This window comes from Chiloscyllium punctatum, chromosome 48, assembly GCF_047496795.1.
Source record: "Chiloscyllium punctatum isolate Juve2018m chromosome 48, sChiPun1.3, whole genome shotgun sequence".
Classification (NCBI taxonomy): Eukaryota; Metazoa; Chordata; class Chondrichthyes; order Orectolobiformes; family Hemiscylliidae; genus Chiloscyllium; species Chiloscyllium punctatum.
Window position 1 is genome coordinate 44,162,276 of NC_092786.1, and position 144,179 is coordinate 44,306,454.

Sequence of the window (144,179 nt, forward strand, 5' to 3'; positions counted from 1 at the left end):
TCAGGCAACATATTCAGACATTACACAGTTTAAGTAGAGAACACACACATGCAGAGCAGAGTTATCCCATCAGGCCATGAAAATCTGTACTCCCCACTAAATTAATATAACATTTCTCTCATTTTCCAGACCAGCCGTCTTGTGGTTTCTGAGTGATTGTCAATCAGGGCCATTCAGTGCTGAGGGTCTGTACCAACTGGGAGCTAGTTTGAAAAGCTCATTCATTCCACATAGGACCCTTACAGCTACCAGACAAAGGTAGCTTTCATTGCGTCAGTCTGCAGTGGATTTCAACTGTGAACCTAAAGGCAGTAAGCCAGTGTTTAAGACACTACACCACCTTGTTTCTTGTGTGCAATTGCTTTTTTCTCTCTTTCCTTTCTTTCAAGTTTATATTTGACTGCCAGTGAACAAAATTCTGTGTGAGGTCAATGATAATTCAATTTGTGAAAATGTTCCATACAACAATGTTGCAATTGTAAATAAAAAGTAATGAGGATTGATGCTGATATCAAAGCTTTAACTGGGGTTTGCCTACCACTTGGTCGATTTGAGGACAATATTGTCAAAACATTTACGATAGCTGTTTACATCCTTGGGGGTTTTATATGTTTTGATGTGAGTAGATTCTTTACATTTGCATTCTGCTGCTGAAAATCCCACAGCAGCATTTGGTCAATGTTGTCAGTTTTGAGTTGTGGATGTGGACAAAAACACAAAAACTAACATGCCCACCTCTGGCTGAGCCGAGGTGAATTCCACCCACTCTCCTGGAACGTACTGTACTTTGCTTAGCCCTACTAAGTACTTAGTGATCGCTATTCTAAGCATCAGTTCTGAAGAAAGGTCATTGGACTCGAAATATTAACTGTGTTTCTCTCCACAGATGTTGCCAGACTTGTTGAGTTTCTCCAGCAATTTCTGTTTTTGTTCCACTATTCCTAACTTTTCCTGTCTTTTTGTTCCAGCACATGCCCCAGAATGTGGCAGGGAGGTATGGAGCGGCACATTGGGTGAAGGTCGTTAATGATACAAGGTCAGCTGTAAATGGCCCCCATGGGGCCTGTTTACAAAATATTCATGGCTTCAATAGATTATTAGTTACATTAGTTGAAAATTACTAATGATCCAGATTCAGTATTTCCTCATAGTTGTGGTTGAAACAGTCCAGCGTAAGGATGGCAGCTTGAGAACCGAGTAAACCTACAGGTATTGATGCTAGTCCTTGTCCTTTGCTGTATTTACTTCAGCAGTGACTTTAGTGATGCAGGAAACAAGCTCATTGTATATATTCCAAAGCATTTAAGGATAATCCAAATACGGGGCAGATACAGAACAAAAGACTAAATGCGTGAAGAAGGTAACCTTTAAAATTGAGTTTACATTTTAATCATTTAAAAATTTAAAATTGCAGATAGTTTCAGTTTTACAAGATCAAAGATTGTCGTTTAAAGTGGCAGTTTCCTAAAGTTCTTACCATTGGTTTTATTTTGAAATTATTTAATATTTTAACTGGCATTTCACAAGAATCTTGAAGGCTTTCTTCAAAACTAAGTAATTAAAGCAGGAAGACCATGCTGTACCTGTTGGCTTGATCAAAAAGCCCATCTTCAGACTCTGGAACTTAATGGAGGTGGCCATGACAGCATCTCCAATTGGTTGCTCAAGCTGAGTTCACCAGCTTGTTTGTGACCTGCTGTCACATACTTTTATCTTAAGCTGCTTTGTGTTCTAATTCATGGATCTAGTTCACGTAGAGAGATAATGTGTGCATTTCACTATCACTCTTACACTTGGATTTAGGTGGTGTCCCTGGGTTTGCTATCTTTCAATTTTCCACAGAAACAAACATACAAAACGAGTCACCCGTGTCTTTTGTGCTACTGAAACCTGACTCAGTATTCAGAGAGCAGAATTTTTTTTGTTTGTATAAGATGCTGCAGGGAAAGAGAGACAGACTTGTTTCCATTATGCAATCTCACAGTTGTGACTGTAGTGATTGTAACGAGAAAGACCAGGTGGACCTCATAGAATATGAGTTCTCTGATTGGGACTGTTAATTTGGTCCAATCGAGGAGCCCTGGCCGCCATATAAGAACATTTTGATTTCCCCCTCCAACTCTATTTTGATTTAGTCCCTACCCTCCCCTCCACTGTTTTGATCACACAGAAAAAGAGAAAAAAAAAGAACATTTTGATTTCCCCCTCCAACTCTATTTTGATTTAGTCCCTGCCCTCCCCTTCACTGTTTTGATCACACAGCATTGCCCTGTGGTTTGAAGGGCAGTGCTTGTCACTGGCCACTCGGGTGTTTTTCCTATCTTCCTGGTGGTGGAAATTGAATAAAGATTTGTGCACTTTGTGCCTCTCACTGTGTCTCACACCTACACACCACACACCATGGGTGCTGTGGAAAAATAAACACTACCGCAGTTAGGCGGTAGTGTGGGGGTTAAAAAAGAAAAAAAAAGAAAAAAAGAAAAAAAAAATGAACTGAGGGTCACGCAGCATTGCCCTTTGATGTGAAGGGCACTGCTTGTCACTGGCCATTCACATGTTTTCCTATCTTCCTGGTGGTGGAAATTGAATAAAGATTCGTGCACCTTGTGTCTCTCACTGTGTCTCACACCTGCATACACACACCATGAGTGCTGGAGAAAAAATAAGCACTACTGCAATTAGGCAGTAGTGTGGGGGTTAAAAGAAAAAAAAATTTAAAAAAATAGAAAAAAAAAGAACATTTTGTTAAAAATAAGCACTACACTGTTAGGCGATAGTGCAAGGAAAAAAAAAGAACATCTTGTTCAGACATCTTGTTTACTCTGAGAGCTGGCTCTGAGGGAGCTGGATCAGTGTGAATGACTCTCCTCATGTAAATAAAAGGGTGATTTGGTGATGGGATACCAGCCTCTGTGGAATTATTTCAATGGTGACACGAGAAAAGCACGCTCCTGAAGAAATTCACTCGGAGCAGTTGTCCTTGAATTGGGGTAAGCATTTCTGGCATCATGCCATTTTTTTTGGGAAGCTTCACTTGTTCAATTCTACCATTGAAGACTGGGCCCAGTATGTGGAAAGAATGCGTTTTTTTTTCTGGGCAAATGACATTGGGGCAGATGAAAAGCAATGAGCAATTCTGACAGGGTGTGGACCCGTAGCTTTTTCAGTTATTAGGAGGCACAAACTACTAAAATCTTTCAAAAGTTGACGCATTTGGTTAAGGAATATTACGACCCCAAACTAACTCTAATTCTGAGATGCTATTGGTTTTACTCAGCAGTTTGAGAACTTGGGGAGTCCAGATCGGGATTTTTGACTACGGTAAGATGGTTGGTAGAGGCATGTGACTTTAGCTTGCTGTTTTCCCTGGAGCGTCGGAGGCTGAGGATTGACCTTATAGAGGTTTACAAAATTATGAGGGGCATGGATAGGATAAATAGACAAAGTCTTTTCCCTGGGGTCGGGGAGTCCTGAACTAGAGGGCATAGGTTTAGGGTGAGAGGGGAAAGATATAAAAGAGACCTAAGGAGCAATTTTTTAATGCAGAGGGTGGTACATGTATGGAATGAGCTGCCAGAGGAAGTGGAGGAGGCTAGTACAATTGCAACATTTAAAAGGCATTTGGAAGTTTTATGAATAGGCAGGGTTTTGAGTGATATGGGCCAGGTGCTGGCAGGTGGGACTAGATTGGGTTGGGATATCTGGTCGGCATGGACGGGTTGGACCAAAGGGTCTGTTTCCATGCTGTACATCTCTATACCTCTGTGACTTGATAACCTTAATGGAATGCTGAGAGACTGTTTGGTGTGTGGGATTAATTATGTAACTATGGAAAAACGTCTATTACCTGATGCCCTATCAGACTTCAAGCAGACACTACAACTGACTGTATCATTGGAAAATGCTGCAAATAGAGCAGATGAATTGCAGGGTATTCCGATGGAATCACCAGTCTGACTGGGTTTGGAGAACACCACTTAAATGAAGGCAATTGCATAGCCTCACTCAGGACATATCCTGAACAGAGGGACTCTAGGTCAGCCCACAGCAACACCCCAAAACAAGGCCAAGTCTCAACCAAAAGATTAACATTTTCTTCAGAATCTGGGCTGGCAAGCCATTGTAGTTGCTGCCAGTGTGTAGACCCAAGGCAGCAAGTGTCCCGCTCGACCTAAGTTGAGTAAGAGAACTCCAAGGAAAGTCCACCTACACCTGGTTTGGAGTAGTTAAATTGTTTAGCAATATCCAAATCAGAACCAATCAAAATAGACATCTGGTTAAATGGTCACCTGGTTCTAATGCAAGTTGATACCAGCACAGCCATTTCAGTGAACTAGACTTTAACAAAATTTACTCTGGAAGCCAACCCTTAGGTTTGTACAAGACTTCGGCTAGACTGGGAACCTAAGGGGACAACTTTGGTTCCGGTCTCTTATGAGAAGCAGCTGGTTCAGTTCCTGCTGATTGTAGTAAAAGGCTCGGGCCCAAACTTGATGGGGCGAAATTGGTTGAGAAAGGTTCACCTTGATTGGTTCAACATTTTTTGATTGAAGAATGGCTGCCTGAGTGAAGGCCTAATTAAATACCTGGAGGTTTTTCAGGGTGGTCTAGGGATGGTCAAAGGAACCAAAGCCACTTTGCATGTTGACCAGGAAGCAATTCCACTGTTCTGCAAGGCCTGTCCAGTGCCATTTGCCTTATGGGCAAAAGTAGAGTCAGAAGTCAGGAGGTTGGAAAGCGAAGGAATCATTAAACCAGTTCAGTTTGCAGAATGGGCATCAGCAATCATACCAACTATGAAAGCCTGATGAGTCAGTTCACCTTTTGTGGGGATTTTAAACAAACAGTAAACCGCTTTTCATGGCTGGATAAATACCCAGTCCCTTGTATAGAGGATTTATACGCAAAGCTGGCAGAGAGGCTGGCTTCACGAAGTTGAACATGAGCCATGCGTACTTGCAATTGTGGTTAGCTGAGGATTCCCAAAAGTAAGGACGATCAAAGGTGCCCAGGCTCCCATGTCTGTACCAGAGCTTAGCTCTTTCCTGGAACTGGTGACTTATTATGGAAAGTTCATACATAAACTTGGCATCCTGGCACCTTTGCATCAACTCTTAAAAAAGGTCAGCCTCGGAAATGGTCACTTGGCCAAGCCATAGCTTTCAGGGAAGTGAAGAAACAGCAATCATCACCTAAGGTGTTAACACACTACGGTCCCAAGCTAGATCTGGTACTGACATGTGATGCCTTCCTGTACAGCATTGAGGCAATATTAGCTCATAGTGAGCCCAATGGAGAGGAATGCCCAATAGTGCATGCATCCAGGACTTTGGCTAATGCAGAGTGTAAATGCACCTAGATAGAGAAGGGAGGTTTGGCGTTCAGACGTTCGACCAATACCTTTACAGATGAAAATTTATGATAATAATGGACCGCAGACCCCTGCTAGGTCTACTTTAATAGGACAATGTAGTGCCACCCATAGATTCAGGCTGACTTCAGCAGTGGGCTCTGATACAAAGAGCAGATAATTACAAGTTGGAAAACTTTCCAGGAGGCTAAGTAGCAAATGCAGATACATTATGCTGCCTCCTGCTGGCAGGTACATTGTCAGTGGTACTGCCATTGGAGGAGTCTGTAATTGTTTTAGATTTTCTGGACACACTTCCAGTCACAGGAATGCCAATGTTGGACACCAGAGAGACAGCTAAGCAAGAGAGACAGTTTACTTCAGGGGACGCAGTTTGGTGTAGGTATCATGGAATGCCCCTACATAGCTAAGAGACATGGTCAACACAAGGTCAGGTCCAGTGACGTATAAAGTTTGGGTAGGTGTGATGGTCCTGAACAAGCACCTGGACCATACGAAAGCTGCAACCTCACAAACGGTGTGGGAGCGAAACGTGCCCAGCTCCTTGACAGCCTTTCCAACTGTTCTGGAATCCATGGGTTTTCCCTCTCTGTCAGGCATTGAAATCTGGGATGGACACGGCGATTATCACTGCCTTTGCTGCCTGAAGAGGAGAATGAATTTCTTCCAAGATGCTCCAGGCACAAGAGCTGAGCTGCTGTGTGTTACACGCCAGCCGTATCAGAGACAGAGTTGGCAGAACCTGACCCGGTGCTGAAACACCCCAGGAGGAGCTAAACAAAAAAAAACCCAGCCTGTGTCTTCAAACTCAGAGGGAGAACGATGCAGTGACTGTAACAAGGTCAGCCAGTTGAACCTCATAGAATACGAGTTCCCTGATTGGGGCTGTTAACCTAGTCCAATCAGGGAACCCTGGCTGACAGGAGTGTTACTGGCCACTCGGGTGTTTCTTTCTGGTGGTGGAAATTGAATAAAGATTCGTACACCTTGTGTCTCTCACTGTGTCTCACACCTGCACACACATAACATGGGTGCTGGGGAAAAAATAAGCACTACCGCAGTTAGGCGGTAGTGTGGGGGTTAAAAAAAACCAGGAGTTTCAGGGGTTCTGTTAATAAAAACAGGAGTGTCAAATAACCTCTCCCCACTTCCTCCCACCACCCACCCACCCAATCCCACACCATTTCACAGCAGAAAAAAACCCAAAAAGAAATAATAAAAAAAGAAAACAAAGGGTGATGGGAAAGGAAAGAGAAGGGAAGAAGAGAGGAAAAACAGAAACAATTATGACTCCAATATATATTTTTAAAAAACCAAGAACAAGAGTGTCAGACATCCTGTTCATTCTGAAAGCTCTGAGGGAGCTGGAACAGTGTCAAGGACTCTCTACATGTAAATGAAGGGTGACTTGGTGACGAGATACTGGCTTCTGTGGAGTTATTTCAGTGACAGACCATTCACCAGCTGCTGTGCTTCAATAGGGCTGGAGGTTATATCGTTACTTAAACAAAAATAAGTAGTTAACAGGAAATGATGTGGCTGCTAATTTCCTGAAAAGGTGACTGACAATTCTTATGAAATTTGCAATCCATGGCGGGATTATTCATGTCCTGGCTTTGCAATGTCTGCCTTTGAGTTAGAAAACAGTCTGTATTTCGTTCTCCCTTTCCGCCAAGCATTGAAGATACCTTGGAATCTGAGACAGACACCGTGGATTGACTGGTGAGTCCGCATTTTTTTCAAAAAAGGGTTGTAAGAACATCCTATCAAACTGTGGTGGAAGCACAATTTGTAATAGCTTTTAAAAGGTATCTGCATCAATAAACGAGAGGGAGGAATGGATAGGAAGAATGACATTTTTGGGGCGGCAGGGTAATGATTCTTTCAGAGAAGTGGCACAGGTACCATGGGGTGAATGACCTTCTAAGCTGTAAGCTATTTTGACTCTGCTTAACCTATGAATATGTTTGACCTAAATTACTGTTGCATTTTAAGCAGTGCTACAGCAATATTTTGTGGGTTGTTTAGCTGGAACTGCTGCATTGTGATAATTTTTGTGATCGTAATAGCTCATTGTTACTTAGAGGTGCTGGAAAACACTTTTAACATCTGAAGATAACAGTACTATAAACACCCTAACTTGTGCAAGTGAAAATGTAATTTCAACTTTTACAAAAAGCTCTTTAGCATGCATTGTCACAGCAGATAATTTACTCATCCTCCATAACGACAAAATTGATTCACAATCTGGTTTGTTTTCAAATGCATACACTTACAGTATAACAATCAGACAAAAGGAATCTCTGTAGCACTCAAATTCAAACAATGAGAATCAGCCACCAAACCCTGCAATGATGGTACATGGTGTCCCTTGATAACAAGTGGAGGGGGTGGGGGGGAGGATGGGGTTCAAATGCTGTCTCTTTGTTCAGGCTGCCAAGTTCAGATGATGCCTTCATCCAGCAGTTTGTTGACCCCCTCGCAGATTTTCTGCAGATACTCTTTGTAAACTCCATCAGGATTGTACAACTCAGACAGAAACTCCACGTCTGCGAAGAGTCTGAAAACGTGATCGATGCGTCCGTGGGATTTGGGAGTGAGGTGCCGCTCGATTAGAACGTGCAGCAGATCCTTGCATTCAATCAGCAGTTCCGCCAGAATGTTTCTGTCGAAGGTGAACTCAACCTCATAGAAACTGACTGCCGTCATGGCCGCCTGATTTAATTTCTTCTTGAATTTATCCACTGTCTCCACTTCGTCCTGGTTGAACTGGTTATTCCTGTAGAGGATTCCGATTTTTAGAGCAATCTTGATCAAATCCTTTAAGACTTTGTGGGCCTCTTTCTTGTCATTTGTGTAATCTCTGGTTACTTTGTACAGTTCATCCAGGATGTCACTACTTGTGTCGTCAATGAGCATATTGGCCACTGCCTTGGTGGCCATTTTGCTCAGGATCTTTTTCTGAGCTTGCAGGGCCAAGCTTTTGGAGTTAAAGGATTCCGTTCCTGTTGTGGAAATAAAAGAAAAAATTAGTGATCACAAAGCGTTTTCATACAATACAGTTACACAGTAGTCTCCGGCACCAGAACATGCTATTCTGGGTTCCATTAATTTTTACCTGCGTTCATCTTCCACACAAGTTAATTCCAACATGATTAACTCCCGTGACATAATGTAAAGGGTGCTTTGATTGGGAAAGGAGGGGAAGTGTGTAGGAGGCCCTGGATGTTTTTGTGGAGACTGGGAGAGTTGTGGATGACCACAAGTGAGAGGTGTTGGGATGCTGGTGTGGATTACTATAAAAGCTGGGCAGGAAGGGGTCTTGTGGTACGATGGTAACGTTCCTTCCTCTGGACCAGGAAGCTGAGTTCAATTCCCATCTGCTCCAGAGGTGTGTAACAATAAGGTCTATAATGTGAAGATATATCTAAGAGCTGGGGAGTTTTGGGAGGTGAGGGGCAGGGGAAGACTAACACCCACTGGTGACCTTGCCCACACTACGTATCCACAAAGAAACAAACAGACCAAACCCCTCAGAGATTGTCCTTAAAATAAACTATGTAAATAAATAATAAATAAAATCAACAGTCAAAATAAGGGACTGTTCCTTGAAATACAGGTCTGTTGTTCAAACAGGAACAGAAATTGCTAGAGAAACTCAGCAGGCCTGGAAGTACTTGTGGGGAGAAATCAGCATTAACATTACAAGTCCACGATCTTTCTTCAGAACTGGAAGCAGCTAGGAAAAGGTAATACCTATTGCTGATGGGGGGATGGGGAGGGTGAAAGGGAGAAAGTGTCCAGAGCGAAAAAGGAAATGGAGGGAAGGCTGATAAAGGGATTGTTGATAATAAGCCGGGGAAGAAGAGAAGCAAGATAGGTGAAAATAGGAACTAATAGGTGGGTTCAGCATAAATACCATCTTTCCCTAGTTGCTTCTGAAGTGGTTCGCAGGAGTTGAAACGTGAACACTGATTGCTGTCTCTCCACAGATGCTGCCAGACCTGCTGAGTTTCTCTAGCAAGTTCTGTTTTTGTTTGTTTTAGATCACCAGCTCTTTATTTGACATTACATCTTTTGAATACATCTTATTCCTTTCTCCCAACTGTGGTTATCCTACACCCTCTTAAATGTATCTCCATTTACCTCAATATACCTTGTGGTGGCAAGTTGCACATTCTAATTATCCTTTCATCAAAACGTTATGGTGTGGAAGCAGGCCATTCAGCCGAATGAGTCCACACCAACCTTCTGAACAGGGTTCCACCCAGACCCACCACCCCTTCTCCGTAACCCTGCATTTCCCCTGGCCAATCCACCTAATCTACACATCTTTGTATTGTGGGAGGAAACCAGAGCAGCTGGAGGAAACCCATGTGGACACAGAGAGAATGTGTGATCTCCATGCAGACAGTCACCCAAGGCTGGAATTGAATCTGGGTCCCTGGCTCTGTAAAGCAGCAGTGGTAACCACTGAGCTACTGTGCCACCCTTTGAGTGAAGCCATTTCTCCTGAATTCATTATTGGATGATCATCCTATTTATGATTCTTCAATTTTGATGGAAGGTCATCAATCTGAAATATTACCTTTATTTCACTCCACAGAAACTGACCTGTGTTTTTCTAGCATTTTTTGTTGTTCTCTATTTCATGATCTTTGTATGTATGATCTGACACAAAACAAAACTTTTCACTGTAACTAGGAACATGCGGCAATAATAAATCACATCAAATTAAATTCATCTCAGCCTTCCTTTGTGTAAATCTCTGATCATACAGGCGGTGTTTGTACTTGTACATGGTATGCACATGAGTCCCTTAATGGACAGAAGTAAGATATGCTAGTCTTTTAACTAGTCTTCATGCTAGCATGTTCATGCTAACATGCTAGACTTCATTAATTCTGAATATTCATAAGTAATGGAGTAAAATAATTTCATAGGGCAGCAGATTCAGAGACGATGCAATAAAAGGTTGACTGATTTATCTATAAAAATACTGATAAGCCATTGTACACAAAATGTTTATAAGTGTTTGATAGGAAGATCCTAAAAGAGATAACCATCTGCAAAGTTACTTTCAGATTTCCCCCCAAGGATGGGACGGCTGCGATCAACAATGCAACTGTAAGCTATAGGTGGCCTTTTTAAAAATTCACTCAACATTGATGTCAGATTGAGCTTTTAACACACTCCAACACATGACATTTGGTGGTCTAAGAGGAAATTACAGAATGCATTGTGATTCCAGAGACAGCCTGCCCCAATACAATCCTATGTTATTAAACCATAGACTGGTTATAGATATTTTAAATCAGTGGTCCCCTGTCATGTTATGACACACCTTTGGAGCATGTGGGATTTGAACCAGTATCTTCTGGCTCAGAGCTAGGGAGACTTCCAGTTGTACCATCAAGTAATTGCTACGGTCAACAGCAACCATCAACTGAGTCAGAATGGAGGCAATTAGAAATATCCTGTAGCACCTTCTTCCAATATAGTATTGGCCAGTTTACAATCAAGGTCAGTGTGCTGCTTGCTGAAAGATTCTGCAAATATTTAGTCACTATGAAAGCAACAATTAGTAACAAAGGCAGCATGTCACATTTAACCAAATAGTCTGAGTCTCCAAAATCTAGGAAGTCACTGATGACATTTATATGGTTGCTGAACACACAGAGTCAGTCTGTTGCAAATAAGATCACTGCACAGCAATTCTGTGCAGCACCACCAGCCATTAATACCTTTCCAACCAGCTACTCATTCACGTGACCTGCAATCAGTCACTTCTTTCAAATAACTATCCGGTTCATTGTTGGGAAATCAATATGCCCAGGTCATTTACCAATATTATTGTCAGCTTGACATGTTTCAGCTACCATGGATGTCAATCCTTTCCTTATTAAGATTACCTTATTCTGCATCATTAAAAACATCTGAACAAAGTTGCAATGAGCTGCATCAATGTTCTCTGCAAATTTAGGAAGCCCAGGCCCATCTCATCCCAGTTGCATTTAAGTCATGCATAAACAACAGCATACCTCCAAAAATGTTTTCTTATCACTGATGCAGAAATTAATCCAAATGGAAAGAATTTGGTGAATTCCTGTTTTCCACTGTTATATGAATGAAGATGGGTAAGGGTTACTTTATTGCACAAGGAATGGAGTATAAAAATAGGGAAGTCTTGGGAAAATGATGCCAGCCACTAGTGTCCACAGCTGACTACTGTAAGCAATTTCGGGCTCCTGGTCTAGGGAAAGATGTGCTGCCGTTGGAGGCAGTCTAGAGGAAATTCTCTAGGTTGAATCTGGGAATGAATACTCTGTCTTATGAGGAAGTTGGTCCTGTACTCATTGGAGTTTAGAAGAATGAAACATATGATGAAACGAAAATGAAACAAATTCTGCAGGGACCTGATAGAGTAGATGTGGAAAGTCTAGGACCAGAGGGCATAGCCTCAGTTTAATCCACGGACTGTATTTAGCTTCAATCTTGGCCAACCTTCCTGCCAGAAATGCAGCATATGCTGTCAAGTCAAATAGAGCAAACCAACACCCTAGTTCCCCATTTGGGTTGTTCCACCACTTACCCAGAAACACAGTTCTGATTGCTATCCTGATCTGTTTTCCACATTGGGCCATTTGACATTTTGTTTTTCAAAAGCTCCTCACAGAACATTTTCTCCTCAACTTTAAACCCATGAGCAAGTCCCCACTAGTAGGCAGGAACTCTCGTCACTAAATATGCCAGTCACATAAGTGGTCATCAGGAGCTCGGCTGGGTATAGATAGAATCATAGAGATGTCGTCCATGCCGACCAGATATCCTACATTAAGCTAGTCCCATTTGTCATCACTTGGCCCATATCCCTCCAAACCCTTCCTATTCATATACCCATCCAGATTCCTTTTAAATGTTGTAATTGTACCAGCCTCCACCACTTCCTCTGGCAACTCATTCCATACATGTTGAAAAGGTTGCCCCTTAGGTCCCTTTTAAATCTTTCCCCTCTCACCCTAATACTATGCCCTCTAGTTCTGGACTCCCCCAATCCAGGGAAAAGACCTTGTGTATTTACCCTATCCATGCCCCTCATGATTTTATAAACCTCAATAAAGTCACCCCTCAGCTTCCAATGTTCCAGGGAAAACAGCCCCAGCCTGAAATGCCAGCCTCGAGAAAGATCTACAATCTAGGCTGATGTGCAAAATAGCCACTTGAGGTGGATATCAAAGCACTACCCATCATTCCCCACCTCCCCAAGAGTTTGTGCTGTATGGGGTGAAATGATTTAGAAGTAAGAAAGTAAACTCTGGTTTGCTATTTCAGGTCATTGGTGAAGAAACAGGAGCCTCAGAGGATCTGGAAAAAACGGAGATTAGTAATGACGTTACAAAGACGAGCATTTCAATAACCATAGAGCGTCAGGACCATTTGGAAAGCATCCAATGCTGAAAGACTGACACTTGAAGTAAAAGGAGCTATAACTGAGTTTATTTGGAGGGTGTAATAGAGAGAGGAGCAGCCAGAAAATAAGACACCCCAAGTATTCTCAGGTTTTTTTCAACATGGTCTAATATAGGGCAGCACAGTGGCTCAGTGGTTAGCACTGCTGCCTCATAGCACCAGGGCCCCGGGTTCAATTCCACCCTTGGATGACAGTGTCCCCGTGTTTGCATGGGTTTCTTCCAGGTGCTCCGGTTTCCTCCCACAGTCAAAAAGATGTGTAGGCTGGGTGGATTAACCATGGGAAATGGACGGGTTATGGAGATTAGGGGGGCATGTCTGGGTAGGATGGTCGTCAGAGAGTCAGTGTGGACTTGATGGGCCGAATGGCTGGCTTTCACACTCTAGATATTCTACAATATAAAAGGAACTAATTAAAGCCTACAGTCGGTTCTGATATAATGCGATAGTTGCGATCTCGCATTACAAGAAAATCGCACAATAGCTGCACTGTTTAAATGAATGGGGCCAGAATTGTGTTATAGCCAACACAGGTAAGGAAAGTTTGCATTTTGCAAATAATAGTGTAAATTCTTAAATTGCGTTAAAGCCAATTTGTATTGACGAAACACGCGTTATAGCAGAACCGATTGTAGTTACTAAAGGCAATACTCACTAACTATCACGCGTTTGTGAAAGGCCATTTGTAGCTTATCAATGGGAATAAACACAAAATTATTTGCTTGGGACTTAATGAGACAATTTGACAAAACACCTATTTAAAACTGTTTAATAAGTCTTTGTAATTCAAAAGTGAATGAAAAACAATGCATTATTTAAAGTTCCAAGCAACAATACAGTATTTACACCCATTCAGCGTCTAGCTAGCCCCAATCCCTTCAGCCTAGGCTGGATAGTGTGATTATAAACTGATGACTGACTTTGTAGAATACAAATAGTCAATATAGCAGCGTGTATGCACGTTAATGTGAAATAATAGGATTGACGAAGTCAGGGAATTCCATTATGCTGTTGACATGAAATTGGATGTGCTGTACTGATGAGCAGAAGGGCCAAGCTCCTGCAACATGAATAAGATACTCAGCACCCTGGACAGCAAGTTACTCTCTGGGAGCCTTTGTTCAAACACTGCACTAATGCTCCAAGGAAATGGTTAAATTAAGAAATGTGTTCATGATATTGACTTGGAAAGAATGCTTGAGTGGAGTCTGATAGGAAAGGAAACACATTTTGATAAAGGGCACTTTCTTCTTGATGCTGGAACATCCTTACTACTCCTTCATGTGTTTTGCAATTACATTTAATTGAACTTCTCTTGCAAACACAAATAAATAATAGCAGTCATCTGAAAATTAGGGCTAGACCATTCAGGAGAGATGTTAAGAAGCACCCCTACACACAGAGAGGGTGCTCAATGTTTGGAACTCTCTTCCACAAGCAGTAGTGGATGTTGGATCAGTTGTTAGTTTTAAGTCTCAGATAGATAAATTTCTTGTTAAGCAATAATATTAAGAGAAATGAGCAAAGAGCAGGAAGGTGGAGATGTGCCACAGATTAGCTATGATCTCATTAAATGGTAGAACAGGCTTGAGGGGCTGAATGGCCTACTCCTGTTGGTTCCTATATAAATTAGATTCCGTTTGAGAATGTAAGATACCGACAGTAAGAATGGTTAAGGGAAAAGGTCAGACTGAGGATCAAGGGGTGACCTAAATAAGAAATGAATAAGCTGCAGATCAGTTGAGAAATAAGGGCCGCATAAACTGAACTACTGTAAAGAGCTGGCAACAGATGAGAAGAACAAGACAGTGACAGCTAATCACCTCCCCCTTTCCCAATATTTAAAGATTCTCAAACACATGAAACTGAACAGTAACTAAAGTTAACAAGAAATGCCTTATAGCCTTTATCACTATTATTAGTGACAGGAGTTAGGCTTTCAGAACTATTTTTCAGTTTGCCAGCTTTATCAATTTTATTGCTGTTAAGAAAGGCCTGTTGCTGAAGTTTTTCACCTTGTTGTCATTGGAACCAATGCAAGAATTCCAAATTTTTACTTGCTGGTTAGTCGGCAAGTCAACTCTGATTGGCTGAGGGGTCACGCAATTCGGCAGGGTTGGAAACAGAGGTGGCAGACTAGCAATGCAAGTGGTTAGTTCCATTTTCTTTGGGTAGATGCCAACCCTACAAAACTTTGGCCCAAGGTAGTAATTCCATTCATGAGAACTTTGATTGAGGGCTGGAACTTTGCTTATTACAACACTAGATGGAGCACTACACAATGGGAATGATAGCTGTGAAGACACTGATACATCAAAGCCACATTCCTACTGCAATTACACTTCACAAAATTACAGACAATGAAATCGACTTATGAATGTCTGAATCTTTGTCTCAGTCAATGAAGCCTCAGGGTCAACACAGAACCAGAAAGCACAAAAGCAGACCATTTGCCCATTCTTGAAAATGCTTTCCTAAAAGAACCAACCAATTATCCCTACTTTTTTTCCCTTAACCTGACAATATTTTCCATCTCCAAATATTTATTCACTTTTTTTTTGCAAGTAACTATTGAAAGTAACTTCCAATGCCCACCTGACACTGAATTCCAGATTGTAATAAACTTACTCCTTAAAGAAATAGGGGAGTCCAAAACTAGAGGGCATAGGTTTAAGGTGAGAGGGGAAAGATATAAAAGAAACCTAATGGTGTGTGTATGGAATAACTACCAGAGGAAGTGGTGGAGGTTGATACAATTACAATATTTAAAAGGCATGTGGTTGGGTACATTTATAGGAAGGGTTCAGAGGGATATGGGGCAAATGCTGGCAAATGGGACTAGATTAATTCAAGATATCTGGTTGACATGAATGAATTGGACCATAAGGTCTGTTTCCGTTCTGTATGACTCTGATTCTATCTGGCCCTTTTGGCGGTTAATGATCTGATCTATTACTTCTAATTACCATCTTGTGCATTAAGTCTCTTTAGAATAAAAAGTCTAAAAGGGGAACAATTTAGGCTTGGGAAGAAGGATTAGGGAGAACCCAAAGGCATTTTACTCATACGTGAGGAATAAGAAAATGATCAGGGAGAAGGTAGGGCCGATCAGGGATATCATAGAGAACTTGTGCGTGGAGTCTGAGCAGATAGGGGAAGCCTGAAATGAGTTTTTTGCTTTGGTTTTCACTAAAGAAAGGAACCTTGTTGTGAATGAGAACTTTCAGGAGCTGGGATACAGGCTTGACCAGATCAAGATTGATGAAGTTGATGTGCTGGAAATTTTGGAAAACATTAAGATTAATAAGTCCCCAGGGCCAGACCAGATTTATCCTCGGCTCCTCTGGGAAGTGAGAAAGGAGGTTGCTAAGCCGCTGGCGAAGATCTTTGCCTCCCCTCTCTCCATGGGAGTTGTACCGGAGGATTGGAAGGAGGCGAATGTTGTTCCTCTTTTCAAGAAGGGTAATAGGGAAATCCCTGGCAATTACAGACCAGTCAGTCTTACATCTGTGGTCAGCAAAGGTTTGGAAAGAATTCTGAGGGATAGGATTTATGACTATTTGGCAAAGTATAGTGTGATTAAAGACAGTCAGCATGGCTTTGTGAGGGGTAGGTCATGTCCCCTCACAAATCTTATTGAGCTCTTTGAGGTGACAAGACAGGTCGATGAATATATGGACTTCAGCAAGGCATTTGATAAGGTTCCCCATGGTAGGGTCATTCAAAAAGTCAGGAAGTATAGAATACAGGGAGATTTGGCTATCTGGATTCAGAATTGGTTGGCTGACAGAAGGCAGAGAGTGGTTGTAGATGGAAAGTATCCTGTCTGGAGGTCAGTGTTGAGTGGGGTCCTGTTCTTGGGCCTCTGCTCTTTGTAGTTGTTATAAATGACTTGGAGGAGGAGGAGGTGGTTGAGGGGTGGGTTAGTAAATTTGCAGATGACATAAATGTTGGAGGTGCTGTCAATAATATTGAGGGCTATTGCAGCCTGCAGCGCAATATAGACAGGATGCAGAGCTGGGCTGAGAAATGGCAGATGGGGTGCAACCTGGATAGTGTAAAGTGATGTATTTTGGAATGTTGAACTCAAATGCTGAATAAAGGATTAGACAAGATTCTTGGCAGTGTGGAGGAACAGTGGGATCTGAGTGTGCAAGTACATAGATCCCTCAAGTGGATAGCATTATTAAGAAAGCATATGGTTTTGGCTCTCATTAACAGGGGGAACGAGTTTAAGAGCCATGAGGTTTTGCTGCAGCTGTACAAGACCCTGGTGAGATCACACTTGGAATATTGTATTCAGTTCTGGTCACACTACTATAGGAAAGATACAGAGGCTTTGGAGAGGGTGCAAAGATGGTTTACCAGGATGCTGCCTGGACTGGAGGGCTTACATTATGAAGAGAGGTTGAATAAGCTTAGACTTTTCTCTCTGGAGAGAAGGAGGAAAAGAGGAAATCTGATCTAGGTATACAAGATAATGAGAGGAACGGATAGAGTCAATAGCCAGAGATTTTTCCCCAGGGCAGGATTGACTGGCATGAGGGGTCATAGTTTTAAGATATTAGCAGAAAGGTATAGAGGGGACGTCAGAGGTAGGTTCTTTACGCAGAGAGTTGTGAATGCATGGAATGCGTTGCCAGCGGTGGTGGTGGAAGCAGAGTCATTGGGGACATTTAAGCGACTGCTGGACATGCACATGTATAGCAATGAACTGAGGGGTGCGTAGGTTAAGTTATTTTATTTTGCATTAGAATTAACCCTCAGCACAACATCGTGGGCCAAAGGGCCTGTTCTGTGCTGTAATTTTCTATGCTCTATGCTCAGTTCCCTAGTCTCTCACAAGATGTTAGCAGCCTCCTATGCATACATTTATAACTTTCGACATCTTCCTGAAGTGTAGTCGCCAAACTTGGATACAATGAAAACCAAACAATTTTAAAAGTTTTACATAACTTCTTTGCTCAAGCATGCAAAGTTTAAATTAATGGTCTCTTTCAATTTCACATTTTTCAAAACTCATCATTGATGGATTTTGGTCTTTTGCTCTTAGGTTTGTGACTCTGCAGCATGCACATTAGGAACATTCTGCCACAACATGGTAGCAGTGTGTAGCATCTCCAAGATGCACTGCAGCAACTTAGCAAGGCTCCTTTGATTACACCTTCCAAACTCATGCCCTCTACCACCTGGAAGAACAAGCAATGACAGACCATCCTGACTTGGAACTGTATCACCATCCCTTCACTGTTACTGCACTGTTTTTTTGTAACAGCTATCTGGGTATACATATGACATTGCAATGATTCAAGCAGACAACTCACCACCATCTTCTGAAGGACAGTTAGGGACAGGCAATAGAGTCTGGTATAGCCAGATGCTCACATCTAAAAATGAATAAACAACTGAAGTAATTCAGCCCCAGTGAAAATGAAACATAAGGGCAAATACGAGTTGACGTGAATCAGGCCCTGTTGGCAGTTTGGAGGCACAGTGATTATTGCTTGAGTCTGATGCCCTAACCTGCCTCCTGGTGGCTGCAGAGGGACTTGCAGCTGCTGTGGGATGCCCAAAGTGGGATGCCCAGGGTTAAACATAAAACAATAACTTGGATTACTGAGGCTCGGCAAAGGTACACTGCTGCTGCTGCAATCTATCTGGAGCCTCCTGCTGCACTTTGTGACACGGATAAAGGCTAGATTCAGGATAGGAAAGACCGCAGCTGTTACTGTTCAAAGATTAGAACCAATCTACCTTTGGCTAAAGCATTGCCTGAGAAATCAGATTTATATTTTTAATGTATCAGGGCACTTCTGCAGCTTTCACTAGTGACAGATCATGGGTCTGTCACATTATTCTGGGCTCCGAAAGCTAACAACTTAATCCTTAAATGGCTTCCGGCAGGCTGTCACTTCATTGCTCAATATATAGACTAAAATGAAAGTGTATTATATTTCGTATGCATTAGGAAAAACCCACTAAGATAATTAAAAAGATCGCGCAATTCAATTACTAGAACAATGCCAATACAGTTGTTTTATTTATTATAGTAATACCAGAACAGACATTTTTGTCAAACACATTAGATATAAAATTCAGCTTGCTTAATGTAACTCCTGTGCCCTTCATTCAAAAGGCTATGAGTGCAAGCCCTACTTATCGAGCCATGGAATCATACAACACAGAAACAGACCCTTGGGTCCAACTCATCTTTGCCAACCAGATATCCTCAATTAATCTAGTCCCATTCGCCAGCATTTGGCCCATATCTCTCTAAACCCTTCCTATTCATGTATCCATCCAGATGCCAATTAAATGTTATGATTGTACCAACCTCCACTGGCAGCTCATTCCATACACCTGCTGCATAAAAAGATTGCCCCTTTAGGTCCCTTTTAAATCTTTCTCCTCTCACCTTAAACCTATGCCCTCTAGTTTTGGGCTCCCCTATCCTGGGAAAAGACCCTGGATATTCACCCTATCCATGCCCCTCATGTTATTATAAACCTCTGTAATGTCACCCCTCAGCCTTTGATGTTCCAGAGAAAATAGCCTGAGCCTCTTCAACCTCTCCTTATGGCTCAAACCCTCCAACCCTGGCAACATCCTTGGTGTGTATTTTCAAAGGCTTTTCTGAACCCTTTCAAGTTTCACAATATCCTTCCTTATAGCAGGGAGACCAGAATTATACACAGTACCCCAAAAGTGGCCTAACCAACATCCTGGGACTGAGCGTAAATTCAATGTGACACTCTGGTGCATACTGAAGACAGGTGCTGTATTTATTGGTAGTCCTTTGTTGGGAAATATTAAATTGGGAGGCCAGACTCTTGGTTGTTTCTGATCAGGCATTCATCATGTTCATCAGGCATTCCTGATGAAGGGCTTATCTCCAAAACGGTGATTCTCCTGCCTTTCGGATGCTGCCTGTGCTGCTGTGCTTTTCCAGAACCACACTCTCGACTCTTGGTTGTAGTACTTGTTCAGAATCTTGCAGTCCAATGGAACAAAGAAGAAACTTCTCCTGGAATCTGACCTCACTCCTGAGAAAGCAAATTGGCTGATCGTTCATCTCGCCATTGTTTGTGGGATTTTCTGCAACCGAAATGCTGTTTACATAGTTAGCAGTGACTTCACTTCAATTAGATCACTGCATACTCTGAGGTGAGTGTTACTGGGACTCAGGATATTGAGTTTGCTCAGCGTTGGTGGATGAACTGGGGGGGTGTGCAGAGGGTGTTGGTGGATGTAGAAAGATACCATATAGTGACAGAAATCTGGATTCAACAGGCTGTAATTCTTTTTCTTCTCTCTGCACTTTATCATGGGATGAACCCTAGTCCCTCCCAATCCATTTTCATCATCCTGGTATTGAAAAGGCATTTCAGTTTCATCTAAAAGTCCTCTGGTTTTCTTCTACCAGAACCTAAGGCACATTACATCTCCTTGATATGGGTGCCTCAGCTGTCCTGGATAAATCTCATGACAGTTTCGTAATGGCTGAATATTCCTCTGGAAACATAGACCAGAACAATGCACCATCCTCCTAGTGCAGTAGACAAGAGATCTTCACTGAATCAAATGACAGAAGTATTTGAGTGAGAGTCCAATGGAGCCTCATCAAAATTAATCACCAATACACCACAAAAACATAGCACACATAATCGGGAAACATGTTCCTGTCCAGCAAGACTCCAGTCTCAGAACACGGTGTTGCTGAACTTTCCCTTGAGCTGCTCGATGCTTTACTTTTATTTTGGCACAAATATGTTTATTTTAAATGGATTAAGCCCTATGTATAGACATAGAAATGGTAAGAAATAAGAGCTGGAGTCCTTCGTATCTGTTGGACCAGTCAATAAAATTATGGCTGATCTGATGTGGCCTTAACTCCACTTCCCTGCTTTCTCCTTTTGTCAATCAAAAAATCTGTCCAACTCTGAGGCACTGAACATATTCAGTGCAGCCCCCACTGCTCATTTGGGATTCTCTTCCCTCGTGCCTCTCAGAAGAAAGTCTTCCTCATCTCTGTCTTAAATGGAAGGCCCTTTGAAACGGTTTCCTAGTTCTACATTTTCCCAGGAGGGGAAACATCCTTGCAGCATCTAAACATTTCAAACAACGCATGAGGTAATATGGTACTTGTGCGTTGAGTTCATAGGGTCAACCTTACTAATTATGAAGCTTAACTTACAGTCTCATATACAATGGAGGGCTATGCTCAGTTCTGTATGTTGACTCAGTCAAAGATTATGGGCCTGGTTTGAGGGCAGACAGAATTCTATAGAGTTTTTTGGACTCTCAAACAGTAACACTTCGGGCAGGTGGTTATAATGCGTAAAGTGCAAAACAGAGTTCACACTCGAAGCTTTCCTCTGACATGTGTGTGTTTTCAAAGGCTTAAAAGTTCCCACCAGAATAAATCTTCTAGAACCCTGTCCCTCTGTGGTCTTTATTATCAAAGCTCTTAGCTCTCCAAGAAGCTCATCGGTCACCTCTTTGGAAATTGATCGGAGAGGCTTCTGACTGGGTAGGATGGAGAACCACTTGCCCCTGAAGATGCCAGTCAAAGGCGAAGCTTTGTTGCACCATGCCATTATGTGTCAGCCTCATTACATTTTATTATGTTCAAGGCACAATGTAAGCTTCTGTTGTTTTTCCTGGTCTGTAAAGATGCTGATCCCTCCAGAAGGTTCCAAATTCAATATGCAGTCGATTCCATTCCATGTTATATACAAGAATGTCTAAAACACTGAAGGGGATGTCTTCCTCTCATGCTTTACTACTGTTTCTATTTGGTTTTTGAATATGCAAGTTAGACAAAATCAGATCAAAATTTCCCAGTAGACTAAAATCAAACACAAATGAACCACACAAAGCTGATATTGAAAGAAACGACTTCTGGAAACGCACTGGAGAACAGGTGGAGTCAGATAAACAAACATTTAAGATGCAATGTTAGAATTAATTAGCTCAGTCAGAGTGGACTGTCTAAAACTAAAGATGTGGGCTGTGTGAGAGGGGAAATTTAATTATGAAACTTTGTGATGACAACAAAAAAACAGCAGGAGGTAACTTTGAGAATAATATATGGAATGCCTTATGAAAATGAATACACTACTGAATAAATCTTCTCATTATGTGGAAGGAACACCATGTACGCAGTTTCAATAGTAATCAGAACAGCTTTATTCTTGCAGACAAATGGAAAGACACCTCAAAATCATCTACTTGCTCCACACAACAAAAAAAATAAACGTGTAGAAAAATAATCTGTCTACCAGACGCATATGACACGGACTGCCCTTTCATTGCTCGAGTTCCCTTCCCCCCATTGGCCCTCATTTGTTTCCAATGTTCTCTGTGCTTCACTGAACTGGTATTTCGATCCCTGGGATAACACTTCATGTGTCAAATTATTCTGCACTGCAGGATTCCACATCTTCCCGAAAGTCATCATTTATTTTCCAGTTGCTGTCAGAAACATCCTCATCTGGTCCCTGAATGAACTGACAGCAATGCGTGCTGCTCCATACAATGAGATCAGCTTCTTCCTTTGGTGCCTGTGGACAAATTAGTGGGCATCAAGGCTATTTTTAAAGTTATTTTTACCTCAAACATTTTTTACTGGAGTTAGAGAATCAGGTTTAAATCACTGCACAATTGGAGGACCTGTCAATGGTGCCAAGTTCAAAGTTTTGAAATTTGCTCTCCAAAACCTCTCCAGTTCTCTTTCTTCCTTTAAGATGTCCACAAATGCCTGCCTTTTTTACTACAATTATGGTCAGCTCTCCTCTATGTCTTTATGTGGCTCAGTGTTAAATTCTGCTTGTGAACGCTGCAGAGAATTGCTCTGGAACTTTTCAACTCTATCAAAAGGCACTCAGGGTTATGGTATTATCAATCCAGCCATCTCATTGAAGGGTGGAGACACTCGATGGGCTGAATGGCCTATTTCTGCTCCTGTGTCTTATGGTCGAATCAGTTCATCTCTCATCCTCCTAAACCTCAGGGAACAAAGGCCCACTCTACTCAATCTCTCCTGATTATCAGGGCCCTCTCATCTCAGTTCTGTTCTAGTAAACAGAATCTTCCCATTCCCACATTGACACATTTAATGGTGACTTGTAGCCTCTTTTTGCACCGTCCCAGCAGATGGAGGTGAGGATCCATGTCTGCTGGTATGTGCTGGGAAGTACGCAAGTGTCCATAGGATTGTTACTAGAACAGAACTGAGATGAGAGGGCCCTGATAATCAGGAGAGATTGAGTAGAGTGGGCCTTTGTTCCCTGGAATTCAGAAGGATGAGAGATGAACTGATTCGACCATAAGACACAGGAGCAGAAACAGACCATTCAGCCCATCGAGTGTGCTCCACCCTTCAATGAGATGGCTGGATTGATAATCCTCAATTTCCTGCCTTTTTACCCTGATTGCCTTACTGATCAAAAATTTGTCTTTCTCAGCCTTGAAAGATCTAACAACCCAGCCTCAGCAGCCCTCTGTGGTAAAGAATTCCAGATTCACTCCCCTCAGAGGAAATCCCTCCTCAACTTTGCCTTAAATTTATAATGCCTTATTCTTAGATTGTCCTCTGGTTCTCGACTCCCCCACAAAAGAAGCATATCTTCCATACCTACCTACTCGAGTCCTCTGCATTGAAATATATAGACGTCTGACAGAGCTTGAAAGGGAAACAGCTAAGGTGTTTTCCCAGGGTGAACAGTCTAGAACTGGGTCTCAATACCTGTGATGAGGGGTGTGGCAATTTGATGTGGAGATGGGAAGAAAATTCAGGGGGCTGTTAATTAATGAGGCATCTGGCTGTTCAGTATATATTTAACACAAAATTTTTTGAGAAGTTTTTGAGAAGGAAAGACAGGATATGATGTTGAAATAAAATGTTAACTTTTCCATTATTACCATTTTTTTTGTATATGGGTCTCAAAACCGTGGAAGTTTTGATTTTTTAAAAAAAAATCAGAACTCTCTCTTTTAATAATCATCAGGCCTTTGCCACCAAGCTTGGTATCACCCATCCCCTACACTGCCTTTTCAATCACTCTTCTCACACACCAAAAACTCAAGGGTAGAATCTTCCCTTCCCTGGAGGTGACAGGCAGAACCAATAATGGGACGAGTTAACCCTGGAGAGATACTCAACCCCTTCTGGCCACCAGCACGTTTGTACTGGATGAGAATATCCCTGGGTTACTTTCTCAATGCGCTAGCAATTGAGGCCCAGAAGTGGTCAATCAGTGGCCAATTAAGAGTCTCATCTTGCCACTCTCCTGATGCCACCCTGGTGGGTAAAGAGGTTGACTAGCTTGGCAGTCTGCCTGCTGAGTTTGAACGTCCTCCAGTCACCGCAATCTGGGGACAATTGGTGTCATAGACGGAGGGGGCTGAGGGGAAATGAAGGAGATGGCTTCTGAAAGCCTCAAAATCACTGACTACACCCTCCCCTTCTCCATGAACTCAATGAAAAGAAGAACAAAGGATTTGCACTCCTGACTACTGGACTTTAGGACCCTGAAGATGCCAACTTCAGATTGGCCAAAGGCTTATGGTTGCCAGTGTTGAGCTGACTGGCAGCTGATCCAACAGGGGCCAGTGTGTTAGTGATAACCTGATGATGAAAACCAGAGGGACATCATTTTAAGTGGCAGGGTCTCTCCTCCACAGGCTATCGATAATTCTAACATTACATTGCTGCCGTTAGCCCACTGTTTAGTGTCCAGTGGGGGAGGCAATTTTATAGAATCATAAGCTACTTACAGCCAAGGGAGTGTATTCAGCCCATCTTAAGCTACCTATACAGAAAAATCCAGGAAAAGCTAAATGTTTATCAGCACAAATGAGTAAAAAGAGTACAGTGTGATTGGAAGTCTAAAGCGTGAACATGGAGTGTAGTGAGTATGTATAAGTGCCTCTTGCTAACAGTGATGCGATGGGCCAGTTAATGGGAGCTTCACTTGAAGAAACATATGTACACATCTACCCTTTTTAAACTTCCCATAATTAACCTTAGAGAAGGAAAACATTTTTTTTAATGAATAATCTGCCACTCATACTTGGTTTAATGATTGGAATTAATCTATTTTTCTAATCAAGTTGTTCAGCGATGTTATGCACTTCTGGAGTCTCAAATCCAGGTCTCTTGGTTCAGGGGTAGGGACACTACCACCATGCCACAAGTAGGCCACTTAAAATTCGAAATGAAGTCCAAGCTGTCTAGCTACTTTCTTAACAGAGCTGCTATGTCACATCTCTGGATCAAGTGAGACATGAAACCGGGACTCCTGGCTCTGAGGTAGGGACAGTACCACCACACCAAAAGAGTCCCTTCAGTTGGCATTGTGTATTCAGAATTTTAAAGTATTAACTAAAAATAGCTCAAAGATGTTTCCAATCAGAATGTGCAGCGGTTATGCAATGCATTCTTTTTCCCTAAAGGGTGTGCTCGGAGGGAATTTTCTCAGTTGGGGGAGACAAGCTAATTCAGAGGGTATTCAACCAGCTGATATGGTATTTTGTGACTGCTCTTTACCTTGATTTAGCAGTCTACAGGAAGTGTAGTTCAACAGAATCACAGAATGGATTACACAGATTTCTTATTAAAAAAGATCAAAACATTTAAACTATTCGTGTAGAATGTTAGATAACAAGTTGTACAATCATCCCTAAAAATACACAGCAGATTAAAATCAGGAAGCCAAGACTACTGAATAAAGGAGTCAATTGATTTACAATGACTGGTAATTATGTTGGGAACCAATGCTTTCCATGACACATTAAGAGCCACTGTTGGTTATTTGATGGATTGTTTAAGCTTGCATTAGAACACTGGTCATTAAAATTTATTTTCTTTGAACTACTTTTTGTGTTCAGTGATCTTCCACCTACTTGTAATTTGGGTCTTTCTGCTAAAGTCAATGTCCAATGTCCAGTCTCCTTTAGCCTTAAGGGTGCAGTGGACTGGATTGTAAATAGTCCTGTGCTTATATCAGCAACAGTCATTCTACAATTTAGAGTAAATGGGTTCAGTGGTCCATAATTATCTGTAAATGAATGCTGGAGAAACTCAGCGGGTGTGGCAGCATCTGTGAAGAGAGAAACAGAGTAAATGTTTAGAGCCCAATATGACTTCTTCAGGATTACTGGTCGTAACAGATGCGAAACATTAACTCTGTTTCTCTCTCCACAGATGCTGCCTCTATTAGGGACCCAGTATTTGGCTGGTATTCTGTATCATAGATCTTCAGTAGACCCAATCCACCCTCCCTTTCCCTTTCCTATAGCTGGATAAAAACAATCCCAGCACTCATTCAAGTATCATCCATCTCAAATTAGCTAACTCAGCACAGATTGGGAATAAAATGGAAATGTTTCCCCGTGTAGCTCAGTGACCCTTTCCACATTGGCTAACCCCAACCAACCATTGCTGAGCTGAAGAAAGAAACATTTGTGTATCTTCTGTATCCATACATCTTAGCAATGACCTGGTTTCCTTTTGTCTCTAACTTCTGTTTTGACATTAAACAGGGAGGAATTAATTTCATCAGACAGATGTGATTTAGTGGAATGCAGTTTAATTTACCAAACTGAAGAGGCAGCTTGTTTCAGTCCACTTATGCCTACACACTTGGGAGGAAGTAAGCCATACACTGATTTGAAAGTAATTTGTTTCAAAAATAGATGCTTGATACACTCGTCCTTGCATATTGAGCTTAAAATCTTTCAGACAATTCACCTACATTTTTAATCAGTGACTGGTTTCTTTGACGTAAAAGGATCAAGACGCTATTCTGCGTGACTGGAACAGCAATTCAAATAACCTTCAATCCTCTGACATTGGTACAAGCATTTACATATGAATATATGAATCAGGAGCAGGAATAAGCCCCTCAAGCTGCTTCCACCATTTAGGGCGATCGTGGCTGATCTGATTACTTCGCATTCGCATCTACCCCAACGACCTTTCATCCCCCTTCTTTATCAAGGATCCATTTATTACTGCCTTCAGAATATCAAGGATTCTGCTTCTATCAAATTTTGAAGAATAGAATTCAAAAGACTCGCAGCCCTTTGTTAGCAAATTATTTTCCTCTGATTTAAAGGGCCGAACCTTTATTTTTAAACAGTGGCCCCTAATTGTATTTTCCCCCACAAGAGGAAACATCCTTTCCACATTCACCCTGTCAAAAACCCCACAGGATCTTTTACATTTCAATCAATTCGCTTTCTAAACTCCAGATGATAACAAGCTCAGTCTGTTCAAACTTCCCTCGTAAAACAATCCACCTTTTTCTGATATTCATCTAGTTAACGTTCTCTAAACTATTCTAATGCAGTTACATCCTTCCTTATACAAGGAGCCCAATAGAATGCACCATATCCAGATGTAGTCTCACCAATGCTTTGTATAAATAAAGCAAAACCTCCCTATTTATGTATTCAATTTGACCTGCAATAAGCAATAAAATTCTGTTAGCTTTTCTAATTAGTTGTTGTACCTTTTATGGGTCAAGCACTAGGACGCCTAGATGCCTCTGAAACTCAGCTCTGCAACATCTCACCATTTAAATAATATGTTCTCTCTTTTACTCTTCTTGCCAAAATGGACAATTCCACATTTTCCCACATTATAATCCATTTGGCAGATCTTTGTCCAATCACCTAACCTATTTCTGTATTTTTGTAGTTTCCTGATGTCCCCTTCATAACTTACTTTCAAACCAGCTTCATGTCATCAGCAAATATTGTGATCATGCCTTGAGTCCCTTCATTCAAGGCATTTACATAAATTGCAAAATGTTGAGTCTCTTTACTGATCCTTTTGGCACATCATTTGTAAATTAAACTGTGTTCCACTAAATCACATCTGTCTGATGAAATTAACTCCTCCCTGTTTAACAGGAGTTCGAGACAAAAGGAAACCAGGTCATTCCCTAGATATATGGACACAGAAGACACAATCTGAAAATGACCATGACTACTCTGTTTCCCGTTAGCTAAATCAATATTGTGTCTAGGCCAACATGTTATCTCTTACACCATGAGCTTTTATTAATGTTTGATGTGGCACCTTATCAAATCTCTTCTGAAAATCTAAATACAATACCTTCACCAGTTCCACTTCAACCACAGCCCAAGTTAATTCTGCATGGATCACTAATAAATTATTTCCCATTCACAAAACCATGTTGACATTGCCTGATTACCTCAGCCTTTTTTTTAAAGTTCCCTGCTATAATATCTTCAATAATGACTTTAATATTTTCCCTGTCAGAGATGTTAAGCTAACTGGTCTGTAATTTCCAACTTCCTGTTTCCTTTTTTGAATAATAAATGTTACATTCAACATTTTCCAATCTAATGGAACTTCTGAATATATATGGAAGATTAAAACCAACACATCAACTATCTCCCCAGATACTTAAGACCCTAGGATGAAGTCCATCAGGATTTGGGAACTTGTCAGCTCTCATCTCCAACAATTTACTCAGTACCACTTTTCTAATAATTGTAATTTTCTGAGTGCCCCCTCCTTCCCATTTTCTGATTTACAACTATTTTGCAAATTGTATTTGTATAATGAAGAATGATACAAAATACCTGTTTAGTTCAACTCCTTATTTTTCACTACTAATTTCCCAGACACTTATTCAATAGGACAAACACTTAATTTAGATCAACAAGGATCACCAGTGAGGCTAATACTGCAACCAAACATGTACATTTCCACAAGCAGAAACACAATATACATGATGTGATAAATGCTAATTTGTTTTGGTTGAGGAATTATTATTGATCAGAGACTGAAAGAACTATGTACTCTTCCACAGATGGTGCCACTACACATTACATAGCCACCAGAGCAATAATAATGTGAGGTCTGAGATTAACATCAAATCCAAAAGATGACAAGTAATTAAAACAAAACTTCAAATATTTTCTCTATTTTAGAGTGATAAATTGATGCAATTTGATTAATAGAGCTGAAAAAAATCACAAAGTATAAACATTTTAAGTCATACAGTACAGAAACAGACCCTGCCATCTAAATCAGTCCATGCCGACCATTTTCCCACACTAAACTAGTCCCACCTGCCTGCAGTTGGCCCTTATCCCTTCAAACATTTTTTATTCATATACTTGTTAAAGTGTCTTAAAAAGTTGTAACTGTACCCCCATCCACACTTCCTTTGAAAGTTCATTCCATATGCAAACCACCCTCTGTGTAAAAAAGTTGCCTCCTCACATCTTTTTAAAATCTTTCTTCACTCATTTTAAAAATATGTCCCCTAGTCTTGAAATCCCCCACCCTAGGGAAATGAAACTTGCCCTTCACCTTATCTATACCCCTCATGATTTTATAAATCTCTGTAAGGTCACTCTCAACCTCCTTCACTCCGGGGAAAAGGTGCCTCCCCTTATAACTCAAACCCTCCATTCCCAGCAACATCCTGGAAAATTTCTTCTGAATAATATTGTTCCTATAACAGGGTGACAGTTCTCCAGAAGAGGCCTCACCAACATTCTGTACAACCTCAACATAACGTCCCACTCCTATACTCAAAAGGAGTGAGTTATGAAGGCAAGCATGCCAAATACATTTTTAAAAATCCTATCTATGATTCAAGCTTCAAAGAATTATGTACCTAAACCCTTTGGTCTCTTTTCTACAACACTATTCAAGGCCCTACTTTAATTGTATCAGTCCTGCTCTTGTCTGTTTTTACCAAAATGGATTTTACCAATTGCAGTTATCCAAATTAAACTCCTTCTGCCACTCCTCAGCCCAATTGATCAAGATCTCTTCTTCACTGCCTACTACATCGCCAAAGTGACAATAAGTTCAATTCAATTTTGGTGTCATATATAAACTTTCTAACCATGCCTTCTATGTTCTCATCCAAATCATTTATATAAATGATAAACAAAAGTGGACCCAACACCCGTCCCTGTGGAAGACCACAGGGCAGCACCACGTCTTCACATTTGAGTAACCCAGTATTCATTGACTGAAAATCTCCTGGTTATATTGCAGTACATAGGTAGTTCCTTAAAAAAATATGAAAAAAACTTTTCAATTATGTCTCTGTCTGAAAGAATCACTTTCACGAATAGGAAGGACTTAGAGGGATATGGGATTAGTGGTGCTGGAAGAGCACAGCAGTTCAGGCAGCATCCAACGAGCAGCGAAATCGACGTTTCGGGCAAAAGCCCTTCATCAGGAATAAAGGCATTGAGCCTGAAGCGTGGAGAGATAAGCTAGAGGAGGGTGGGGGTGGGGAGAGAGTAGCATAGAGTACAATGGGCGAGTGTGGGAGGAGATGAAGGTGATAGGTCAAGGAGGAGAGGGTGGAGTGGATAGGTGGAAAAGGAGATAGGCAGGTCGGACAAGTCCGGACAAGTCAAGGAGACAGTGCTGAGCTGGAAGTTTGAAACTAGGATGAGGTGGGGGAAGGGGAAATGAGGAAGCTGTTGAAGTCCACATTGATGCCCTGGGGTTGAAGTGTTCCGAGGCGGAAGATGAGGCGTTCTTCCTCCAGGCGTCTGGTGGTGAGGGAGCGGCGGTGAAGGAGGCCCAGGACCTCCATGTCCTCGGCAGAGTGGGAGGGGGAGTTGAAATGTTGGGCCACGGTGCGGTGTGGTTGATTGGTGCGGGTGTCTCGGAGATGTTCCCTAAAGCGCTCTGCTAGGAGGCGCCCAGTCTCCCCAATGTAGAGGAGACCACATCGGGAGCAACGGATACAATAAATGATATTAGTGGATGTGCAAGTAAAACCTTGATGGATGTGGAAGGCTCCTTTAGGGCCTTGGATAGAGGTGAGGGAGGAGGTGTGGGCACAGGTTTTACAGTTCCTGCGGTGGCAGGGGAAAGTGCCAGAATGGGAGGGTGGGTTGTTTGGGGGCGTGGACCTGACCAGGTAGTCGCGGAGGGAACGGTCTTTGCGGAAGGCGGAAAGGGGTGGGGTGGGAAATATATCCCTGGTGGTGGGGTCTTTTTGGAGGTGGCGGAAATGTCGGCGGATGATTTGGTTTATGCGAAGGTTTGTAGGGTGGAAGGTGAGCACCAGGGGCGTTCTGTCCTTGTTACGGTTAGAGGGGTGGGGTCTGAGGGCAGAGGTGCGGGATGTGGACGAGATGCGTTGGAGGGCATCTTTAACCATGTGGGAAGGGAAATTGCGGTCTCTAAAGAAGGAGGCCATCTGGTGTGTTCTATGGTGGAACTGGTCCTCCTGGGAGCAGATACGGCGGAGGCGGAGAAATTGGGAATACGGGATGGCATTTTTGTAAGAGATAGGGTGGGAAGAGGTGTAATCCAGGTAGCTGTGGGAGTCGGTGGGTTTGTAAAAAATGTCAGTGTCAAGTCGGTCGTCACTAATGGAGATGGAGAGGTCCAGGAAGGGGAGCGTGTGTCAGAGATGGTCCAGGTAAATTTAAGGTCAGGGTGGAATGTGTTGGTGAAGTTGATGAATTGCTCAACCTCCTCGCGGGAGCACGAGGTGGCGCCAATGCAGTCATCAATGTAGCGGAGGAAGAGGTGGGGAGTGGTGCCGATGTAATTACGGAACATCGACTGTTCTACATAGCCAACAAAGAGACAGGCATCGCTGGGCCCATACGTGTGCCATGGCTACGCCTTTGGTCTGGAGGAAGTGGGAGGATTCAAAGGAGAAATTGTTAAGGGTGAGGACCAGTTCGGCCAAACGAATGAGAGTGTCAGTGGAAGGGTACTGTTGGGGACGTCTGGAGAGGAAAAAAACGGAGAGCTTGGAGACCCTGGTCATGGCGGATGGAGGTGTAGAGGGATTGGATATCCATGGTGAAGATGAGGCATTGGGGGCCGGGGAAATGGAAGTCTTGGAGGAGGTGGAGGGCATGGGTGGTGTCTCGAACATATGTGGGGAGTATCTGGACTAGGGGGGATAGGACAGTGTCAAGGTAGGCAGAGATGAGTTCAGTGGGGCAGGAGCATGCTGAGACAATGGGTCGGCCAGGGTGGTCAGGCTTGTGGATCTTGGGAAGGAGGTAGAACCGGACAGTGCGGGGTTCCCAGACTATGAGGTTGGAAGCTGTGGGTGGGAGATCTCCTGAGGTGATGAGGTTCTGTATGGTCTGGGAAATGATGGTTTGGTGATGGGGGGTGGGGTCATGGTCGAGGGGGCAATAGGAAGAGGTGTCCTCGAGTTGCAGTGCTAGTCTGGCGCACTGAAACTCTGTTCCAATCCCAACCTCACCATTAAGCCAGCGGATAAAAGGGGGTGCAGTGGTAGTCTGGCGCACTGACCTCTACATCGCTGAAGCCAACTCGAGGACACCTCTTCCTACCGTCCCCTCGGCCATGACCCCACCCCTCCATCACCAAACCATCATCTCCCAGACCATACAGAACCTCATCACCTCAGGAGATCTCCCACCCACAGCTTCCAACCTCATAGTCCGGGAACCCTGCACTGCCCGGTTCTACCTCCTTCCCAAGATCCACAAGCCTGACCACCCTGGCCGACCCATTGTCTCAGCATGCTCCTGCCCCACTGAACTCATCTCTACCTACCTTGACACTGTCCTATCCCCCGAGTCCAGATACTCCCCACATACGTTCGAGACACCACCCACGCCCTCCACCTCCTCCAAGACTTCCGTTTCCCCGGCCCACAACGCCTTATCTTCACCATGGATATCCAATGCCTCTACACCTCCATCCGCCATGACCAGGGCCTCCAAGCCCTCCGTTTTTTCCTCTCCCGACATCCCCAATAGTACCCTTCCACTGACACTCTTATTCGTTTGGCCGAACTGGTCCTCACCCTTAACAATTTCTCCTTTGAATCCTCCCACTTCCTCCAGACCAAAGGCGTAGCCATGGGCACACGTATGGGCCCCAGCGATGCCTGTCTCTTTGTTGGCTATGTAGAACAGTCGATGTTCCGTAATTACACCAGCACCACTCCCCACCTCTTCCTCCGCTACATTGATGACTGCATTGGCGCCACCTCGTGCTCCCGCGAGGAGGTTGAGCAATTCACCAACTTCACCAACACATTCCACCCTGACCTTAAATTTACCTGGACTATCTCTGACACCTCGCTCCCCTTCCTGGACCTCTCCATCTCCATTAGTGACGACCGACTTGACACTGACATTTTTTACAAACCCACCGACTCCCACAGCTACCTGGATTACACCTCTTCCCACCCTATCTCTTGCAAAAATGCCATCCCGTATTCCCAATTTCTCCGCCTCCGCCGGATCTGCTCCCAGGAGGACCAGTTCCACCATAGGACACACCAGATGGCCTCCTTCTTTAGAGACCGCAATTTCCCTTCCCACGTGGTGAAAGATGCCCTCCAACGCATCTCGTCCACATCCCGCACCTCCGCCCTCAGACCCCACCCCTCTAACCGTAACAAGGACAGAACGCCCCTGGTGCTCACCTTCCACCCTACAAACCTTCGCATAAACCAAATCATCCGCCGACATTTCCGCCACCTCCAAAAAGACCCCACCACCTGGGATATATTTCCCTCCCCACCCCTTTCCGCCTTCCGCAAAGACCGTTCCCTCTGTGACTACCTGGTCAGGTCCACACCCCCCTACAACCCACCCTCCCATTCTGGCACTTTCCCCTGCCACCGCAGGAACTGTAAAACCTGCGCCCACACCTCCTCCCTCACCTCTATCCAAGGCCCTAAAGGAGCCTTCCACATCCATCAAAGTTTCACCTGCACATCCACTAATATCATTTATTGTATCCATTGTCCCGATGTGGTCTCCTCTACATTGGGGAGACTGGGCGCCTCCTAGCAGAGCGCTTTAGGGAACATCTCCGAGACACCCGCACCAATCAACCAAACCACCCCGTGGCCCAACATTTCAACTCCCCCTCCCACTCTGCCGAGGACATGGAGGTCCTGGGCCTCCTTCACCTCCGTTCCCTCACCACCAGACGCCTGGAGGAAGAACGCCTCATCTTCCGCCTCGGAACACTTCAACCCCAGGGCATCAATGTGGACTTCAACAGCTTCCTCATCCCCTTCCCCCACCTCATCCTAGTTTCAAACTTCCAGCTCAGCACTGTCTCCTTGACTTGTCCGGACTTGTCCGACCTGCCTATCTCCTTTTCCACCTATCCACTCCACCCTCTCCTCCTTGACCTATCACCTTCATCTCCTCCCCCACTCACCCATTGTACTCTATGCAACTCTCTCCCCATCCCCACCCTCCTCTAACTTATCTCTCCATGCTTCAGGCTCACTGCCTTTATTCCTGATGAAGGGCTTTTGCCCGAAACGTCGATTTCGCTGCTCGTTGGATGCTGCCTGAACTGCTGTACTCTTCCAGCACCACTAATCCAGTATTTGGTTTTCAGCATCTGCAGTTATTGTTTTTACCTTAGAGGAATATGGGCCAAGTGCTGACAAATGGGACTAGATTAGGTTGGGATATCTGGTCAGCATGAACAAGTTGGACCCAAGGGTCTGTTTCTGTGCTGTACATCTCTATGACTCTTATTACTGTTTACTCTGATGTTAGGAGTCATTGGTCTGCTGTTCAAAACAAGAACTGACACATTCAATCTGAAGTGTTGTGGGATACTGGAGCATCAAAAGCTGCTAGAATATCATTGTATGGCCATAGTTGTGGATGTCTTGTTGAAAGCAACATCCCATCCACCAGCTTAAATGCTCACTCATTGCTCCACAGAGCAAAAGATACAAATCAACCAACACTTCTTTGATAGCACCTTCCAAATCCACAATCTCTAACATGTAGAAGCATAAGGGCATCAGTGTTGTGTCACCTCGATGTAGCCTTCCATCGTGGCTTGCATGTATATTACTGTTTCATCACTGTCACTCAGTCAAACTCCTGCCTCTCAGTACATGGACTGCAATAGTTCATGAAGGTGACCTACCACCACCCAAGGAGGCAAGTTTGACCAATATAAATAATAATCTATGCTAAGTAATAGTTCATGTTCATTGTACCTTTGGTTAATCTTGGAAGAAAACTGTCCATTTGTAATAAAGCAATAAATAATAAAAATAATAAAAGCAAAATACTGCAGATGCTGGAAATTTGCAACAAACACAGAATGCTGGAGGAACTCAGCACGTCTGGCAGCATCTGTGGAGAGAGAAACAGCATTAAATTTTTTGAGTCTGGTTTGACTCTTGTTTAGAACTGAAAAGGTGTTGGGAAATAGGTTCTTCATACCAGACTCTGAACATTAACTCTGCTTCAACCTCCATAGATGCTGCCAGATGTGGTGAACTAACAGAAAGAGCTTTATGCTGATGGAGATTCAAGTAAGTGCAAAGAAGTTTCTAGAAATTGAGTAGTGTCCATGACTGAGCCTTTGAACAGTGACTAATGCCATGGTTTGCTGATTCACTGAGATATTTATACAGCCCTATAACATTTATGTTTAGAAATTCCACATCAACCAAGTAACTAACTATAATGAAAGCCTTTTGTAAATATGGCATCCATTAATTTGTATTCATCATTAAAAAGGCATTGCCCTTTTTAACTAAAACCCTTTTTTGATGGTTTACTTAAGTTGATCTTTGTCCAGCGATGGCTTTACTCAGCTCAATTAAAAGAGTGACATTGTAGAAAATAAACACTCAGTACACCAGCTTTCACAAGGGTTTGTTAGTGAATATGTATTTATCACTGCTCTAGACTGGAAATAAAGATTTTAAGATAGTTTTTTTTCCTGACCTAATTACAAAGATTGGCGGTGATGAAGTCATCAATCAGAAGTAATCACTTCTCCAGTCACCCATCTCCGTGACTAAAATCTTATGCATAAAGCAATCACTGCCAAATCATACAGGGTTAAATGAGACAATCTTAGGAATGGTTTTCATTTTGCTTTGTGCATAGTAATATGTTTTTGAAATATTCTGATGCTGCAGAGGGCAGTTTCAGAATTTTGATTGGTTAAAGGGACTGCCTCTTTTAGCAGCCCTTTTCAGTCACTAACTGGAGTCAGAGTAATAAGTATTGTTCTTAGCTCCGTGTGTCCATTCTTCTTATTAACGTGAGCAGATGGTGTTACTGACATGGGGTAATTTTGACTTTGACCAACAGAATTACAGAGGAATTACAATGTAACTGGATCTTTTATGCCCACCTTATCCAAACATTGCATCAAAACGACATCACCTCGACTAACATGGCACACGTCAGTATCATACAGAGATCTTAACATAGACAATGTTGTCAAGTTCTTGGGTGAGTTTCAAAGCGAAAACTTTCATATTCTGAGACAAACATGCTACAACCAAACCAACCTGACACAAGGGAAAGAACAATCAACAAATTATTGTTGGAGAAAAGATCCTGAAAACGTTGCTGCTGCTGCCGGGAGAGCAGCTGTAAGGCATCTACCGTTACAGAAATTAACAAGATAATTTGAACAGATATATATAGAAGGGCATGCAGGTTCTATATATGTGTTAGCAGGCTAGGAGTTTGGTGTGGGGTGAGACTTCTTTGAGGCTTTAAAGATTAAAACAGAAAATTTCAATGTAGGCTTAATTCAGAACTGCACAGAGACTTTTGACTTGATTTATCATCACCACATGTACCTTGTGACAGTGAAAATATTTGTTTTGCCTGCAGTACAGGCAGATCCTAGCATACAAAGTGCATTATGGCAATAGAACAGAGTGAAGGATACAATGTTACGGCTGCAGAGAAGGCGCACAAGGAGCGAGATCAAACTTAGAGGAGACATTATTCATTTAGTTAGACCGACACATAACTACAATAATGGAAGCCAAAGTAGAAACTCGTTAATGTCTCCAGGAGATGTTTGTTGTAAATGGGAGCCTGTTTATATTTCCAAGGCACATGGGCACAGCATGAGCTTGATTGGCCTTTGAGTGGGAAGTGATTATCCAAACTGGGAACTGGTCCAGCTTTCTAATGAGATATTGATGCTGTAATTGTCATGTTTACAGTCATGTGACAAAACAATAGACTTCAAAGTGTGTAACAAGGTAAAGAACTCTTAGTGCATTGAACAGTCTCCCTCAGACTGTACTCCCATATGCACATGGTAGAACATTTGCTTTGTTTGAACCCCTGTCTTTATGTCGAGTGTTGGTTGAAACACAACTGAAGTACATCACACTTGTCTGTTCCTGTGTCATCCTCACACACCTACTGCAGCTGGTCTGCAACTGCTTTGTGATAGCCATCATCCAATTACACTTAGCTCAACCCCTTTTTCATATGCCCCCACTTCATATGTCCTCTGGAGAGATCTCTGTAATTCTTCAGTATAGATAGAGTGGCCAAAAAACTGACATTTTCTATACTGACATTACATTTCAGAATTCTGTGTGTTTTTATAATTTCAATGTCACCATCTGAAAATCAATTTTCAGGACTAACCATACACATTTCAAAGGCTTCTATTTTCATCCATAAATTTTTACTTTTTTCCAGGTTTGAGGAAAACGACAAAGCAGATAGAAAGTAGCGTTTTATGAGTTAGTTTCCTTGTTGTTAACACACCATCTTCACAAATTTCTTTTGACTGCTGTATCACACCTGCTAACTTCTGTTATTGGTTGTCATAAAAAGACAAACCTAATCCACTTATTCCAGTATTTCACTGTGGTAGGCATCACAGAGATGTGGTTACAGGGGGTTCAGGACTGGCAGTTAAACATCCAAGGGTTTTCAACTTATCGAAAAGACAGGGAGGTGGGCAGAGGGGGCGGGGTTGCCTTGTTAGTTAAGAACAAAATTAAATCTATGGCACTGAATGACATAGCGTCGGATGACATGGAGTCTGTGTGAGTGGAATTGAGGAACCACAAAGGCAAATAAAACCATAGTGGGAGTTATGTACAGACCTCCTAACAGTGGTCAGGACCAGGGGTGCAACATATACCGGGAAATAGAGAAGGCATTTCAGAAAGGCAAGGTCACGGTGATCATGGGAGACTTCAATATGCAGGTGGACTGGGTAAATAATGTTGCCAGTGGATCCAAAGAAAGGGAATTCATGGAATGCTTACAGGATGGCTTTTTGGAACAGCTTGTCATGGAGCCCACAAGGGAGCAGGCTATTCTGGACCTAGTGCTATGTAATGAACCAGACTTTATAAAAGATCTTAAGGTAAGGGAACACTTAGGAAGCAGCGATCATAATATGGTAGAGTTCAGTCTGCAGTTTGAAAGAGAGAAGGCAAAATCGGATGTAATGGTGTTACAGTTAAATAAAGGTAATTATGAGGGCATGAGAGAGGAACTGACGAAAATAGACTGGAAGCAGAGCCTAGCGGGGAAGACAGTAGAGCAAAAATGGCAGGAGTTTGTGGGTAAAATTGAGGACACTGTACAGAGGTTAATCCCCAAGAAGAGAAAGATTATCCGGGGAGGGATTAGACAGCCATGGCTGACAAAGGAAGTCAGGAAATCTATCAAAGAAAAAGAGAGATCCGATAAAGTGGCCAAGAGCACTGGGAAATCAGAAGATTGGGAAGACTACAAAAACAAACAGAGGATAACAAAGAGAGAAATAAGGAAGGAGAGGATCAAATATGAAGGTAGGCTAGCCAGTAATATTAGAAATGATAGTAAAAGTTTCTTTCAATACATAAGAAACAAACGACAGGCAAAAGTAGACACTGGGCCACTTCAAACTGATGCTGGAAGCCTAGTGACGGGAGATAAGGAAATAGCAGGAGAACTTAATAAGGACTTTGCATCAGTCTTCACAGTGGAAGACATGAGTAATATCCCAACAATTAAAGGGAGTCAGGGGGCTGAGTTGAGTATGGTTGTCATTACAAAAGAGAAAGTGCTAGAAAAGCTAAAAGGTCTTAAAATTGACAAATCTCCTGGCCCCGATGGGCTACTTCCTAGAGTTCTGAGGGAGGTGGCTGAGGAAATAGCGGAGGCGTTGGTTGAGATCTTTCAAAAGTCACTGGAGTCAGGGAAAGTCCTGGATGATTGGAAGATCGTTGTTGTAACCCCCTTGTTCAAGAAAGGATCAAGTCAAAAGATGGAAAATTATAGGGCAATTAGCCTAACCTCAGTTGTTGGTAAAATTCTAGAATCCATCGTTAAGCATGAGGTTTCTAAATTCTTGGAAGAGCAGAGTCTGATTAGAACAAGTCAACATGGATTTAGTAAGGGGAGGTCGTGCCTGACAAACCTGTTAGAGTTCTTTGAAGAGGTGACAAGTAGGTTAAACTGGGGAAACCCAGTGGATGTGGTCTATCTAGACTTCCAAAAGGCCTTTGATAAGGTGCCACACGGGAGGCTGCTGAGCAAGGTTAAGGCCCATGGTATTCGAGGTGAGCTACTGGTATGGATTGAGGATTGGCTGTCTGACAGAAGGCAGAGAGTTGGGATAAAAGGTTCTTTTTCAGAATGGCAGCCGGTGACAAGTGGTGTCCTGCAGGGTTCGGTGTTGGGGCCGTAGCTGTTCACATTATATATTAATGATCTGGATGAAGGGACTGGGGGCATTCTAGCAAAGTTTGCCAATGATATGAAGTTAGGTGGACAGGCAGGTAGTACTGAGGAATTGGGGAGGCTGCAGAAGGATCTAGACAGTTTGGAAGAGTGGTCCAGGAAATGGCTGATGGAATTCAATGTGAGCAAATGCGAGGTCTTGCACTTTGGAAAAAAGAATACAAGCACAGACTACTTTCTAAACGGTGAGAAAATTCGTAAAGCCAAAGTACAGAGGGATCTGGGAGTGCTAGTTGAGGATTCTCTAAAGGTAAACATGCAGGTTGAGTCCATGATTATGAAAGCAAATGCAATGTTGTCATTTATCTCAAGAGGGTTGGAATATGAAAGCACCATTGTGCTACTGAGACTTTATAAAGCTCTAGTTAGGCCCCATTTGGAGTACTGTGTCCAATTTTGGTCCCTACACCTCAGGAAGGACATACTGGCACTGGAGCGTGTCCAACAGAGATTCACACTGATGATCCCTGGAATGGTAGGTCTAACATACGAGGAACGGCTGAAGATCCTGGAATTGTATTCATTGGAGTTTAGAAGATTAAGGGGAGATCTAATAGAAACTTACAAGATAATACATGGCTTGGAAAGGGTGGATGCTAGGAAATTGTCTCCGTTAGGCGAGGAGACTAGGACTCGTGGACACAGCCTTAGAATTAGAGGGGGTAAATTCAGAACAGAAATGCGGAGACATTTCTTCAGCCAGAGAGTAGTGGGCCTGTGGAATTCATTGCTGCAGAGTGCAGTGGAGGCTGGGATGCTAAATGTCTTCAAGGCAGAGATTGATAGATTCTTGATGTCACAAGGAATTAAGGGCTATGGGGAGAATGCGGGTAAGTGGAGTTGAAATGCCCATCAGCCATGATTAAATGGTGGAGTGGACTTGATGGGCTGAATGGCCTTACTTCCACTCCTATGTCTTATGGTCTTATGGTCTTAACACCATCCAGCTCAATCTCCACATTAGTTTCTTCTAATTGAATTTATTATAAAAGCTATTTTCCTTTTAGATTTTGCTGTTTGCTCTCTTCCATATTCTAAACTTCTAGATTTTCATTGACCTGTGATATTTTGGGAAGTTTTTTTGGATGCTGCAAGAAACATGGTGTCATCAGTATACCACAAATTTCTTACGTTCTTGCCTTCAAATTTGAACTCCTGGAAACAGAACAATTATTCAGTGAATAAGGGGTGTGTGTGTGCAGTCTGAATAATTTTGACAACAGTACTGTGATGATACTATGGCTTTAAAAGGTGTATTTTGTCCTTTTTATTAATAAAGAGAGGTTGAGACAGAGGTACCAAGTGGTGTGTTTCAAGCTAATAAAGTAAACAGCTTGTGACGCCTTGCAGTTTTTTTTGTTGGAGCAATAGAAGCAGCACAAAGGGGTGGGGTCAAGCTCCCAGAGAACCAGGACCTTTATTTTAACTTTCAGCAATTACTGGGGTCTTGAAGCTGGAAGTGGAAACTCTTATTCCTCTCTCTGTTACAGCTAAAAGCTAGGGTTCTCTTCCTGCTGCTAGAATTGCATGTGAGACAATCTGTTTTAATGAATTTGCCTTTGCCAAGGGTGTGTTTATGGGATGTTACTATATTGAAACAGTTGCTGTTTAGTAGTTAAATAATCTGTTAGAAAAATTCTGTTAAGTTTCCAATAGAGTTAAGCTTTTTTCCAATCCTTCTTTTTCTTGTTTATATTTTAACTGTAGTGTAAAGATAAAGCGTGTTTTGCTTCAAGCCTGGTAACTTGACCAATTGAATGGTGTTTAGATTAGATTACTTACAGTATGGAAACAGGCCCTTCGGCCCAACAAGTCCACACCAACCCGCCGAAGCGCAACCCACCCATACCCCTACATTTACCCCTTACCTAACACTACGGGCAATTTAGCATGGCCAATTCACCTGACCTGCACATTTTTGGACTGTGGGAGGAAACCGGAGCACCCGGAGGAAACCCACGCAGACACGGGGAGAACGTGCAAACTCCACACAGTCAGTCGCCTGAGGTGGGAATTGAACCCAGGTCTCTGGCGCTGTGAGGCAGCAGTGCTAACCACTGCTGAGGTGGTTGAAGTCTAGGCTATCATCTTAATATATTTTGAGGGGTTTAGTCTGGTCCCTGACAATACACAGCCTTGTCATATTCCTCTCTTCACTTGACTCGTGTCTGATTGTCCCTCCTTTAGCCTGATGCTGACTATTTGGTCCCAATATAGTCTTTAGATTAACCTCCCATCTTTACTGTCAAGGTCGCATTTTAGCAAACTGTCTAATAACTTGTGTGTTGAAGATGACTGAATGTCTTTTCACAGTCTATGAAGCATGTGTAAATGTTTGCTTACTTCTAGATTTTTATCAAAGGTTATTCCTAGGCTAGAAAATCTCTCTCATGTTTCTACCACAGGTCTAAGTCTAGATTTATTCACCAATCTCTGCTTGAGTAGTTTAACAATCATAAGAAAGTTACATCATTAAAATTAGAAACTGTGATATTGTAACCATTACAGAGAACATAGCTGCAGAATGGTCAGGACTAGAAACCAAACATACCATGCTATAAAGTTTATGGCGTTTGGGGGGGGGGGGGGGGGGGGAGAGGGGGAGTGCGGAAATAGAGAAAATGACAGAGGGGGTGGAGGGGGGTGGAGTAGCATTACTGATAAAGAGACAGAATCACTTCACTGACAAGAGAGAATGTAATGAAGGGAAAGTATCCAATAGAGACCTTACGGGTGGAACGGAGGAACCGTAAAAGCAACTAAAACCACAAAACAAACCAAATAAGTATCATGTATAGATCACCTGGTAACGGCTCAGATATGCGAGAATTTATAAATGCTAAAATTAAGCAACTATTTAGCAAAGGCAGAGTAGTATTAATGGAGGATTTTAATCTTAATATAACCTGGGAGAGACAGACAAGCATCTGCCAGAAAGTGGGTCTACGATAGTTTCCTATGGTAATATGTCTTGGATGTAACAAGGGGATAAGCAATACTGAATCTAGTAATGAGCAATGAGCCTGATGTAATTAGTGACCTAGTTGTTTGTGAGCATTTGCCAAATAGTGAAGAAAACATGATCGAGTTTCATGTAACATTTCTAAGAGACACTGGAAACTAGATTTCTGGATTCAAGTAAAGCAGACTTTAAGGGGGTGAAGCAGAAACTGTCTGCAGTAAACTGGGAAGCTCCGATAATGTTCAATGCATTCAACGCTTGCTTTGAACAGAAGGGCAGTGAAATGATGTCACCTATCCCAACAGCCTCGGATGCACCTGTACCCATGTTCACCACCACAGGCGTTAGATCGGCCTTCCTGACAGTGAACCCATGAAAAGTGATGGAGTCCCTGACTCAAATCAGCTGGCAGGAGTATTCACTGACATCTTTAACCTCTCCTTACTATGATCTGGAATTCTCACCTGCTTCAAGGAGACCACTATCATCCTGGTGTCAAAGAAAAATCATGCAGCGTGCCTTAATGACTACCATCTGGTGGCTCTGACCTCCATAATTATGCAGTACTTTGAGATGTTAAGCATGACTCACATCAGCTCCAACCTCCGAAACCGCCTTGATCCTTTGTAGTTTGCCGACTGGTGCAACAGATCCACAGCAGACAACATCTTTCTGGATCTACACTCACCCCTAGAACAGCTGGATGATACGCATACCTATATCAGACTCCTACAGCTCTGCATTCAACACCATAATCCCAAACAAACACATCTCGAAACTCCGAGGCCTAGGTCTCGCTCCCTCCTCTGTAACTGGATCCTCGACTTTCTGCTCCATAGACCACAATCAGTAAGACCAGCCATCAATACCTCCTCCACCATAATCCACAACACCGATGTCCCACAAGGCTGTGTACTCAGCCCCCTGCTATACTCCTTATATACTCACAACTGTGTGGCCAAATTCCACCCCAACTCCATTTATAAGTCTGCTGATGACACCACCATTGTAGGGCAGATCTCAAACAGCTAGGAGACAGAATACATGAAAGAGCAGCATGGTGTAAAGACATCAATCTCTCCATAAACTTCAGCAAAACGAAGGAGCTGGTCACTGACTTCAGGAAGTGGAATGGAGGGCACACCCCTGTCTATATCACTGGTGCTGAGCTGGAGATAATTAAGAGCATCAAGTTCCTGGGAGTGATGATCACCAATGATCTGTCCTGGGCCACTGTCAAGAAAGCACCCCAACATCTCTACTTGCTCAGGAGGCTAAGGAAATTGGGCATGTCCAATTTTTAATAGATGCACCATGGAAAGTCCTATCTGGGTGCATTGAAACGTAGTTTGGCAACTGCTTTTCCCAAGATGGCAAGAAACTACAGAGAGTTGTGAACACAGCCCTGTTCATCTCGCAAAGTGGCCTTACATCCATTGACTCCATCTATACTTCCAACATGATCATAAATCCCTCCCACCCTGGTATTACTCTTTTCCACCCTCTTGCATCAGACAGAAGTATAAAGGTTTGTACACACATCATAGAGTCATAGAGATGTACAGCATCGAAACAGACCCATCGGTCCAACCCGTCCATGCTGACCAATCTAGTCCCACCTGCCGGTATCCGGCCCATTTCCCTCCAAACCCTTCATATTCGTATACCCATCCAAATGCCTCTTAAATGTTGCAATTGCACCAGCCTCCACTGGCAGCTCATTCCATACACGTACCACCCTGTGTGAAAAAGTTGCCCCTTAGGTACAATAGATTCAAGAACAGCTTCTTTCTCACTGTTACTAGACTTTTAAATGGACCTCAAATTTTAAATTTAATGTGCACCTTCCCTCCAGCTGTAACATTGCATTCCTCAGTCTGTTCTATTCATCTCATGAACTTTGTATGGTATGATCTGCCTGCACTGCATGCAAAACAAAAAACTTTTTTACTATACCTAGGTGCACGTGATAAAAGTAAATCAAATAGTAAGTAAAACAACCGAGGAACAGGTGAGGGTATTAAAAAAAAATTTGAAGCTATTCAGAAGCAGTCTCTACCCATGAGAAGAGAAAGCTCCACCTCACAAAAAAAAACAAACACAGGCACGGACATCTAAGGAGCTAAGGAACAATGTAAAAGAAAAGGGCTTATAAAATCACAAAAATCAGTACAGATCCCACAGAATGGGACAAATACAAAAACCAACAATGGGCCCAAAGCAACTTATTAGAGCAGCTTAAAAGAATTCTAAAAGAAACATGGAAGACAATAGAGCTTTTCTAGTTATATAAAAAGGGAAAGCAGCTGATTAAGAGTACCAATGGCCCACTGAAGGCCAGGGGGAAATGGGTGACTTGCTGAACAAGTACTTTGCTTCAGTATTCACATTGGAAAAAAGAGAATAGCTTGCCGGAAGTCCCAAAGAAATTGAGAGAATCAGGGACTCTAAATAAAATTAGCTTAAGTAAATTATCAATAAAGGGGAAATGAATGGAACTGAGTGACAAAGCCCCAGGTCCCGATGGTTTCCATCCACGGTGTTAAAGAAAGTAGGAGAGTATGTTGCTGATGTCTTGAACATAACCTTCCAGAGTTCCGTGTTGCGAAGATTTACCTCTGGATTTGAAATTTGCTCATGTCACTCCACTGTTTAAGAAGGGTGACAGAATGGAAACCAGGGAATTACGGACAAATTAGCCTGACTTCAGTGGTGGGAAAATTGTTGGAGTTTATAACGAGAGTTGGTTAAGTAATCACCTTGGAAATTGTCTGTTAAATCGGGGAGTGTTAGCATCGATTCATGAACGATAGTTCATCTCTGACAAACCTCAAAGATCTTTGAAGAAATGGCAATTTGGTGGACAGAGATAAGTCGGTGGATGTTGTTATTTCCATGGGCTTCCAGAAGGCTTTGATAAAGTCCTACACAAGCTATTAGCTAAGGTGGAAGCTCACTGAACTGAGGATGAATAACTGACATGCATAGGAAATTGTTTGAGGAGCATGAATCAGAGAGTAGAACTAATGGATCAGTATTCAAATTGACAGAATGTGACTAATAGTGCCTTGTAGAAATCTGTGTTGAGGCCTCAATTATTCACAATATTCATTAACGACTTGGATAATGGCATAAAAAGCCAAATATCTACATTTGCAGATTACACAAAATTAGGCAGCATTGCGGACAGTGTTACCAAGAGCATAAAATTACAACAGGATATTGATAGATTAGGTGAATGGGCAAAGCTGTGGCAGAAGGATTTTAATATAAGTAAATGTGAGGTTATCCTTTTTGACTGAAAAAGGATAGCTCAGGGTTTTATTTTAAGAAGGCATGAAGTTAAATCTGGTGGCTGTCCAATGGGATTTGGGGTTCAGGCGCACAGCTTTTTAAAATGAACAGGTGCAGGATATAGTCAAGAAGGCTAATGGAATGCTGGCCTTGGTATCTAAAGAGGTGGAGTAGGGATGCTGCAGTTATAGAAATCCTGGTTAGACCCCACTGAGAGTACTGTGAGCAGGTCTGGGTACCACACCTTAGGGAGGGTGTTTTACCTCTGGAGGGAGTTCAAAACAGGTCTAAAAAGATGATACCTTGACTTAAGGGGTTAAGCTATGAGGAGACATTAGATAAATTAGGCCTTTACTCTCTAGAATTAAAAGGGTGATTTAATAAAGTCTTCGGGAAATTAAGACAGGATAGATAAAAATAAACTATTTCCACTGGTTCTAGAGTCGGGGGCATAGTCTAAGAATTAGGGCCAGGCCATTCAGGTGAAATGTTAGAAAACACTTCTACACAGAGTTATGGAGGTGTGGAACTCTCTTCCTCAAATGATAGTCAATGTTAATTCAATTGTTAAGTTTAAATCAGAGAGAGACAATTTTTTATTAGGCAAAGGTATCAAGGGAAAGAGGACCAAGGCAGACATATGGATTTAGGCCTCAGATCAGCCATGATCGTACTGAATGATACAGCAGGCTTGAGGGGCTGAATAGCCTCCTCATGTTCTTACATTCCTGAAATGATCTTGAAAATCACAATAAAAAGAATTGAAACAGAAATTGGTGGAACAGTGTCTGGCATTGGATGAGAAGGATTGTTTAATCTGAATATTCACTATTACAAATGTTAATCAATACATTCAGCTAATGAATTTTACTGTAGCTACATTAATTAGTACTGTCATAATGATTGTTGGTCACAAAATTTGCCACCCCCCCATATTACTTTATGTACATTTCAGACTACCATTGAGACTGACAATCTTAAGTAAAGTCATCATAATCTCATTAGATCGAGGCAGCTGGTGGTGGTTTAACCTGAGGGTCACCATGAGAAGGCAAGATCTTAACGCTGACCTCAGCTGCTGTGAGAAATTAACATGTGCTGTTGGCATCACTCAACATCGCAAAGCAGCCATCCAGCCGACTGAGCTAACCAGCTATAAAATACCAATGCTGTACCATGCTCCTGATACCATTCGGTTTGCTTATGTGATCTCCCAAATAACGTGGCAAAAGTAATTAAGGTAAAGACTTGTGATTCTAGATTTGTAAGGACTGACTTACTGACCCTGTGCTTCTAGCTAGGAACCACCCTTGAAAGTTATAGAAATGAATCATTGCTGTTCACGATTGTAGCCCAACCCCTTCTGACATGCTCTTTGAGTGGGATTCATTTCTGGAAGGGTGGGGCTGGAGAATTTACTGTTGTTGCTTCTTCTCTATTTCACAACAGTAGGAATTAAATTTCAACTATTCCACTACAGAAATGCTATTCATCATCAGTGGCAAAGCCAGTGGTTACTACCCATCCCTAACTACCCTTGAGAAGGTGATGGTGAACAACTGCAGCTATGTGATGAAGGCAGTCTGCGGTGCTGTTCATATGAAACTTCAGATTTTAATGCAGCAAAAGAACAGCAATATAATTCCAAAGCAGGATATCGTGTGATTGGATGGAACCTTGGGGCTGGTGGCATTCCCATGTGACCACTGTCCTCATTTATCTAGATCCAGGCAGTCCCTGGGTTGCAAATGATTTCTGTCCTTGAGTATGTTTGAAAGACGATTTTTATGAAAGTCACACACAATGCAAGACAATATAAAATAGCTGTTCATAAATATGAGGAAATATTTGCATGAAAGGGGAAAGATTTAAAAAAAGAGACGAAAGGGGCAATGTTTTCATGCAGAGGATGGTGTGTGTATGGAATGAGCTGCCAGAAAAAGTGGTGGGAGATGGTACAATTACGGTATATGCATAGGAAAGGTTTAAAGGGATATGGACCAAGTGTTATGGAACTAGATTATGTTAGGATATCTGATCGGCATGGATGAGTTGGACTAAAGGGTCTGTTTCCATGCTGTACATCTCTATGACTCTATGTCAGATCTTTAAAACTAATATTAAATATACCTCTGTATGGGATTGTGTTTCCATTTACAGGTAGGCAACCCTTTACTCAAAATCCTGAAATCCGAAAAGCTCCAAAGTCCGAAGGTTTTTTTTTGGTGAAGTTTTTTTCTCATCAACAAGGTTGTTTGGTGTGCAAACAGTTAACCCAAATTGACAGCCACTCGATGTGTGGCACTCAGATGCGACGTGGGTGGGCATGGCCCAGTACTGGCAGGCCTCAATTCTGTCTCAAGGCCCATTTTACTCAGTGAGTCTACTCCTCCAGTATGATTTTTAAAACTTTCACCATCAAACTGTCACTTAATCTGAAATTTGAAAAATTCTGAATTCCAGTAACTAGCTGGTCCTGAGCATTTCGGATAAAGGATTGTGCAACTGTACAAGTTTCATAACTTTGTAAATTGGTGACTCTTCCCCACCGCCCCGTAATAGAAGTCAGATTTGTATGGTGTTGTTGAAGAAGCCTTGATAACTGATGCTGTGCATCTTGTACATGACACACACTGCTGCCACTGTGGGGTGGTGGTGGAAGAAATTAATTCTTAAAGGTACTGAATGGGGTCAATGACTTTGAGTTTCGCATGTGTTGTTAAAGTTAAACACATTCATTTAATTGGAGAAACTTCCATCACCTTTCTAACTTGCCTTGTGGGAAGGCTTTGGGGAATCAGGTGGTGAATCACTCACTGCAGAATGTATAGCCTGTTCTGGTAGCCAGGGAATGTATGTGGCTGGTCCAATTAGGTTTCTGGTCATTGGTAACTGACGTGATGTCAAGTGTGAGGGATTCTGCCAACATAAGATCATTGAATGTCAAGGTTCAGTGGCTAAGTTTTATTTTATTGATGACAGTAAATAATTGATGATCAGGTCTGAATTTGAGTCCACTCTGTTACCTCTCTGCACATGTTGCCAGACCTGCTGAGTTTCTCCAACAGTTTCTGGTTTTGTTTCTTTCAGGTCTCCAATGTAGACAGTTCTTTGTTTTAATTTAAATACCCAAGACTTGTGTTGCATTAATGCTAATTGCCACTTAACAGCCCAAGTCAGAAATTCCTGTAGTAATCGGCATCTTGTCCATGATAGATACTGCATATGAATAAACTGAGTCAATATAAAAGATCTCCCCAGGACCAGTCCCTACTCCTACATATCACTGCACTGCTGCTGACCTGTGGATCAGTGCTGTTGTTGGGACAGAACTAATCCAGGGTTGAGAATAGAGGAGACTGGACATTGACTGAACAGAATGATTCTGTGCAGAAGACTATGTCAGGAATTTGCTTAACTCATCTTTAGGTCTTACCTTTTGTTAACGATGAGGACCTTGCAGGGTTAAATGGTCGTGCCTTTATCCAGATGGATTTTTATTTTAGTCTAAGAGTTTCAGGATCATTCTCATTGACATCAGTTTTTTAAAAATTGCAGATTGGTTTTATTATTGAACTTAAATTCCTAGGTGGCTTAAAGCAATTTGAACACATGTCTCTGGATGCTGGGACCAAACCTCAATTTTTATTCCAATACCATAACCACCAGACAAACAGTTGGTGATGGACAGCAGACATGTACTTGCCTTTATATTGTCAATGGTCAAATGCTTGCAATTGGAGATTACCAGCAGCTTTTTTCCCCTAAAAATTATAGTGAGTGACTTCAAAATAGCAGTGCATAGGGTTTCACCATATTTTGTCCATATCTTCTGGCATTAATTTAATCCTACCTTGAAAGTTTATATCACTGTAGAGTTCATGTAAATACAACATTTAGTGAAGCACATTGGATTAATTTTAGATGGTTCTTCAGTGATCAGTTTAATTAAAGAAATAGGTCAAGACAGTCTCACAAAAAAAAATGCTTTGTGGTTTATGTTTTGTTCTACAGAACAAGCACTGTCACATGGAATTTAGAGTCTGGACGTAAACGGGTTAGCAGAGAGTTTTTTTAAATTCAGGAACATTTGTTAAATCTGGAAAATTATGAAGGCAAAATTCTGATTTGTTTCTAAAGAAAGATTCCCTGGACGGATGCCATCGTGATCAAATGTTTAGCATCCCTAAATCCTTAATGGCAGATGTTGTGTCATTGGAATGGGAAGGGATCAACTCTTCTCCCTCAGTCCCTAGAGAAAATGAATGCCATTCATCTTTATCCAAAATGTTGAATATCAAGCACATTTACCTCCTCCAGGGCCTTCCTGCTTGAATATTCCCAAACTTACCACAGAGAAGGCCCAAGATTTTGCTACGCAGTCAGCACTCATACCTTTTACAAAAATCACAATTTTGCTTTTATATACTCTCCCTTTTATATAATCTTACTCCAGCAGTCAACTGTCACTCAGACAACAATGTTAATTGTGATAAACCCTACAAGGCCCGCAGGGAATCACTAGTTAATCTCTTTGTAGAACTCCTTGAGTACGAGTCTCTTTGGTAACATCCACTGAATGTGCCCAGCTGGAACTCATCACCTGAGCCCTTAGTAAGGCAAACCCTTTAGGGCCTTCTTGTGGCACAACGGTAGTGTCCCTACCCCTGGACCTGGAGACCTGGTTTCAAGTCCAACCTGCTTTGGAGGTGTGTAGCAACATCTGAACTGGTTGATTAGGAAAATAGGTTAAATGATAAAAAGGGAATTGGAAGTCTGAACATCAACACACAAAACAAAACTACTCACGCTGAGGGCTCAGTTAGAAAGTCCAAATTTGCGAGAACAGATCTTTATTGGGGAAGGATAATACAGAGCAGACCCTGGTGCCCTCTTGTGGTGCAATGATAGTGTCCCTACCCATAAATCAGGAGACCCAGGGTTGACATCTCACTTGCTCCAGACGTGTGGAATTTCATCTCTGAACAGGTTGATTAGAAAAAAAAGTCAATAATAAAAAGGCAGACCCACCCTAGTCTGTGGTTTTGTTCATGTCTGGGCATCCTTGGAGGAGCAGCAAGTGATGTTCCACTAATGCTATTGATGCCTATAGCAAAAGGTGGGCACCGTGGGGGATAACTGCTTTATTCCCCCCCAACTCTTATGTTAGTCCCTTCCCTCTCCCTACTCCCCCTCACTTTTGATGGCTTTCCTGGGAGGCTTTACTTGTAAATATTTAATTGGCTACACAGATGATCATTGGTGGTGGTTAGTAGTTTAAAAAAGAAAGAAACGTCACTGATTTTGGTGGTGGGAGAGTCACTGTGTGCATGAGGGCATTTCTGGGTGTATAGAATTACAAAAAAGGCAGACCCATTAATAGTTGTTTTAAAAACTCAGTGCCTTCATTGCTGAGAACTTTGAGTATGGGAGTTGAGACATCCTGTTGAGTTGTACAGGATGTTGGCGAGGCCTCTTTGGAGTACTGTGTCCAGTCCTGGTCACCCTCTTATAGGGAAGATATATTATGCTAGCAAGGATTCAGAAAAGATTTACCAGGAATGTTACTGGGAACGGAGGGTTTAAGTTATATGGAGGGGGTGGATAGCTTGGAACATTTTCACTGGAGCATAGCAGGGGTAGCCTTATAAAATCATGAGGGGTATAGATAAGCTGAATGGTAGATGTCTTTTTCTTTGGAGATTTCAGGATGAGGGAGCATGTTTTGAAAGGTTAGAGGAGAAAGATTGAAAAAAAAAGACACTAGGGGCAATTTTTTTTTCTTTTACACAGACAGTGGTTCATATGTGGAATGAACTGACACTGGAAGTGATGGATGTGGGTGCATTTACATTACATAAAACACATTTCGGTAAGTACATGAATAAGAAGTGTTCGGAGGGATATGGGCCAAGTGCAGGCAGATGGGACTAGTTTAGTTTGGCATTATATTCGCTGGAATGAAAAGTCTACTTCCATGCTGTATGACTATGACAGTGATTTTGATGGTGGCTGAGTTGCTCTGTGGTGTGTGATAACACTTCTGGGTGTTTAGAGAAAAAAAAAGGCTGACCCATTAATAGTTAAAACCAAAATTGAAGTCAGTGATTTGGTGGGAAAGTTGTTCGGCTGTGTGTGATAACACTTGCACGTATGGATCAAGAAAGAAAAGAAAAAAAATTAGATAGGCCAGACCTAGTAAGGTTATTTTGGCACAGTAGTAATAGTATCCTCATCCCTGGCCCAGGAGGCCTGTGTTCAAGTCCCACCTGCTCCAGACATGTATAATAATATATCCCTGAACAGGGTGATTTGAAATTATCTCAAAGATAGGCGCAGCCAGTCTCTGTAGCACAATTAGCCAGCATGGTTGGCCTTTAAATAAAGGTATTAAAATAGGCAGACCCAGCACTTTGGTTTGCATTGTCCAGTGACTGGTTTCACATAACCATTTAATTGGCTGCATGGGCGATTTTCTGGTGGTGGTTAGGAGTTGGAAAAAAGTGTCACGGTGATTTGGCAATGGGAAAGCCATTTGATTATGTGTAAGAGCACTTCAGGAAATAAAAGTAGAATAATAATGACAAAAATAAAGCAGTTCAGGAAGGTCGGGAAATCAGGCCTAATGGTATCATCATGAGACGATTAACCTGGAGACCTAGGCCATGTTCTGGGGACTGAGGTTTGAATCCCACCATGGCAGATGGTGGAATTTAAATTCAATAAAGATCTGGAATCAGATCTCAGATGATGGACTATGAAACACTTGCTGATTTTTGAGAGAAAACCCATCTGGTTCACTATTGCCCTTTAGGGAAGGAAACTGCAGTCCTTACAGGATCTAGCCTTTGTGTCATTCCAGATCAATATGGTTTGAGATTATACTGGCTGGACTGAAAGGTCTACTTCCATGCTGTATGACCTAAGATAGTGATTTGATGGTGGAAAGTTGCTCTGTTAACAATATGATAAACTGTTAGTTGTGCTCTGGGTAGTTAGGGATGGACAACAAATACTGGCTTGGCCAGTGATGTCCATGCCCTGTGAACAAATTAATAAAAAGACAAAATAAAGCACATGTTGGAGGAGGTGATGGCCTAGTGGCATTATCATTGAACTGTTAATCCTGAGACGCAGGTAATGATCTGGGATTCTGGGTTCAAACCCTGCCACAGCAGAGTGAAATTTGAATTTTAAAAAAACCTGGAGTTAAGAGTCTATTGGTGATCATGAATCTATTGTTATTTAAAAGAAGCAGACCCAGAGTTCTTGTGACATACAGTGATGCCCCTGCCCCTGAGGCAGGACACTCAGGTTCATATCCCACTTGTTCCAGAGCAATAACTGTAAAGTGTTTTGGTGCTTCTTAAAGCAGACTCAGGGCTCTTGTGATGCAGTAGCAATGTCTCTACCTCAGAGTCTGGAGGATTAGGCTCAAATCCTACCTACTCCAGAGACATTCTTGGACAGATTGATTAAAAAACCGTTTATCCCTGGGGTTTGTAGAATTGACTGTTGCAGGCTGTGATTAGGCTATGTACACAACAATTAGTGGCTGTATGTTGGTGTTTGATGTCCTCATAGCTATGTTACATCAAAATACTAAAATTGCTCTTTTGATTTATTATTCCACCATTTTTCTAAAGAACTGCCCAAACCAAACTTAGTGTGAATACAGCACTTTATTAATTCACCTAAACTGGCTCTGCATAAAATGTGGGATTTTGTTGAATACACAAGCTAAATAGTGCAACAAGAACAGTGAAAAATCAGATTGCTATCATCCTTATTCCGATTTAATACATCACCTACAGTTTTTACACACAGAGTGCAGCATTCAAATAAAATGGTGTTAAAGTGCTTCGGGAATGTGGACCAAGGAGCACAATTACAATTTAATATCTATTTCATTTCCTTTTAAGGCATGGTATTTTGCATTTTATTTAGTTATATTAAAAATTGATGTAAACTGAGGAACTACAGTTGGTTGGAGGCTAGGACTTTGTAAAGGCTGGGGAGATGGGAGGTACAAAACTGACGTACCAGAGCATCACTACAGGCGGATGCGTGAAATTGCAGCATGACAGGTTTACATAGACACTTCCCAGTATAAACAAGGAGATAGAACACAGAACATTACAGCACAGCGCAGGGCCTTCGACCCTCAATGTTGCACTGACCTGTGGAGCCAAATCTGAAGCCTATCTATCCTACGCTATTACATTTTCATCCATATGTTTATCCAATGACCATTTAAATATCCTTAAAATTGGCAAGTATACTATTGTTGCAGGCAGTGCATTCCACGGTCCTTACTACTGAGTGAAGAAACTACCTCTGATATCTGTTCTATATCTATCACCCCTCAATTTAAAGCTATGTCCATCACCATCCGTGGAAAAAGGCCCTCACTGTCCACCCTATCTAACCCAATGCCCACCCTAACTAACAATGTTTATAATGGAAAAAATAATTGACAAAAAAAAATGTAGCAACAGAAATTAAGATTCTGTAGAAAGGAAATTTGTTTGGACACTGAAAAAGTCTAAAGATTTCAGCCTACCTTTTTGTTCCTCGATACAAATAAGACGTACAGATCCACAGTTAGGATGTTTCTCTAAATTGAAGGTATCTTGCTGTGTGAAATCTAACCTTTTGAAATATCCTGATATAAATCACGGTTTCATTTTGAATTCTAAGAAAACACATACTTTTTTTGTAATCAACCAGAACTTCAGCAACCTGGTCAAGCTTCACATTTACATCAGAAAAAAAATTCCTGCTATTTGCTTCCAGCCTCAGTTTGTTGCTTTGTTTCAGAAAACCAGTGACTCATTGTTTTTCACATTTTCCTGTGTTTTTAAGTAAATTTTCCAATGGCTACTTTCTAACAGTTGCCAATGCCATTGTTTGTGTTAAATAGTTCAGCGGTTGCTTTCCCATGTGAAAAACCCACTAAATTATTTCATACTTTTAAATGATTTTACAATTAAACACCACAGGCACAGCACCTCGAATTGTGCATGTTCACTTTGCCATGCACTAATGTGAACAATTAATAAGATTCAGGTGTACCGTACCTCTACCATGGTTGCACTGCAGGGGAAACTTTCTTTGCAAAATAGAAATGGTGAAAAAAAACTCTCCTCCTGGCACACATTTTGAAACTAATGGCCTATGTTTTGGAATCTCAGTTCAGAAAAAGACAAAGAATAGGAGAAAAAACAAGATAAGAGCAGAAGAATCATTGCTAAAATGGAGATTAACGGGTTAGCAGTGTAATGAACGATGACTGCAAGAGACTTGGGTAGCTCTTTGCTGATGAGCAATTATTTTCACTGTAACAAGCACACTGTTATCAGTCAAGAGCACAACCCTCAGTATGCTTGTTCGCAGGAATGATTAAAAGGTAGTCTCATTTGTCTTTTCATCAGTGTTTTGAAAATGATCGGGCCTGGTTGAATCGAGTCTGACAATATTATTTGTGACATTTAGAGGTTGGTTGCAATTTCTGTTGTTAATGGAACTTTTGATAGAAACTTTTGCTATGCAAGCTCAGCAGTTTAGCAGCTCAATGTCTTTGGTCCAAGCCTCAGTATAGCCTAACAAAAGTTACTTTTGTGTTGACAGTCCATAGTTGCATTTTTGAAAACGAGTCGTTCTCTGGATGTGTTTGGCAATGAACAGTTTGTCTTATATTACAGTACTCCTTTTTGTACGTGCTCACAGCTTCTATTATTGCACTGGCAAATTTAAAGTTTAGAAGAAGGTGTTTGCCTCAAGGCACCAATTCTTGCTCTGTTTTGATTCTACAAGAGACAGAGGCTGTCTAATATACCATCGTAGGTACCCCTCTTCAATAGCAAACCTAAACTTAGTGACATTTTATTCTGCAGTCAGCAGTTTCTGCTTTTTCACTCATTATGGATGAACAAGTAGAGGTTACAGCCCAGTGGGACCAGAGTGGAAAGCTAAACTCCATCAAGTGCAGATTGATTTGGAGAAATGTCAAAACTAATCCAAAACCATGTCTAATTTCTACCCGTCTCCTGCCCAGGGCGACTGCCCTCATTTATAGCCACACAGGTTGCTACCCAAACAGAGATCAGTTAATGAAGTTAAGGCAAGTTATCAAGCCTGGGATCTTTATGATAGATAGAAGATATAATCCCTACAGTTTTGGAATAGGCCCTTGGGCCCAACAAGGCCATACTGATCTTCCGAAGAATAACCCACCCAGACTCATTCCCCTACATTTATCCCTGACTAATGCACCTAACCTACACACCCCCCCGAACACTACGGGCAATTTAGCATGGCCAATTCACCTAACCTGTACATCTTTAGACTGTTGGAGGAAATTGGAGCACCTGAAGGAAATCCATGCAGACACAGGGAGAATATGCAAACGCCGCACTGCTAGTTGCCAGAGGCTGGAATTGAACCTGGGTCCCTAGCACTGAGGCAGCAGTGCTAACTACTAAATCTCACCTTGTAACTCCAAAAAGCCTGACCATAATTTACTAGGCACACCAAGAGTGTGATGGAATATTCCCAACTTGCCTGGGTGGTGCAGCTCCAATGCCACATGACCTCTACTGACGAGAAGGTCAAGGACAGTACTTACACAAGCTAACCACTGAGCCACCCTGCCACCAAAGATCTGCATGACTCTATCCCATTTCTTATGTGACAACATCCAAAGAACACCAGAAGATTCATAGATCAAAAAGAATATTATTGGCTTATGTAATACACTGAAGAGAAAAATTGTAAGAGGGGTTATAGTTTTGTTTTCTTAACAGCAACACAAACACAACAAACAATTGTTCCTATTAGGTAAAGGTCTAATAGGTTTCAGCAAATGCTTCTTTTAAGATCGTGACACTGAAAATACATTGTGCTCATTTTCTCCAACATCTGAGAGTGTTAGTAAAAAGCCATTTCCTGCAATAAATTGCCTGCCATGCAAACCAATAAACATTGTGGGTTGTGTGTGAAGGAAGTACAGAATAAACAAAAAGTAACACTGCTTTTACAGAATGTAAAGTCAAGTAAAGGCAAAAATAGTGCGAATGTTGGAAATCTGAAATAAGGAGGTATTGCCGGTGAAACTCAAGAGGTCTGGCAGCACCTGTGAAGAGAGATAGAGTTTATGTTACACCCAGTAGGACTCGGATATCAGAATCAAAATGTTTATCCTGTTTCCTCTCCACAGATGCTACCAAACCTACTGAGTTTCTGCAGCATTGTCTTTTTCTTTCTAACTGAAACTGATTACTGGTCTTCTATTCTTCAGTCAAGACCTCAGGATAGCGGACTTAAAATGTTTCGCGGAAAGTGGGCAATGTCACTAGGTATATTATACCTACAGTGTAAAAAAGATGAAAAAACAAACAGTAAAGTTATCATAGTCTTATCAGACCATAGGTCCGCTCTCAGACAAAGACAACTGGTGTTAGTTTAACCCGAGGGTCACCACACCTCAGCTGAAGGGAGAGGTGGAGATGGAAAATCCTTCATAGTGACTTTGCAAAAGGAATGATGATATAATTCCAATAGTCAGAACAATATGTAGCTTGGACAGGAACTTGAAGATACTGGTTTTCTTGTGTAAATACTGTTCTTTACCTCCTGGTCAGTAGAGGTCATGTGTTATTGGAGCTGCACCACCCAGGCAAGTTGGGAGTATTCCATCACACTCTTGATGTGCCTAGTAAAGATCATGCTTTCGGGAGTCAGGTGGTGAGATACACAACACAATTCTCAGCCTCTGACCTGCTCTTGTAGCCAAGATGTGTACAAGGCTGATCCAGTTCAACAGGTCCCGAGATGGCTGATCAGTTCAATACACAATATGCAGACTTTGCCAAATCAGGGGCAGGTGATGCTGGAAGAATAGAGTATATGGGTTATTCGGAGGTTTCTCTGCTCCCTCAGACAACTCACATTCACCTCGGCACATTCCGACATATTGGGGCGATCATCCCAAAATAAGTCACCTTTGTTTTGGTCAGTCAAAAGTCAAAGCCTCCCGTGAGTCGACAGGGATGTTTGATCTCTTGGTGGATGCTTTTCGCGGACATTTCTAAAGGTGTTTCTGCTGTCTTGAGAGGGTGCTACGACAATGCTGTCTCACAGGGGAACTGTTAGTTTGGGGAGTCCGTTATCCGGCAAATGAATGAGGTGTAACATTCGGAGAAGCTGGTTTTGATGCCAGAGAAGGGTTGCTGCTTTTGGGCAATCTTTCTTCCCAACGGATTTGAAAGGCCACCATTGGTGGTGCCACTCCAACACTTTGCAATAGTCTCACGTCTGAGTTCCTGATCCTCAAATACTTCCTTCCTCAGTTAGCACCTTCCTTGGGCTAGTTCAGCCTTTGGCTGATGAATTTTGTCTTCCACATATGGATCATTATACATACCTTGGGAGGCGGGTTGCAGGCTCCCAGTCACACAAACTGCTTCTTATTACATTCAATATAAAGGGTATTTCCATGTGCCACAGAAAACCTGGCAATATTTAGCGAAATGTGAAAGTTTAATTTGCTTGTGTCATTGAGTTCAATATCAAGAATATTAAATCAAACAGCATGTGAGGTCAGCTGCAGAGAGCATCGTTGTGGAGTACAAAAGTGGACACCCAGAATTGGAAAGCAACACTGAATTTCTAAATTAATACAACTGGCAACTTTGTCAAAATGATGCCAAGAAGGATATTTGGGATTTTAGAAAGTAGAAAGCAAAAAATGTCATTAGATTTATGAACAAGGTTTTCAAATCCAGTTAGATTTCCTTGCCAACTCGAATGTCAGGGAGATATTGATTTGCTATGTCCTGTCTCTCCACATGGCTGATGGAAACAGTATGCAATGCCTGATGTAGACAGCTTCAATCTTACCAGAGTCTTCAACAGGGTACTCTGTATCAGCCGTGAATATAAAAGTGACATTAAATGCTGCAGAATAATCTGTTTGTACGAGACAGGGATCTGGTACAGAAGAAACGTCATGAAAGGAAAAGAAGAGCGTTTGCTTGCTGATTTGTTTTAATTGAGCACGCTTTGGTTGTGTGTTGGACCGTATACACAAAATAAATTCATTTCTCCTGCTAGCATCTGGTGCATTAATAAATTATTAATTATGGAACCTTGTTGCCAGAAATCTGTGACTATACAGTAAAGCCAGCTGACAATTGTCATGTTACAGGCTAATGATATAAATCTACAAAACTACCTTGAAAATCTTTCATCTCCAAATCTCAGTTAATCTTCAGTCTCATTCCTACTTAGATCATTAAAACAATCTTTCATCTTTAATATCAAAGGAATCTTCACCCTAATTAGATAGCTTAACTACAATTCAAAGATAAAAAGCTATTAGATTCATGGTGAGGACATACTCCCCACTGAAAAATTAAATAGATTTCAATGAAGAAAGAAATTTGAATACCAAATTCTGTGGAGTTGCTAGATTTCTAGTCTCATGAGGCAGAAAAATTGGACTTGAAATTCCTGGTGTACCTCCTGGATGTTTGTGGCTGTTTATTAGAAGGTTTAATGCTGATTTGGTGACTTTTATTTCAGTTTATAAAGTTGGTTTAGCAGCAAAGTATAAATACACTTCATGCAAAGCCAAGTGATAATATTTCCTCCTCAGGGGTCATCATATATGAAATTATTCCATCAAGTTGGTCAGATAGCTCATATGAAGTCCTGAACTGGTACTAATTGGTTTGAAATATTTTGCTTTCCCCAAATCTAAAATTTCATCATTCTTTTAAAAGTATCAGCAATATAAATAGCCTACATATCAAATCCTTTGACGTATTTAGCACAAAATTGAAGTTTGTTAAACACAATTAACACAAACTTGTTTTGATTATTTTAATACTTTTTTCATGAATACTTACGTTATGAAGTAAGGAAAGGAATGCTCTAAGAACTTACTGAACTCTGAAGGTTGAAGTACACAAGTATGGTTGAATCTACACTGACCTTATTTGGTGAAATTAGAGTTAAGTTCCTTTTAAAGCTAAGCTTTAAGCCCTATACCCCTACATCAAGCCCACTTATTTCTACCAATGAAATGTTCTTACCACATCTACTTCATATCCTGGCTCTGTTACCTCCAAATTCAATGATCTTCCAACCAGTCTCCAAATATCATACCTAAACTCTAAGCGCCTAAATTGCACCAAGCTCTCCTCACTTATCTCCTTGTCAATCTACCTTGAATCGATTTCCCTTTTTGCATCAACTCTGTAAACCCCATCCTCATCTATGAAGCCCAATTAGACCACATTCCTTCCCACCTTGGCAACTTCCTTCAAACCTTCACTTTTGCTTATATTCTGTGCCCTTCAGGGTCTAACTCCCTATGTCACCCTCTACAAATTTACCACTGGTGGGAAAGGATTCAGCCGGTGTACACTCTAGAAGTCCATGCATCTTTGTAACAGAACTTTGCACCTTTCCCACTTGTAGGTTTGGCCCAAATTATTGGGCTAGACAGTGCGCCAGGTTCCTAACTGCAACGTATCTGGCAAAGATTTATCTGTTTAAAGATGTTACATAAATGTAACCTGTAATGACTGCCTGTTTTTCTGCACATTCTCTTGTTTAAATAGGCAATTTAGTTTACTTATCTCCACTGATCTTAAGTTTGTTTTTAACACTGTCTAGCCCAATAATTCAATCAACACCAATTCCGCACACTAAAGTCAAACAAAATCCTTTAATATAAAACAGAAATGTCAGAAATATCTAACTATTTGTTAGATTGTCTCCTGGCTACAATTTTCTGTTTCCTTTTTAGTCTAAATTCTGTATCAAGTGAACTAAACTCGATTCAGCTGGAATTCAAGATGATGGCACATGGCCAGAGACTTACATTTAACTAATTCTTTTGTCTGTATTTTAGCCAAACTACCCTGATTAATTATTGTCCTGCTCAAAAGCCTAAAGCTTATGTTTTAACTAGCCCTTCCAACTGTTTGGAAAGCTTTGGAATTGTGTAAATTCAAAATCCAAAAGAGTCCAACTCCCTTCCTTTTAAAGTGAGTGCATGTGGGACAAACACTTAAATGAATAAACAGCAAATGGGAATAGAACTGAGAGGTGATAACAGAAATACTTCACTAAATGAATTAAAGCCAAATAGTTCCTAGATAAAAGGGGGAAATAATTTGGGCAGTGGATATTTGGTATATTTTTCTGTACAGGAGAAAGTGAGGACTGCAGATGCTGGAGATCAGAGTTGGAAATGTGTTGCTGGAAAAGCGCAGCAGGTCAGGCAGCATCCAAGGAACAGGAGAATTAACGTTTCAGGCATAAGCCCTTCTTCAGGAATGAGGAAAGTGTCCAGCAGGCTAAGATAAAAGGTAGGGAGGAGGGACTTGGGGGAGGGGCGTTGGAAATGCGATAGGTGGAAGGAGGTCAAGGTGAGGGTGATAGGCCGGAGTGGGGTGGGGGCGGTGAGGTCAGGAAGAAGATTACCTTTTATCTTAGCCTGCTGGACACTTTCCTCATTCCTGAAGGGCTGATGCCCGAAACGTCGATTCTCCTGTTCCTTGGATGCTGCCTGACCTGTTGCGCTTTTCCAGCAACACATTTCGAACTCATTTTTCTATACACCAATATCCTAACATTATGCATTTCATTGTCCTGACATTACAGAAAATGTGAGCACAGAGCTTGCTGTTGGCAATACATTTCAGGTTTTAGAAGGGACGCATAATATCTTACCCCGAATAATATTCTTCATACATGATATGATCATACAGGTGTCAGTCTGCTTTTTTGCAGTGGTCAATGTCATCGTTTCAGCATTGGATATTTACAAAGAGGTCATTCAGCCCATTGTGTCCCTGACACCTCTCTGCTAGAACAACTCAGCAATCTCACTCCTTTACCCTTACCTTCTAGCACAGCAAATGACATTGGCGTTCCCGCTTTGCGAGCTTTCCACCAATGGCAACAGTTTCTTCATGATTTTGAAAACCTTCAGACCCCCACTCAACATTCAATTCTCAAAAGGAGGAATCACAGAATCATACAGTACAGAGGTGGTCTTCAGCCCCTCGAGTCCGTAATGACAACAACCTACTCTAAACCCACACTCACTCCACTTTCCAATACTTGATTCACAGCCCTTGAATTTTAGGATAGGAATGCCCCAGCCTCTCAGTTCTGTCCACATAACTGAGCTGAGGCGATTTTTCATGTGCCCTGTTCTGGAACCTCTCTAAGATGTCCTCCCTGAAGTGTGGTGCCCAGACAGACCACAGTCCAGAAATGTTCAAATCTGCACCTCTTCCTGTCCCCAGTGAGATCTGAACAACAAAAAAAAGAGGCCAATGACTGCAAGTACATTTCCAACATGATTTACTGGATAATAAATCAGCAAAAAGGTGTTTTCTGGTTCCAGTGATAAGCAACATGATCTGCATTTTTCAGTATCACACTGAGTCATGCATGATCACATTTTGCTCAGATTTAATTTTCACGGAAGCCCTTTTATATCTTTCCCCTCTCACCCTAAACCTATGCCCTCTAGTTCTGAACTCCCCCATCACAGGGAAAAGACCTTGTCAATTTAGGGGCAACTTTTTCACAGAGGGTGGTGAGTGTATAGAATGAGCTGCCAGAGGAAGGGCTGGAGTCTGGTACAATTACATAATTTAAGAGGTATCTGGATGGGTGTATAATAGAAAGGGTTTAGAGGGATATGGGCCAAGTGCCAGCAAATGGGACTAGATTAGGTCAGAATATCTGGTCAAAGAGAACAAAGAAAAATGTACAGCCCAGGAACATGCCCTTTGGCCCTCCAAACCTGAGCTGATCTAAATGCACGGTCTAAATCTGTCGCCCAATTCCTAAGCATCTGTATCCCTCTGCTCCCTACCTACTCCTGCATCTGGACAGATGCATCTTGAATGAATCTACCGTGCCTGCCACTACTACCTCTGCTGGCAACACATTCCAGGGACTTACCACCCTCTGTGTAAAGTACTTGCTGTGTGTATCCCCCTTAAACTTTTCACCTCTCACCTTGAAAGCATGACCTCATTATTGAATCCTTCACATGGTTGACATGGACAAGTTGGACCACAGGGTCTGTTTCCGTGCTGTGCATCTCTAGGTCTTTATTTCTTTCCCCAATTCTTTTAAGCAATTATCTTCTTACTTATTTATTCATGAGATAGATATTGGCAAAGCAAATCTTTATTGCCCATTATTAATTGCCTGGAGAAGCTGGTGCTGGGTCACCTTCTTGACCTGTTGTAGTTCACGTGGTGTCATTACATCCACAGTACTATTAGGGAGTGCAGTCCAGGATTTTGACCCAGCAGCAATGAAGGAACAGCAATATTATTCCAAAATATTGTACTGGACAGCCTGTCTCTGTCCCTCACGTCTGGAAACACTCAGCCTGAGGCAGGTTAAATCAAATCTTTATTTGATGTTGAAGTTTTATTATGTTGTTTTTAAAAATCGAATACAAATGCAATTGTTGAGCTCACTTCAATGAATTATAATGAAGTTTGGAATTAACTTGGCATGTATAGGAATGCAGAGGCTAAAGTGGAAAAGTAACTTTTTTCAGCTCGGTCAGTGGCCACCTTACTTCAGATGGTAGGGGCTTCGTTGATGTTATTGCTATCGTTCTTTCTTGAGAAGAATCAGTACAAAATGTGTGAGGTGCAAATATTACTTGCCACTTTCACTCCAAGGTAGACAGGCAGGAGGCTGGAAGAACACAGCAAGCCAGGCAGCATCAGGAGGGGGAGTAGTCAACATTTCGGGTGTAACCCTTCTTCAGGGGGTGGATGTAAGGGGTGTGAGGGATTTGAGCATCTGCAGTTGTTTTGTCTCTAACTATCACTCCAACCTTGAATGTTTTCTGCTTCTTGCTGCTAATGAATCATGACCACCCTCACTTTGACAGGAATTGCTGAAAAATAATCCTGTGCAAGCATCAGCGATCTTCCCCAGTTTCGACCTTATGACAGGAAAAACAAAAAGTTTATCGATGAAGCAGCTGAGGATACAGTGTTGAGGAACTCATACAACAATGTCCCAGGCTCAGATGATTGGCCTCCATGTGTTTTATGATGCCTGGTTCCAGCCAGAGTGGAGTTTTCTGACTTCAATCTTGCTGGGGCTCATTGGTGCCACAGTCAGTCAAATGTTGTTTTGACATCAGGTGTAGTCACTCTCATCTCACCTCCAGAATTCAGCTGTTGTACTTCTGGATCAAAGCTGTAATAAAATCTGAACAGGTGTGGTCCTGGTGGAAAGGAAAATAATACCGAAAGAGGCTTAGAAATGTCTAAGTGCTTCTTGATAGCATTGTCAAGAAGACCTTACATGGTTTTGCTGATTTGAGTAGACTGACGGACCAAAAGTGTCAGATAGGAGTTGCCCAAAGTGTGCGAAGAACACACCTGACCATTCCTTGACACTTTGCTGTGTAGATGCCAGTGTTGTGCTTCTCTACATTATAGCAGCATGTCTTAAAGACACATCTATTCCTGGAGCATCATTATTCAGTACTAAAGCTATTGAAGCCTTTACTGCACCCAGTGCAGTGAATCATTTCTTTAGCCAAATGATTTGAATTGATGAGTGATAAATATGACGGAGCCGAAGTCAAGGGGATGCAGAGATGGCTCAGCTCTTGCACTTCTAGGAATTGCAAATTCTTCAGTCATGTCTTCTATACTGTCCTGCAGACCATGCCGAGTTTGAGAACATCAAGATACTACTGATTTTTCAGCAAGAACTAATTCTGTGTCTTCAGCCTTGGGATTCTAGACAATAGGTTTAACTGATTACAAAGAAACAAGCTCACCCGAAATAATTTGACAAAAATCAAAAATGCTTTCTTTGGAAAGAAGTTAATCTTAGATCACAATGTTGGAATCTGAAGCTTGCTCCTTATAAAATTCTAATCTATAATCCATTAAATGAATAGAATGAAATCTGTTGAAATGCGCCATTTACATAACTTGTACATGTGTAAGATTTCCATTGCTGGAAATGGTCTAAAATTCCATTACACGACTGGGAAATCAGTGATAAAACTATGACACTGGGCAGTGAGCAGTTGTCCAGGAAGAAGAGGAAAGTTGGACAGAAAAGTGAGATAAACCATTCTTTAGTTAAAAGGCTAGATTGTTTCCTTAAAACATTCACCACAAGTCCTGAATTGCACGTACTTTTCCCAGAAACCATGCTTCCGCACTTAAAAGAACCAGGGGGAAATGCTCTGCAAAGGGAGGGCAAAAAGTTATATTGAGGTTGACATGTGAAACTGCAACTGAGGGAGGGGAGAAATGAAAGTCTGTCAAAGACAGTTTCAGGTGAAAGCTGAATGGGAATTCCTTGAAGGTATTACTCCACATGTCAAATGCTGGAATATTATGTGGAAGTGGAAAAGCAGAGCTTAGGAAATGGATTATAATGGTTTCACCTTCATTGGACTCTGCAATAATTCTGTAACAGGGAAATCTATACACAGGATAGTTGTTTGCTAAACTGAGGTGGTATGAATATTCTAGTGAACTGGTTAAGTAGGACATTTTCTTAAATATCTGTAAAGGATCTCAACACAGGGAGACCTATAAAAATAGGCCATTAGTAAAATGAGATATTTATAGAAATGTCAGAACAGTATACTTTCTCCCATTAAGCAGAACATCAACAACTTCCAATACGTGGCAGGCGAGGAGCATAGCAAGAAATTAGAAATGGAACCACAGAGTCAGAGATATACAGCATGGAAACAGACACTTCAGTCTAACTCATCCATGTCAACCAGATATCAAATTAATCTAGACCCATTTCCAAGCATTTGGCTGTTATCCCTCTAAACCTTTCCTATCCATATACCCATCCAGATGCTTTTTAAGTGTTGTAACTGTACCAGCCTCCACTACTTCCCCTGGCAGCTCATTCCATACATGCAACACTCTGCGTGGAAAGGTTGCCCCTTAGGTCCCTTTAAATCTTTCCCTTCACACCTTAAACCTATGCCCTCTAGTTCTGGACTCCCCTACCCCAGGAAAAAAAGACTTTTGTCTATTTACCCTATTCATGCCTCATGATTTTATAAACCTCTACAAGGTCAACCTTCAGCATCCGATGAAGAGAAATTAGCCCCAGTATGTTCAGTCTCCCCCTCATAGCTCAAACCCTGGCAACATATTTGTAAATCTTTTCTGAACCCTTTCAAGTTTCACAACATCCTTTCTATAGCATAGAGATCAGAATTGCTCACAGTATTCCAAAAGTGACATATCCAATGTCCTGTACAGCTTCAACATGACCTCCCAACTCCTATACTCAATGCACTGACCAATAATTGTAACTTAAAATTAGTATGAGAAAATGGGATATTCAAGTAATTTGTTTTTATTTAAAGGCTGTTATTAACAAAAAGATGTGGGAACAAAGTTATGATAAACAAATTAACCAAATTAGTCAGAGATTCATTGTGATTAGATTGGTATATATATTGAGGTGACTTTGCCCAAAGTATAATGAGTAAGGTAGGTGGCACAATTGCCAACTCCAACCTGCAAAATGTGTCCATGTTACTGTCTTGAGACAAAACACATTTGTGTTATTGTATGGTTTTTAAATAATAAATTCATGACAATCCTGTAGAGTAGCATGGTGTAATATCCCTAGCCATCCAGAGGCTCTGGGAACAATGGTTCAAATCCCACCATGGCAGTTGATATAGAATCTAAACTCAATTAATAACTTTGGAATGTAAACCTAATATCTGTAGTGATGACGGATAGCTATCAGCATCAGTTGTAAATAAAAGCATGTTGTTCACTTGTCATTGCAAGGAAATCATCCAATCTTACCTGGTCTGGCACACGTGTGCTGCCAGACCCACAGCAATGTGATTGACTCTTAACTGCCCTCTGAAATGGTCAATTCAGTTGCAAGGGCAATTAGGGAATGGGGTAGCAAATGCCTACATTACCAGTGACACCTACTTTCTATTCAGAAACAGTGAAGCTGCATACAGTCATCTCATGCCTATTATTTTTCAGCCCTTTCTCTTTCACAGCTGTAAAGTTCTAAATATTAAACGATATTGAGAAATATCTTCAGTTTTGTTTGATCTACAACAGCACATCAAAATTCAGCCTGAATTTGACAATCACAACTCAGTCGATCATAAAAATTTTTAGAGAGGGGATTTAGCACCTAACTATGCTGGCACCAATTTTATGGTCATAGAGAAAGATGATGCTCACTGCTGATTTTGAAGAAAGCTACCTGGAAATTTCTAGTGATCTTGGTCACGTCAATTTCCCCTCTCCGAATGGGAACCTGCTCACTGATGCTCAGTTTGGGTTCCACTAGGCCCACTTAGCTCCTGACCTCAGTACAGCCTTGGTTCGAACATGGACGAAAGAGTTGAATTCCAGAAGGGCAGTCACTCTTACCTCTCTTGACATGCCAGTGTGGCATCAAGGAGCTCTAGCGAAACTGGAATCAATGGGAATCAGGGGGCAAACTCTGTTGGTTGGTGTCAATCCTGGAACATCGGAAAATGTTTGTTGTTGGTGGACGTCAGTCATCAGTTCTAGGACATGGGCCTAGGACACTACCCTAACTATATTCAGCTGCTTCATCAATGACTTTTCCGGCACCATAAGGTCAGAAGTGGAGATGTTCACTGATGATTGCACAATGTTCAGCACCATTCATTACTTCTCAGATACTAAAGCAGCAAGTGTCCAAATGCAGCAAGAACAGGAGACTATCCACATGTGGGCCAAAAAAATTGTAAGTAACATTCATGCCACACAAATGCCAGGCAATAATCATTTGCATGGAGACAATCTAACCACTGCTTCTTAACATCCAATGGCATTGCCATCACTTAATCCCCCACTATCAACATTGAGGTTATCATTGACCAAGAAACAGAACTGGCCTGTCCACATAAACAGTGGTTATGTGAGCAGGTCAGAGGCTAGGAATACTGCAGCAAGTAACTCATCTCCTGACTCCTCAAAACCTGTCTACCATCTACAAGACAAAGTTAGGAGTGTGATGGGATACCCCACTTGCCTGAATGAGTGCAACTCCAACCACACAAAAAACTGGATGCCATTTAGTACAAAGCATCATTGATGCTTAGTAACAGTAGTTTGAACTTTTTTTATTCATTCATGGGATGTGGGCATCACTAGCTAGGACCACCACTTATTGCCCATCCCTAATTGCCCAGAGGGCTATTAAGAGTCAACCACATTGCTGTGGGTCTGGAGTCACATATAGGCTAAGGGAATTGCTGGATCAGCTGGTTTTTCCCCCCCTGACAATCAGCAGTGCTTTCATGGCTATTATTACTCTTATTTTCAGAATTCTAATTTCACCACCTGTCATGGCAGGGTTGGAACCCAAGTCCCCAGAACACTTCCTGGGTCTCAGGATTAATAGGGCACTGCCTATCAGCTACAAGACACACCGCAGAAATTTACCAGAGATCTTCAACAGCACCTTCCAAACACTCAACCACTATCATCTCAAAAGGACAAGAAGAGCAGATACATTGAAATACCCGAATCTGCTCTTTTCCCCTTCATGTCCTCTACCGTCCTGACCTGGAAATATATTGCTGGTCTTTCACTGTTGCTGGGTCAAAATCCTTGAATTCCCTCCCTAATGGCTTTGTGGATCAGCCTGCAGCACAGACTGCAGCAGTTCAAGAAGGCAGTTCACTGACTTTCTGAAGGGCAACTAGGAATGGGCAAAAAATGCTGGCCCAGCCAGAGATACCCAGGTTTCATGAGTGATTTAAAAAAAAACGTTAAATTTGGTGCTATCTCAAGAGGTGTCCAAGCATAAGCGGCCAGAGTCATTCTCAAACCAGAAAGTTAAAAACTTTTACAAAAACCTTAAATCTAAATTTTCAGTTAACAAAATAAACAATTGCCATTAGATTTTGATGGAAGCTAAAATAGCATAAACAAATCTTGGATAAAGTCATTAATTTGAAATGTGGCATTTCCATCTGACATTGTTGGACAGATGGCCAAAGCAAAGAGGTTTTAACATTTGACATTTGAAAGAGAGCAGAGAAAGTGCAAAGCTTTGGAATTCTCTCCAAGCCACGTGCTTCTCTATCTCTCCCTCCTTTAACATGCTTCTCAAAACCCAATCTATTGTCAAGGTTCTGATAGTTTGCCTTAATGTCTTTCTAATGGCTTGGTATGAAACACCTTGAAATTTTTAATCATGTTAAAGGCAATATCTGTGTCCCTACCTGTGTGTGCCCACAGCAACTCTGACATTTGAAGTAAAGTGATAACTAGGGTACCTGCTGCTTTCAGAGGGCAAAATTGCTAATAGGAATCATCTTCATTTTTCAGACACTTCTGTTTAGTAGCCTAAGACCAATTGTATATTAGACTTCCTGCCTGTAACTATAAAGGGCACAAGTAGTATATTGAAAATTGCATTGTACATTTTGTCCACTTAAAAATGTACTCTATGCACATACACTAGAAGGAGGAGTGTGGAAGAAATTTTTACAACAGCATTTGTGTTTCTGATCATGAAGTTCTTGTGAAGAAACATTCGCAAAGGCATCAAGGATGGTGTAAAATCAGAAACATTGCTTTCAGGTACAAACAGTTTTGGAAATTACTTGTCTACTTACTAAAGGCAGCAAGCTATAGTGGAGATTTCAGCACACAGATTGTGTTAGATAAACACAGGAGGCACACCAGTTTAGGATTAGCAACAGGAACAGCTGCGCATTGTGCGTGGTAGTGTAGACACTAATTTCACCAAAACAATCACTCAAAAGAAAACATAATCTCAGATCATTGCAAAGATTTTTTTTCTTTGAAGGGAAGGTGTTCCTGGATCACTTATCACACACTATCTGCACTGCAGATTAATATAACATTGTCTTTGCCTCATCTCCCACCTTTTTATACTACCTCAGAGGAAAGATCTATATTACTGTGCTGCTTTCATGTTGCAAAATGCATTGGGAGGTGTCTGGCTGTCAAAATTAAAATGCAGCATTTTTAGATAGAGCCAGAATTGTCCTCCCTGTCACGGCTGATCTAGATGGACACAGAAGCTCAGTCAGTCAACTAAATTGTTGATTGGTAATGGAAATGTTGGAAATGTTGGAAGAGTTTCTTCAAATTGGGATCTGTAGCTGCTTTGATATTCCACACAAGGGCACTCTAAGACCAGGGGCAGATGAGCCTCAGGGCTGACAGCAATGGCAGTGTAGTGCGCCAGAGAATTAGAAAAAAAGGAAGCCCAATTTTATTGGCAATTTTACTCTCATATATTCCTTGGGTGAAATATAAAAGCAGCTTTTATATGCCATCTGGCAAGATAGGATTCAGAATCATTCAGAGAAGTGTTATGGCACAGAAGGTGGCCATTTGGCCCATCATGTCTGGACAAGCTCTTCAGATGAAGATCGTTAACTACTGCCATACTTCTGCTTGCCCCCATAAATGCCCTCTTGAATGTCTCAATTGAACTTGCCCTCACCACATTTCCAGCCAGTGCATTCCATACCCTAAATACTTGTAGTGTTTCCTCACATGACATTTGCTCCTTTTGCAAATTAATCTAAATCAGTGCCATCTTTTCTTTCTTTTTAGAAGCTGGAACAGTTTCTCTCTTTCTGCACTATGCAGCCAGGTCACAATTTTGAAACCCTCTCCCAGTTCTTCTCTTTGCTCCAAAGAGAACAATCAGCATTTCTGGCAACCTCACTCCCCGGATGTGGCTTTGGATTCTGAGCTCTGGTTCTGGTGTGGGCATCAACACCTTCACCCAGAGACAAGGGATCTGTTAACAGAGACAGGCTGGCACATATTCATTACAATGGGACAAATTACACAGATAACCTAAGAATTCTTGAAGAATAAATTTGATACTGTAAGTGGAAAAGCACTGGGTTCATGGTGGGCTGTAAAGACATCCTTGTTTCTCTCACTTCTGGTCGTGGTTATTGTTTCACTAGCTTACGTTCCTGCCTAAATAAAAATGGTACAAGTATCTATAGGTGGCGAGCATTGCTGCAGCATAGCGCCAGGGACTCAATTCCACCCTTGGGTGACTGTGTGGCGTTTCCACATTTTCCTGTGTCTGCACGAGTTTCCTCCCACAGTCCAAAGATATGCAGGTTAGGGTGGATTGGCCATGCTAAATTGGCTATAGTGTCCAGGGATGTGCAGGCTAGGTGGATTAGACATGGGAAATGCAAGATTACAGGGATAGTGTGGGTCGCTCTTCAGATGGTTAGCATAGACTTGATGGGCTGAATGGCCAGCTTCCACATTGTGGAGATTCTATGATAGATCAACTTCTAACCAGCCACTCCCCCAGAAATGTCCTTTGATACATCAAAGCAAGCCCCCTTTAAAATGAGTTCATGATGTACAAAATATTTACACAGCACCATGGTTAGTTAAACACAATTCAGCTACAAACAATGGCTCCAGATGTTTCCGTTGAAACAGGACAGTAATCCCTCGGAAACTTGGAGATAAAACGTGTGGTTTATAGGCAGCGTGCTTCAGTGCTGGAATTTATGCTTTGGTTATCATTTCCACAATTGAAAAATACTCCGAAATGGAGCTGGGACTGGGCAACAAATTATCTGTGATGTGATGCAGTAAAATACATCCGCGCCTGCAGAGTCTGGTCTGACTGCTTGCATAGATTGATATCTTCCGATCATTACATTTCTCTGCTTTATGTTCACAGTAATTTTATTTTGCCAGTCAGATTAAAAGCTGGAGCAAAATGTATTCACTTGCTATTCATATTATAAAACTTTCGTAGTACTTCTGAATTATTTCCATTTGCACCATGGTGTGGTTTTAGAACATTCATGATACTGGAAGTGAAGCAAAGCTTGTTCACCTATGTCAGTTCAGAAACTTTGCCATCACATCGTGCACTTGCATCTGACATGGTTCAGTGCTTTGCATTCCCACTCCAAGGCAGATGGATTGTAGGTTCAATATCCTACTCCAGAGACTCCAGCATTAAATCAAGGCTGACTGTTGTGGAATTGAAGGAACTATCTCCCTGGTTCAGACACTAAGCTCAGTCCTTCTCTTTCCATTCACACAAAAATGATTCCATGGCACCTTTGCTTGTTAAGAAAAGCAAGGTATTCTCCCCAATAGTCTGGCCAATATTTAATCCTCCACCAATTTCACAAATACAGACTGTCAAGTCATTACCGAATTGCTGTTTGTGGGATCTTGTTGTGCACATTAGCTGCCATGATTCCGACATCAAAACAGCGATTACACATCAACATTGACTTCAAAATACTTTTGACAATTCTAATGTCTTAAAAAGGGCAAGTCTCTCTTTTCTTCATGTTTCCTTCCTGATGGGACAAAACCTTCTGCCCACTTTCTGTAGTGAGCTTGCAGGTGGCAAGGAGACTTAAGTAGGTAGGGTGGTGAACTCCACCATGCTCCTACATCCACCAGCTAGGAGCATGGTTGATGTTCTGTTCTACCACCCCTAACTAAAGACCACTTAACAGCCTCAACCAGTCCTGTTCCAGATGGACCTGTTCACTGAACGTCAGCTTCCCAACTCCTGGGGAGGGGTGGGGGGGGGCTCTCGATAAAAAAAGCATCGAGGGAATGGACATCAGGAAGTAACTGTCCTTGCTGCTGACCTCTCTACACTCCTCTCCATGCAACTCCCACTTGTATAACTGTACGTAGCTATGGCCTGGCTTGCTCCTTGATCCTGGGACTCCAGTGCTTGTCGTGCCAGGAGCTGCCACTACTTTCGGTGGCGCTGCTGAGCACAAGACTGGCAGGCCTGATTGATGAAGAGCTTATGCCTGAAATGCAGACTCTCTTGCTCCTTGGATGCTGCCTGATCTGCTGTACTTTTCCAGTGCCATGCTTTTCAACTCTGATTGATCGTCAGCCTGCGGTAGGCATGACCTGTGCCCCTTGTGTCATGGTAATTGCGGTGGAAGGCCCATTATGGGCATTGCCATAGCCAAAATGAGGTGACACAAGGTTCTCACTGGCTCTCCACCTGCAGGTGAGACCCCTTTCCCCAAGTCCTCAACAAGATTCCACTCGAGCGGTGCTTCATACAAATGTCCCTCTAAAGCAGGAAAATACACTTCTAAAAATGGTGCTTATTTCCCAATTCAAAGGACATGGACATCATCCTTTAATATCATAGTGTTCCTCCAAGTACTATAATAACAAAAATTGTACAGTTTATTAACACTGGCACAATAGTTATGCTGAAATGGCTTTTGCAGCATTTGCACTAACTCATGTCAACAAGAACTTGCAATTTATCCAGCATCATATTTAAAGATGGTAAGAATTTCCCAATAAGATAGTGATCAGACAATAATTTGACACAGTGACATAAACAGACGTTAGGACACTCGGCCAACAGTGTGATCACAGAGGTAGATTTTAAAGAGTGACTTAAAGAAAAGGAGGGAATTCTAGGGTTAATGGCCCAGGGGAGTTAAAGGCACAGTCCTATATCAGCTACCTTTTAAGGAACTTTATATTGCAAAAGTCAGATGGACACAGGCATGTGACATAAACGCCTCCAAATTCAGGTCATGGACAGCATTACTGATCTAAGTGAATGTGCAATTCCAAATCTGATATTGAAATAAATGAATTACTTTCATTAAAGTAAATGAAGGGGCTTGGTCTCCATAATTTACATTCAATTGGGAATCCACATTTAGCAGCACAAGTTCATAGTGATCAGCAGGCAATCAAAAAGGGGCAAATGGACTCTTGGAGGCTGAGGGGTGGCCTTATAGAGGTTTATAAAATTATGAGGGGCATGGATACAGTAAATAGACAAGGTATTTTCCCTGGGGTGGGGGAGTCCAGAACTGGAGGACATAGGGTGAGTGGGGAAAGATTTAAAAGGGACCTAAGGGGTAACGTTTTCACGCAGAGGATGGTGTGTGTATGGAATGAGCTGCCAGAGGAAGCGGTAGAGGCTGGTACAATAACAACATTTAAAAGGCATGTAGATGGGTACATGATTGGGAAAGGTTTAGAGGGATATGGGCCAAGTCCTGGCAAATGGGACTATAAGACCATAAGACATAGGAGTGGAAGTAAGGCCATTCGGCCCATCGAGTCCACTCCGCCATTCAATCATGGCTGATGCGCATTTCAGCTCCACTTGCCAGCGTTCTCCCCGTAGCCCTTAATTCCTCTAGACAACAAGAACCTATCAATCTCGGCCTTGAAGACATTTAGCGTCCCGGCTTCCACTGCACTCCGTGGCAATGAATTCCACAGGCCCACCACTCTCTGGCTGAAGAAATGTCTCCGCATTTCCGTTCTGAAATGACCCCCTCTAATTCTAAGGCTGTGTCCACGGGTCCTAGTCTCCTCGCCTAACAGAAACAATTTTCTAGCATCCACCTTTTCAAAGCCATGTATTATTTTGTACGTCTCTATTAGATCTCCCCTTAATCTTCTAAACTCCAACGAATACAACCCCAGTATCCTCAGCCGTTCCTCATATGCTAGACCTGTCATTCCAGGGATCATCCGTGTGAATCTCCGCTGGACACGTTCCAGTGCCAGTATGTCCTTCCTGAGGTGTGGGGACCAAAACTGGACACAGTACTCCAAATGGGGCCTAACCAGAGCTTTATAAAGTCTTAGTAGTACATCTCTGCTTTTATATTCCAACCCTCTTGAGATAAGAGACAACATTGCATTCGCTTTCTTAATCACAGACTCAACCTGCATGTTTACCTTTAGAGAATCCTCGACTAGCACTCCCAGATCCCTTTGTGCTTTGGCTTTATTAAGTTTCTCACCATTTAGAAAGTAGTCCATTCCTATATTCTTTTTGCCAAAGTGCAAGACCTCGCACTTGCTCACGTTAAATTCCATCAGCCATTTCCTGGACCACTCTCCCAACCTGTCTAGATCCTTCTGTAGCCTCCCCACTTCCTCAGTACTACCTGCCTGTCTACCTAACTTTGTATCATCGGCAAACTTCGCTAGAATGCCCCCGGTTCCCTCATCCAAATCATTAATATATAATGCGAACAGCTGTGGCCCCAGCACTGAACCCTGCGGGACACCGCTCGTCACCGGCTGCCATTCTGAAAAAGAACCTTTTATCCCAACTCTCTGCCTTCTGTTAGATAGCCAATCCTCAATCCATCCCAGCAGCTCACCTCGAACACCATGGGCCCTCACCTTGCTCAGCAGTCTCCCGTGTGGCACCTTATCAAAGGCCTTTTGAAAGTCCAGATAGACCACATCCACTGGGTTCCCCTGGTCTAACCTACTTGTTACCTCTTCAAAAAATTCCAACAGGTTTGTCAGGCATGACCTCCCTTTACTAAATCCATGTTGACTTGTTCTAATCAGACTCTGCTCTTCCAAGAATTTAGAAACCTCATCCTTAATGATGGATTCTAGAATTTTACCAACAACCGAGGTTAAGCTGATTGGCCTATAATTTTCCATCTTTTGCCTTGATCCTTTCTTGAACAAGGGGGTTACTACAGCCATCTTCCAATCGTCCGGGACCTTTCCTGACTCCAGTGACTCTTGAAAGATCTCAACCAATGCCTCTGCTATTTCCTCAGCAACCTCTCTCAGAACTCTAGGGTGTATCCCATCGGGGCCAGGAGATTTATCAATTTTAAGACTTTTTAACTTTTCGAGCACTATCTCTTTCGTAATGGCAACCATACTCAACTCAGCCCGGTGACACCCTTTAATTTTTGGGATATTACTCCTGTCTTCCACTGTGAAAACTGACACAAAGTACTTGTTAAGTTCTCCTGCTATTTCCTTATCTCCCATCACTAGGCTCCCTGCATCAGTTTGAAGTGGCCCAATGTCTACTTTTGCCTGTCGTTTGTTTCTTATGTACTGAAAGAAACTTTTACTATTATTTCTAATATTACTGGCTAGCCTACCTTCATATTTGATCCTCTCATTTCTTATTACACTCTTTGTTATCCTCTGTTTGCTTTTGTATCCTTCCCAATCTTCTGATTTCCCACTGTTCTTAGCCACTTTATAGGATCTCTCTTTTTCTTTAATACATTTCCTGACTTCCTTTGTCAGCCAAGGTTGTCTAATCCCTCCCCGGTTAATCTTTCTTTTCTTGGGAATGAACCTCTGTACAGTGTCCTCAATTATACCTACAAACTCCTGCCATTTTTGCTCTAGTGTCTTCCCGGTTAGCCTCTGCTTCCAGTCTATTTTAGTCAGTTCCTCTCTCATGCCCTCATAATTACCTTTATTCAACTGTAACACCATTACATCAGATTTCGCCTTCTCCCTTTCAAACTAGATTAACTTAGAATATCTAGTCAGCATGGACGAGTTGGACTGAAGGGTCTGTTTCCACGCTGCACATCTCTATGACTCTAAGTGTGCCAAGGTCTTTCTACTATGCCAGAAGTTTAAGACCATGTGTTCGAGTTGGATTACTATCACAATTTTGTGTGACAGGAAGTGGCATTTGACTTACCTCAGCCTGTTCACACAAATTAGTACTCTGTCACAGACTTCCAGCTGGTATAAATCTGGTACCCAGAATGTTAGTTTTGTTTACTGTGGACTAAGATTGTATAAACAGCAATGGTATGACTGTCTGAAGCAGAGGGAAGATCACAATGCAAACAGCTGAGATTGTTAACTGGAGTCGACATCTACTCGGCACAGGAACTGTTAAATCATTGAGCAACAATTACTCATTAGCAAGGCAGGAAATCCTGCCAAAAAGGAATCAGCACATTTTCAGAGGGACATTAACGCCAAGTGGAGCGGATCCCAACATTTCCTAAAAACACTAATTGATCATTAGTCATGTGCTTCCTAGTTACTTTCCCTATCCACCATCCTTCCAGAAAGTGGGACCATCACTTCTGACAGCAGAGGAGCAGGTAGACTGCTTGACAATACAGATGCTTTGTTCTGAAACTCTGTTTGCAAACTGACAGCCCTTTTCAAGAACTGGGAAACATTATTTAGGCCCAGGTGGGGCTCTGATACAAAAATAGGAGGACAGCTTAATGCAGATGTTAAACTGCTTTTTCTTTGATTAAGGGAGTTCAACAGCAGAGAAAGCACAAGTCATTTTTTTTTTCTCTCCTGCTGCAGGAATTGGGAGTTTTTCCAAACTCAAATTCAGTGGAGGAATCGGCATAACTTTTTTTTTGGTTAGAAATCCCCCAACACATACCGACTGATTCCTCTGATGATCAATTTGTGCAGATTCTATGTTTGACTTGGCTGAAAGACACTTGCTGAGAACTGTGTAAGATACTAATCACAAAGTTGAGAAAATGAAAAATAGACAAATAATAGACTACAGAGACGGTGAAGTTTCACCGCGAAAGCTTCCTCTGAGGGAGCTGTGTGCATTTTTCAGTGTATTTTTCTGTTACGTTAGAAACGGCAGTGGATATACATTTTACTTAGTGAGGAAAAGGACAGCAGCCATGTATTTAATCCAGCCGCCGTCTGACCTCATTAATAACCATGCAACAGGTAGGCACAGGTCGCCATAAGGTCACTGCCACCTTCTCAGGTTCAAAGTTTCGAATTATACAAATTGACCCCCCCCCCAAAAAAAAAGTGGAGCAAAAATGCCCATCCTACCTGAGAGATCTCCTTCACCCAGTTCCCCAGACTCCAAATCCATGATTTTTTTTCTTTCAGAGATATGAAGTCTTGCCTCAGCGACTGACAGCTGACTGACTGCTTGAAGTGAACTCTCCAGCTCAGAGCCTGCTGCACATGCAGACAGAACCACCGCTGGAAGTTAGAAGCTAAACTGAGTCAGCTCTGGGCGCTCTGCCTCATCAGCTCTGCCCCTTTTTTTTCAGTACACCACACAGACTGAGCTGCTGGTGATTGGCTGTGACGTCCGACTGAAACCTATTCGGTCTGAAGGGACTGCTTGATGCTGAAGAAACGAATCTGGGGATTTTAAAACAAAACTGCTTAAGTCCCCTTTATACCGTTTTATATAAATATATAAAAACCAGAAGCATTCAAATGATTAAACACGAGCTGCATGCTCTAAGGAATTATGCGTGCAGAATTGAAGCTAACTGCATGATTAATAAAGTGATAGACTTGGGGCCCCAGCTGTTTCTTGGATTGCAGTACAGTGTTCACTGTTCACAGCTTTAGTCATAGCGTTTTATAAGCCTCTGAAATTATTATATGTGGCATTCCATCCTTTGCTGCAAAATGTTTATTTCATGTTTTAAACCAGCAGTATTCGGACAGTGTACTCAGGTTCTGGGGGATGGGTGAGCCTTATGACTTTGGATTGCGGGAGACGTTTTAGGCCAGTGGAATACAAACCTATGAATCTCTGCTACAGTTTCCCTTCTATTCAACTCGACTAAACCGCAAAACAAAAAAAAAAAATTGGCACGCTGCTTTGTTCCACTGAACTGCTCTGAAGAAGAGAAAAACGGTACGTGTGAGTCACTTCCCCCGCTTGTGCCATCATTCATAAGAAAGTCTGTTCACTTCTGCACAGGGTTTTCTGGCCGGGAGATGGTAGAGTCTGCATTACTTTCATTTTGTACGGTTTTGTATCAGCTAGTGGCTCTGGGACATTTCTGAAACATAAGCCTGATATTTACTGCCCCTTTCTAAAAACTGCTAATTCTTAAAAAACAAAACCCAGTTGTTTTATTGAAGCATTCGCTTCCCTCCATCTCCTTCGAGTTTAACATGTAGCTCCCCTCTCCATTGATTGGAGCAAAAGGAGGAGTTGCCACTCTGCTGTTTCTCCTACTGCTTACTGCAACTTTTCAATTCTTCTATCCTGAAGGCAATAATATTTGGACTATGGGTTGCCCATTATACGGAGGAGTAATCTGTTGACTGTAGGAGGCAGATAATCCTTAACCAGTCTCTAATCAGATCCTTGTTCATAGGCGCTTTTAGAATCAGAATTATACAGTAGTGAAGGAGGCAATTTGACTCACTGAGTTTGCACTGGCACCTGAAAGAGCTGCCTAGTTCATCCCCATTGTCAAGCTCTATTTCCGTAGCCTCTACATTCATAATTTTCAAATATATTACCAGCTGTCTTTGAAATCTCCTTTGGAAACCGCCTCCACCAAGCAGTGCATCCCAAATCCTAACATTTCTCCTCATCTCACTCCTAGTTATTTTGCGAACAATCTTGAAATTGTAACACCTAGATACTGACATACAAGCTGGTGGAAACAGAATATCCTTTTTTACCCTATCAAAATTGTTCATAAGTTTGAATGAGGAGAAAGTGAGGACTGCAGATGCTGAAGATCAGAGTCGAGAGTGTGGTGCAGGAATGATGAAGGGTTTATGCCCGAAACATCGATTCTCCTGCTTCTCGAATGCTGCCTGACTTGTTCCCAGCACCACACTCTCGACTCATAATTTTGAACACCTCAGTAAGGTCGCCTCTTAATCCTCTCTGCTCCAAAGAGAATAATTTCGGTTTCTATAATCTTTCCTTGTATCGAAAATCCCTCATTCCTGGTATCATTCCAGTAAATCTCCCTTGCACTGTCTTCGATACTTTAACATCTTTCTTCAAATAAAATGTCCAGAACTGAACGCAATGCTCCAAATGATTTGTTCTGGATTAGTGGTGCTGGAAGAGCACAGCAGTTCAGGCAGCATCCAAGTAGCTTCGAAATCGACATTTCGGGCAAAAGCCCTTCATCAGAAATAAAAAGCTTTTTATTCCTGATGAAGGGCTTTTGCCCGAAACGTCGATTTCGAAGCTACTTGGATGCTGCCTGAACTGCTGTGCTCTTCCAGCACCACTAATCCAGAATCTGGTTTCCAGCATCTGCAGTCATTGTTTTTACCTCCAAATGATTTGTAGTAGTGTTGCATCACTTTCTTGCTGTTATACTCTATGTCTCTATTTATAAACTCAAGGATCCTATAAACCTTCTTAACAACTGTTTCAACTTGCCTGACCACTTTTAGAGAATTTTGCATGTGTACCCTAGTTGGATAAATATGAAAATAAAATAGTTTGGGTTAGCTGGGCTTCAGATTGTTGCACCGGCCTGTGAAACCATCGAGGGCTAAAGGGCCTGTACTGTGCTGTAATGTTGTATGTTCAATGTTCTATGTCCCACTGTTCCTGTACTCCCTTCGAAGTTGTACCATTGAGCCTGTATTGTCTGACCTTGTTTTTCTAGAAAATGTACTGCTTCACATTTCTCTGCTTTGAAAGTTCACCTGCCAAGTGTCTGTCAATTTGGTCATGTCTCTTTGAAGTTGCTCAGTGTCATTCTCACAGTACACTATTCTCATCAGCTTTGTATAAACTGCACACTTAGGGATTTGCTTTCAACACCCATATCCAGATTGTTTATGTTAGTCACAAAAGGAGTCCCAACATTGATCCCTAGGAAACATTACTTTCAACTGTTTCCAGTCTGAAAAATGCTCAACTACATCTGCCTTCTGTTTCCTTTGTTAACCAACTTCTAATCCACGCAACCAAGGACCCATCAATCCCAAACCTTTCTAATTTGTGCACCAACCTGCCATGTGGAACCCTTTCAAATGCTTTCTGAAAGCCCAAATACACAACATCCACAGCACTACCCTCATTCACCGCCCGTGTCACTGCATTAAAGAACTCAATTAGATTTGTCAGACATGAAAATTACCCGTGACAAATCCCTGTTGACCCTCTTATTAACTTAATTTTCTCTAAGTGTATATTTATTTGTCCTGTATTACAGCCTCCATCAGTTTTCCCACTATTGATGTCAAGCTGACAGGTTGGTCGTTTCTTGGGTTATCCTTTGCCCCTATCTTAAACAATGGTTTCATATTTTCAATCGTTCAGTCCCATCAGCCTAATGCTATATTCAAAGAAACCCAGAACATTTCTGTTAACAGCTCCACAATTTGCTCCCATATCTCTCTCAGCGAGCTAGATGCATCCCACCTGAGCCGCGCAACTTCTGTAACTGGAATGCTGCCAGTCTTTTTAGCACCTCTTCTTTATCACCGTACTGCTCTCTGCTCAACACCCACATTTTCAACTAGGCTAATGTTAGCATTTTCTAATTTGATAAAGACAGAAGCAACATACTCATTTAGTTCCTCTACCAAACACTTTGCTTCAGTGAACAGTTGACCCTGCTTGTTCCTTATGGGTCCCACTTTATACTTCACCACTCATTTAACATTAATATGTTTGAAATAAATTTTACTATTTGCTTAGCACAGCCTGCTGTCCTTTCCTCATGTTTCCTCTTAGCCTTCTTTATTTCAGCCTTAGCCTCTCTCCTGCATCTGAGATACTTTTCCTGATTCCTATTGCTAATATTATTCTGTTATGCAACTTCTGCCTCATTTTTAGATTAGATTTAGATTACTTACAGTGTGGAAACAGGCCCTTTGGCCCAACAAGTCCACACCGACCCGCTGAAGCGCAACCCACCCAGACCCATTCCCCTACACCTAACACTAGGGGCAATTTAGCATGGCCAATTCACCTGACCTGCACATTTTTTGGACTGTGGGAGGAAACCGGAGGAAACCCACGCAGACACGGGGAGAATGTGCAAACTCCACACAGACAGTTGCCTGAGGCGGGAATTGAACCCGGGTCTCTGGCACTCTGAGGCAGCTTCGCTAACTGCTGTGCCACAGTGTTTCTTCTTTATTTTCTTATCTTAGAGTCATAGAGTTATAGAGATGTATAGCACAGAAACAGGCCCTTTGGTCCAACTCGTTTATGCTGACCAGATTATCCTAACCTAATCTAGCCCCTTTTGCCAGCACTTGGCCCATATCCCTCTAAACCCTTCCTATTCATACACCCATCCAGATGCCTTTTAAATGTTGTGATTGTACCAGTCTCCACCATTTCCTCTGGCAGCTCATTCCATACACACACCATCCTCTGTGTAAAAGAGTTCCCCTTAGGTTCCATTTAAATTTTTCCCCTCTTACCCTAAACCAATGCCCTCTAGTTTTGGACTCCCCCATCCCAGGTAAAAGACCTTGTCTATTTATCTTAGCCATGCCTCTCATGATTTTGTAAACCTCTATAAGGTCACCCCTCAGCCTCTGACCCTCCAGGTAAAGCAGCCCCAGCCTATTCAGCCTCTCCCTGTTGCTCAATATCTTTAGTCATCCAGGATACTGTAGCTTTGGAATCTCATATTTATCTCATGGGTTTGTATGTAGCTTGCATCCTAGTCATCTCTCTGATGAAAGTATTCCATTTTTCACTCATGACTGTGAAGACTGTGCCCATGTCTTCTATTATCCATTATCCATTCACGCATCCATTATCTCTTTGGTCCCGAACAGACCTCACTCTTTTCTCGGTTATTCTCTTACTCTGTCTACTCTTCCTTGATTCTTTGATCAATATTGTGACCTCCCTCTTCATCTAATCCCTGTCCATCTTTTCTGAATACCCAAGTCAGGATATGCCATGGTATCATACGTCCACATGCCTAGCTCTGCTATTTGCTCACTTGTCTTACTCCTCATGCTCCTTGCAATAAAATACATTCCCCTGCTAATCCAGTTTAAATCCACCCGAGAACATTAGCACACTTCCCTACGAGTACATTGGTTCCATGTCTATTCAGATTCCTTTAGCCCTTAATTCCCTTCACACTCACAAATCTATCCGTATCTGTCTTGAATATGTTCAAGTGTTAATGGCTCTCTGGGCTCAAGATTCCAAAGATTCACAATCCTTTACATGAAGAAATTTCTCCTCATCTCAGTCTTAAATGGCTGATTATCTCTTAGTCTGTGACTATATTTTAGTCTCCCCTGACACCTACTGATGACATGCTCCCTGACAAGCTTCTTAAGAACTTTGTGTTTCATTGAGTTGACTTCTCAATCTTTGAAACTCCACTGGTTTATAGGCTCACACCGACCTTAGTCCCCCCCTCATCCCAGGAATTATTCTTGCGCACTCCATCTCGGACATATCATTTCTACTTGAGGTAAGGAGACTAAACTGGGAAATCAGAAAAGGGAGTCACTGGATAATTACTAGATGTGGGAACCCTGGTGGTTATTTGCAGTCCATCACTGAGGGGCACAGACTCCGATTTCAGTGTCTATACCTGCATATATCTGGTTCTGTTCTGAAAAGTCAGGACAGACCAAACCTCTGGACGAATATTCTATGTAACTCAGCACAGCCTTAGGTGATAACATTTACCCATTATACTACTGAGTGGACTGTGGCAAAAATCATTAGGCAGAGGACATAATTATATGCAGTACATTAGGGGTGTGTCAGAAGAGGTTAACTTAGATAACTTACTATTTCCCAATATAGATCCTTAAAGGTTCATCTGGGAGAAAAGGGAGAAATTACACAACTCATGCACTTAATGCTGACTGAAACTTCAACTAACTTTGTCAAACTAAAGCAGGCATTCAATCTCGTATTCCTTTAGTATAAGACACGGGGATGTGTGTAGTACAGGTTCTGTAACAGCATTCATGGGAGCACTTCTGAAAGATACCACCTGGAAGAGTTTGTTTTTCAGACACCGAGTGCTGGTGAGAATATCCAGGGGTGTTGCTCAAAGCTTCTTTGGCCCAAAGCCCAAGATAATTAAATGTCTCCTAAATGTATTTAAAGAGAAACATTAAAAAGACTCAATTGTGCATGATACAATACTGTCTTAAAAACGTGAAGGGGTTGATGTGAGAAGACAGTATAATTGGCCCTATTTCAGTAATTCTGTGCTAGCTGAAAGGAACCAGTGTAGTAATAAAGGGACGTCAAGTTTTGGCTACAAAGTTTTATGCAGCTGCTATGAAATTAAATGCTCCTTATACAGACACCCTGTATGAGAAACCTTGGAACAGGAGTAGGCCATTTAGCGCCTTGAGATTGTTCTGTCATTCAATGAGATCATGGTTGCCTCTGTGGTCTCATTCCATAAGCCTCATATCCCTTAAGAGCAATTCTGGTCTCCCTGCTTTACGAAGGATGTTGTGAAACTTGAAAGGGTTCAGAAAAGATTTACAAGGATGTTACCAGGGTTGGAGGATTTGAGTTATAGGGAGAGGCTGAATTGGCTGAGGCTCTTTTCCCTAGAGTCTCGGAGGCTGAGGGGTGAACTTATAGAGATTTATAAAATCATGAGGGGTATGGATACAGTGAATAGCCAAAGTCTTTTCCTTGGGGTAGGGAGAGGGGTCCAAAACTAGAGGGCATAGGTTGAAGTTGAGAGGGGAAAGATTTAAAAGTGATTTAAGGGGCAACATTTTCGTGCAGAGGGTGTTACTTATATGTATTACTGATCTGCCAGAGGAAGTGGTGGAGGCTGGTACAATTACAACATTTAAAATGCTTCTGGATGGGCATGTGAATAGGAAAGGTTTAGAGGGAAATGGACCAAATGCTGGCAAATGGGACGAGATTAGGATATCTGGTCGGCATTGATGATTTGGACTGAAGGGTCTGTTTCTGTTCTGTACATCTCTATGTATCTTTTGTTAGCAGACATTTATTACTCTCAGATTGAGAATTAATAATTGACAGAACATTGATTGCTGTTTGCAGAGGAGAGTTCCAAGCTTCTACCAAGTGTTTATTAACTTCACCCATGAAATCAAGAGTGTAGATGATTTCAACATCCAGGTGAGAAGTTTACGTATGAGGAATTGACGGAATTGGAATCCAACTACTGAAGATTTTAAAAACATATCACGCTGGACTTTCACTGAAACTCGAGAGAAACAGAGCGTCCATTTTCTAATTGGTCATGTGCTAAGTGGAGGTGTCATGTCTTCCTTTTGCACTTGTCAACCTCCTCCTGCCTGACTAGTCCACCTTTCGGATCTGTTCCTCTGATACTGGATTTGTGTACACTTTCCTCCCACCGGCCTCACCCATCCCTTAGCAGCCATCCCTCATTTCCACAGCTACAAATCCCTTCTTTCAACTCCTCTGTCAAATTATGTTTGGTAATATTCCTGTGCTTTTTGCTTGCTGGCATTAAAGGTGCTTTATAAATGTAGGTTTTTGATCAAAGGCATTTAGTACTTAGGTGCACCCGCATAGCTGGATTTGAACTGTATCCATTGAATCACTGGTGTTTCCAGAACTTTTCAAAATCAGCACAGAATGAGTTTGCAGCTGTGAGTTTTGGCTCCAAAGCTATATATTTTATTGCTGCACTATTTCTCTGCAGTACAGCTGTGTTTATTGTTTATCAGTTTTGGAAGCACGGCAATAGTGGTGATATAGGATTTGTTACAAAAAAGGAGAACCAGTGTCCAGTATAATTTATCAATAGCCTCAGGTTTAAGTACAAAAAAATTGATAAAGGAATAAACGAGGTGAGAATCAAAGGCTATCAGGTAAGGAGATCAGACATGGCTGCATCTCAGCATTGTTAGAATCCATGATATAATTTTAACAACATGTACATCCAACTACACTCATTAAAAATACCTGATGTGCATGGATGCTAATAAGATTTGATTTCAAGGTCTCAAATAAGTAATAAAAGAAGAATTACAAGTCGGCTAAAAAATCAGTAATTGTGAGATTTTGACAATCTGGACACAATAAAGCATTGAGCCTCCAGCATAAGAAATGCAGTTGGCTGAAAATAATCCATTGGACCTCATACAGCCAAAGGATGTTCTGATAGAGTTTATATATTTGAAGAGCTATAAATAGAGTATCCAAAAGTCAACTGCTCTGTCAAAAACATTTCAGTTAAATTGCCCGTTAAAATCCATTTACTGTCTAATGTTGTGCTCTGCTTTATGGCATGATTCGAGTAAACAACTTGTGGTCTTCCAAAATTTTGATGCTGGTATAGCGACTAGCTCGGCAATCATAAAGGATGCACCAGGGTTCTGTCTATTTGCCATCACTCCAATGAGATGCCAAGCCAAAGCCGTATCTAGTAGAACAGTGAGGACGACAAATTCTGAAGATCAGAGTCAAAAAGTGTGGCACTGGAAAAGCACAACTGGTCAGGCAGTATCCGAGGATCCAATCCTGATGAAGAGATTAAGCTCAAAACTTTGACTCTCTTGCTCCTTGGATGCTGCCTGACCGGCTGTGTTTTTCCAGTGTCACACATTTTGACTCAAAAGCCCTATCTACTCAATAAGGTTCCATGGTTCTATTCGAGGAAAGGTTAGAAACAAGGAACCACACCAATGTACAGTGAGGAAGGATGTGACTCAGCCCATCATAGCTGTGTGGGATCATTGCTAGTGTAATCACACTGCTTTGCTTACTACCTTTCGGCCTACATCTTGCTCTTTTTCAGTAGATGTGATCAATATGGACTTCAGTAAGGCGTTCGACAAGGTTCCCCATGGGAGACTGATTAGCAAGGTTAGATCTCATGGAATACAGGGAGAACTAGCCATTTGGATACAGAACTGGCTCAAAGGTAGAAGACAGAGGGTGGTAGTGGAGGGTTGTTTTTCAGACTGGAGGCCTGTGACCCGTGGAGTGCCACAAGGATTGGTGCTGGGTCCTCTACTTTTTGTCATTTACATAAATAATTTGGATGCGAGCATAAGAGGTACAGTTAGTAAGTTTGCAGATTACACCAAAATTGGAGGTGTTGTGGACAGTGAAGAGGGTTACCTCAGATTACAAAAGGATCTGGACCAGATAGACCAATGGGCTGAGAAGTGGCAGATGGAGTTTAATTCAGATAAATGCGAGGTGCTGCATTTTGGGAAAGCAAATCTTAGCGGGACTTATACACTTAATGGTAAGGTCCGAGGGAGTGTTGCTGAACAAAGAGACCTTGGAGTGCAGGTTCATAGCTCCTTGAAAGTGGAGTCACAGGTAGATAGGATAGTGAAGAAGGCATTTGGTATGCTTTCCTTTATTGGTCAGAGTATTGAGTACAGGAGTTGGGAGGTCATGTTGCGGCTGTACAGGACATTGGTTATGTCACTGTTAGAATATTGCATGCAATTCTGGTCTCCTTCCTATCAGAAAGATGTTGTGAAACTTGAAAGGGTTCAGATAAGATTTACAAGGATGTTGCTAGGGTTGGAGAATTTGAGCTATAGGGAGAGGCTGAACAGGCTAGGGCTGAGGGGTGACCTTATAGAGGTTTACAAAATTATGAGGGGCATGGATAGGATAAACAGACAAAGTCTTTTCCCTGGGGTTGGGGAGCTCAGAGCTAGAGGGCATTGGTTTAGGGTGAGAGGGGAAAGATATAAAAGAGACCTAAGGGGCAACCTTTTCACGCAGAGGGTGGTACGTGTATGGAATGAGCTGCCAGAGGATGTGGTGGAGGCTGGTACAATTGCAACATTTAAGAGGCATTTGGATGGGTATCTGAATAGGAAGGGTTTGGAGGGATATGGGCCGGGTGGTGGCAGGTGGGACTAGATTGGGTAGGGATATCTGGTCAGCATGGACAGGTTGGATCGAAGGGTCAATTTCCATGCTATACATCTCTATGACTCTAAATAGTCACCAAATTTTCCCTTGAAAAGTACAAAAGTATCACCTTCAACAATTCTCTGTAGGGAAAAAGTGATCCAATCACACCCTGTAAATAACGTTTTGCTGATTTGTCTCCTTACTCTCGAATTGTAAGTTTATGACCTATGTCATAAACCAGAATGCGTCATAATAAAAAAAAAGTTGAATCTCCTGTTGACCTTCGCTGTTCCAGAGGCAATATAAAAAGCATCTCAAGTCCTTTTCCATAATAAGTTTCTGATCCCTGGTATCACCTTGCTGCACTTAGACTCAGATTGATTTTATAATACCCTTCCATAACTTATTAGAAACAAATTAGTCACATTGTGATCTCACTGTGCATACAGTCCATATCATTGTTCCTAATGATTATTGGGCACTCTAAAATCAACATGTGAGCTGAAAGGACAAGATTGAGAAAATGCTTCAAATTTCTCCCTGCTCGAACATAATATGAGGCATAATGTGGGAAAAATGACCTCACAAAGTCCTCAATAGCTTCTACTGAAGTCTGGTTCTGCAAGTCCTTGTGAGTTTATTTGCAATTGATTTTGTTTTGCAACAGCACTGCTATATTGTGAAATTAAACCCAGCTAGGAGAAAGTGAGGACTGCAGATGCTGGAGATCAGAGCTTAAAAATGTGTTGCTGGAAAAGCGCAGCAGGTCAGGCAGCATCAAAGGCGCAGGAGAATTGACGTTTCAGGCATAAGCCCTTCTTCAGGAATGAGGAGATTGTGCCAAGCAGGCTAAGATTAAAGGTAGGGAGGAGGGACTTGGGGAGGGGCGTTGGGAATACGATAGGTGGAAGGAGGTTAAGGTGAGGGTGATAGGCCAGAGAGGGGGTAGGGGTGGAGAGGTCGGGAAGAAGATTGCAGGTCAAGAAGGCGGTGCTGAGTCCGAGGTTGGGACTGAGATAAGGTGGGGGGAGGGGAAATGAGGAAGCTGGAGAAATCTGCCTTCATCCCTTGTGGTTGGAGAGTTCCTAGGCGAAAGATGAGGCGCTCTTCCTCCAGGCGTCGTATTGCTATGGTCTGGTGATGGAGGAGGCCAAGGACCTCCCTCGTCAGATCCACACCCTCCACCAACCCAACTGGCGCCCACACCTCCCCCCTCACTTCCCTCCAAGGCCCCAAGAGATCCTTCCATATCCATCAGAAATTCACCTGCACCTCCACACACATCATTTACTGCATTCGCTGCACCCTTTGTAGCCTCCTACATATTGGGGAGACAGGCCGCCTACTTGCAGAACGTTTCAGAGAACACCTCTGGGACACCTGCACCAACCAACCCAACTACCCCGTGGCTAAACACTTTAACTCCCCCTCCCACCCCGCCAAGGACATGCAGGTCCTTGGCCTCCTCTATCGCCAGACCATAGGAACACGACGCCTGGAGGAAGAGCGCCTCATCTTCCGCCTAGGAACCCTCCAACCACAAGGGATGAATGCAGATTTTTCCAGCTTTCTCATTTCCCCTCCCCCCACCTTTTCTCAGTCCCAACCCTCGGATTCAGCACCACCCTCTTGACCTGCGATCTTCTTCCCGACCTCTCCACCCCCACCCCCTCACCGGCCTATCACCCTCACCTTAACCTCCTTCCACCTATCGTATTCCAATGCCCTTCCCCCAAGTCCCTCCTCCCTACCTTTTATCTTAGCCTGCTTGGCACACCCTCCTCATTCCTGAAGAAGGGCTTATGCCCGAAACGTCGATTCTCCTGCTCCTTTGGTGCTGCCTGACCTGCTGCGCTTTTCCAGCAACACATTTTAAATTAAACCCAGCTCCCAGCCCCTTCAGTCAGACAGAACTGCAGGCTGAATCTGTAATTATTGTCTCCTTTAACTGGATGCAGATTTTAGACAGTGCAATTGGTCATAAAGTGTCTACAAAATGGAGAAAAAAGAACATACTCAAGGAGGCTTTGCAGCCTACATTGCAATTTAAACCAGTGTGCTTTTTCCAGCACATGTTTAAAAATAACCTAATAATTCATGCTGTAAAAACACTGAAGTGCTGAATCCTGTGATTCTGTCTCCCCAGGGCTTTTTCCGTTGTTCTGGAGTTTGCCTTTGTGCTATTTCCATATCTGTTTATTTGCCAAAATCCTGACAGCACTACCTACATTAATCTTGTTACCTGGTATAGCAATCCCTCCCCCTTTCACTGGTTTATTCTTCAGTTTTTCTTCATGTGTAAAGTATGAATAACTCCCCACCAAGAGCTATCACGTGCATTCTAGTTTTATAAGCACCGTTGATTTTTGGTGAAACAATCTTTGATGGGATGGCTTTGCAGTAGCCTAGAATTTGCAATAGCAATGACAGCAAAACAGTCAACAACATCTGGAGTCTGCGCATGTACATTTCAATACATCAAACTAAAATTGTTGTTAGGTACTCTATATTCCTCCATAGAGTATATAGTTGGCCCCTCTGCAGAACACAATGAATTTGAAATCACTGAAAGTTCTATTCTGACTGTAAAAACTATTGAAAAAAATTCCAACATATTGGGTGAAGTGTAAGGCTTTTCAATAGCATACTAAATCCAGAACTACCACTGAACAGTCACTGTCCCTAAAATTCAAATGTATTTTTGGAATCTCAATTTTTTTCTGTCCTGATCAAAGAAGTTCCACATAGAGTCAGAAAGTCATAGAGATGTACAACACAGAAACAGAACCTTTGATCCAACTTGTCCATGCCGATCCTAAATTAATTAGATTAGATTAGACTTACAGTGTGGAAACAGGCCCTTCGGCCCAACAAGTCCACACCGACCCGCTGAAGCGCAGCCCACCCATTCCCCTACATTTACCCCTTAACTAACACTATGGGCAATTTAGCATGGCCAATTCACCTGACCCTGCACATCTTTGGACTGTGGGAGGAAACCGGAGCACCCGGAGGAAACCCACGCAGACACGGGGAGAACGTGCAAACTCCACACAGGCGGGAACTGAACCCGGGTCTCTGACACTGTGAGGCAGCAGTGCTAACGACTGTGCCACCGTGCCGCCCACAATCTAGTCCCATTTGCCAGCACTTAGTCCATATCCCTCTAAACCCTTCCTATTCATATACCCGTTCAGATGCCTTTTAAATGTTGTAATTGTACTAGCCTCCACCTGTTCCTCTGGCAGCCCATTCCATACACGCACCATCCTTTGCATGAAAACGTTGCCCCTTAGGTCTCTTTTAAGGATATTCAAGAAGTTTTTAATTTGCACCTTTGCTTCAATTCCAAGTCTAGTCCCAATGATTTATATTACTCTCTGTAAGTTTCTTTAAAAGTGAGGAATACTCATTGCTTTTTACTTTGTGGTTTGCTGTTGGTGAAATGACCTCAGTGTGAATGGCTGTTTGCCCTGCTGTTGTTGGATGTCTAGAGATCAGAAAAGTGAAGGATCATTGTGGCCAACTTTCATCAAGGTCAGTAGTTGGCGCATCAAATTGTCACTGAAATTACTCAACATAAGACCATAACACCATAAGAAATAGGAGTGGAAGTAAGGCCTTTGGCCCATTGAGTCCACTGCACTATTCAATCAAGGCTGATGGGCATTTCAACGCCACTTACCTGCATTCTCCCTATATCCCTTAAATTCCTTGCGAGATTAGGAATTTATCAATTTAATATATAAATGCCATCTGCATTATTTAACCTTATTTGATGTGAGAATGGTTCAGAAAGTGCTTTCTCCCCTATATTCCTCTATATTTCCCCTACTTACATGCACTCATTATTTTTTCATTTCTGGCAAAGAACATCAGCATTACTGAAAAGCTTTTTGTGAAAATATGGTAATGTCACAGTAAGTTCAGATGGAGTGAATGATCAAATACATGTAATGTATTACATGTTTGCATGTGGTATATACTTGTGCTCTATACTTATTCTTTTTAAGCCTTTTAAGTTATACATACATTTTTTAAGGTCAATGTAAAGGGCATATATAGGGGCAGTATAGACTGGATTGTATTGGAATAACAGCAATAGCTCAGGTTTGATTTTCAATTGGCTGAAGTAGCCTTGAGAAGCTGCTCCCTCTCACTGTCTCTGAGAGTGGCAGACCATGGCAAACCACCAGTGACTAAAACTGGAGAGAGAGAATGCTTCAGGATGAAGCATCAGCAGACAAGCTTTCAATGACCTGTTTTTGGGCAGAGTGTGGATGACATGACATGAAATGACATGACTTGACATACATGTATGTATTAACTTATCATCCATGGTGCTGCTCAGCAGTAGTCTAGGGCGTGGAGTAGAAGTGCTGTGTGAGGCTTTTAGAATGAAGGATCTGTCCCCAGAAGGTACTCATTGTGGAGATACGGTTCAAGTAAATTCTGAAGTTAGCAAGAGGCTCATTCTGAAAGAAATACCTGTTGATTGGAAATGTCCTCTGGAGGGCCTGATTTATCAAGGTCAGAAAAAAAATCATCAGGAAGACATTTTACTTTTGGCATTTTGAAATCTAAAGTGCACTATCTGAAGTGTGTTGATGTATTCTATGTACACACTTGTGAATCTCCTTTTGTATTGCCCGCATTATTTAACATTAATGCCAAGCTGTGCATAATATATTATCATGACAACTAGTTTATTATAATTTTATATCTACATTTTCACTTTTCATTCAAAATGTTATGGAAGTAATGGCATTTCCAGATTGAATATAAGTGATTATACCAACAGCATAAACAAACACATAGATCTAGATACCATCTATCAACCTCTCAGAAAATGAACAGGAAATGACATCACCGTAAATCCCAGGAACTCCATCCAGGACAAACATATAAATAGAAAACAGGAGACAACAGCTTCGCTTCACTTGGAGGTTGCCACTGGTGATGTTACCTAGCAGGTAATGAAACGTCTGGATATCAGTGAGCAAACCTACACCCCCCCCTCCCCATTATACCAATAATTTTATGTTCCTCATTATTAAAATGCTTGTTTACCTGCTTGCTAATTTATTTCTGGAGTTCAGGATACACAAGAAATGGAAGGGAAGATGTTCAAGATCCTAGGTAGCTGGAGAAATGGAGCTCTGGGATTCCTTCTTATAACATAAAAGTGTGAGCCTGATGTACTGTCTCAGGGATTGTCTGAATCACCATCAACTCAATGCGATATGGAGACTGTCTCCGTAATGTGGAGTAGTTTTGACAGTATACTAGTACGAGAGCAAGGAGGTGAATTTTTTTAGATTACTAAAGCCCTTCGGCCCAACAAGTCCACACCAACCCTCCAAACAGCAACCCACCCAGAACCATTTCCCTACATTTACCCCTTCACCTAATATTACAGGCAATTTAGCATGGCCAATTCACCTAACTTGCACATCTTTGGACTGTGGGAAGAGACCGGAGCACCCGGAAGAAACCCACTCAGACACGGGGAGAATGTGCAAACTCCATACAGACAGTTCCCCGCGGTGGGAATTGAACCTGGGTCTCTGGCGCTGTGAGGCGTCAGTGCTAACAACTGTGCCACCGTGCTACCCATATGTCCGTACAAGACACAGGAGGGTTGTGTATAGGTGTAGGGGCCACATAACAGAAAATTTGCATTGGAGAGAGTGCAGAAGCAACTTAGTAAAATTGTCCCAGTTGTGAGAAACTTCGACTTTTGAAGATAGATTGAAAATCTTGGGACTCTTCTCCCTGGAGAGAAGACGGCTGAGAGATCTGATTGAGATTTTCAAAAACATGAACAGCTAGACAGAGGAGATTAGGCGAAGCTGTTTCAATTTTTAAAAGAAACAATTAGTGATTGGGTATAGATTTTAGGTGATATGCAAATCCAACAAGGGTGATGTGAGAAAAACCCTTTTGTTGCACTGCGTGAATTAGGGCATGGAATGCACTGTCTGGAAATGTGGTGGAGGCAGGTTCGATTGAAGCATTCAGTGGAGAATTGGATGGTTTTTGGAAAGTAATGGTGTCAGGATATGGGAAAAAGGCCAGAGATTGTTACTAGGTTACAGAGCTGGACCAGAGCCTCCTTTGGCACCATGAAAATTCAGTGATTCTGTAATCACTGCCTCTGCAGAATGAGCCACTAAACAAATTCATCCTTTGTAGAATGATCGGGACAAAATTAAAAAGTTAAAACACAGCAGAAAAAGGAATTTGACCCTTCGTCTTAATCCAATTCCCTCCGCATGCCACTTCCACTCTTCCACAGACACTACCTCAGCCGCTTAATCTCCTGAAACAATGTTTTGTGATTACTTGCATTAGATGGTGTTCACATTGTATGAGTATATAGCAGTCTGCAACTTTTATTGTTTTTCTAAGAGTTCAGCTTGTAGTGCAATGTGGACCCTCATTAAAAGTAATGGAGTGAGGACAGATTGAAGGCAAGTTTACTGTTTTGATGCTGATTTCCCAACCAAGGCATCGCTTATAAAGGCCAATCATATAGTCATGGGTGGTCATTTAGTACTAAGTATCATAACAGTGCATTTCTGTTGCCTGTTACTACCACACACTTTCAGGGAGATTCATTAACTCAGTTGGGATTACAGAGTCACAGCTGCAGCATTAGCTCAGTAGATGTCCTTTGGCATTTACGTTTTTCAAAAACGCATAAAAATGTTCGATGTTGACAGAATCAGTTCATTATCAGGTTGACTCTGCTGCTAATAAACTCTGTTATTGTTCTGCAAAACAGTGAGAAAGATGGACAATTTGCGGTTATAACGGTAAACACCATTACTTAGCTGAGGTTTTATTCAGATTAAAATTATCAATAATGGAGCAACATTTATTAGGAGGGACAAATAAAGAGCCAGCTAATTAAGAGATTTTTAATTATTCAATTAAATAGTTCCATATGGACTTACAATTACCTTCCTGGACAAAAGTCTACATAAAACATCTCATTCAATTTGCAAATTTATTTTATTAAGTTCTGTGGGAAATATTACATCATTGTAAATATGCATTTTCTCTCTCCATTTTGTACATATTTTCTAATGAGCTTATTTAGAAATGTTATGAAACATGCCTAGAACAGTTGTGACTGGAATTCAGGCCTCCTGGCCTAGAGATAGGGACATGACTACTGTACCACAAGAGCCATTTTCTTTTCCATGATTGTATGTTATTTCATTCAGTCCTCTGTATAAGATGCAAACTCCCACCCGAAGAAGTTAAGAATTTGCACTCATAGCTTCAGTTCATCCAAATTTGTTCAATGTTGCTAGGTAGGCAAGCAAAGCAGCCAATTTATGCGCAGCACCTTCCCCCACGCACAAATTGAGATATGAGATCATCTCATTTTGCTGCTGTCTTGGAGGGGAGGAACATTGGCTGAAACTGCAGGAAATCTTATCCCTGGTAGTGTTAGGGAGTGTCAAAACGTATTCTGAAGTGTAAGGTAATGGTTCTGAATGAGCTAATGTTAAAGTTGCATTAAGCTCCACCCAGAGTGGTTAGATTCCCTACAGTGTGGAAACAGGCCATTTGGCCCAACCAGTCCCCACCAACCCTCTGAATAAATGTTGCTCCATTATTGATAATTTTAATCTGAATAAAACCTCAGCTAAGTAATGATGTTTACCGTTATAACCGCAAATTGTCCATCTTTCTCACTATTTTGCAGAACAATAACAGAGTTTATTAGCAGCAGAGTCAACCTGATAATGAACTGATTCTGTCAACATCGAACATTTTTATGCGTTTTTGAAAAACGTAAATGCCAAAGGACATCAACTGAGCTAATGCTGCAGCTGTGACTCTGTAATCCCAACTGAGTTAATGAATCTCCCTGAAAGTGTGTGGTAGTAACAGGCAACAGAAATGCACTGTTATGATACTTAGTACTAAACGACCACCCAGACTCACTTCCCTCTGACCAATGCATCGAACTGTGTTGATATCAAACAGTCTTTGTCATCACTTGCTTGTGATAGTCTTGCAATAATTATGCCGGCCTGGTCAATGTAATTGTCCCTATTGTTATGCAATAAACCGCCTCTTGTTATGTCAGACAAATGCCTCTTCTTGTTATGATTCTCCAGTCTTCTAGCTTCTACCACTCATAATTAGACAGCTCCTCTGACTTAACATTGAAAAGAGGATTGGTAACACCACTTTAGCCACCACAGGTGCCAGTAGCTGGTAACTCAGCATCCAATTCAACAATTTCCTTCATCAAATCAGTGCCATTCAGTGCCAAGAGTTGAATTGGCGCTTATGAATATTGATTACCTGTGCACAAAATAATGCCCTACTTTTGAATCTTTTGACTTGCTTTCACCCCATCAAAAGAGTAGAAGAAATGAAAGCCTGCTTGTCAGTTTGATGATAGCATTAGGACTTTGTGCAACCTAGGCCAGAAATATCTGTTGACAAATACTTCTCTTTCAATAAAACACTCAAACTATTTAGAGGTAATAAGATTTTCCTCAAAGTAAAAGAAGCATTTTTGTTTCACATACTCAGTGTTTAGTGCTGGAATTGCTGTACCTTTTGTTTTTAAATCTTCATGTACCAGAAACCTCATTCTAATGATGAAGTAAAGGTGAATGTACACTGTTCATGAAAGCAACGTTATTATGCTTCAGATTAAAAATGACCAGGATCAGATTGGCAATTTCAAATTGCGATGTATCAGTTTCATTCTGTTGGATCATGTTTGGTCACTGACTGTGAAGTGAAATTCCTGGAGGATCATGTGTGGCTCCCTTATTAGAGAGACGCATTTGGTGGTAAATTTAAACTGTGAGTCACCACACCTCAAGTGAGGGCGAGGTGAGAGTAAAATCATGGTTAACTCTGCTGGTGTGGGAATTGAACCCACACTATTAGCATTAAAATTAGCCTTCCAGTCAACTGAGCTGAAACCGAACAAATTCAGTCGATGAAATCAATGTAACATTGTAAGGGTCCATTGGCAGCAAGCATGACTTGGAGCTTCAAGATTACATTCTTGTTCTCATCCCATCTGATAACTGTGATGGTAATTTGATTAAAATTACAAAAAGGGAATTCCTGCTGATTTTCTATGGGATCTCAGTGTACTTTTCATGTTAGTCAGCATTGCTGCCATTGCCTACTCAGTTCATAGACAGTGCAGGCCAAGGGTGGCCTATTCAGTGCTTTTTGAAGAGAGCTGTCTGCAGAACAGAAAGCCAGAAGCAGATCAGGTATTAATTTTTTCCTTAAGTATTTTATGAGTTTTAAGCCTTAAGGCTTCCTTAACGTTAAACCATACAACATAGGTACTATGCATTTGAAGACATATTTAAGTTGATATTTGGTGTGCAGTTATTGAGGTTTGTCTTTGTTCACTTTGTGCAGATTGTCACAATATCTTAATGCAATGGAAACTGTGTATGTGAAATCAATGCAACTGTATAGCTGAATGGTGCAGAAAGAATTGTTGGCAGAGAAAAAATGTTCCATTCTAAAATTCACCTGTTATCAAATGGATTTGATTCAGTTTATAAGTTTACACAGGTAAGAGGTACAGTTAGTAAGTTTGCAGGTGACACCAAAATTGCAGGTGTAGTAGACAGCAAAGAAGGTGACCTCAGATTACAACATGATCTTGATCGGATGGGCCAATGGGCTGAGAAGTGGAAGATGGAGTTTAATTCAGATAAATGCGAGGTGCTGCATTTTGGGAAAGCGAATCTTAGCAGGACTTAAACACTTAATGGTAAGGTCCTAGGGAGTGTTGCTGAACAAAGAGACCTTGGAGTGCAGGTTCATAGCTCCTTGAAAGTGGAGTCACAGGTAGATAGGATAGTGAAGAAGGCATTTGGTATGCTTTCCTTTATTGGTCAGAGTATTGAGTACAGGAGTTGGGAGGTCATGTTGCGGCTGTACAGGACATTGGTTAGGCCACTGTTGGAATATTGCATGCATTTCTGGTCTCCTTGCTATCGGAAAGATGTTGTGAAACTTGAAAGGTTTCAGAAAAGATTTACAAGGATGTTGCCAGGGTTGGAGGATTTGAGCTATAGGGAGAGGCTGAACAGGCTGGAGCTGTTTTCCCTGGAGTGTCGGAGGCTGAGGGGTGACCTTGTAGAGGTTTACAAAATCATGAGGGGCATGGATAGGATAAATAGACTAAGTCTTTTCCCTGGGGTGGTGGAGTCCAGAACTAGAGGGCATAGGTTTAGGGTGAGAGGGGAAAGATATAAAAGAGACCTAAGGGGCAACTTTTTCATGCAGAGGGTGGTATGTGTATGGAATGAGCTGCCAGAGGAAGTGGTGGAGGCTGGTACAATTGCAACATTTAAGAGGAATTTGGATGGGTATCTGAATAGGAAGGGTTTGGAGGGATATGGGCCAGGTGCTGGCAGGTGGGACTAGATTGAGTTGGGATATCTGGTCGGCATGGACAGGTTGGACCGAAGGGTCAGTTTCCATGCTGTACATCTCTATGACTATGACTAATCTAAGATGTTTGAACGTTTTTACAACTAAGCTTAACAATAGGGAATGAACACATCTTAAAATTGTAAAGCGCTTATCCTTGTTTATAAATCTGTCAATGCCTTCACCTTTGCCTATTTCTGTAGGCTCTTCTTGTCCCAAGAACCTCTGAGATATCTGAGCTCCTTGTGCATCCCCAATTTTAACTGCTCCACCCCTGGTGGCTGTGCAGCCAATTATCATGGACCCAGGCTATGGAATATCTGACCTACACTTCTCTGTGTCTCGACTTTGAGGCACTTAAGACCTATATGTTTTGCGTATTATGTTTAATGGCTGTCCTAAATTAAGCACTACAGCAGAAGTGCAGGTCATGTGATTTTGGAAAGCCAGCTGATATACTGTGCATAAATGCATTTCTTCAAATATCCCCCTTTTTCATTTTAAATAAAATTCCATACATAGCATTTTGCAGCTACAGTTCTACATGGTCTCCAAAGAAAATGTATCATTCATGAACAACACTGTGATAACTGTGGTTATCTCCCTCTTTCATTAGGCACCACACAAGCATTCGATCCGTTATCTCTAAAGCAAGTGCTTGGTCAGAACAAGACATTTGTCTTTCAGAATCAATGTCTCTCCTGCAGTGATAACTTCCAGAGCATGTCAAGCTATTGTTGCTAGCTTTTGCTTCAAGTGAAAGCTGCTTTTGGTTCTGTGCCCCACTGCACATCCTTAACACTGACCTTGTGTAGATGCTCACAATCTGATGGTGAATTAAGCAAGATTTTTATGCAGTTCGCAATCTAACAAATCATTGATTTGTTTTCACTTTTGTCGATCACCACACCTGTGATAGAGCTCTCAACTTATCAGGATACAGTGGAAGTCCTTTCGGTGTCAGTACATGGCCTAGATACTTGATTTCAAGCATCTGCCTTTGTATTTTGTTCAACTTCACATTCACCTAGTGAGCTCTGTCTAGCAGTCACACTGGATTCTGTTTATCGTATGAGATGGCTTCTTCCGTTGTCTTTCCACACCCAGAGTCAAGCATCATCAGCAATAGCTTCTCCTCCTGGTGGGTCACTGACTATGTTGTGTTGTCTCTGTTGATACGCTTCTGGCGCAGAGGAAATGCCAAGTGCTACACACAACCAGCTATAACTGCTGAGTGCTGCTTTCAGCAGCTTCACTTGCCTGGAATCCTCCTTTGCACTCAGGGATTATAAAGACCTTTGCCATGGCAAGTTATGCCACCTGGCTTACTCATAGAATGCCTCCAGTGTGGGAGCAGGCCATTAGGCCCATCGAGTCCATGCCGACCCTTTGAAGAGTATTCCCCCCTCCACACTGTGCCTGTATCCCTGCATTTCCTACAGCCAATCCACCTAACCTACACATGTTTGGATGGTGGGAGGAAACTGGAGCACCCAGAGGAAACCCATGCAGACAGAGGAATTGAACCCAGGGCCCTGGCACTGTGAGGCAGCAGTCTAACGATTGAGTCACTGTGCCAGCTTCTATCCTTGGTATGACTTTAAAAGTTTATTGAGTCCCTTCGGATCTATGCATACTCTCTTTCCATTTCATTTTCACTGTTGCCGTGCCACTAATCCAGTCCATGCGAGTTGTCACTTTAATGATTGCTCCCTTCTTTTCCATCTTTTCTATCTTGTCGGTCAGACTGGAGTTGAGGGTTGCTTGAACTCTGTTCAGTGGATACTGCATTGATCTCATAGCCTCACCCCCCACGTTGAGATGACATTCACCAGGAGGTCGTCAAAGACTTTTAAAAACATCTTGATTATCGTTCAGGCTGTCAATGGCTTTGTGATCTGCAAAACACTGCCAAGCAATTCCAACATGTGTAGGGTAACCAGTCTAAGTTTTAGACTTTTATCAGCTGAGATAAGTGTATTTAATTAATGTCTATAATCCAGAATCCCAGATCTTCATTGTTCCCATTGCACTGGGGTTTGAGCTTCATACTATAGGAACACAAGAACAGAGGGAGGCCATTCAGCCTGTCAAGCCTGCTCCACCATTTCATATGATCATGGCCAATCGAACATTTTATTATCTTTTAGCCACACTATCCCCAAAGCCGGCATTCCCATTCCTTTTTGTTTTCTGCATAGATCTCTGAGATCTGCATGTGGCAGAGATGTTTGGAACCCCAGAGGTCAATGCTGTGAATGAGGTCACTATAGACAGCCCCTTGAAGCTGTTGTGCACATGTACAGCCATGCAGCTTAGACAAAATGTTGGCTGTAATCCTTTAGACCCTTGCTAGTCAGAAAGCTATCAACCTTTATTTTAAATATACTCAAAGACTGAGCAACCTCAGCCCTCTAGAGTCGAGAATTCCAAAGGTTCACAATCCAAAAAGATTTCTGTTCATCTCTGAATGTCACCCCCTTTTTTTTGAAATTGTGTTCCCTGGTTCAAGACTCCTGAACCAGGAGAAACGTTATACATTTCAATCAGGTAAAAACAATGACTGCAGATGCTGGAAACCAGATTCTGGATTAGTGGTGCTGGAAGAGCACAGCAGTTCAGGCAGCATCCAAGTAGCTTCGAAATCGACCTGATGAAGGGCTTTTGCCCGAAACGCCGATTTCGAAGCTACTTGGATGCTGCCTGAACTGCTGTGCTCTTCCAGCATCACTAATCCAGAAATAAATTTCAATCAGAGCGGCTTGCATTCTTTGTAACTCTAGAGGATACAGGCCCACTTTGTCCAATCGCTATTCAGAGGACAGTCCTGCCATCCCAGGAACAAATTTGGTGAACAATCATTGCACCTCCTCTATGGCAATAATATCTGTCCTGAATTACAGAGATAGAAACTGCAGACAGTGCTCAGGTGCAATTGAACCAAACACCTATATAATTGAAGCCAGAATTCACCACTCCTGTGCTCAAAGCCACTTATGATAAAGGCTACCAATTCATTGTCTTTCTAATAGCTTGCTGGGTTTATCTATTAGCCTTTAGCAACTTGTGGTTAAGGACATGTAGGGCTGTTTACACTCCTACACTTTTCAGCCTTTTACTATTTCAGAAATATTGTGCACATCTGTTTCTCCTACCAAAGTGGGTAACTTAACATTTTTAACATTATATCCCAGCTGCCATGTTCTTGCCCACTCACTGAGCCTGTCCAAATCCTTCTAACATCTTCCTCACCACACACATTCTCACTTAGCTTTTGATCATCAGCAAATTTGGAAATTTGTGATTTGTTCCCATGTTCAAATTGTTGACATATGTTACAAATAATAGGGACCCAAGAATTGATCCTTACTGTACCCCACTAGTCACAGTCTGACCACTCAGGAATGACCATTTATTCTGACTCTCTGTTTTCTGACTGTTATCCAACTCTTAATCCATGCCGGTGCATTACCTCCTGTCCCATTAGCTTTAATTTTGCTAACCAACCTTGTCAAAGTTCTTACCAGAAAGATCTTATCAAAAGCTTTATGAAACTCTAAGTATACTACACCCATCGACTCCCCTTTATGAATGTTATTAGTAGCATGTTCAGAAACTTCAACAAGTTAATCAAGCAAGATGTCCTATTCACAAATCTATACTGACCATGCCCAATTAGATCATAATTATTGAAGGTTCTATCTGTCACATTCTTTATAATTAATTCTAAGATTTTCTCTGCCATCGATTCAGATTAACAGGCCTGTAGTTCCTAGTTTTCTCTTTTGCTCCTTTCCTATGTAGTAGGGTGACATTTTGGCCTTCCAATTTGCAGGAATCATTCCAGGATCATTACTAATGCACCAACTGCTGCCATTGCCACCTCCCTCATCATCCTGCGGTATCGATGATTAGTTATTGTTCCATTATATAGCCTCACCTTTACTTTTGAAAGTTTCAGTTTTTCATCATCATCTTGAGGCACTTCATAAAGGCCTGTAAAGTTCATAATGTTGCGCATAGCATTGGTGTCGATCTGACACTTCACTTGATGCTGTCCTGTAGTATCCTTTCTAACAGTTACAAGCGACCTATCACCTTTTCAATGTGTCATATGATGTACAGTGATGCATCAGAATCATTGGCTGGCATCTCTTCAGCAGCCACTTATCTAAGAAAAGTGAAATTGGCATTGGCAGCATTGGCATTGAGAGCTCTTCTAGGCTTCCTTTACTTCTTTTGAGCTAAACACTTGAAAAGCACTTCACCTTCTTGCAGTTAGAGTACAACTTACTCCATAAGACCATAAGATGTAGGAGCAGAAGAAGGCTATTCAGACCATTGAGTCTGCATGAAGAGGTAACAAGTAGGTTAGACCAGGGGAACCCAGTGGATGTGGTCTATCTGGACTTTCAAAAGGCCTTTGATAAGGTGCCACACGGGAGACTGCTGAGCAAGGTGAGGGCCCATGGTGTTCGAGGTGAGCTGCTGGGATGGATTGAGGATTGGCTATCTAACAGAAGGCAGAGAGTTGGGATAAAAGGTTCTTTTTCAGAATGGCAGCCGGTGACGAGCGGTGTCCCGCAGGGTTCGGTGCTGGGGCCACAGCTGTTCGCATTATATATTAATGATTTGGATGAGGGAACCGGGGGCATTCTAGCGAAGTTTGCCGATGATACAAAGTTAGGTAGACAGGCAGGTAGTACTGAGGAAGTGGGGAGGCTACAGAAGGATCTAGACAGGTTGGGAGAGTGGTCCAGGAAATGGCTGATGGAATTTAACGTGAGCAAGTGCGAGGTCTTGCACTTTGGCAAAAAGAATATAGGAATGGACTACTTTCTAAATGGTGAGAAACTTAATAAAGCCAAAGCACAAAGGGATCTGGGAGTGCTAGTCGAGGATTCTCTAAAGGTAAACATGCAGGTTGAGTCTGTGATTAAGAAAGCGAATGCAATGTTGTCTCTTATCTCAAGAGGGTTGGAATATAAAAGCAGAGATGTACTACTAAGACTTTATAAAGCTCTGGTTAGGCCCCATTTGGAGTACTGTGTCCAGTTTTGGTCCCCACACCTCAGGAAGGACATACTGGCACTGGAACGTGTCCAGCGGAGATTCACACGGATGATCCCTGGAATGACAGGTCTAGCATATGAGGAACGGCTGAGGATACTGGGGTTGTATTCGTTGGAGTTTAGAAGATTAAGGGGAGATCTAATAGAGACGTACAAAATAATACATGGCTTTGAAAAGGTGGATGCTAGAAAATTGTTTCTGTTAGGCGAGGAGACTAGGACCCGTGGACACAGCCTTAGAATTAGAGGGGGTCATTTCAGAACGGAAATGCGGAGACATTTCTTCAGCCAGAGAGTGGTGGGCCTGTGGAATTCATTGCCACGGAGTGCAGTGGAAGCCGGGACGCTAAATGTCTTCAAGGCCGAGATTGATAGGTTCTTGTTGTCTAGAGGAATTAAGGGCTACGGGGAGAACGCTGGCAAGTGGAGCTGAAATGCGCATCAGCCATGATTGAATGGCGGAGTGGACTCGATGGGCCGAATGGCCTTACTTCCACTCCTATGTCTTATGGTCTTATGGTCTTATGCACCACCATTCAATGAGATCATGGTTGATCTGATCATTCTCAACTCCACTTTCCTGCCTTTTCCCCAAAACCCATGATTCCCTTACAGATGAAAAATCTGACTATTTCAGCCTTGTATATACTTAACAGTGCAATGGCAACATCTCTCTGTGGTAAAGAATTCCACAGATTCACAACTCTCCAAGAGGAGAAATTCCTCCTAATCTCTGCCTTAAATGTGTGACCCTTTATTCTGAGACTATGCCATTTGGCCCTAGGCTCTCCCACAAGGGGAAACACCTTTCTGCATTTACCCTGTCAAGTACCATAAGATTCTTTCAATAAGGTTGCTGCTCATTCTTTTAATTTCCAATGAATTCAAGTTCAATCTACTCAACATCATAATGCAGTCCTTCAGTACCTGATTTCAGTCTGGTGAACATTCTCTAGACTGCTCCCAATGCCAATATACCTTTTCTTAGATAAGTGGCCCCAAACTGATCACAGTATTCCCATAATGATCTGACTATTGCTTTATACAGTTTTGGCAAACCCTTCCTACTTTCATACTCCATTTCCTTTGAAATAAAAGCTAACATTTCATTTGTCTTCCCTATTACCTGCTGAATTAGATGCTAGCATTTTGTGCTTCATGGATGAGGACTCCCAAATCCATCTGTTCTGTATTTCTCTGCATTCTTTTTCCATGTAACTAATATTCAGCTCCCGTATTCTGCCTGCCAAAGTGCATAACTTTATTTTACCCTACATTATATTCCATCTGTCAGATTTCTGCCCACTCAGTTCGCCTGTGTATATTTCTCTGCAGACCCTTTTTGTCATCATCACTTACCTTCTCACCTATTTGTGTGTCCTCTGCAATCTTGACTATAGTATATTTATTTTTGTCATCTAAGTAATTAATATATGTTGTAAATAATTTTGGCTCCAGTACTGATGATCCTTGTGGCACTGCATATATTGCCTCCAACACCATGGGCTTTCATTACATAGTCTAATGTGTGATACTTTATCATATCTCTTCTAAACATCCAAAGATGTTATATCCTCTGCTTCTCCTTTATCTATTCTGCTTGATACTCCCTCAAAGAATTCTTGTAAATTTGTCAGACATGATTTTGCCTTCGTGAAGCTGTACTGACATACTTACTTTCGTCTGATGCCCTCTGGCTTTGATCTTCCTGTTAACTGTTCTACAAATATATCTTCCTTTTTTCCAATATATCGTCTTCATTTGGCCTGTAATGTCTCTCAGTAGAATGCAAAGCCTTGTCAGTTCTCAAGTCAAAAACCTGTAGCTGATGAGCTTTCTTGAGAGTAATGTTCTCCACTATCAGTAAATGTGCTCTCACTGTAGGATCTCATGAGTAAGACAATTTTTTTCTATGAAAAGATCATGTTTCAGTTGTCCAAACTCACAGGATTCAGCTAAATGTAACAATGCTATCACATACTGATCAATAGTCTTTCTCTCTTCCTGAGCTTAGATGTTGAACAAGTACCATCTATTATTAACATTAATATGAGGTTCAAAATATGGCTTCAGTGCTTTCAAAATCTCTTCTTTCTGTGTTCTCTGCTCCCCAGTGAAATCTAAAACACCTTCTAACATTATTTTTGTAGTACTGATAATAGCATTAATTCTTATTTGTGCAGTCTTCCTTTTTAATTCTGCTGCTATTTTGTAGTTTTTCTCTAAGCATGGAAAATTTTCCAATTCTGTTTTATGTCAGCTTTCATTTCCACAGGAGCAGGGAATGCAAAATTCACAGCCATTCTGACTCACCTAATACTTTGAAATTGCACACTGTAGTTTTAATTCCTCCTTGCTTTGATTTTACAGTTGCTGGCTCTGTTAAAACTCTGAAGTTTGATTTACCTTTTCGATTCTGAGTTTCATTTATTGCATTTAATGGCTGTCACAAACCAAAATGAAAAATCCATAGTGGTGATCAAAGTCACATAACTAATACAAGCTTTTACAAGTGACTTTTTCCAAACATCTAGTCACCTTTTGGTCATCTGACCTAATATCTGTGTTATACTTTGTGTTCTAATGCTCTTCTGGAGTTCCTTGTGATATTTAATTATGACAGAGGTGCTATGTAAATGAATGTTGTTGTTGGCATATTATTGCAAGTAACTTAGTTGTTGGAAATCTGATAACATTTGCAAACATCAATGATTTAGTCAAGGAAGATATAACAGCTGGTTTTGAGGAGACTCAAGGAGTTCTTGAGAAGATTCCATTATAAGAATTAAAATAGATTATTAGATTAGGTTCCCTATAGTGTGGAAACAGGCCCCTTGGCCCAACCAGTCCACACCGACCCTCCGAAGAGTAACCCATCCAGACCCATTTCCTTCTGACTGATGCACCTAACATTATGGGTAATTTAGAGTGGCCAATTCACCTGACTTGCACATCTTTGGACTGTGGAAGGAAACCCATGCAGACACGGGGAGAATGTGCAAACTCCACACAGACAATCGCCCAAGGCTGGATTCGAATCTGGCATCCTGGTGCTGTGAGGCAGCAGTGCTAACCACTGAGCCACCATGCCACCCTTAAGAGTATTTTTAAGTAAGCAAGAATGAGAACCTCTGTTTTGAATTATTAACGTCCTAAATGTTTATTAAGTTTTCTGGAAGCTGGGAAAGGGGTAAAATTGGTCTTTTTGAAATTCATTTACATTTTAAACCTTTCACAGAATTCAACCTTTGTTTCATGTGCAATGGGGGAAGCAGATAGTTTGTCACTTTGAATGCCAACCATTTAATCTATATATAACAGAAGTGTTTCATAACCAATATGAACAGAATGATTGGTCTTCATGAATGTTTTATTACATCTTTGCTAATAGAATTGTTTATCCAGAAAATTATGATATCAATGCAACTTAGACATAAATCAGCTTTCTGCTTTTTGTGTTATATATCTATGCTCAGGTGTTCACAAGTTCTATTGTTCTACCCATGTATTCTACATGATATTTTAGTATTTGTATGCAACATCATTGTCTGCCTTCAAAAAGATGAATAGTTAAAAGATAGCATTTGTTACAATGTATTAATGTTCTCACATTTGGCCAAAGTCTTTCTTTCCTTTGTAAGCCTATGTTACTTTATTCTTTATATGGTTAATGTTTTTTTTTGGAACGGGGGGATGGTGGGAGTTCACTTTCCTGTTTTCCCACTTCATGTTTGCCCACAACTTTTATAAAGAGATGCTTGCCAAGTTAATGAGAGTTTTACTATTTATGTCCTGTGCCTGTAAAAGACAACCACTACCTTGATTTATTTTTTAATTGTAATTGAGTCATTTTAATTGCATTTTATCGGGTCTCAGAAAAATAATGAAAATGCTCCAACTTTCATGTACACTTTCTTTAAACAGAGGATAGTTTAAAGCTCAGTAAAAATTCACATGATACAATTCTCATTGTTTAATGAATTGGATGGTCCAAGCTGAGTTGAGCCATTCTTCTGGTTTCAGTGTTGAAGTGGCTTCAAGAAATGGCTGGGCTTTAGATCTCTGCTTCCATCGGCTTTTGGATTAAATACTTCAATAGAACTGTCTGTGGCACAGCTATCAAAATAACAGAGTTTGAGCTGGCAAGATGGGTAGTGAGTGGGGCAAAAAGAAAGTGACCTAGAGGTTCAGGTAGATAGTTCATCGAAAGTTGCATCACAGGTAGACAGAGTGATTAAGAAGGCTTGCCTTCATTGCTCAGATCATTGAGTATGGGACGTCATGTTGTGGTTTATAGAAAGTTGGTTAGGCCACTTTTGGAGTACTGTGCACAATTTTGGTCGCTCCGATATAGGAAGGGTATTATTAAATTGTAGAGGGTGAGAAAAGATTTACAAAGATGGAGAGTTTGAGTTACAGGGACAGGTTGGATAAACTGGGACTTTTTTCACTGGAGTGAAGGATGTTGAGGTTTATAAAATCATGAGTGACACAGATAAGGTGAATAGCAAAGGACTTTTCCCTCAGGCAGGGGAGTTCAAAACTAGAGGGCATAGGTTTAAAGTGAAAGGAGAAAGATTTGAAAGGGACCTGAGGGGCAACGTTTTCACACAGAGGGTGGTTCATATGTGAAATGATCTGCCAGAGGAAGTGGTAGATGCAGGTACAGTTACAACATTTAAAATACATTGAACATGTACATGAATAGGAATGGTTAAGAGGGATATGGGCCTAATGCAGGCAAGTGAAACTAGCTTAGTTTGGAAAACTTGGTTGACACGAACGAGTTGGACTAAAGGGTCTGTTTCTGTGCTGTACGACTCTATAACTCAGTGCATGAATCTTGCCACTTTGGTGTCTCTTCTGTGCCTGGTCTTTTCCTTCAGCCTTTTCCTGGCACGGTGGCACAGTGGTTAGCACTGCTGCCTCACAGTGCCAGAGACCTGGGTTCAATTCCCATCTCAGGCGACTGACTGGGTGGAGTTTGCACCTTCTCCCCGTGTCTGCATGGGTTTCCTCCTGGTGCTCCGGTTTCCTCCCACAGTCCAAAAATGTGCAGGTTAGATGAATTGGCCATGCTAAATTGCCCACAGTGTTAGGTGTAGAGGAATGGGTCTGGATGGGTTGCGCTTCAGCGGGTCGGTGTGGACTTGTTGGGCTGAAGGGCCTGTTTCCACACTGTAAGTAATCTACTCTGATGCCATGACCACACATCAGGCCTGCACCCAGAGTGATTCATGCATTAGCCCATTGGGGTCATGTGGGTGAAATCAAATACCTAACCAATGTAATCCCATTTTCCAGTACTTTGCCTATAGCTTGTATGCTTTAGCTGGCGGATTCTAGTTGATCTGTTTACATGTTTTTTTTACAAGTCAATTAGGCATTTCCAGCCAATAAGTTCAAAGAGCAATTTCTATATAAAGCGTGGTTTCAGAAAATCTTTATCTTCAGAAAAGACAAATTAGTGATACAAGAGGTCAAATTTAGATAAATCTTGCTTTGAAGACAAGCATCCTTTAGATATCTGAAGATCTTCTTTTACACAATAATTGGTCGGGGCAGACTTTGCCCATTACTTTTATAGTTTATAGTATACTCCTAGTATTTGCCGAACCATTGATTTCACATCAATATTTAATTATGCTTACAGAAATATGACTCACTTAAATCTGTAAAACCATTCCAGAGCTTGAGACTGTGTTTAATCGAGTAAAATGATTATTATGTGCAGCATAACTATTAGTCCTCAGATCTCATAACTACTTAGAGGCAGACCTAGCCTCCTGATCATATTTAACATAGTTTACTTAACAGGGACACTGTGGTCCTGAAAACAATTCCATAAAACATCCAAAGCTGTCAGTGGCTTTATGGTTAGTATCACCTGTTAATATCACAGTTTTGTTCAGAATATCTAATAAAAGAGAACATCTTTTATTTTCTTAAAAAATGAATCTTGTGCAGAACAACAAATAAACCAAATTCATTCATAGGAATCGTTGAGTTATTGAAGCACAAAAGGAAGCAATACAGCCCATCAAGTCCATGCCAATTCTTTACAGAGCAACTTAATCGGATTCATTCTCCTGCTTTATCCTTACAACCTGCAAGTTTGCTTCCCTCATTCAGTTGCACTCTTTTTTTAATATCACTGATCGTCTCACCTTCCACTACCCTGCTAGGCAGCAAGATTCAGCTCATTATCACTTACACAATTAAAAAAAAAATTTTCCTTACATTTTCCCATATTTCTCAACCAATAAATTAAATGAGTCGCACTCAACCTTCTGACACTAACTTACGAAGACAGATTTTTGCTGACTACCATATGTGAACCGATCCTAATCTTGTTTACCTCTCCCCTCATTCTCCTTTGCTGCAAAACAAACAATCCAAGGTACTCCATCCTAACTTCTTAACTTTTAAAAATCTATAACTTGTAAACGGTACTGGTAAATTTCCTCTTCACCCACTGAATAACTCACACAAGTAGCTTGGTCAACCTGATGCAGCACAGCAAAGGTAATATGATGCTCCCTGTGGCAGTCTTTTTTAGAATAGAATTCATTAAGTAATGTAAGAGAATACTGGGTTTATCTCTGACATTTACAAAATTTGTTCATAACATACCTTAATGTGAATAGGGAGATTATTCAGTGGTTAATGGTGTCTTTGAAGAAAACCAGATGTTTCTAATACATCAGTTTTTGCTACCTGTCACCTTATATTTCTGATGGAAGTATATTTAATGTTGGTGAATATTATCAACCTTAAACATATATAACCCAACGTAAAGCTAACTGCAAGGATTAAGAAGCAGAAAATGTTGGGTTCACTATTTGTTAAGAAGATTATGTAAATAATAACCTACAAAGGTTATATTGAAGCTCGAGTATAATTTGTGGATTAAAAATGTATTTTTTATCTCTCAGGCTCTGCATTTGGTAATTGAACTTTACGATTTATTGTATTAGAGTAGCATATCATATAATGCTAAAATTCGAACTCTTTTTTTTTAAAACCACCGTCTAAATCCCGATATGTTTGCGCTTAGCGACTAGGGAGCTATCCAATGACTGTCACTAAAATTTGTTTATCAGCTTCCTTTTGCAGCAATTCCCAACCTAGACTTGACAACATAATCTCCAACATATCACTGCTCAATCGTCAGTGCTGTCATTCTGCATCATGAATCAAGTTCATGTAGATGATTAAGTTCTGATGGCACCATGCAGTAAATTGCTTGTATTAGTGTCCTTGGTGATATTCCAACCTTACCCAATTGCAGAAAATAATGATCCACTGGCAGTTTCTTCTACTGATGCTTGTGAACTCTTGCAAATGAAGCTGGTTGATATTAGCTACGAAGAAACAGACTTGTAGCCTAAAATTGACAGCCATGTTTGCAGTGTACCTAACACTCTTTACACTGAAGTTCACAGAGGAATTGTTCAAACTCTTTTTGAAGACTTATTTTGTAATTACCCTATTGTTTTTACAATACCTTTAAATTAAAAATCTTATTAATACTGTTTCCAGGTCAATGGAAGATAAAAGCTGATGAAGTGAGAAATCAACTGCTGATTGACTGTGTCGATCACACTGTTGCAAGAATCCATTTGGACACCTGAGTCTCTGCAGCAACATTACGGTTTTGAATGTGAAGTGCTCTATAACGAGTTTCTGGACAGTGTGATGAACTGCTTTACATGTGCAATTCTCTGTTAATAAGGTGAGGTAGTTTGAAGATTTATCCAAAGTGCTTTCTGCAGCAAACTCAAGGATCAACAGAAATCAAATTTTTACACTTACATTTATTTCAGTTTCTGCTGTTGCAATGAGAGATAATTGAAATAATTGAAGCCTTTCTTCACTGAATTCACAATTGACAAATTTGTGCTTTTTTTAACATCAAATTTCCATTCTATTAATTTATCTTCATGCAAATGCCTGGTCTCCTCTATTTACTAATGCATTTTCACTCTCTTTAGTCTTATGTTAGCAGCTGACAGCAAATAAAAATGGGTGGCAGCACCACAGGTAAATGTCAGTCTATAATGAACTGAAGTACTGAAAACAAAAAGTGCTGCAAATCACATTGAGTCAGGCAGCATCCATGGGGAGAGAGAGAGAGAGAGAAAGAGAGAGAGACAGCAAGCTAACATTTCAAGTCTGGAGGACTCTTTATCAGAGAAGAAGGGTTCCACCCGAAATATTGATTTCTACACCTCCTGATGCTGCCTGGCTTGTGTTCTTCCAGCTTCCTGCCTGACTCTTCATCAGAGCTGACACGAAGTGTGGAGGGAGAAGCATATATGCAGTAGTGTTGGGGGGGGGGGGGGGGGTTGCTGGGGGAGAAAGGGCACTGATAGTGCAGATTAATTGATCAGAATGTGAGAAGGGCAGAACAATGGTGTGTCCAACTGTCAAACTGGAAAGAACAGGGGTCCCAAAGGAGTGGGGAGAAGGGAGAGAAGACATGGTGACAGAGATTGCAACAAATAAAGCTAAAAGAAAGGGAATAAATGGATTCACCACCTGAAGGTGTTGAACTCAACATTAAATTCAGAAGGTTATAAAGTGTCTAGTCTGAAGATGAGATATCTACTGTTGGCAGGTTATTAACATGATCGTGCTACAGTCTATTTGGCATCTTTTGCAAGCATTGTTTACAGAACAAAGACAGCATCGGGACTGAAACAAATGGGGAGTGCAGGGAATGCTCCCTGTTCATTGCTGTTATAATAGTGTATTGATTAATGTAACCACCCAAAGCATGATTAAATGGTTTGTAGTATACAATTTGAACATTTCAAAAAAAAAGAGACAAGATGTTACATCTACAAAGCTACCAGCCAGTCTGGATTGTTACTTAGTAGGGTTGGATCTGCCACTCCTGAAAATAGTGCAAATGCAGCTAAAGGGTTTGCAGAGCAATATTCTCCATTGATTTTTATTGTGTCTGCACAGGTTGTCTGAGTGATCTCAGTTGTATAGTTAAACCAGAGCGGGAGTCATGAGGTGAAAGATGATGGAATGTACTTGGGGTTGTTTTATTTAACTGCTATCCAGTCAGGCACGCATCTGGCTTTCAGGGAACATGCTGCAGAGTGATCAGGTGGGCTCCTTCAGTCGCCTAGGTGAAAGTGAGGCCGACAGATGCTGGAGATCAGAGTCAAGATTAGAGTGGTGCTGGAAAATCACAGCTGGTCAGGCAGCAGCCGAGGAGCAGGAAAATTGACGTTTCGGGCAAAAGCCCTTCATCGGGAATGCCCGAAGCATTGATTTTCCTGCTCTTTCAGTAGCCTGCCTCAGTGGTCTGAGACTTCATTCTAGTTAAGATAAAAACTAAATGGCCCTCCAGACTCCATTCCTCATACCTAACACAATTCCCATTCCTTATCTATGCCAATGCATGACACTTCATAACACACACCCCTTGCTCCTCGTACCCTCTGCCAGACTATGTCCACTCACCACTCTTTGCCCTTATACTTTCTATACCAACTGATCCAGTATCCACGTGGGCAGACCTCAGGGTCCTTGTGGAGATGAAACAAAACAAAGTTCTGAGTATCTATTATAAGATCCATGATTATGTATATAAAAAATAAACTCTAAATGATAAAAGACCATTTGATACATTTAAATTCCTTCAAGTGTTTCATCAAACATTTGCATTTATTGCACCAGATTAAAGATAGCTCAACCCATTGTAACTGTTCAGTGCGGTCAGAAAGCTGTGTGAATGTGAGGGTATAATGATAACCCTCAAACTTGTGTCAGCAAGATCTACTGGGATTGCAGACACAGATTTTTTTTCAAGTAGATCAGAACAGGGTATTTAAGTAACTGAAGGATGGCTCAGTGGTCAGCCCTGCTCTCTGGGTTCGATTCCAGCCTTGGGTGACTGACTGTCTGGAGTTTGTGCATTCTCTCTGTGTTTGTGTGGATTTCCTCCCACTGTCCAGGGATAGGTGGAATGGCCATGGGAGATGTGTGATTCTAAAGATGCTTGCCGGAGACAAGTGCAGACTTGACAGGCTGAATGGCCTCTTTGTACAGAGCCAATCCACCTTTTAGATCTAACCATACTGAAGGTACTTGACCTTCTTTAAAACCTCAAATTTGAAAGAAATCTGGTAGATTTCGGTCTTACCTTCAAATTGTAAAGCTTAGGAATCATGTTTCAGAACCCCATGGAAAGGAAGTTATTTCTGGTTGAAGGCAGCTGCATTTTTAAGTGTGCCTTTCTCTATGTGAACAATGGATGTGTTGAAAATGCCCTTCCCCTGTCAAGACCAGGGTGGAACACCCAGAATCAGAAGTTCTGTAGTTTTTTGGCTATGGAACTGAGCCCTTCTGGCTCCTTAAAATTAAGGCCAAAGGTGGCTGCTACCAAAATCCTTGAGACTGTTTAGTTCTGTAACACGTGCACAATGGGGTGGTCTGGTTCCCCACATTGACTGCAGCTGCACTGCTGGCCATTTTTCCAGAGAGTCCTGCTCTTACCAGACTTGGGTAAAATCTCCTCATCTGCAATGGTGACATTTTGTTTACTCCAGTTAACTTCACCTGAGTCAGCAATAAGGAAAAATTATTAGTAATCTCCTGACATCACGCGGAGAATCTGTTTCCTTTTGTTATCAATCTACTGTTTGATGTATGGTGAGGAGCAGTTAATTAAGTTAGTATTTTTGTCTGGAAACACTTGTGATAGCTTTTTCATTTGACAGAAAGAGGCTTGGGATTTTCAACCACAAACTGCCAGCTCTCCTGAAAAGGGATTGACGTAAAATAGTGTCCCATAGTGTTCAGGGATGTGTAGGTGAGGTCCATTAGTCAGGGGCAAATGCAGGATAATAGGTTTTGGGAAATGGATCTGGGTGCATTACTCTTTGGAGGGTAGGTGTGGACATGTTGGACCAAAGGGCCTGTTTCCACATTGTAAGGATTCTATGAACTTCTATGATTCTATGATAGCTTTTTCATTTGACAGAGAGAGCATTGGGATTTTCAACCACAAACTGTCAGCTCTCCCGAAAAGGGATTGAAGTAAAAATATAATGGGCAGGGGCATTGCTTTGTTGTAAACCTCTTATCAGAGGTCAGGATTTGTTTATGATCAGGTGACCAGTGAAAGAGGGACTATGCCTTCTGATTTAGTGCCTATTTTCTGAGTTCATCAGTCATGAGATTTAGTCCCAGTTCCACCACCTACACCATACAGCTGGTCCCGTTTATTTATTTTCTCTTCTTTGGTTTCTGCCTTCCTCCCACCCTCTTTGATTAGTAAAATAAATACTCCGACCGACTGGAATCTTGTGGGCAGTTCTGCTTATTTGCTTATGTGTTTGAAAGCCAGCTTGTGTTGATGTTATTATTTATCTGCACAAGGTATGTGCAATGGTTTGTGCTGGTTCTTTGCCTATGTTTGGTGATGGATTCTATCATTTATCAACTGCTGTTTTGCTCCTTATTTTCATTTTATTTTTACAATCCATCAATGTACGTGTGCAGCTACAACTACGTTTGAAAATCACTTCCATCCAGCGTGGGAAACTGCGTGAGGTTATACACTTTGGATAAAGAGTAGAAGCATAGGCTATTTTCTAAATGGAGAAAAGCTTTGGAAATCTGAAGCACAAAGTCCTAGTTCAGGATTCTCTTAAAGTTAATACGCAGTTGACAATCAGGAAGGCAAATACAATGTTGACATTCATTTCAAGAGGGCTAGAATACACGAGCAGAGATGTGCTGCTGAGGCTATGTTGGTCTCTGGTCAGACTGCATTTGGAATATTGTGAGGAATTTGGACCCTGTATCTAAGAAAGGATATGCAGGTGTTAGAGGGGGACCAGAGGAGATTTTCAAGAATGATCCCTGGGATGAAGGGTTTGTTATTTAAGGAGCGGTTAGGGACTGTGGGTTTGTAATTAATGGAGTTCAGAAGGATAACTGGGGATCTGAGTGAAACTTATGGAATACTGAGAGGCTTGGATAAAGTGAGCATGGAGAAGATGCTTCCACTAGTAGGAGAGACTAGGAACTGAGGGCACAACCTCAGGGTAAAGGGACAATTGTTTAGAACTGAGATGAGAAGAACTTATGGGCGGCACGGCACGGTGGCACAGTGGTTAGCACTGCTGCCTCACAGCGCCAGTGACCCGGGTTCAGTTCCCGCCTCAGGCAACTGACTGTGTGGAGTTTGCACATTCTCCCCGTGTCTGCGTGGGTTTCCTCCCACAGTCCAAAAATGTGCAGGTTAGGTGAATTGGCCAAGCTAAATTGCTCGTAGTGTTAGGTGAAGGGGTTAATGTAGGTGAGTGGGTTGTGCTTCAGTGGGTCGGTGTGGACTTGTTGGGCCGAAGGGCCTGTTTCCACACTGTAACTAATCTAATCTAAAAAAATCTTTCTTCAGCCAAAGGATGGTTAATTTGTGGAACTCATTACCACAGAGGGCTGTGGAGGCCAAATCATTGAGTGTATTTAAGGCAGAGATAGATAGATTCTTGATTAGTAAAGGAATCAAGGGTTATGGGGAGGAGGGAGGAAAATGGGGTTGAAAAACATATCATAAGACCATAATACATAGGAGCAGAAATTAGGCCATTCACCATTGAGTCTGCTCTGCCATTCAATCATACCTGATAAGTTTCTCAACCTCATTCTCCTTCCTTCTCCCCATAACCCTTGATCCCCTTGACAATCAAGAAATATCTATCTCAGTCTTAAATATATTCAATGACCTGGCCTCCACAGCCTTTTGTGACGATGAATTCCATAGGTTCACCATTCTCTGGCTGAAGAAGTTTCACCATACCTCCATTCTAAAGGGTGTTTCCTTTACTCTAAGGCTGTACCCTTGGGCCCTAGGCTCTCCTACCTTCCCAACAAAAACTCTGTCCAGGCCATTTAGCATTATATAAGTTTCAATTAGATCCCCCTTATTCTTCTAAACTCCACCAATTATAGACCCAGACTACTCAAATGTTCCTCATATGGGCCCTCTACTTTTTGTCATTTACATAAATGATTTGGATGTGAGCATAAGATGTACAATTAGTAAGTTTGCAGATTACACCAAAATTGGAGGTGTAGTGGACAGCGAAGAGGGTTACCTCAGATTACAACAGGAACTTGACCAGATGGGCCAATGGACTGAGAAGTGGCAGATGGAGTTTAACTTAGATAAATGCGAGGTGCTGCATTTTGGGAAAGCAAATCTTAGCAGGACTTATACACTTAATGGTAAGGTCCTAGGGAGTGTTGCTGAACAAAGAGACCTTGGAGTGCAGGTTCATAGCTCCTTGAAAGTGGAGTCGCAGGTAGATAGGATAGTGAAGAAGGCGTTTGTTATGCTTTCCTTAATTGGCCAGAGTATTGAGTACAGGGGTTGGGAGGTCATGTTGCGGCTGTACAGGACATTGGTTAGGCCACTGTTGGAATATTGCATGCAATTCTGGTCTCCTTGCTATTGGAAAGATGTTGTGAAACTTGAAAGGTTTCAGAAAAGATTTACAAGGATGTTGCCAGGGTTGGAAGATCTGAGCTACAAGGAGAGGCTGAACAGACTGGGGCTGTTTTCCCTGGAGCGTTGGAGGCTGAGGGGTGACCTTATAGAGGTTTACAAAATTATGAGGGGCATGGATAGGATAAATAGGCAAAGTCTTTTCCCTGGGATCGGGAAGTCCAGAACTAGAGGGCATAGGTTTAGGGTGAGAGGGGAAAGATATAAAAGAGACCTAAGGGGCAACCTTTTCACACAGAGGGTGATATGTGTATGGAATGAGCTGCCAGAAGACGTGGTGGAGGCTGGTACAATTGCAACATTTAAGAGGCATTTGGATGGGTATATGAATAGGAAGGGTTTGGAGGGATATGGGTCAGGTGCTGGCAGGTGGGACTAGATTGGGTTGGGATATCTGGTCAGCATGGACGGGTTGGACCAAAGGGTCTGTTTCCATGCTGTACATCTCTATGACTCTATGACTCTAAGATTGAATGGCGGAGAATGGTCTAATTCTGCTCCTTTATCTTATGGTCTTATAGTCTGAGCGGACAAAGCAGCCACGCCCCCCCCCCCACCCCACCCCTTTCTTGTCTCCTGTCCATCACCAGCATACCATGTCTGCAACATATACCATTTGCGCTAACTTGTCCAACAACTCCTCCCAAGACCAAGACCACTACAATCTAAAAGGACAAATGCAGTGAATGCAGCGAAACACTATCCCTTCTAAGTCTACAGGCCATCCCAACTTGGATATATATTGAATGTACATGGCCACTCCTGCATGGCTGCGGAATCAAAGTCCTGAAGAGTCCTAAAGAAGGGTTACACCCAAAACATTGAATTCTCCACCACCTGATGTTTCCTGGCTTGCTGTGTTCTTCCAGCCACTGACCTATCTACTTTGAATCAAAGGCCCAGAGCTCCATATCTAACTACATTGGAGGTATAACCATATGGATTACAGCGATTTAAGAAGAAGGCCCCAGGTCAGGGGAACTCGGAGCAGGAGTGACCCTCGGGCCTGCTCCATCATTTATTATGATTATGGCTGATCTCTTGCCTCAGCTCTATGTTCCTGCTTGTTCTTCAAATAGCTGCTGTCTTCCTCAGTGATTCTAAACTCTGTGAGTAAAAACTCAATCACTAGCAGTAGGTAGTGGTGGAGGAGTAATGACCATAGGCCTAGTAATCCAGGACCTCACGACTATGTTCTGGGGTTCTGGGTTCAAATGCCACCATGGCAGATGATGACATTTGAATTCAATAACAAAATCTGGAATTAAAAAAAAGTTGATAGTAACCATTGCTGAGTGTTTATAAGAATGATAGAAAGGAAATTTGTCATCCTTACCTGGTGTGGCCTGTATGTGACTGCAGACCCACCAATAACTCTGGGCAATGAATGCTGGTTTAGCCTGTGACGCCCATATCCACTGAAGAATTATGGTGCTTGATGAAAGAACAAATTTAAATGATACAATTAAAAGCCAGTACAATTGCAGATGGACATTTTCTCAATTGATCCCTTTTGCTTTCCTGCGTAAACCCTCGAAATGATGTTCTTCAGTAAATACAAATGTGTGCTGAGCTAGCTGACCTTGAAAGCAATTGTTGAGAGAGTCTAACGGGACTAAAATGTGTTTGAATGAATCGGACAAAACAATATGTGCAGTCAGTTAGTAAGCAGCCATTTGTACAGGTTAGCACGTACAGGTGGGAGTTTGCATTAAGGCAGGACTAGCTCTGGTAAGTTCCCTCTCAGTTGTGAACAGCGATTTGCTAGTCAGGCATGTTACCAGGGCAACTGCACCCAGCAGGGGGCATGAATCACAAAAAAGTGAGAAACAGATGCCAAAAAAGACCCAGATCTGTGACGTGTCCCGATTCTTTGACCTTAAACTGTCGGAGAATTTTTAATGTCCATATCTTAAAAGAAAATCACAGGAATGACAAGGTCACTTGACAACTCTGGAAGAACAAAATAAAACTCAAGGAAAAGATTATTAATCGAAGCATACAAGATCCCATAGGAACTTGACAGGGTAGGTTCTAGCAGATAGTTCTTCTTGTGGATGACGTTACACCTCTGGTCATTCACCTACAAAACAGAAACCAATCTTTTCCTCAACTCTTTATTTGCGTTTCATAGTTTAATACAAACCACAAGACTATGAGCAATCAGAATCCATGAGCAGGCCATTCGGCCCCTTGATCCCATTGAGTTGGATCATGGCTGCTCCAATATTCCTCACGTTCACTTTCCCAGCCCTTTAATAATCCTTGATTCCCCGACTAATCAAACTGCAGTCTGCTCTCTCTCCTACCTAACAAACCTCCATCTACCTTAATGAGGAAAACCAGCTCTTTTTTTAAACAGGCATTTAATTTAAGATACTTTACAATCAACCTGTTTCGAAATGTTATTACATAACCCTGGAGCAGATGGAACTCCTGGCCTAGAGATAGTAACACTACCACTAGGCCACAAGAGCTCTTTAAAACCAACCCTCAAATATATGCTCCAATGAGCATTAACAGCTCTATTATCTCTGGAGCCTCACCGTGTTAAAGGGACAATCATTAGTATTGTTAGGGGAGGTTAGAACTAGAAAGGTCTCCCCTTCTTAAATGAGTCTGAGGGGATTTCTTTTTCTCTCTCAGAAGGTTGTCAGTCTGTCAAATTCTCTCCTCCAGAATGTAATAGAGACTGTTTGAATTTATTCAAGGCAGAGGCAAAACTAGATTTTTGATTGACAAGGGAGAGAAGGGCAGTGGGGACTAGACAAGAAAGTGGGGTTGAGAGCACAACAGGATCAGCCAAGGATCTTAATGAAAAGTGGAGCAGTTTCAAAGGGTCAGTTGGCCTAACCATGATCCTAACATATGTTCCAAAGTTTCTATGACCAATGTCAGAGTCATCATTTCCATTTTACGTGTTGTTCCCCCTCCTAAATTCTCAAGGAATTCATCAATGTTTAACATCATTGAGAGGGAGTGTGGAGGGAGCCTTTATTCATCATCTGCTTCACTTGTAAAAATGGGGTCAGTCCTGTCAAGATGATTTATGGTCACACTTAAGAGATAAAATAGCTGTCCAGTAGTTACCCTCTGATGGAGGGCCCAGTCAAATTACTGTCAGTGCAATGCAGTCAGTAGTATCGCTGACATAGATATTGCAGAAAATGTATATTTGAGGCGTGTTTATGCTAAAGACTTGAAAAATCATATTACCCTTGTCACAGTGTATCTTATAACTGTTAGTTCAGATTTCTTATGGAAAGTTCCACGTTTCTTGGCTACATTTACCCTGCAGTGTTAACTCTGTGCTTTCATTGCTGATTTGCAGCTTGTTATGTTGTGCCATTAGCTCTTTGCTCTGACTTTACTCAGGTCATTTTAATTATTAGAACATGCTCCCAGCAAATGTTGTCTCTGATTTAGTGGGCACGTTGACAGGTCATTACCACGACTCAGCAGTTCATTGTAACAACTCGGAGAATTTAAGAGATTCACCAAATCAAATGCTGCAACGATTTGAAATGGGTCTAGAGAATTGGGGGAATACCTGTGAAGGGATCGAGTCACTGGTTAACACTCTGGGGATGTGGGTTTAAATTTAAATAAACTTAATGTCAGGGTGCTCATGAAATGCTCACCAATTATCTGAAAATCCGTCTTGTTCACTAAGTTCCCTTAGGGAAGGAAATCTGCTATTGTTACCTGGTCAGGTTTACAGCTTAATAAAATCCCAGCCAGTTGGTGGGATTTTAACCAAGGCACGCATTTGGGCAGGAAGGAGAGGAGTTGAATATTATTTAAGTGGAAGAAGACTGCAGAAAGCTACAGAACAAAGGGATTTGGGGGTCCTCGTCCATTACTTACCAAAAGCTGTCATCCAAGTCCAATGGGTAATAGGGAAGGCAAATGGTATGTTAGCCTTTATTTCAAAGGAAATGGGGTACAAAAGTAGGGAGACTTGGCTAAAACTGTACTCAACCTTAGTCAAATGCAACTGGAATACTGTGAATAGTTTTGGGCCACCTATCTAAGGAAACAAATGCTGGCATTAAAGGCGTTCCAGAGAAGGTTCGTTACTCTGCATCCTATCCAGTATCAGCACATCATTTCTCAAGTAAGGAGACCAAAACAGTACACAATACTCCAGGTGTGCCCTCATCAACACCCTATACAGCTGCAGCATAACCTCCCTGTTTTTAAACTCCATCCAGGACAATATTCCATTTGCCTTCTTAATTACCTGCTGCATCTACAAACCAACTTTTTTGAGAAATATAGACTAAATGTGGGCAAACGGGACTGGATTTATTCAGGTCAGCATGGACACGTTGGACCGAAGGGTCTGTTTCTGTGTGAAGCCCTATGACTCTATGACAGATATTAGCTATGGAGGGATGGTGCTATGAGGGGAGGTTGAATAGATTGGGCTGCTACTCATTGGATTTTCGAAGAATGAGAGTTGATCTTATTGAAACATTTGAGATTCTTTGGCAACTTGACAGGGCAGATGCAGGAAGGTGGTTAGCCTTGTGGACCAGAAGTGTAACCTCAGAATAAGGGATGCACATTTAAGACTGAGACCAATAGCGATTACTTCTCTCAGAGGATAGTGTATTGTGAAATTCTTTACAGCAGAGTGCTGTCAAGGCTGGGTCAATAAGTGTGTTCAAGGCTGAGATAGACAGATATTTAATCAGTAAGAGAATCAAATGTTATGTGGAAAAAGAAGAAAGTAGATTTGAAGGTTATCAGACCAGCCGTAATCTCTCTGAAACGTGGAGCAGTGAACTGAATGGCTTACTTCTGCTCCTCCATCTTAGGACCTTATGGACGTGTATATTTTATTTGTGTGGAGAGAGCTTATTGACTATTGCAGCCTTATCTCTCTCTCTCATCTCATTATCCAGTCAGCTAAGTGCTCCCGAATAATAAGTGCTCACACAATTAATAGTCACCATCTTTTGCTATTCATCGTAACTAAAGAAATGACCAAATTAGTGCAGTGAATGGTACCAGGTCGACGTTGTTGACTATGAGATCTTTGATTGGGGTTTTAACCTGGGCCAATCAGGGAGCCCTGGCTGACATATATAATCAGGAGATTCAGAATCTCCTCCGTTTAGGGGATTGACTCTGTGCTAGCTCGTGTTACAATCAGTGTGTTACTGCTGCTGTTGGTTTCTGCTATTTTGGGGAGGTGGGGCAGAAACCTGATTCCTGAACTGGCAGAATTATTTAGCCAGTTTGTTAACTGGTATTCCTTCTTTATTGAGGACTGATTTCTACACTGCCTGATCCACCGTCAATGTGTTTCAGGTGTAACTCAGTTCACATTAGAGGATTGTTGTTTCACTGGCTGGTTACAGCCTGTGTGTTACTCTTTTCTCTTCTACTTTGAGAAAAGGACAATGTTGATTTTGTGGCAACGATTAGCACTTGCAATCTAGTTTTCATTTATTTTGTATGTGTCCTCACTGTTTTTTGGGGTTTGGATGGAGCCCTTGTGCGAAAATACAACTTTCTAGATGAGCTGTTCCTGTGGGTAGACCTGATCCTGGACTGGGCCTCTGTAAAGACTGAATACCTATGTGTGTGTGTGTGCACTGTGAGGTGAGCACTTGCTGCATCCTGGAGTGTGGGAGTTGACCTTGCCTTTGGGAGTGGACCAAACCGCTGTGGGTTAACTGCACCCTTACAATGTAATGTTGTTCCTGTGAGTGGGCCTGATTCTCTATAGATGGGCCAGGACTCTATGGAGACTGAACACCTGTGTGCTGTGGGGTGTGCATTTGCTGTCTTCAGGAGTAGATTCTGCCCTTGGTTGTGGACTCTGTTTTTAGCAATGGACTCTGCAGATTGGAGTGAATTCTATTTCTGACAATGCACTTTGCATAATGGAGTGGACTCTGTTCCTGGGAATGGACTCTACATTTTGAAGAGAACTGTTTATCGTAATGAACTCTGTACCAGAAAGGACTCTGTTTGTTGGTAATTGACTCTGTCTTGTTGTTTGGTGCGTTTATCCCCTGCACTGTCTGGTGTGTCCCTGGGTCTAGCAGGCCTTACTGTGAGCCTCATAGGTCGTCCTGAAAGCTGTCACCTCGAGGGCCGGAGGCTGGGTAGGCCGTTCTGTGAACCTGAAGGTGGGTAGGCTGTCCCAAAAGCCAGAAGGTGGGTAGTCCACCCCGATGCCAGTTGCCCTGAGAGCCAGAAGATGGGTAGGCCGTTCTGAACACTGTCTTCCCGAGAAGTGGTAATCGGGACGGGCTGTCCTAGAGATGGTCGGAAGGTGTATCAAAGCTTCTGAGAGCCAGAAAATGCATAGGGCCAGACAGAGATTCGGAAGGCTTGTGGACAGTCATCCCAGGGAAGGGGGACAGGCTGTCCTAGAGGTGGCCGGAAGGTGTGTCAGGGCAGTCCACAGGCCAGATGGTGCGTCTGGGTGGGTGAGAGCTGGATGGTGTGTAGGGGCAGACCAAGAGCCGGAAGGCGGGTAGGCCGTCCTCAATGCTGTCACCCCAGTCAGGTACTGGGTCGGACTGTTCTAGAGGTGGCCGGAAGGTGTGTCAGGGTGGACTGAGAGCTGGAAGTCGGGTAGGGATGGGCTGCTTTTGTGCCTAGAAGGTGGGAGGGACAGGTGTCTTGCTGGGTTGCTGGGGTGTCTATGCTATATGTGCTGTTTTATTGTTCAGTTTATCGAACTGTCTGTGATTGTGTTTGTGATGTGACGTATGTGCATTTACTGTTCCCATTTCTATATAATAAGGTGGGATTTGAGGTTTATCCTCATTTCCCTGTGAACTGATTGTACGGTGAGGTGTGGCTGCCCCATTCTACTGTAAATTGCTGTTTCTTGTGTACAGCTATTAATGTTAGCTGTTTGTAATTTATACAGGTTAATGAAATTTTTAAAAATAAATAAACAGGGGATTCTGACTTCAGGGATCAACTCTGAGCTGGCTGGCTACAGCCAGGGTACTGTGCACATGTAAACAGAGGATGGTGCTGGTAAGGCACCATCTGAGAAGCAGAAGATTCGACGTTTAAGACACAAGCCCTTCATCCTCATTCCTGATGAAGGGCTTATGCTGAAACATCGATTCGCCTGTTCCTCGGGTGCTCCTGACCTGCTGTGCATTTCTTGCACCACACTCTTGATTCTAATCTCTAGCATCTGCAGTCCTCACTTTCTCCCTCATGTAAATAAAGAGTGACTTGGTGATGGGATACCAGCCTCTGTGCAGTTATTTCACCTAAAGATGCAGGCCATTAACATATGTGACTGCTGACCCATAGTTAAAATATTGGTTCTTGGCTGATTCTAAGCAACTCAGTTCAAGGGGACTTGGGGATAGACAACAAATGCTAGTGACACCCAGATCCCATGAATGAATTTATCATTTGGCAGCTTCCATAGTCATTCCGAGGAACTCACTTGCAAATGGTCAGTTTAATTGAATGAATAGCACAGCTTCCTGTCGAATCCTCGAGGGGTTGTCATTCCAGAACTCAAACCACGAGGCTGTTGTGGTTTTACGTTTTACTTGTTAGGACATCACAACCTTTTTACAACTACCACCACTTGTTAAGATTTGGAGATGCCGGTGCTGGACGGGGGTGTACAAAGTTAAAAATCACACAACACCAGGTAATAGTTCAACAGGTCTATTTGGAAGCATTAGCACTAGATGAGAGACTTAACAAACAATCCAGATCTTTTTCAATATATAATTTCAGTCACATCACACTGTAAACTTTTGCTATAAATTCTGTGTCTTACAATCGTCTACTCCACAACCACCTGATAAAGGAGCAGTGCTCTGAAAGCTAGTGCTTCCAAATAAACCTGTTGGACTATAACCTGGTGTGATGTGATTTTTAACTTTGTACACCACTTGTTAATTTATATTTCATCTTATTGCAGTTTGGAGAGCGTTGAAAAAGAACGGTTGCCACATTCCCCTACATAGTGGCAATAACTGTACTCCCAAATGAGTAAAGAGAAACATTTCGGAATGAGCTGGAAGAGGTGATAGAGCAGTAAATTCGGTCATAAATTTGAAGTAAATAGATCAATTTTATTATGACCATCCAGATAAGGGCCTCTGCATAATGGAGGGTGGCATGGGAGATGAGGACCATATGTTTATATGACGTTTTTAAATATCTGCTAACACCAGGGTACACCAGAGGATGAGTTCTGGCAGAATGCAACACCACAATTGCCAAGCAGATAGGACAGACGTCATTGCAGCCAGGATGAGGCATAAGACGCAGTACTGTAGCTCAAGAGTGGAGACATTAGTCAAATGCTGTTAGAATTCTTGTTCTTCCAACTGTCCTTGCTTAGTTGTGTCGACAGTGTCATTTTTTTTCTTCCTGTTACAGTAATGCCCACTGTTCCTCTTTATTATTGTGGGATATGGGTGTCACAAGCATGGCCAGCATTTGTTAGCCATCCCTATTTCCCTGTGATCTGACCCTATTTCACAAGGTAGTTAAACATCAACCACATCTGGAGTTGATTGGAAGCAGACTGGGTAAAGAGAGACTTCCTTTATGACCCAGATGTATACTTACAGCAGTCATAGGATCCCTACAGTTGGGAAGTAGGTCATTACACCCATTGAATCTCACGACCCTCTGAAGGGTATCGCACTCAGACCCACCCCTCTCCTCTCCCTGTAACCTTGTATTTCCCATGGCCAATCCACCTAACCTGCACAACTTTGGATTGTGAGAGAAAGCCAGAACACCTGAAGGAAACCCACACAGACTCAGGGAGAATATGCAAACTACACACACACAGTGGCCCAAGGGTGGAATCGAACCCAGGTTCCTGGCACTGAGGCAGCATTGCTAACCACTGAGTGACCATGCTGCAATCTCGATGTTCCTGATAGATTAAGAATCTGCCAGAAGTCTGACTGGAGTATCCAGTGGGCTTTTGCAACTGGTGAGGTGGGGGTTAGTCTTCCCTGAAGATGCACAATCCTTTGTTTCAGGTGAACATCTATGAACTCATGGCACTTGTTGAAAAAGAGCAGTTAATTTTCCTCATCAAAACTCCACCATTATTAAAATTGGTAATAGTTTTGTTACCACCATGATTGAGACTCGTTTCCATTTCCAGATTTTATCGATCAAATTTGAATTTCAGCAGCTGCGGTGGTGGGATTTGAACCTGCATCCCCATGGGATTATTCTGGTCTCCTGGGATTATGAGTCCAGTGACATTGCTACTGCCTCCCCTTCACTGGTGACAGCCCAGGAGCTTCTCTTCCACCTTCCGTCAGGGAAGACAAAGCAAGTAAACTGGCCGGTTCTGGCCAGTTTCCAGCAGTGTGAGGGGGAGCTGGGAAAGGAGGGCAAGGATTGTTTGAGCATATGAAAGATCTGCAATGATCAGGTCATTGGGCTGTTCATGAACTTCACGTCTCAGTTCTCCGCCACACAAATCCGTAACTTAAAAATGTCATTATTTTGATTCTTGACAAGATCGCTTTGTTGACTGAAGAATATTCTTGTGATTTATTATTGCAGATGTCCCAGGTCTCTTGACAGGTTGAAGATAGATCTAATTACTCACAATGTGTCAATTGTGTTACTGTTAAATGGATTTGCATCTGATTGGCTGGACAGCTGGTTTGCTATGCAGTGTGAGGCTAACAGCACAGGTTCAATTCCTGCACCAGCTGAGCTTACCACAAAGGGCTCCCCTTCTCTCATTGACCTGAGCCGCAGTGATTCATACGTTAAACCATCACCAGTTATCTCTCTCTAATGAGAGATCATGATCCTCTGGACCTATGGTGACTCTACTCTTATCAAGTTCCTCACCTTGATGTGGGAAATTTTCAAATACAGGCTGGTCCCTCAAGCGAGGCAGAAATTAGGAGCAGGAGAATCACGAGGCAATGCCTATAAACTCCCAGAAGCTGGATTTTACAGAGATATTGGCTTAGCCTCGAGACACACATTTTGCCACCTCTTTTGAACGGCAGCCTCACAGAGGAGGCCGGAGCTGCTGCCAGGACAACAGGTAGCGCAGGCCCAGGATCAAAGAATGGCCCAATTCACGGATAAATAATGGCAGGAAGGGCTTGGCAGGGTGGGAATGGTGGGGAGTAAAGGTTTGGGTTTTGCTCTCAGCTGGTTTCTCCTTCCTGCGTCTATTGATCAGTCACTGAGAGCCTTTGAGGCAGCACTGTGTGCTGCCTTGATCCACCCCACCCCATTCCCAACACCATGGAGACCACAAACAACCTGCATGGTTTTACCTATTGCACATATCACATGGCAACAGGTCTGGCCCACAGTGGTGACTGCGCTTCCTATAAGTGATCATTGATTGGTCATTTAAGAGTGCCAATTGGCTGGAACTCTGAATATGGGCTTTCCTGGCCTGGATTTAATTCTGGTGAAGAGAGGAAAGTAGCAGGTAGTGTTCAGGCATGTTGCCATCTGAACTAATGAAATACCCTCCTGGATACAGGCACATTCCAACAGAGGCCATTAAATACCACATCATGCTCCTCAAAACACCAGCAGTAGATGTTTGGGAGTAACTGGGGTTGAGAAAAGCACAGCAGGTCAGGTAAGCATCCAAGGAGCAGGAAATTTGACATTTCGGGCAAAAGCCCTTCATCAAGAATAACTCCCCCATTCTTGTCCACATGATGGTCAGTCCATGGGTTTTGAGAGACACGGAGAGAAGGGAGTTCAAGAAAAATGAAGTGAGTTTACTCTGCAAGTTTAATCACGCTGTGCTTTTTAGAATGTTTCTGCAATGCATCCATACGGCATCACCATACACAGCTATAGATGTGCCACTCCTCACTATGACACTGAGACTGCTTTGCTTGGCTTCCCTGTTAGTTCATCATAGGCTGGCCCTAGCTCAGTGTTGTTGTAGGAAGAGAGACAGGAAGGAAATGGAAACATGATTCAAACTGTGTGGAATCTGAAACATTGGGTTGGAGAAAGACAGCCCAACCCCAATCTCACAATCTCAAATTCGAAACGATTAAGCTGGTTTTGAGCAGTCAACTCACCTTCCTGTTCATATTTTCCCCAGTGCTAGTAAATTGGGGCACAGGATGTTAAATCACACAATCTAATGGCTGGTTTTACGGCTAACATCTGACCTTGAAACAGATTTAAATTAGTGGCACATTTTGTCACAGCTGGGAATGCTACATTATGGTAGCTCAACAGTCATTGCAAGTGTAGAATTACCCTGAAAATAATAGAATAAAATCGAAATGTTCTATTTTTAAGAAACGCATACAGAATCTACCAAACAAGATTCTAATCAGAGCAAGTGGCAGAAACGTGATTGAGAGGACAACTGGTAGTTGTGATAACATTTTGCATTCAACGAATAAATACTTAACTGTCACCACTCAATAATTGGAATAAAACTGCCTTTAAAAGGTGTTCTTTTTCCCTCCAGCCTGTTTAATGCCCGGGCTTAGAAGACATCATCAGGTTTTTCTTTGACATAGTTCTACAATAGAAACTCTGCCAGTTGTCCCTGGAGCTGACATGAGTGAATTCATTCAATGGCATTCAGAATGTTATCACACATCCTGCTGACAAAAACAAAGCAACAGTTAAATTTGTGTGGTGTGTTTCACAATTGCAGCACAATCCCATGCAGAGCCAATGTATTTTTGAGGTGTAGTCGCTGTTGTAAGAGATACAGAGGCCAGTATGCACCCACCAGGTTCCCACAATAGCAATGTGACTATGACCAGATCATTTTTTTTGTTGTGTGTTGTTAATTCCAGTTTAAATATTGGCCAGGCCATCAGAGATAACACCTCTTCTCTTCCCCAAAATACTTCGACATGTTATATATTGTTCATCTGAGACGATACCCAACAGCTTCTTAGATATTTAGGATCGTAGGACAGAGGAGCAGGATTAGCCCCTTCGAGTATGCTTGGTCATTCAATAAGACCATGATTGATCTGGCTGTGATCTCAAACCCACTTTCCTGTCTGCCTCCTCATAACCCTTGACTCCCTTGTCTATCAAAAACCTAACTCAGCCTTGAGTGAATTCAATGACACAGCCTCCACTGCTCTCCGGGGAAGAGAATTTAACTGGCTGGCAACCCTCCGAGAGAAAATCTCCTCATTTCCATCGATTCCTTTTCTCTAGCTGACCTTTACTCAATCCTTTGTCTGCCCAACTGCTGTTTTTCTCTCTGTGGGCTCCTTCTCCACCAATTGTTTACTCTTTCCCCCTCCCCCTTCTCTAGCATATACACCAACGGTGTGACTAGCTACAATCAGTTTTGATGAAGGGCCACTGGATCTGAAATATTTTCTTTGCTTGCTCTCCACAGATGCTGCCAGATCTGCTGAGTTTCTCCAGCAATTTGTTTGTTTCTGATTTCCAGCAACCACAGCTCTTTATTTTTTGTTTGGACTTTGTTCATGGTGTCCTCACCTCTTGAACTTCATACCCCATAACTTAGACCCCTCACCCAAAATTGTGCTGCACTACTGAGGGAATGCCACTATGTCAAAGGCTTCAGATTGACATTATAGTGTGCCTGTCACTACTGCAGTAATCAACCATTGCCTGTACATTATACAAGGATTATTAGGAGAAGAACTATGCTGTATGGGCCAGGCAAGAACAGCTTTCTACTTCCTCATGATCCTCTTTGAGTGAATTGGTTCTCTTGTCTACCTGCACCTTCTGCACTTTAGATACAACACATTAGGAGGTTAAAGAGTTTTCAAAGAATCAAAGAACCCCTACATTGTGGAAACAGGCCCTTTGGCCCAACAAGTCCACACCAGCCCTCCAAAAAGTATCCCACCTAAACCCATTACTCTACTTTTTAACCCTAGCTAATGCACCCTATGGGCAGTTTAGCATGGCCAATTCACCTGACCTCCACATCTTTGGACTGTGGGAAGAAACCAGAGAACTTGGAGGAAAGCCATACAGACATTGGGAGAATGTGCAAACTCCGCATAGACAATCACCCAATGCTGGATTTAAACCTGGGTCCCTGGCGCTGTAAGGCAGCAGTGCTAAGTTTTATTGTTTAAGTGAGATTGCTCAAGGACTCTTTTGATAAATGGTATTGCTGATCATCTAATTAGAACCAGTGTCTTGCAGTATCATCATATTAAGTATTGCTGTACATAAATTGCATGTTTGATCCATTCCACCACTGATTGATTGATTTCAGGGAGTATATCTGTGCTTACAAACAATGCCAGGATGTAATAGTCAGCACAGAAGAAGTAATTACATTGTTTGACAAATAACTTTTCTGCTGTCCTACCTAGGGTGAGGCATATAGGGAACATAAAAGAGGGTGAGGATTAATAACTAAAATGCTGGAGAGAATGATATATGAGGGGCATTAAATTTTTGGAGTTTGATTCATGTCCAGCCAGTGGCAAACTAGATATATTTAGAGTTAAAGTGGAATTACTTTGATGTGTCTTTTTGTTTATGTCCCTTTCAAATCAGATATAGTGATCAGAATGGTTTAAGATGCACGTTTTTCGCTTTATGACTTAATTCAGTCTGATGTCCAAGCTGTGAGTCATGTAGTGGGGCCCAAAGGAAAGTTCTGTTGAAGAAAGGTCATACTGGAAATGAATGTAGTGGTCATACTGGTTCCCTATTCTGAAGTATTACAGGAGGAGTTGGTCCTGTAAGTGTGTGCCTCTCCCTCACACACACTAAAAACATATGCAAGCAGGCACACACATCTCATGCTCACTCAATACAGCCAACACACTCTAAACAATACACAGCACACACGTGCATGCACCCACACACCACATACTAGACATGTAGCACACACAACACAACCGGAATACACATGCAGACACGTCGTACACATCAACCCTATCGCAAGCAACACACACAACACGCACGCAACACACACAGTTTTCTCCTATTTTGAGACATGGTTGCAGGTTTTGTAGTACTGTGTCTGAGCCAGCAGTTCTGGGTTCAAGGCTTACCTTGGATCTTGATGGTCACAGCAAATGTGTTCATAACGTGGCCAAAACAGGTTTGAGTTCAACCTCCAATCCCTTCCAATATCTATATGGCAGGCACTAATGCTGGGACAGTCTTCCAGTGAGCCATGATTGATATAGACTGGTACCCTCAAGCTATATCCTCTGGTGACATGCTGGTAACTGTTCTTAAATTCTTTCTTGGGATGTGAGCATTGCATCACTTGTAAGGCCAGGATTTGTTTCCCATCCCTTAAATGCCCCTGGACTAAGTGGATTATTAAGCCATAACAGAGGGCAATTAACAGTCAACCAATTATTGTGGATCTGGAGCAACATGTAGACTAGGCAGAAATGGGTACTGCAGATGCTGGAGATTAGAGTCAAGATTAGAATAGTGCTGGAAAAGCACAGCAGGTCAGGCAACATTCGAGAAGCAGGAAAATTGACATTTTAGGCAAAAGCCCTTCATCAGGAATGAGGCTGGGAGCCTTGGGCTGGAGAGATAAATAGGAAGGGGTGGAGCTGCGGAGAAGGTAACTGAGAGTTCAATAGGTAGATGGAAATAGGGGTGAAGGTGATAGGTCAGAGAGAAGGGTGGAACGGATAGGTGGGAAGGAAGATTGACAGGTGGCACGAGTCTTGAGGACGGTGCTCAGCTGGAAGGTTGGAACTGGGGCAAGGTGGGGGGAGGGGAAATGAGAAACTGGTGAAGTCCAGTCGAAGGGTCCTGAGGCGGAAGATGAGGCGTTCTTCCTCCAGACGTCGGGTGGTGAGGGAGTGGCGATGGAGGAGGCCCAGGACCTGCATGTGCTTGGCAGTGTGGGAGGGAGAGTTGAAGTATTTGGCGATGGGGTGGTGGGGTCGATTGGTGCGGGTGTCCCAGAGATGTTCCCTGAAGCGCTCTGTGAGATAGCGTCCAGTCTCCACAATGTAGAGGAGACCGCATCGGGAGCAACCGATACAGTAAATGACATTTGTGGATGTGCAGGTGAAATTTTGATGGATGTGGAAGGCTCCTTTAGGGCCTTGGATGGAGGTGAGGGAGGAAGGTGTGGGTGCAGGTTTTGCAATTCCTGCGGTGACAGGGTAGGTGACAGGAGGGGAAGGTGAGCTTTTGGGAGACATGGACCTGACCAGGTATTCACGGAGGGAATGGTCTTTGTGGAAAGACGGGTGGAGGTGGCGACGGAAATATATCCCCGGTGGTGGGGTCTGTTTGGAGGTGGCGGAAATGTTGACGGATGATACGGTTAACGCGGAGTTTGGTAGGGTGGAAGGTGAGGACCAGGGAGCTTCTGTCCTTGTTGCGGGTTGGAAGGGTGGGGTTCGAGGGCGGAGGTGCAGGATGTGAATGAGATGCATTGGAGGGCATCTTCAACCACGTGGGAAGGGAAATTGCGGTCTTTAAAGAAGGAGGCCATCTGGTGTGTTCTGTGGTGGAACTTGTCCTCCTGGGAGCAGATACGGTGGAGGAAGTGGGAATACGGGATAGCATTTCTGCAGGAAGTAGGGTGGGAGGATGTGTAATCCAGGTATCTGTGGGAGTTGATGGGTTTGTAAAAATGCCAGTATTGAGTCGGTCATTGCTGATGGAGATAGAGAGGTCCAGGAAGAGGAGGGAGGTGTTGGAGATGGTCCAGGTGAACTTAAGGTTGGGGTGGAATGTGCTGGTGAAGTTGATGAATTGTTCAACCTCCTCATGGGAGCTAGACTATGTAAGGACAACAGATTTCCTTCCCTAAAGGGCATTAGTGTGCCAGCCAGGATCTTACAACCATCAATAATGGTAATTGTGGTCACTATTACTGAGACAAGCTTTTAAATCCAGATTTTATTAATTGAATTCAAATTCCACCAGCTGCTGATGTGGGCTTTGAAACCATATCCACAGAGTATTACTAGTCCAGTAGCACCAGTATGTACACCACTATCTATCCCTCCATGCCATGTCCCAGAAGAAAACAACTAAAGAAACAATACATGCCTCATTTGTCTGATTTGTCACTGGACATGGAATTGTCTCTAAAACTAAGCCTAGTTAAGGGTGGATCAAGCCAATAATCATAGTCCTTTGCTGTTCCTGTTGACCTTGGTTAACCCATCAAAGGGCGGGGTAAAAGTGGGAGTCTCTGCACCAATGAGTTCCAATGGGTACTTGATTCAACAACCCATCAGGGCACTTCAAAAAATCTACCATTTATCATGTACCTTCAAGCAGTCCCAGTTGTGAAAAACACAAAGTGTTTACAATATCCTTCAAAGAAATGATTTCAGGAACAAAATTGTTCACATTGAATGAACGTGTTAAATGTACAGGGTTTTTGTTTTGCGTTTACTGGTGCCTGTTTTTCCAGGCGGAAGAACTTAAATCCTTCCAGATCTTTTGAACTAATTAGAGATGCGATCAGGCTTTGTGATGTTGTCACTCAGTCCTGCTGCTCTGCATTTCTCACCCCTGTGGTCTGATTATAACACGTCCAGGGTTCAATTTATCATCAATCAGCTCGAATCTTATTTTTGAATTAATTCAAACTAGCTTTAGTTGTCGTTATATTATTGCACAGCTTACTGAAAGGCACTATGCCTTTAAGACAGCTAGATGACATCACAGCATGAGAAACTGTAATGTGAGGTGTCTATGTTCTCTGTGCAGTTAGTCTCTTAATAAACTCTGTTAGTCAGCAGTCAGACAGCTTGTCCATCTGTTTGTCAGCATGTCAACTACGTATGTAATATGACAGCAATCTAAGTCACTGCGTACCTAAGTCTGAGATATCATTACCAGCGCTCATAGTTGGTTGTTAAAAAAACTCCCAGATATCTGACTCAACACAAACCTGACTCTCTGTGGTATATGTAATATGGGCTCACATCAGTTGAGAAGCCAAGGTGATTACTTTGGTGTCTATGTGTGCTCAAGACAATGGTCCTTTCAGTGGGGATAGTTACCATGGAAATTGGGAAAGTCATAAGTTTGATGTCTATTCTGTGTTGAATCATTTCAAAATAACTATCTAATTGCTTTCCCCTAAGTTAAAGTACAAAGTCCTTCTAACCAGCAATTTTGAATCTATAAATTTAAGAGAAAATATTGCTTTAGAATAGATCTATTCCCAACCTTGTCCTTTCCTATAAGCCATAAATATTTCTCCCAGACTACCTCTTGCTACAGAGGATGTGCAAATTTGATGTTGGAATGCTACGGTTAGTTCTACCGTTGATCTTGGCCAGGAATTTACTAGAATGTCACGGCTCTTAACATTAGGACCAAAAGCAGATTCCAACCAAGTTTGTGTGGGAAAAAGGCAGGAGAGAGGCTGCAGCAGCTTGGACAATAAAGGACAGCAATGTGCCATCTGGAGCCACTGGTCCATGGACCTCAATAGCAATGGCAGCTGCTGCAACAGCAAAGGAAAGAGAAGCATTCCCACTTTGAGGTGCACTCAGAGGACTGGCAGGAAAAATACTGACGTGGCAGGACCAGACAGACATGCCCTGGCATAACTAGGTGACTTGGCGTCAGAATAGGAAAGTCTTTTAAGATAAGCAGAGTTTTTCTTCTGTCAGACTGTTGTTCCAATGTTGAATTCCCTTTCCAAGAAAATATTGGAGGCTGGGATTTAAATTTATTTAAGGCTGAGTTAGAAATTTTGTAATACAGATACAGAAGTCATGGGTGATGGGTTGCAGACAGGAAACTGGAACATATCAGCTGTGATCTAATTGAATGACAGACCAAGCTTGAAGGGCCAAATGGCCTGTTCTTTCTCATGCGTCTTATATTCCTCTGTTCCTATTGCAGTGATAATTACTGGCGGAATCAGAGCTGTAGGGGTGTGCATTGCTGCTGACAGGATCCTCTGTGCATCATGGAGCCTCTAGAAAGAGCAGCTTCTCCCCTTAGTCCCTGAGATACTGCTGGGAGATCCTATCGAAGAAACTGGCAGAAACCCCTTGAGGTAGAAGCCCATTCTAATGAGGTGAAAAGTTGGATGCTTGGTTGTTTTAATTAACCAGCTACCACTAGTGGAGCTACTGTTGGTCCCATCACTGTACATGTACCATGACAGTGGGAGCATTCACTCTTCCTCCTATATTCCTTTTCCTGTCATTTTATTACCAACTCAGAGTTGTAATGGTGTAGGTGGAGGTGATTCAGTCAGTTGTGTCTGCATAGCCTTTTTAGCACTTTGGTTTCATGCCAATCTCCTGTATTTACCCCATAACCCTGCATGTTGCTTCCATTTAAATAATCATCTAATGTATGTCAGGCCTAGATATAGCTCATGTCTATTTTTAAAAAAATATTATGGTGTTTCTGAAGTGAATTTGCTGACATTGCAGAAAGCGAGTAGGCAGGGTGGTGACCCAGGTTACATTTTGAGCAACAAAACCTTGTTCACACAGATAATCCGTCATTTCGATTTTCTTTAGAAGATAGAAGGAAAAGTTTCTGAGCTTTCATTGTGATACAGGTTTCTGTGTCCAACAGGGTCTTTGTACCTATGAGGTAATGCTTATGTTAGTTTCAAGAACTAGACATGGCTAATGTGATATTGAAAGATTCAACAGATGTTCATTACAGCTCCTAGTATGTACATACATTACAGTAGCTGGCACCTTAAGGTCTAGGTTAACACTAAGTTATTTGATTGCAAATAGGGGTAAGTGGTCAGCTGCGTGTCATGCTTTAAGTGGCCCCAGTTAAGATGGAGTCTGAGAACTTTCCATCCTCTGCAATGAAATTGTGATGATATAATGAACATGTCTTTCAAAGGTATACCACATACTAGCTGTGAGACAAAACCAATTAAGCTCCATGTATATCTGTGTGCACCTGTGTAGGTATTGAATCTGCTGGGTAGAATTTACGTGGAGGATGATAGTCCTTCAACCCATTTCAAAGTCAGGGTGAGCCCACTTCTGCCTGGCCAGATCACACCAAGCTAATTTTTGAATGTCAGACCATTCCTTGGCCTTGGATCAGTCCTCTGTGCCTATTTGGGAGGACAAAGTCAGAAGTCACAAGACACCAGGTTATAGACGCCAGGTTTATTTGAAATCACAAGCTTTTGGAGAGTTGCCCCTTTGTCAGATGAAGTCTATCATAAGTGGAAGGAGGTCCATCCTTCAAAAAGGCTGCTTTGACCATGAGATGGTCTCAGCAGCGACACATGGATTGATGGTCACTGTTGGGATTAATAGTCAGTCTTCAATGTCAAGGAGCATTGGAGCCAGATAAGAAACTGAGTGGGGCAGGAGTTTCACTGAGGCAGGTCTCAGTGAATGGGGATTGGGCTCAGCAGAGCACCACATGACATGTGAACCCAATGTTTCTGGCAAAGTAGGGGTTTGGGTCTGTGTGTATGTCCATCTGTGGTTGGATTCATTCAAATAGATTTTCCTCATCCTGCATTTGCAGTAGAAACCATTGTTACTTTTCAGCCAAACATAATATGATACGTAATAGCAGCCCAGAAATGACCTATCACTATCCCAGTCAGTTTGTTCCTCTTCCTGAACAGAAGCAATCACATTCTGCTCCAGCTTCATCCAAGCAAGGGCATAATCACTGGACTATTAATCCAGCTAAAGTTGTGGAGACTGAGGTTTAAACCCTGTCATGGCAGATGGTGAAATTTAAGTTCATCAAAAATCTGGAATTAAGGGTCTAATGTTGACCATGAATCCATTGTCGATTGTCAGGAAAATCTCATCTGGTTCACTAATGTCCTTTAGGGAAGGAAACCTGCTCACTTTACCTGGTCCAGCCTACATGTGACTCCAGACCCACAGCAACAATTAGGGACGGGTCATAAATGTGGTGTCCGCGCTCAAGTCCTGGGAATGAAAGAATAAAGTGACATCATGGAGATCAGCTCTGCAAGCTCAGCAGTCATGGGCACAGGTGCCCACTTGTTAACGTTACAGTGGTGCTGGAAAAGCACAGCAGGTCAGGCAGCATCTGAGGAGCAGGAAAATCGACGTTTCGGGCAAAAGCCCTTCACCAGGAAAGGGCTTTTGCCAGAAACATTGATTTTCCTGCTCCTCGGATGCCGCCTGACCTGCTGTGCTTTTCCAGCACCACTCCAATCTTTACTCTAATCTTCAGCATCTGCAGTACCCACCTCCTGCCCATTAGTTAATACCCAACATATCTGCGCCAAAGTATAGCCAAGTTGCTTAGTCAGCAAGAGCAAAACATTAGTCATTAATGCCTCAAAGCAAAACTTCTCATCAAAGGTGTCAGTTTGTTTTAATGACTATTACAAGAGGTTAGCACTCTTGTGAATAATTTGGCTGGGTATGAAATCATTTGACATCAATGGGATGAACCTGCAGCTGGAAGATTACACATTCGAGTATGGTTTGTTAATGTAATGTTAATTTTGTAACATTTGCTAAAACAATACTTGATCAGCACGATTTTTGTTTGTAGTGCAAATATACGAGTATGATGTAAGTATAAGTAACTGGAGGTTAGGCTGATTTACACGTATTTCACCTTGAAGGTATGGAGGTGTATTGCAAGCATCTGCTTTGGGTCCACTGCTGTTGGTCATTTTTATAACTGACCTGGATGAGGGCGTAGAAGGTTGGGTTAGTAAATTTGTGGATGACACTAAGGTCGGTAGAGTTGTGGATAGTGCTGAAGGAAATTTAAGGTTACAGAGGGACATGGATAAGCTGCAGAGCTGGGCTGAGAGGCGGCAAGTGGAGTTTAACGTAGATAAGTGTGAGGTGATTCACTTTGGAAGGAGTAACAGGAATGCAGAGTACTGGGCTAATGGTAAGATTCTTGATAGTGTAGATGAGCAGAGAGATCTCGGTGCCCATGAACATAGATCCCTGAAAGTTGCCCCCCAGGCTGATAGGATTGTTAAGAAGACATATAGTGTTTTAGCTTTTATTGGTAGAGAAATTGAGTTTCTGAACCATGAGATTATGCTGCAGCTGTACAAATCTCTGGTGTGGCTGCACTTGGAGTATTGCATACAGTTCTGGTCACTGCATTATAGGAAGGATGGGGAAGCTTTGGAAATGATTCAGAGGAGATTTACGAGGATATTGCCTGGTTTGGAGGGAAGGTCTTACGAGGAAAGGCTTGAGGGGCTTGAAGCTGTTTTTGTTAGAAGAAGGTTGAGAGGTGACTTAATTGAGACATATAAGATAATCAGAAGGTTAGATAGGGTGGACAGGGAGAGCCTTTTTCCTCGGATGGTGATGGCTAGCACGAGAGGATGTAGCTCGAAATTGAGGGGTGATAGATATAGCACAGATATCTGAAATAGTTTCTTTACTCAGAGAGTAGGAGGGGCGTGGAATGCACTGCCTGCAACAGTAGTAGACTTTCCAACTTTAAGGACATTTAAATGGTCATTGGATAGGCATATAGATGAAAATGGAATAGTGTAGGTTAAATGGGCTTCAGATTGGTTTTACAGGATGGCGCAACATCGAGGGCTGAAGGGCCTGTACTGCACTTTATTGTTCTATGTTCTATTTAATTAATGGTGAAAGGATAGAGTTTCAAGACCACCGCGAGGGTCTAAATTGAGTTAAGAGCAATGGGATACAAGTTTTCTTTTTGTTGTAACTCTAGAAAAATGAATGGTCCCACCAGAAATTGGCTCACGTAATTTAAAGCATTGGGCCTCAACACCATATTTGAAGTCAGATGTCCAACAGAAATATTTGATGGCAAGGAGACAGGAGTAGGACATCAGAGAGTTGAAAGTTACTGGTGGGGCCCCTAGGGAATAATCCCTCAGTGCAGGGACTGCAGAGGGAACTAGGCTCACAAATGATAACTGTTGCATGGAAAGAAAGGAGATCTTAGACAAGGGCAGTCTAAAGGTACATTGTGGAGGAAGGAGGAGCCTCAAAAGGAAATCTTTAAAAGGTACCTTACTTGTCCTGCCTCAAGCCCCAGGTCCATTTCATGGCAGATTTCCTGGGGGCCACTAGTATGGTTTGATCCACTTGGAACCATGTTATTTGCATTAGAGCCCAAAGGAAATGATCAAATCTTGACCTGAGACTACCAAAGGCACAGGGCATTTGATGCTACAGTTCTGAAGCTAAGGACACAGATATGATCGTATGCCCTCACTGGCTAAAATTGACGATACAGAATTGGGAAATGAAAATATCATAGTGCAGCGAAGAGGTGGTCATTGCCAGGCATTTGTGTGGTGCCAATGCTACTTGACACTTGTCAGCCCAAGCCTGGATGTTGTCCAGTTGTTGTTGCATTTTGACATGGACTGCTTCAGTAGCTGAGCAGTCGCGAATGGTGCTGAACATTGTGCAATGACTGGTGAATATTCCCACTTCTGACCTTTTGACGGAGGGAAGGTCATTGATGAAGCAGCTGAAGATGGTTGGGCCTAAAACCGGATTTGATCTCATAGATGGCAAAACATGAAGGAGTAACTACAATAAAGAGCAGTTCAAAGAATAACCAGCCAATTAAATTACTTACATTTTGATCATATTAACAATCTAGCTACATGCAGTGGGCGGCAAGGTGGCACGGTGGTTAGCACTGCTGCCTCACAGCGCCAGAGATCCGGGTTCAATTCCCGCCTCAGGCGACTCTCTGTGTGGAGTTTGCACGTTCTCCCCGTGTCTGCGTGGGTTTCCTCCGGGTGCTCCGGTTTCCTCCCACAATCACAAAGATGTGCAGGTTAGGTGAATTGGCCATGCTAAATTGCCCGTAGTGTTAGGTAAGGTGTAGATGTAGAGGTATGGGTGGGTTGCGCTTCGGCGGGTGCGGTGTGGACTTGTTGGGCCGAAGGGCCTGTTTCCACACTGTAAGTAATCTAATCTAATCTAATCTAATCTAATCTAAAAATGATCAAAGGAATATCTCAATGGTAAAGTTGGAAGTCTTGCTTCTCAAATTGTTTGTAGGTAATGAGGCTCCTTAACTCAGTAGGCCATTTAACTAACATGTAGTTCACAGCATTGCCAATAAATCACGTTTGCACATTCTCCCCGTGTCTGCGTGGGTTTCCTCCAGGTGCTCCGGTTTCCTCCCACAATCCAAAAATGTGTAGGTTAGGTGAATTGGCCATGCTAAATTGCCATAGTGTTAGGTGAAGGGGTAAATGTAGGGGAATGGGTCTGGGTGGGCCTCTCTTCGGAGGGTCGGTGTGGACTTGTTGGGCTGAGGGTCCTGTTTCCACACTGTAAGTAATCTAATCTAATCTAATCTAAAAATTCAGGTCTTGTTCTAGCTGAATTAGATGTGGGATCTGTGCCATTGTCTTGGAAAGCAATGGCAAGCACCCACTGACAAAATCTACCAACACTAAAGGATTAGGTTGGAGCATCAGCAGACAATAAACCAAAGACCTACCTTCAGGCATTGTACACACGCGAGTGTATTCATGGAGAGATGTGAGAATCTGAGTGTCTGACAGGAACATCAAGGAGGCAGACAGCATGATAACTAGCAGCCAATTTTAATTTTGTGCCTATAGTTTTCCAGACATGACAAAAGATATATGTCAGTTTATAAGATGAAGTACTATCCAAATGTGTATACACACATTTAAAATAGAAAACACTGGAAATACTCTTTGGGTGTCAGTGAGGGAAAGAGTTAATTTGTGAGATTCAACCTCTTTTAAGTCATAACTCATTCAAAACCAATCCATTTACACAAAATTAAGATTGTGTCCAACACTTCCAGTTGATCTTTCATTATTAACTGAGAATGCTGGAGAAACTCAGTAGTCTGGCAGTATCTTTGGAGAGAGACAGAGTTAATGTTTCAAGTCCAGTATGATTCTTCTTTAGAACTGAAAGGTGTTGGAAAATGGGGTGTTCTAATACTTTCGACAAAGGCAGAGGAGGATAACAAGCTGAAAGATTGAAACAGAAATCCCATCAGAGAAAAGACCGGAAATTCTTCAAGGTGGGCATAACTGGAAGAGAAGTGGCAGTGAATTTAAAAACTCAAATAAGAGCAAAATGTTGTGGATGGGGGGATCCAAGATAGCAGCGTCCTGTTAGGATCACGTTTGCTGGGCTCCACACTGTGACACCAACCGAACAGAGCCAGGACCCATCCCAAACACTTCATTGTGAGTAAAAACACAGTAAAGGAGTTAGAAACCCAAAGAAGTTGACTTACCTTTGTCCTTGTAGCTGGAGAATGCTGAAAAAAAGAGGAAGGTCCACTGGGGCCGGGGCCATGACCCAGCTCACTGAAGCAGCAGGCTTGCTTATTCACCAGATTGTGGTTAGGAGCTGGCCAAATAGACAATAGGCAATAGGTGCAGGAGTAGGCCATTCTGCCCTTCGAGCCAGCACCACCATTCATTATGATCATGGCTGATAATCCTCAATCAGTATTCTGTTCCTGCCTTAACCCTTGATTCCACTATCCTTAAGAGCTCTATCCAACTCTTTCTTGAAAGTATCCAGAGACTTGGCCTCCACAGCCTTCTGGGACAGAGCATTCCATACACCCACCACTCTCTGGGTGAAGAAGTTTCTCCTCAACTCTGTTCTAAGTGGCCTACCCCTTATTTTTAAACTGTTTCCTCTGGTTCGGGAATCTCGGGAGGTCCTGAAAAAACAGATCCAGGGAAAACAAAATTGAAGAGAAGCTGGGTCCTGTATCTGCTATGCTGCAAGACTTGGGAAAAAGGTCGAGCACCAGGCTTCAGGGGTAGAGGCAGAAAAAGACTCCTCCAAGAGGTAGATTGAAGCCCTGGAAACACAAGTCCATTGTCTGTTGGATCTGATAGACGATCTCATAAATAGGGGCAGAAGAAACAACCTGCACATTGTTGGCATACCCGAGGGGACAGAAGGTAAGCGGCCGGTGGAATTCTTCGAGAAGTGGTTCCCGGAGTTCTTTGGTTTGGAGGTTGAGAAGGGAAGGATAACAATTGAAAGAGCCCACCGGATCATGGCATGAAAGCCAGGTGTGGATCAGTGCCCACACCCTGTCCTGGTAACATTCTATCATGATAAAGACAGGCAGAAGGTCACGGAAGCCCTAAAGACCAGGGGACGGATTATAGGGCATTGGTATGTGGTGACTCCAGGATCATGTTTTTTCAGGACTTCTTGGCGGCAGTGGTTCAGAAAAGGAGTCCTACCATGGTGTCAAGAGGAGATTGCGATAGCTTGGGATCCGATATTCCTTAAGCTATCCGGCGATGCTTCGGATCAATCATAACGGATCCATACATTTGTTTGATTTGCCAGAGAAAGCGAAGAACTTTGTGGACACATTGACTTAAGAGAACAGCCGTATAGGCTAGAGGACAGAGCTGTTCGGGTTTGCTTCTCTTTAAAAGGACTTGGTAGGGTCTCCTTTCTGGTAATAAGTTGCGTGAAATGATGTCTGGAATGGATAGAGTTTTCATCTTTAATCTCTATGTTAAGGGATAGGTAACATATTTATTTTTAGTTTACTTGTCTATAACTAACCTTGCTCTTGGTGTTTTTGTTCCTCTACCAGGTGGTTGGTGTATGTGATGCAACCCTAGCTGGTAGGAGTTGAGAGGGGGTTGGGCTGGCTAGTCGGATTGTAGGATGTGCAGGTACCCCCTTTGAAGGGGGCGGGGGTAAATTCCTCCAATCAGTGCCTTTGGTGATTTTTTTGTTTTTTTGTTTTTGCTGTATATAGTTTTTGTCAGTTTTGTAGATTTGTTGGCTATAGTTATTTTAGTCTGCGTAGTTTTGGGTTTTGTGCATTCTTTTGCATTAAAGCTCAGCGATATATAGTTCAGGTTCTTCCTCTCTGGTGTCTAAATGGTGCGAGAGAAGGTTATGACTAATGATGTGTTAAAGTGGTGCACCTGGAATATTAAGGGGTGTCATTCACCTGTCAAGAGGAAGAAGGTACTTTCCAGCCTTAATAGGGAGAGGGTGAATGTTGCCTTATTACAAGAAACACACTTGGATGATGCAGAGCATTTGAGGATGTAACAGAATGGGTATGACTGGGTATATTTTTCATCTTTGTATAAGAAGAGTAGAGGGGTGGCCATTTTAGTTAGAAAGAATCTCCCATTTAAGTTGTTACAGTGCATTAAAGACACACAGAGGAGATTTTCAATCCTTAAAACTTTGATACATGGGGAAGAATATGGGATCTTAAATGTTTACTGTCCCCTGGTCCACATTCTTAAATTCTTGACAGATGCACTTTCTAGACTGGTTAACCTTGCATCTCAACATATTTTCGTAGGAGGTGATTTCAATTTTCTTACAGACCCTACGATAGACAGATTCCCCAAAGGCCCACTGAGATCTTCTTTGTGATCTAAACAATTAAGGGATCTGTACGCTGAATTGAGGTTCAGCACACAGATACCACGCTTCTAACTGATCCTTATAGGTCTGACATGGAAAAGAGGAGATTGAATGCTGAGGGTACATTATCTTTTAGCAACGTTTATCATCTATTGGAAGAGGGTCCCTCAAAGGAGACTGAACGGCTCTGTAGGGTATGGGAGAGGGAGATGGATGTTGAAATCTCTTCTGAAATATGGGAGGATATCAGAGAAAATACAAGAAGGATCTTGATTTGCCACAGGACCCACGCCTTGCAATTAAAGATTCTCCACAGGGTCCATTTGGCCCCAGACTGCCTTACTAAATTTAAAACGGGAGCATATCCAATGTGTCCCGAATGTAAAGTGAGCATGGGCACGCTTACTCGTTGTCTTTGGGCCTGCCACAGACTGCGGGCACACTGGAGTGTTGTAGTAGGCGAAATAGAGAAGGCCTTGGGGACAGAGGTGGAGATGGACTGGTATCTCCTCTTCTTGGCTTTAATTTACTTTTATTATATGCACACGAGAAAAGGCTTTTCAGTATCCTCACTTTCTGAACAAGAAAGAACATTCTATTAGGGTGGGTGTTGGAAAATTCCCTGGGGCTGGTGGGCTGGAGTAAGCTAGTCAAGGAGCACATCCCCTTGGACTTTCTTAAAAGTATGGTGCACCATAAAACTGTGAATTTTTACAGGACGTGACAGCCCTTTTTGGGCTACCTGAGTACAGATTTGTCTACCATACAAATAAGAGCCTTTATATAGCCACGGCAATTCTATGTAATGAATCTGGTATCCAGAGGGGAGGAACTACGAATATATGAATATGTATAAACTTATGTGCTTGATGATTGAGGGCTATTGCTTTGTTTTGCTGAGCTGTGTTATGGTTATTGTCATTATTATTGTTAAGACTTTTTTTTAGCTTAGATGTTAGTTGATATTTATTTATGTAATTAGGAAGGTTTGTTTATTAATATTAGTTTGAATTGTTTGGTTTTGTATTTGTTGTAATATTCAAAAGAAAAAACTCCCTTTTTTAATAAAAATATTTTTAAACATTAGTGTGGATGCAGGAAAGCCGAAGAAAATGGAGGGTACTGGAGAAATTCAACAGGTCTTTCATCAGAACTGGATAAAGTTTAGAAATATAGAAGAAGGTTACCTCAGAGTACAACTGGATATTGATCAGATGGGCCAATGGGTTGAGAAGTGGGAGATGGAGTTTAATTCAGATAAACGTGAGGTGCCGCAGTTTGGGAAGGAAAATCAGAGCAGGACTTATACACTTAATGATCCGGTCCTGGGGAGTGTTGCTGAACAAAGAGACCTTGGAATGCAGGTTCATAGCTCCTTGAAAATAGAGTCACAGATAGGTAGGATAGTGAAGAAGGCATTTGGTATGCTTTCCTTTATTGGTCAGAGCACTGAGTTGAGGAGTTGGGAGGTCAGGTTGCAGTTGTACAGCACATAGGTTAGGCCACTTTTGGAATATTATGTACAATTCTGGTCTCCCTCCTATTGGAAGGATGGTGTGAAACTTGAACAGGTTCATAAAAGATTTACAAGGACGTTGCCAGATTTGGAGGGTTTGAGCTATAGGGAGAGTTGAACAGGCTGGGGCTGTTTCGCTGGGGCATCGGAGGCTAAGGGGGTGACCTTCTAGAAGTTTATAAAATCATGAGGGGTATGGATAAGGTAATTATACAAAGTCTTTTCCCTGGAGTGGGGAATCCCAGAACTAGAGGGCATAGGTTT

General features: G+C 42.1%; 1 protein-coding gene across 1 annotated transcript; it reads right to left on the reverse strand.

Moving 5' to 3' along the window:
• Positions 1-6,617: 6,617 nt before the first annotated feature.
• Positions 6,618-77,467, reverse strand: tnfaip8l3 (tumor necrosis factor, alpha-induced protein 8-like 3). Its single transcript, XM_072565093.1, has 2 exons — positions 77,306-77,467; positions 6,618-8,376 (listed from the first exon to the last, which is right to left on the reverse strand). Exons 1-2 carry the CDS (start codon positions 77,346-77,348, stop codon positions 7,814-7,816), a joined length of 606 nt encoding a protein of 201 aa, XP_072421194.1. The 5' UTR covers positions 77,349-77,467; the 3' UTR covers positions 6,618-7,813.
• Between the last annotated feature and the right edge of the window lie 66,712 nt (positions 77,468-144,179).

Bases quoted from the DNA above. Each gene is read 5' to 3' on its own strand.
- tnfaip8l3 (XM_072565093.1), bottom strand. From the start codon at position 77,348: ATGGATTTGGAGTCTGGGGAACTGGGTGAAGGAGATCTCTCAG. The intron at 8,377-77,305 runs GTAGGATGGGCA...TTTCCACAACAG, and splicing joins GGGTGAAGGAGATCTCTCAG to GAACGGAATCCTTTAACTCC.